At 44.2% G+C, this 144,179-nt stretch overlaps 1 long non-coding RNA gene across 1 annotated transcript; it reads left to right on the forward strand.

Moving 5' to 3' along the window:
- Nucleotides 1-37,652: 37,652 nt before the first annotated feature.
- Nucleotides 37,653-119,500, forward strand: LOC142748088 (uncharacterized). Its single transcript, XR_012882132.1, has 3 exons — nucleotides 37,653-37,929; nucleotides 46,032-46,114; nucleotides 119,425-119,500. It is a non-coding gene; the product is annotated as an uncharacterized LOC142748088 (long non-coding RNA).
- Nucleotides 119,501-144,179: the final 24,679 nt, after the last annotated feature.

Raw genomic sequence — 144,179 nt, forward strand, 5'->3', positions numbered from 1 at the left:
AAGTTTCAGCAGATTCGTTGCGTAATTGCCACGAATCTGCACCAACATTATCAGCGTAAAAATTCTGCCACGACTGAACGTCCCCTAAAAATTGTGGTTTCTCCCCCACACTCTTACACATGTCTTACTATTTGTTAGTTGCCCATAATCAAGACGGCTAGTGTAACCTGTTTATGGTTTAGGCCTACATATAGCCAATCCTTAAATAAGCCTTTTCTAAATCAAGGCTCAGCTCTGGGTACTCATAATCCCTTCATCAGGTGAGGTTAAAATACCAAATCCAACAACTTTATGTTTCATATTTTAGTTTTTTTTTTCCTTTTTACTGAAAACCATCATAAGACTGGAGAGATAAAAAACTATCCCTTTTATTCTGACTAAGGTTCCTCATAATATGGACAGCTATATGGCCACGACTATAAGCTTCATTTCTTCTTCTCTATAAGGGAATACAATGTTGTTCTCCCTTAATTAAACCTGTAAAACTACACAGTAAATATTATAACCCAGACATAGTAAGGGCACGCACGTCTAAACTAAAGGCCCACTTACACGGGCTAATAATCGAGTGAACGAGCTTTCATAAGAACGCTTATTCCTGTCATTGGCCTGTGTGGACTGATTTAATCTTTTGAGCCGCCCCAAAAACAATTAGTGTCGTATAAACAGGGGATGTGCTGCCGACAGTGATGAAAACTGATAGGGACTAAACGATCGTATGAACAATTGTTTGTTCTTATACAGTAAAGCATCGGCCCGTGTAAAAGGACCTGTTAACGTTTATCGATCGACTTGTTATATCATCGATCGCCGCTCGTTATGGGCAGAAATCTGTCTGTGTAAACGTATTTTCAGTGTGTTTTTGAGGAAACAAATGATTATGGAGGATCCTATTCATTTCTATAGCACAAACTGCTGCAAAAGTGCATCACTTTGCAGTAATCAAAAGTCATACTTTAAAAGAAACACTAGTGTGGATGTGCTCTGAAAATGACAAGTAATAATTGCTGTCAAAAACATACATCCTTTCCTTTCCGTAGCTGAAGGGAATGACTACGGATTCTGTTTCTGTTTCCATTGAATACATGGCTATTTGCTCATCATGATGTCACTTAATCCAATGTTTATCATTGTATTTCTAATGATAGTAGCTAAAAGCAAAACTAACACCCCTCAGCTATAATGATACACTATTTACTTAGTAGATATTCTAATGAAATAGCAAAATTTACCTAGAAAAACAGGGAAATCAAGTGGCAAACGGTGAATTCCAAATCTAGTCATTTTTTTTAACACATATTTGCTAGTTTTTTTTCTATTATTTCCTATATTTTCTGTTTCTAGGCAAGGTTTAAATAATGTAGGTATATGTTTCTGGAGTGATTCATTATTATTCCTTGGTATTTTCCCAGAATCGACTTTCAGATAAATAGGCAACAAACTCCACACCTGTCATCCAGTTGGGTTTGCTTTCCAACAAAGTTTCCTAACATTTGCTCCTGATAGGTTAACATGGTTCAGGACTGCAGGTGACATGTGTCACGTTCACAGGGTATGTGGACCCACTAGGCCACTCCGCCGTAGCGGAGAGGCAGCTGACCAGGTCACAGTCTATATGAAAGTCAATAGTAGATAGTAACGCTTGGGTACCTGAACTAGTCCAGACGGTGGCTGTGGCTTCAGTACGGATGGAGGCCGATGCAGCAGATAGCGCCAGACGTGGCGGCCAGTATCCGATGTGGCAGAGGACACTGGACGTGGCAGAAGACACTGGACGTGGCAAACGACAGCAGGTGCAGTAGACACGACTCCAACACTGGTAGGCACAGGAACAAGAACAGTACGGGATACAGGAACAGCTAACAGGGCACGTGTAACAACTGGAACGGGAAACACTAAGGGACCATTTGCAAGACAGACTGGGATAAACTAACAACGCTCAGGCAAGGATCAGAAGGGCTGGGGCCTTCTTATAGGCCAGGAAATCATGGGCCGTTGATGATTTCCTGATGTGCGCATGCTGGCCCTTTAAGGACGGGCACGAGCGTGCGCGCGCACCCTACAGGACACAGCACAACGGAGCGGAAGTGAGCGCTGGCGTCTCCTAGGAAGGAGATGGGGACCAGTGCTCACGGATCCATGGCTGCGGGCGTCGGGAGGTGAGTAAACCCGACGGCCCGTGGCCATGGACGCTACAACATGGAAGGTGATTGTGTCATTCTGAAGCCTGTCCATGTTGTCTATTACACCATACCTTAATGTGAATTTTCTAGGAAACACATTTTTTTTTGTTAATCCGGCCTTCTCCCTTGGGAAATCTTATGTTGGGTGGTGTCTGATTATATACTCTTCCACCATGCTTTAAGGGGTTCTCCCATTCACTCCTTTTTCTTCTTGAAGAAAAGTTGCCAAGGCGCTACCTTATCTTGGTTAGCCTTGAATCTATTTTTCTCGTTTTTATGAGTTAGGGCCTGTTCACATCAGCGTTTGCTTTCCGTTCGGGGTTCCGTCGGAGGTTTCCGTCGGGTGAACCCCGCAACGGAAAGTTAAAGAGGCTCTGTCACCACATTATAAGTGCCCTATCTCCTACATAAGGAGATCGGCGCTATAATGTTCGTGACAGTAATGCCTTTTATTTAAAAAAACGATCTATTTTTACCACTTTATTAGCGATTTTAGATTTATGCTAATGACTTGCTTAATGCCCTAGTGGGCGTATTTTTACTTTAGACCAAGTGGGCGTTGTACAGGGGAGTGTATGACGCTGACCAATCAGCGTCATGCACTCCTCTCCATTCATTTACTCAGCGCATAGGGATCCTGCTAGATCCTTATGTGCTGTCTTATACTAACACATTAACAATACTGAAGTGTTTTAACAGTGAATAGACATTCCACGGGATGTCTATTCACAATCTCTACACTTCGTTACTGTTTCTATGGTAGTTACAGCAGAGGAAGCGTGATCTCGTTGTAACCTGTCATTTTCAGCGAGATCTCGGGAGATCACGCTTCCTTTGCTGTAACTACCACAGACAGAGTAACGAAGTGCAGAGATTGTGAATAGACATCCCGTGGAATGTCTATTTACTGTCTAAACACTTCAGTATTGTTTTTTTTTGTTGTAAACTAGGTCTTTATTGAAGACTTTTAACAGATACACAAGAAAACAAGCAAAAGAAACAGCTCTGAAAACATACACATCATTACTAACAGCGTTACTCCTAGGAAAGACATTAGTATACTTACTCATACTTCCACATACAGTATCGGATAAATACACATAACATATGATGTAAGTACTAGACCCAGGATCGTCACATCTTAAAGTTAGACCCAGAAACACTGGGAGGAAAAGAAAAGAGAAAAAAGAAGAAAGAAAACAAAAAGAGAAGGAAGGAAGGACAGAAGACAAGAGGAAGAAGCCAAGAATTAATGAGTATGAACCGCAGGAGAACTCCCTGTGTCATACCCCAAGGGGGGGGGGGGGGACAGAAGAAGGGGTTGGACCTAGGAGGAAGAATAGGCTTCTCCCTCCCCAGACGGAAGCCACTATAGTACCAGGCCTTGTATGACAGACCCCAACTATGTGAGGGTTCAGCTCAGCCAATCAGCAAAATGAGGACCAGATTTGAAGGACGACCATGCACTCCACAGAGAAAGAACTTTACCAAAGTGATCACTATCTTCTGCTGCAAGAGATTCCATTCGAAACAAAAAATCCATCTCCACAACCCATTCACCAATGGTGGGCGGCACAGTAGATTTCCAATGTCTAGGAATAACTGTTCGGGCCGCAGTCAAGAAGTGTCTTAGTAGGCCCTTCTTTATGCTCGGCAAAGGGCCAGGAATCAGAGATAGCAAAGGCACCTGAGGAGTGGGCACCTGCGGAGCACCCTCCACTATTGCATATATGTCAAAAATCGCTTTCCAGAAAGTCTGTAATGCTGGACACGACCACCAAATGTGCAACATCGTGCGTTCCGGCAATGCCAACACAAATCCGACACCTCAGGGTACATCCTATGTAGAATCTGTGGGCAACGGTACCATCTAGTCAGTATCTTAAAGGCATGGTGTTGCCCGAAAAACATGTTTTTTTTTTTAAATTTAAACATTTAGTGTGTGGGTGATTAAACATTGTTCAAATTTTTTTTATTTTTTTCGCGAGTCAGGAAATATTATAAATTTTTTCTAATTTATAATACTACCCATTTTTGGTCACTAGATGGAGCTAGTTCCCAAAATTGCAGCATTGCAACATTGGGTTAAAAGCTCTCGCTCTAGTGAGCTCTCAGCATCCCCCCCTCCTTTATCCTGGCTAGTGCCGGGATAAACGAGGGGTTTGAAAGGTTTAACCTCCTACACTGTGTGTCGCCATTTTTTGAGGTAACCCACAGTGTAGTAGGTTTACATACAGTAGTAAACACACACAAACACTAACATACATTGAAATCTCTTACCTGCTCCTGCCGCCGCGGCTCCCTCCGGCCCGTCCGCTCCCTTTGCTGCCGCTGTTCCATGTGCACAAGTCCGTAAGCCGCGACCGGAAGTAGTAATATTACTGTCCGGCCGCGACTTCCGGTCCACAGGAAAATGGCGCCAGACGGCGCCAATTTCGAATAGGACTGTGTGGGAGCGGCGCATGCGCAGTTCCCACACAGACGCCGTACACGGACGTGAATGGGACGGGAGCCGTTCACAGTCCCTATGGGACTGTGGCTGCCGTACTCCATGTCTGTGTGTGTCGTTAATCGACACACACAGAAATGGAACAAAAAATGGCAGCCCCCATAGGGAAGAAAAAGTGTAAAAATAAGAAACAGTAAAACACAAACACACAAATGAATATAAACGTTTTTATTAAAGCACTAACATCTTTAACATATAAAAAATTTATTTGTGATGACACTGTTCCTTTAAAATTATTTTCCTGTGCATGGCAAGCTACAGGCATTTTGTGAGACAGAAAGAAAACTCGATCCCAATCTGCTAGAGACATGTTTACTCCAAGTTCTCGCTCCCAGGCGCTAACGTATGCAGGAGGTTGGACCCCACCTGCCTCCAAAAGTAAGGTATATAGAGTAGATATCACCCTCAACGCAGGAAGGTAGACAATTGGGCATGCTCCATCCAAGAAAGCGTCCTCCCCGGGCAAGTCCCTCGCAAGTCCGACAAGGAAGGAAGCCGTCCCCCATCTGACATTACCTGACATAGTCTCGTGCCATCAGAAGAAGACCAACTCAAAAATGAGTGGTATTGACAGCCGGTGGAAATTCTGGGTTATCAAACAGCGGACTAAGAAGCCCCGGTCTATGAGAAAGGCCCTTTCTAACCAACAGTCTGTCCCACAAAGTGAGATAATGCTGGGTAAGTATCGGAAAGGTCAAGAGAGCCGGTCGATAATCTGGAAGAATCCACGGCAACGATCTAAGGGAGAGAACGACTATGGACTGCTCAATCCCCACCCACTGTTTATTGGAGCCATTATGAAACCAGTCTACTACCCTTGCGATAATTGCGGCCTGATATATTGACAAATCCGGGAGTCCAGCTCCCCCTTCAGCTTTGGACGGGACAATGACCTCAGGTTGAGGCGCGGCCTCAGGGTGCCCCACACAAAATTTCGAAAGGCCTTTTCCAGAGTCCTAAAAAACGCTCCAGGAATCAGTACCGTAATGGCCTGAAACATATACAAAAACCGAGGGAGGATGTCCATTTTGATAGCGTTTATGCGGCCAAACCATGAGAGTTGTGCTCGATCGTATTAACAACTGCCATTTAAAGGAAAAGGATGACTTTAAAAGATCCAGCACCTCAAAAGATAGAGAAATATTGAGTACGTCCGTTTTCGTATAGTTTACCTTGAAGTTGCTGACCTGGCCAAATGTCTCGAATTCCAGAATGAGCACCGGTAAGGAAATCACGGGGTTCGTCACAAAGAGCAAAAGGTCATCTGCATATAGAGCCAGTTTATGACAGTGCACGCCTATTCCTATCCCAGAGATATCAGGGGAGTTGCGGATAGCCACCGCTAAATGTTCCATCGTGATGACATAAAGTAAGGGGGACAGGGGACATCCCTGTCTAGTTCCGTTGGCAATCGGGCAGGGTGTTTAAAGTACCCCATTGGCTCCAACTCGTGCAGTACGTGGCTGGTATAGAAACAGGATACTGTCTATCATAATGGGCCCAAGCCCTATCTGGGTTTCAGGAACCCCCAATACACCCGATAGAAAGCTTTTTCCACATCAACTGAAACTAAACAAGTGGGTAATGACTTTTTCAGTGCATAGAATATTAAGAGAATCGTTTTGTTGGTATTGTCCCTCAATTCTCTATGACGGACAAATCCTGTCTGATCCCCGTGGATACTGCGCGGTAGGAGCGGGGCTAGCCTATTTGCGATGGCCTTAGAATAATGTTTAACATGCACGTTGATCAGGGAAATCGGACGGTAATTAGAGCATAGAGGGATCTTTCCCCGGTTTGGGAATCACAGTAACGGTGGCCGCTAACGTTTGCGGAGTGAATGGCATTGAGGTTGTGACAGAGTTATAAACCTTGGTCATAAAGGGAAGAAGCTTATTTAGAAAGGTCTTGTAAAAGGACGCCGGGAAACTATCCGGACCCGGACTTTTACCCGACGGTGCGGACTTTATGACCTCAAGTATTTCCGATTCCAAGAAGACCGCCCCCATCGAGGAAGTCTCAGTCTCATCTAGAGTCGGCAAAGCCGTGTGTGCAACATATGAATCAATCTTCCGTTGGAGGTCACTCGGAGACATGTTTGTTAAAGGCCCCTTGAGATTGTACAGGGACTGATAGTAATCCCGAAATGTATTTACAATGTCCTCTGGAGTATGTTTGTGTTTACCCTGTCGCGTCTTGATCACTGGGATAAAGGAGTGAGGAGTCCGCGGATGTAGTGACCTAGCTAACGCCGTACCGCATTTATTGGAGTGTTCCTAAGCGAAACGCCGCGCCCGATCTCGGAAAGACGCATGTGCCTAATCTATTAAGTTTCTCAAAGAGTTCCTAGCTTCCAACAGCTCTGCCAAAGTCTGAGGACGTTGGGACTGTTTATGGGTGGTCTCTAGAGCCTGTATTTGAGAAAAATAGATTTTTGATCTTAAAAGCCCGTTCCCATTTCAGTCTCGAAATTTGCTGTAGGAATATACCCCGTAGTACACTTTTCAACGCCTCCCACTGAACAGGTAGAGGGGTGGTGTCTAATGAATGATGATCTAGAAACTCCGAAATGGAGCTATTAATGGCCGTTTGGCAAACCGAATCCCTCAAAAGATGAGGGTTTAACCTTCAATGCCATTCCCGCCGCCTTCTAGTGTCTGGGAGGGTAAGAGACAGGAAGACAGGCGCATGATCAGCCCATATCATAGCTCCGATCTGAGACTCCGGAGACCAGGAAAGTAAGTGATGGCTAATAAGAAACAAATCTATCCTGCTATACATGTCATGAACCGGAGAGTAGAAGGTGTAGTCCCGTGTTTGGGGGTTAAGAATCTGCCAAACATCCACCATTTGCATGGCAAACAGATTAGACTTGAGGGCAGACAATTGAGAAGCGGAAACGGAGGATCTGCCCGAGGAGGAGTCCATAACCCGATCCATGGTGAAGTTAAAATCTCCTACAGTTACCAGGAGACCCTCAGCAAAATTAGAGAGTTCCGTAAAATAACTCCTGCATACACGCACCTGGTCGTGATTAGGCAGATATACATTAGCCACAGTGAACAGTCGCTCAGAAATTCGCAGTTTCAGGAACACAAAGCGCCCCTGGGTGTCATATTGAGTCACAACAACAGAGACCGGAAGAGATTTATGTATAGCAATACTCACTCCTCTGAATTTCGCATCAGGGTTGGTACTATGGAACCACTGCGTATAGTATTGATGTTTCAGAGTAGGCACATGGTCAGTCCTAAAATGAGTCTCCTGTAAAAATAAAATCTGAACACGTTGTTTATGCATATGATATAGGATCTGAGCACATTTTTGCGGGGTATTAAATCCCCGTACATTCGAAGAGCAACATTTTAAGGGCTCCATCTGGGAAAGAGAAGGGAGAGGGGAAGAGAGAACAGAATAAAGAAAGAATCAGTGAACTAATAGATTCACCATAGACGGTGTTCCAGCCTCAAAACTACTATGTTTAGGGGAAAGAAATTAATGCAAAGTGTTCAACAGAACACGCCCATGTGTGGGTTTGACTGGACTATGGAAGAAGGATGCTCCCAACCAACCCCCACATGCCCGATACATTTATAAACACACACTTAAACTATCCCATCTTAAGAACAGAGATGTTCAGAATTAACACGTAACCAAGCTATTGTGGGCATAGCGCCAACTACCTCCCCGGAAAAGGACTGCCCCCTAGAGAAGATACCATGCAAAGTATCTGAAGGAACCCATAACCAAACAAGAATATCTCATCAGAGAGTCCGACGGAACTGCTTGTTAAGACAGACTAGGGTCACACCCATGGGGGGGGGGCAGGTGAACACCTAAACCAGTGTGGCATATATAGACATAGGGACTACTGTTATACTATGACCCCCTTCTTCCTCCTCTCACCATGTCAAAACAAATCACAGAAATGGTGTAAGGCAGTCTACATAAGCCCATGGAGCTAAATAAATAGGAGGAGGTTTGTAACTGTGAACCCTACAGAGGAGCGCACCCCAATCGGTCAATATTTTCTCTAATTTCGTCTAGGCTAGAAATATCTAACCGACCCCTAGCTTGAGACTCTCCCCGACTTTACTGTCTCTTCCCCACCAAAGGACAGTCTAACTAAAAGGGCAAGCCTCCAGCCCCGTGCTAGAATTGGCTAATGGGAATAACATAAATCCCCAGAATATACCCCCTCCCCCATACCAGGACCCCCTCCCCCTATCCACAGAGGAGAAGCATTGACAGTCAGAGGACAACAGGGAACGTCTGGACGATCCTGGATTAAAGGCAAAAGACCCTGGCTGAAAACATCAACAACCATTCAGCATACAATGAATGAAATGAATAACCCACAAACAACCCAGTATTGGAGAATCAGAATGTCCCAGCATCTCAATCCAGAAATCTTGACATGGTTGCATCAGAGATCAGGGTCGCAGACATCTATGAATCAGCGTAGGCAGTCATGTGAGGCAGGTAGGCCCGGCAATAACTGACAGGGAGGCAAAATCCAGGTGCCATGGAAACAGAGTCCGACACAAGCGACATCACATGTCATGTCCGCTGCAGACATTGGGGCCTCAGACATCCACAAATCAGTAAGGCACTATGAAGGCAGGTAAACAACGAGAGGGCTAATACAAGAGCAAAATCAAGGTTCCTGAGAAGCATGGTCGGAAGCCACCGGGCCCTGCAATCTTCTGCGTCTACATGGGGTCGAGAAATGATCCATCCTGGAATTACGTCGTGGCAGACGCTGCGGCATCGGAGGGAAAAACGGCCAATCAGAGATGGGGATCTGTGGTAGATCCAGAGCAGCGAGAAATTCAGGAATGTCCTCTGGGGAATAGATAGGAATATGTGGAGGATCCACGGCGAACTTGCAGTTGAAAGGGGTACCCCCAGGAATACGGGATATTTTTTTCCCGGAGTGCAATAAGTAGGGGTCGCAAGGCTTTCCTTTTAGCCAGAGTGGAACGAGAAAGATCAGCCAATAATTGCACCGGAGCCCCATCAAAGTCCAGTGTACCCCTGTTACGAGCTTGCCTCATTATAGATTCCTTAAGTTGAAAAAAGTGGATTCTACATACCACGTCTCGCGGTCTAGCCAAATCCGTGCTTTTTGGACCCAGGGTGCGGTGAGCTCTATCAATCTCCACTGGGGAGTCTGCAGGTCTATCCAGCAACATGTTGAATATACCCTGTAACGTGTGGGAGAGGTCTTGGGGTCCCGTAGCTTCTGGGATACCCCTGACCCTAATGTTATTCCTCCTGTTTCTATTCTCTGCATCGTCAGTCATATCAAACAACATTTGTATATGTGCAGAATGTTGATCTAATAAAATTTGCTGGGAGGCCTGTTGCTGCTGGAGCGCCTGTGTTTTAACTTCAATGGCTTCCACAGATTCAGTAATATGAGTAATGTCCTCCTTCAAGGAGCGGATCTCAGATTTGCAAACTGCTTCAAGGCGGGAGATATAGCCTTCCATGTCCTTTTTAGTGGGTATGGCCGCCATTTGCGCCGTAAGTGCCCATAGTAAGTGCTGGTGAAGGGGCAGATGATGACTCACCCCTCAGAGGCTCCGACAAGCTATCCTGCGTCTGGGCTGGAGAAGTTCTCTTCCCATGAGGCAGTGTCTCCGAGGAGCCGGTACAGTCCGCCATATTGGATAGACGGGCCTGAGATGCTGGCAGCCCTGGCTCCGAAAAATAGTGAGGTATGCCGCTTCTCGTCCTTGTCTGGTCGCTTCTCGCAGGTGTCGGGGGTTTGGTGCGTGATCCCCTTCGCATTAGTGCGATGTGTGTCGCAAATAGACGCTATTAATCAGGCTCGGGAGCGGTCGGGGAACAGGAGCTCTCACACCACGCGTCTCACCAGCGCCATGTCCAGGCCACGCCCTCCCACTTCAGTATTGTTAATGTGTTAGTATAAGACAGCACATAAGGATCTAGCAGGATCCCTATGCGCTGAGTAAATGAATGGAGAGGAGTGCATGACGCTGATTAGTACTCTGGGTACTCATAATCCCTTCATCAGGTGAGGTTAAAATACCAAATCCGACACCTTTATGTTTCATATTTTTATTTTTTTTTATTTTTTACTGAAAACCATCATAAGACTGGAGAGATAAAAAACTGTCCCTTTTATTCTGACTAAGGTTCTTCATAATATGGACAGCTATATGGCTAAGACTATAAGATTCATTTCGTCTTCTCTATAAGGGAATACAATGTTGTTCTCCCTTAATTGAACCTGTAAAAGTACACAGTAAATATTATAACCCAGACATATTAAGGGCGCGCACGTCTAAACTAAAGGCCCACTTACACGGGCTAATAATCGAGTGAACAAGCTTTCATAAGAACGCTTATTCCGGTTATTGGCCTGTGTGGACTGATTTAATCTTTTGAGCGGCCCTAAAAAGAATTATTGTCGTATAAACAGGAGATGTGCTGCCAACAGTGATGAAAACTGATTGGGACTAAACGATTATATTAACGATTGTTTTTCCTTATACAGTAAAGCATCGGCCCGTGTAAAAGGACCTGTTAACGTGTATCGATCGACTTGTTAGATCATCGATTGCCGCTCGTTATGGGCAGAAATCTGTCTGTGTAAACTCAGCTTAAGGCCTGATTCACACAAGCACAGTGCATCTCGGACATGAAAAACTGCAGTTTTTCACGTCCGAGGTGCATTCGTGCTCAGTGCTGCGGAACGCGATGTCACGCATCCATCATAGTTGAGAGTCTATGGAGGGATGCGTGATGCACGAAAAAAACGGACATGTCCTATTTTCGCACGGACCCTTCACACGGTCCGTTGAAACAACGACTGTGTGAACGGCCACATTGAATTACATAGGTCCGTGGGACGGCCGCTGTTTCAACGGCCGTCCCAGGGACGTTTAACACGCTCGTTTAAATAAGCCCTAACACGTGTTTTCAGTGTGTTTTTGAGGAAACAAATGATTATGGAGAATCCTATTCATTTCTATAGCACAAACTGCTGCAAAAGTGCATCACTTTTCAGTAATCAAAAGTCATACTTCAAAAGAAACACTAGTGTGGATGTGCTCTGAAAATGACAAGTAATAATTGCTGTTGAAAACATACATCCTTTCGTTTCCGTAGCTGAAGGGAACGACTACGGATTCTGTTTCTGTTTCCATTGAATACATGGCTATTTGCTCATCATGATGTCACTTAATCCAATGTTTCACTAAAAGCAAAACTAACACCCCCCAGCTATAATGATACACTATTTACTTAGTAGATATTCTAATGAAATAGCAAAATTTACCTAGAAAAACAGGGAAACCAAGTGGCAAACGGTGAATTCCAAATCTAGTCATTTTTTTAGCACATATTTGCTAGTTTTTTTTTTCTATAATTTCCTATATTTTCTGTTTCTAGGCAAGGTTTAAATAATGTAAGTATATGTTTCTGGGGTGATTCATCATTATTCCTTGGTATTTTCCCAGAATCGACTTTCAGATAAATAGGCAACAATCTCCACACCTGTCAGCCAGTTGTGTTTTCTTTCCAACAAAGTTTGCTAACATTTGCTCCTGATAGGTCAACATGGTTCAGGACTGCAGGTGACGTGGAAGGTGACAGTGCCATTCTGAAGCCTGTCCATGTTGTCTATTACACCATACCTTAATGTGAACTATTTTCTAGGAAACACATTTTTTTGTTTATCCTGACTTCTCCCTTGTGAAATCTTATTTTGGGTGGTGTCTGATTATATACTCTTCCACCATACTTTAAGGGGTTTTCCCATTCACTCCTTTTTCTTCTTGAAGGAAAGTTGCCAAGACGCTACCTTATCTTGGTTAGCCTTGAATCAATTTTTCTTGTTTTTCTGAGTAAATCATATAAACTCCAAATACACATGCTCCCGCATACCCTTTGAAAATCAAATCCCTCTGGAGTTGACACACGGCTAATGCCTTTTTGCTGGTCTATAGCTGGTTACGTCTGGTGATTCTGAATTTGGGTGATATTGTGTAAGGACGCTAAAAAAAGGATTCCCACAAAATGTTTGGCAGAAGGTCTTCATCTTGTCACACAAGATGCCAATCGCATTTGCCGCTTTGGTAGAACAACTATGTAATGGCAGGGGGTAGGGAGACGGACAAGTGAGCTCTAATCTACCCGCCACTCTGTCCCTGCCTACTTGCAACGACCCGCCCTAGGCGACGGGGTACAACTGGGCGGCGGTCCCTGCGCTCAGTAAGTGCACGACAAACACGACAAACATACAAAGGAACACAAGCAAGGAAAAGGGGCCGTTGCCCACGGCAACACCGTGAGCAACCAGAGTGGTGAACGAGCTGAGTCAAGCCAGGAGTGTGCGAGGTACAAAACGAAAAGCAGAAGAGTAGTCGGTAAGCCAGGGTCTGTATGGAGCAGGATCAAAAATAGCAGGAGCTGTAGCTGGGCCAGGAAACCACAAGGAAAGAATCACAAGCACCGAGGGACAGGAAGTGCAGGCTTAAATAGACCGAGGGCGGGAGCTAGCTGAGTCTGGCCAGGTTACGATAGGCTCTCCCACTCCTAAGCCTGCCAGCCTGAATGGTGGAAGCAGCAGTCAGTCTCAGGGATGTATTCTCAGGTGCTGACTGATTAGTTCTGGGAGATAACCCCGAAGCTGTGCCTGGCAGATCCTTTACAGTACCCCCCCCCCTTTTATGAGGGGCCACCGGACCGTTTCTAAGTGGACCTGGCTTACTGGGGAAACGCAGGTGGAACCTCCTGACCAATACCCCAGCGTGAACATCCCGGGCGGGTACCCAAGTCCTCTCCTCGGGCCCGTATCCTCTCCAATGGACCAGGTACTGGAGGGAGCCTTGGACCATCTTGCTGTCCACAATCCTGGCCACCTCGAATTCCACCCCCTCCGGGGTGAGGATGGGAACAGGAGGTCTCCTCGAGGGAGCCAAGGATGGGGAGCAGCGTTTGAGGAGGGAGGCATGAAACACGTCGTGTATCCGAAAAGACGGGGGTAACTCCAGCCGGAAGGAGACAGGATTGAGGACCTCAATGACCTTATACGGCCCAATAAACCGGGGAGCAAACTTCTTGGACGGAACCTTGAGACGCAAGTTCCTAGACGACAACCACACCAGATCCCCGACCATAAACAGGGGGTTAGCAGAACGTTTTTTATCAGCCTGAGTTTTTTGTACGCTCTGGGACACCTCTAGGTTTTTCTGAACCTAGGCCCAGACTGTGCACAGTTCCCGATGAACGACCTCTACCTCGGGATTGTTGGAACTACCAGGTGAAAAGGAGGAGAACCGTGGATTAAACCCAAAATTAAAAAAAAAAATGAGAGACCCCTGACGAGTTACTGACCCGGTTATTAAAGGGAATGTGTTGCCAGAAAAACATGTTTTTTTTTTAAAAATTAAACATTTAGTGTGTGGGTGGTTAAACATTGTTCAAATTTTTTTTATTTTTTTGCACGAGTCCAGGAAATATTATAAATTATTTCTAATTTATAATACTACCCATTTTTGGTCACTAGATGGAGCTGTTCCCAAAATTGCAGCATTGCAACATTGGGTTAACAGCCCTCGCTCTAGTGAGCTCTCAGCATCCCCCCCTCCTTTATCCTGGCTAGTGCCGGGATAAACGAGGGGTTTGAACGGTGTAACCTCCTACACTGTGTGTCGCCATTTTTTGAGCTAACCCACAGTGTAGTAGGTTTACATACAGTAGTAAACACACACAAACACGAACATACATTGAAATCTCTTACCTGATCCTGCCGCCGCGGCTCCCTCCGGCCCGTCCGCTCCGTTTGCTGCCGCTGGTGCAAGTGCAGAAATCCGGAAGCCGCGACCGGAAGTAGTAATATTACTGTCCGGCCGCGACTTCCGGTCCACAGGAAAATGGCGCCGGACGGCGCCAATTTCAAATAGGACTGTGTGGGAGCGGCGCATGCGCAGTTCCCACACAGACGCCGTACACTGCAGTCAATGGGACTGTGGCTGCCGTATTCCATGTCTGTATGTGTCGTTAATCGACACACACAGAAATGGAACAAAAAATGGCAGCCCCCATAGGGAAGAAAAAGTGTAATAATAAGAAAAAGTAAAACACAAACACACAAATAAATATAAAAGTTTTTAATAAAGCACTAACATCTTTAACATATAAAAAAATAATTTCTGATGACTCTGTTCCTTTAAGGGAAAATTCGGCGAGGGGAATGAAAGAGACCCAATCAAATTGACAGTCAGAGACAAAACACCTTAAGTATTGTTCTAGAGATTGATTAGTCCTCTCCGTTTGGCCATTGGTTTCAGGATGGAAGGCAGAGGAGAAGGACAGATCAATCCCCAACTTCATACAGAAGGCTCTCCAAAACAATGAAACAAATTGTACCCCTCTGTCCGAAACAATATTGACAGGGACCCCATGGAGACGCAGGATGTGTTTGACAAACAAGGTAGCCAACGTTTTGGCGTTGGGTAGTTTCTTGAGGGGCACAAAGTGGCACATCTTACTGAAGCGGTCCACCACCACCCACACCACCGACTTGCCTTGGGATGGAGGCAAATCGGTGATAAAATCCATGGACATATGTGTCCAAGGTCTCTGGGGAATGGGCAACGAACGCAGTAAGCCCGCTGGTCGGGACCTGGGAGTCTTGGACCTAGCACAAACCTCACAAGCGGCGACGTAGGCCTTAACGTCTTTAGGCAACCCAGGCCACCAATAATTTCTGGTAATGAGGTGTTTGGTACCCAGGATGCCTGGATGGCCAGATAGTGCGGAGTCATGATTTTCCCTAAGTACCCTTAGCCGGAATTGCAGGGGAACAAACAGCTTGTTCTCAGGAAGGTTCCCGGGAGCTGCACCTTGATCAGCAGCAATATCAGAGACTAAATCAGAATCGATCGAGGAAATGATTATACCTGGAGGCAAAATACAAGCAGGATCGTCCTCCGAAGGAGGGCTGGCCATGAAGCTACGCGACAGTGCATCAGCCTTAATATTTTTAGACCCAGCCCTATAGGTAACCAAAAAATTGAATCTGGTAAAAAATAACGCCCATCGAGCTTGTCTCGTGTTTAGCCTCCGGGCAGATTCTAGGAAAACCAGATTCTTGTGGTCGGTAAGGACCGTTACCTGGTGCCTAGCCCCCTCCAGGAAGTGGCGCCACTCTTCAAATGCCCATTTAATGGCTAAGAGTTCGCGGTTGCCAATATCATAGTTACTTTCAGTTGGCGAAAACTTCCTGGAGAAGTAGGCACAGGGGCGGAGATGGGTGAGGGACCTGGTACCCTGGGACAAGACAGCCCCCACTCCCACCTCAGATGCGTCAACTTCCACGATAAATGGCTCCATTTGGTTGGGCTGAACCAGCACCGGGGCCGAGACAAAGCACTTCTTAAGGACCTCAAAAGCCTGGACAGCCTCAGGAGGCCAGTGGAGGAGATCAGCACCTTTGGGAGTGAGGTCCGTAAGGGGCTTAGCGATGACCGAGAAGTTAGCAATAAATCTCCTGTAATAATTAGCGAACCCCAAAAAACACTGTAACGCCTTCAGGGAGGCAGGTTGGACCCATTCCGCCACAGCCTGAACCTTGGCGGGGTCCATGCGGAATTCATGAGGAGTGAGGATTTGACACAAAAATGGAATCTCCTGTACCCCAAACACACATTTTTCGGTTTTGGCAAACAGTTTGTTTTCCCGAAGGACCTGGAGCACCTTCCTGACATGCTCAATGTGGGAGGACCAGTCCTTGGAAAACACCAGTATGTCATCAAGGTACACTACCAGAAAAATCCCCAGGTAATTTCTCAAAATCTCATTTATGAAATTCTGGAAGACCGCAGGGGCATTACACAACCCAAAGGGCATGACGAGGTATTCGAAATGGCCTTCGGGCGTGTTAAACGCAGTCTTCCACTCATCCCCCTCTTTGATGCGAATAAGGTTATACGCCCCCCGTAGATCCAATTTAGAAAACCATTGGGCCCCCTGAACCTGATTAAAGAGATCAGGAATCAAAGGAAGGGGATACTGGTTCCTTACCGTGACCTTATTCAGGCTACGGTAGTCAATGCATGGCCTAAGACCACCATCCTTCTTCCCCACAAAGAAGAAGCCAGCACCTACCGGAGAAGAAGAGGGACGAATGTAACCCTTGGCCAGGGATTCCTGGATATACACTCTCATAGCTTCACGTTCGGGACAACAAAGATTAAATATCCTACCCTTAGGAAGCTTAGCTCCTGGTACCAATTCGATAGCGCAATCGTATTCTCTATGAGGAGGTAACACTTCGGAGGCCTCCCTAGAGAAAACATCAGCGAAGTCCTGAACAAACTCAGGTAGCGTATTCGCCTCCTTAGGGGGAGAAATAGAATTAACAGAAAAACATGACGTACAACATTCATTACCCCATTTGGTTAGCTCCCCAGTATTCCAGTCAAACGTAGGATTATGCAACTGCAACCAGGGAAGACCTAGAACCAAATCGTACGATAATCCCTGCATCAACAGTACAGAGCATTGCTCCAAATGCATGGAGCCAACAAGGAGTTCAAAAACAGGGGTATGCTGTGTAAAATAACCCTTAGCAAGAGGAGTGGAGTCGATACCCACTACCGGGACAGGTTTAGGCAAATCAATCAGAGGCATAGCAAGGGACATAGCAAATTCCACAGACATGATATTAGTAGAGGACCCTGAATCCACGAAGGCACTGCCGGTAGCAGACCTACCACCAAAAGAGACCTGAAAGGGAAGCAAGATCTTAGTACGTTTCATATTTACGGGAAATACCTGTGCGCCCAAGTGACCTCCCCGATGATCACTTAGACGCGGAAGTTCTCTGGCTGCAATCTTACGCTTAGGACAGTTGTTCACTTGATGCTTGTCGTCCCCACAGTAGAAGCAGAGACCATTCTTCCTGCAGAATTCTCTACGTTGTTGGGGGGACACGGAGGCCCCGAGTTGCATAGGTATCTCTGAATCTTTCGGGGAGGAACGAAGCAACGGAGCTTCGGGAGGCATCATGGGGGAGTCGGAGGAGAAAACACATAAATGTTCACGTTGTCGTTCCCTGAGACGTCGGTCAAGTCGTACCGCTAAAGCCATAACCTGGTCTAGGGAGTCAGAAGAGGGATAGCTAACTAGCAGGTCTTTCAGGGCATTCGACAGACCCAACCTAAACTGGCACCTTAAGGCAGGGTCATTCCACCGAGAAGCTACGCACCACTTCCGAAAGTCAGAGTAATACTCCTCAACAGGTCTCTTACCCTGACTTAAGGTCACCAGCTGACTCTCGGCAAAGGCAGTCCTGTCAGTCATAAATAAGTCCGAGAGCAGAAAAGAAACAATCAACGGAGGAAAGTTCAGGGGCCAAGGAGAAGGCCCACTCTTGGGGCCCTTCCTGGAGCCGGGACATAATTATACCCACCCGCTGGCTCTCAGAACCTGAGGAATGAGGCTTTAAACGAAAGTAAAGCCTACAACTCTCCCGAAAGGAGAGAAAAGCCATCCGGTCCCCTGAGAACCGGTCGGGCAACTTGAGGTGGGGTTCAAGAGGTGCGGTGAGGGGAACTACCAGGGTAGCATCAGGCTGGTTGACCCTCTGAGCCAGGGCCTGGACCTGTAGGGAGAGACCCTGCATTTGCTGAGCCAGGGTCTCACGGGGATCCATAGTGGTGTCAGGGACCAGGGGTAGAGTAGGTATGGGCTTGTGATTATGTAATGGCAGGGGGTAGGGAGACGGACAAGTGAGCCCTAATCTACCCGCCACTCTGTCCCTGCCTACTTGCAATGACCCGCCCTAGGCGACGGGGTACAACTGGGCGGCGGTCCCTGCGCTCAGTAAGTGCACGACAAACACGACAAACATACAAAGGAACACAAGCAAGGAAAAGGGGCTGTTGCCCACGGCAACACCGTGAGCAACCAGAGTGGTGAACGAGCCGAGTCAAGCCAGGAGTGTACGAGGTACAAAACGAAAAGCAGAAGAGTAGTCGGTAAGCCAGGGTCTGTATGGAGCAGGATCAAAAATAGCAGGAGCTGTAGCTGGGCCAGGAAACCACAAGGAAAGAATCACAAGCACCGAGGGACAGGAAGTGCAGGCTTAAATCGACCGAGGGCGGGAGCTAGCTGAGTCTGGCCAGGTTACGATAGGCTCTCCCACTCCTAAGCCTGCCAGCCTGAATGGTGGAAGCAGGAGTCAGTCTCAGGGATGTATTCTCAGGTGCTGACTGATTAGTTCTGGGAGTTAACCCCGAAGCTGTGCCTGGCAGATCCTTTACAAACTATAAATAACTCACCCGTTATTCACCCTGACATTCCATTTATCCATTGCTTTCTAGTATTTGTTGGAGGTGCGGTACAGAAAAAGGAACGATGCTCTACAGTTTGTATGGTGGGTCTGTCCCAAACTTGAAATCTTTTGGACTGATATCCCGGCTACTTATGAAACCAGAAGGGGCTAGAAGATTGCTAACACTCCTGAATAGTTTTATTGTTCATGTTATCAGGTTTCCCTTTCTTTGTTAAGAATGGCTTGAGACATCTTCTTAAAGTGGCTCAGTCTGTAAAACAGCGCTAGCGAAGGGACACCTATGTCCCCTAAGCAGGGCCGCCATCAGGAATTTCAGGGCCCCCTACAGCTAAATTTTCTGGGCCCCCCTACCGTGGCACCGCCTGTTAACGGTACTCCGTCCAGCACTATATCATGGTACCCAGGGCCGCCATCAGGGGGGTATTATGGGTACTGATGTGAGAGGCCCGGCCAAACCTAATTGAAAGGGGGGCCCGGCAACTGCCGCGACTTGCCTTTGGTAGAAAAAAAACAGGCCCCTGCAATGGGGCCCGTTTTTTTCACCAAAAGAATGTCGTGAGCTGCGGGCCCCCCCCCTTTCAATTAGGTTTGGCCGGGCCTCTCACATCAGTACCCATAATACCCCCCCTGATGGCGGCCCTGGGTAGCATGGGGGTCGTCATGGGGGCCGTCAAACACTGCTGCCCGTGCGACCGATCGCGCGCACCCGCAAACTCCCGCGCATGCGCACCCGCGACCGCCTGGAACCGCGCACCGAATTTTGAGGCAGATTTTGACCTGCACACACTATCTTGCCGCGTTTTTTGCCCACGGCGATTGAGGACAGCAGACAAAAAACGCAGCGAAAAATGCATTTTCTGCCTCCCATTGATTTCGATGGCAGGTCAGAGGCAGAACCGCAGCAAGAAAGGACGTGCTGCTTTTTCTTTTTTCCGCGACTGGCTCCCGTTGATTTCAGATTAAATCAATGGGAGGCGGTTTTGGAAGTTGTTTGGTGCTGATTCTGACGCAGTGTCCGAGTCAATATCAAGGCCCAAAAACTCTGTGAACTGGGCCTTATTGTTAGGGCTTATTCAGACGAACGTGTAATACATCCGTGCAACACGCGTGATTTTCACGCGCCTCGCACGGACCTATGTTACTCTATGGGGCCGTTCAGACTGTCAGTGATTTTCATGCAGCGTGTGTCCGCTGCGTAAAACTCACGACATGTCCGATATTTGTGCATTGTTCGCGCATCACGCACCCATTGAAGTCAATGGGTGCGTGAAAATCACGCCCAGCACTTCCGCAGCAGTATAAACTATGAATGAAAACAGAAAAGCACCACGTGCTACAAACATACAAACAGAGTGTCATAATGATGGCGGCTGCGCGAAAATCACGCAGCCGCGCATCATACGCTGCTGACACACGGAGCGGATATGGACCTTTTGCATGCGCAAAATGCCACGTTTTTGCGCACACAAAAAGCACACGCTTGTATGAATCCGGCCTTAGGGTAGGAACACACTAGGCATGAACACTGCGGATTTTATGCAACACATTTTATTGTGGATAATCCGCAGCGTATTACAGTCGCAGCAGAGAGGATGAGATTTGAACAAATCTCATCCACACGCTGCAAAAATAATGGACCTGCCGTGTGGCTTTTGGCTTTTTAAGCCGCAGCATGTCAATTTATTCTGTGGAATCGCTGCTCCTCTGTTGCGGAAATGCTGCGGTTCTGCCGCAAAAAGCACACATGAGAAAAAAAAAAAAAGGCACTTTTTTAAATTTATAAAAAAGTTTAGACTTGCCCCGGCCGTAGTCCTAGTGACGCGATCCTCTATTCTTAGTGCAGCCCGGCCTCCTGTCATGACGTTTCATCCCATGTGACTGCTGCAGGTCACATGGTCTACAGCGTCATCCCAGGAGGCGGGGCTACGTTCAGAAGAGAGAGATGCGTCATCTAAACTACGGCCGGGGCAAGTCGAAACTTTTTTTTCCCTGCAGGATTCCCGCAGCGGACACGCCTCACGAAACCTGCGCCACTATTTGGTGCGGTTTTGCTGGCGGAATTCCCTGCGGCTACCGGGGGCGGATAAGCTGTGTAGTTTTACTCAGCATATCCGCCTAGTGTGTTCCTTATGATGTCGCTCCTGGAGCTGCTGCCGGTCTCTAAATAGGCAGTTGGTCCAGTAGAATTTTGAATTATTTTTTTTTGTGAACCAGCTTAAAAAAATACAAAACTTTTGTGTTAGGGCTGTTCACATCACCGTTCGCTTCCGTTCCGTCTGAGGTTTCCGTCGGGTGAACCCCGCAACGGAAAGTGAAAGCTTCCGTTTACGTCACCATTAGCGCAGTCGACTACGCTATTGATTCCGTCCGAAAACCTGCCGGAATGGTGACGAACGGAAACCATTAGCGATGTTTCCGTCACCATTGAGATCAATGGTGACTGAAACGGAAGCTGTGCTGTCACTTTCACTTTCCGTTGCGGGGTTCACCCGACAGAAACCTCAGACGGAACCCCGGAGCGGAAGCTCATGTGTGATTTTTGCGGCAGAACCGCAGCATTTCCGCAACAGAGGAGCAGCGATTCTGCAGCATAAATTGACATGCTGCGGCTTAAAAAGCCACACTGCAGGTCCATTTTTTTTGCAGCGTGTGGATGAGATTTGTTCAAATCTCATCCACTCTGCTGCGACTGTAATACGCTGCGGATTTTCCACAATAAAATGTGTTGCATAAAATCCGCAGTGTTCATGCCTAGTGTGTTCCTACCCTAAGGCCGGATTCACACAAGTGTGTGCTTTTTGTGTGCGCAAAAACGTGGCGTTTAGCGCATGCAAAAGGTCATAACCGCTCCGTGTGTCAGCAGCGTATGATGCGCGGCTGCGTGATTTTCGCGCAGCCGCCATCATTATGACACTCTGTTTGTATGTTTGTAGCACGTGGTGCTTTTCTGTTTTCATTCATAGTTTATACTGCTGCGGAAGTGCTGGGCGTGATTTTCACGCACCCATTGACTTCAATGGGTGCGTGATGCGCGAACAATGCACAAATATCGGACATGTCGTGAGTTTTATGCAGCGGACACACGGACACACGCTGCGTGAAAATCACTGACAGTCTGCACGACCCCATAGAGTAACATAGGTCCGTGCGAGGCGCGTGAAAATCACGCGCGTTGCACGGATGTATTACACATTCGTCTGAATAAGCCCTAACAATAAGGCCCAGTTCACAGAGTTTTTGGGCCTTGATATTGACTCGGACACTGCGTCAGAATCAGCACCAAACAACTTCCAAAACCGCCTCCCATTGATTTAATCTGAAATCAATGGGAGCCAGTCGTGGAAAAAAGAAAAAGCAGCACGTCCTTTCTTGCCGCAGTTCCGCCTCTGACCTGCCATCTAAATCAATGGGAGGCAGAAAATGCATTTTTCGCTGCGTTTTTTGTCTGCTGTCCTCAATCGCAGCGGGCAAAAAACGCAGCAAAAAACGTGGCAAGATAGTATGGGCAGGTCAAAATCTGCCTCAAAATTCTTTAAGGAATTTTGAGGCAGATTTTTTCGGCCTGCAATATACTCTGTGTGAACAGGGCCATACATAAACAGCACTTTGAGACACTTTACTCACCGTGTCAGAAGAGCTGCTCCCACTCCAGTCCTCTTCAGGCGATGTCTTCGGTCCAGATGTCGTCCTTCACCTCCAGGCTCCAGAAAATGGCGGGGATCGTAGAACTGCCGCCGCGCAACAACTAGACTCCTCCCCCTCTCCTGCAGCCACGCTCTGGAGAAGAAGGAGGAGGAGGCGGAGTCGGACGAGGAGGCGGAGTCGGACGAGGACGAGGAGGCGGAGTCGGAGGTGGACGAGGAGGACGAGTCGGAGGCGGGCCAGCAGGTAAGTAGACTGCGCCACTGTCCAGTGTGGCTGTCCTTCCCCCTAGATCTTGTGTTGCGGGCGCACCGCCTCCCTCTCGGCGGCGCGCCTGGTCGTTCGCGCGCGGGCGCGCGCGCTTGCGGTCGTTCACACGCTCGCTCGTACGCGCGCAAGCGGGCGGTGTTTCGCGGCGGTGATAAGAGGGGGGCCCGCAGCTCACGGCGGTGTTTCACGAGAGGGGGGCCCGCAGCTCACGACATTGTTTTGGTGAAAACATTGCAGGGGCCTGTTTTTTTCTACCAAAGGCAAGTCGCGGCAGTTGCCGGGCCCCCCTTTCAATTAAGTTTGGCCGGGCCCCCTACACTACTACCCCTAATACCCCCCTGATGGCGGCCCTGCCCCTAAGTGATGGAATGGGTTCAGGAATTGAACTCTCTTATCCTTCCGCTAATCAGTTTGGGAAGATGATCCACAAGATGATCGCTTGATCTTCTTTTGATAAGCATTCTTAATATTCTTTATACAGGTGGATGGTGACTTCTGGGACATCAGCTGGGAGAGTGTCTTTCTCACTCCGTTTTCTTTCCTCGCTATACTTAGTTTCCCTTATCCACATTTTTGTATTCCCTCTGTCCTCCTCTCCTTTTTCTTTCCCCCTCTTATTCTTAGATATTTATCTAATGATCTGCGGCACTGAAGACAGAACATGGCGGGCGCGCTACAAAACACCCCCATGTTCTGTCCTCCGTGCCTGCGCTCATTAGTGCAGCACTGGCCGCATCATCTCATGCTTACCGCGCGCGCACTAACTGTCAGGAGCGGGGCAATGGCTGTATTACACAGCCTCAGCCCCGCTCTATAACAGCGGAGATCAGAGAGACCTCTCATCTCCGCCGCTATTCCACTGAATGCTGCGATCAAAGCTGACTGCAGCATTCAGGGGAAAATGAGAAGGGGGGATGCCGCTGGATCGCATCACAGGGAATTCCTGTGACGCGATTAAGGGACATACCATATATGGGCAGACAGCCCAGGGTCTATTGAAGGACCCCATGGCTGTCTTACCATATTTCCTGTTGTTAGGGCATACTGAGGTATGTCCTAACAACTGCCTGTGTACTATACATACACAGGCTAATGTACTGGCATATAGATATAGGCCAGTACATTGAAGTTTAAAAATAAAGTAAAAACAAAGTAATGTTAAATAAAAAAAATACACACACCTTTTTTATAATAAACATTAAAATAAGTCTCAATACATAAAACATACACATATTCGGTATTGGCGCGGCCGTAATAACCTGCAGAACTATTTTTTTGCATCATTTATGATGTGTACTCTGTAAAAAAATTAAATAAAAATTGCTTTCTATCACTTAGGCCCCATTCACATGACTGTGCCCGCAACCACGGCCCGCGATTGCGGGCATGGCCGGCCGCCGATTGCCACCCGCATTTTCGGGCCGTGCTCCCATACAACCCCATCATGTACCTTACATATTAACCCATTATGACTGAGAAACATGATGGGGTTAATTACTATTAATGTGGGGCACATTCAAAATTCATCATCACACCTCGCGCCTCACATTAGAAAACGAAAGAACTTTTTTTTTTTTTATTACTGTTGGCAAAGTAAACGAAGTATCGGTATCGAAGTCCAAATTTTGGTATCGTGACATCCCTACACTGTGGGTCGCGTCCCCCTGGGGGTTCGTGAGTCACTCACCAAGGTCCCGGTTCCAATCAATGCTGGAGCAAGGAGCTGACATCTCCTTGATCCAGCATTCACTGTGCTCTGAGCGGCTCGACGCAGGCTGGCGAGATGTAGCGACATCATCACGCCTGCCTGCGCTGAGTCACTCATAGCACAGACCGGAGGAGGCGAAGGACCCTCCACTCGACGTGGGAACGGGGATAGGTAATTATGCTATTTTTCTATTATGCACATATGGGGGCATTATACTGTATGGGGGGGCTGATATTGTGGGGGGGGGGGGAATTATACTGTATGGGGGGCTGATATGGGGAGCATTATACGGTATGGGGCTGTTATGGTGGGCAGTATACGTTATGGCACATTATACTGTGTGGGGGCAGCTATGGGAGCATTAACTGTGTGGGGGCATTATACTATGGGGGCTGTTGGGCAAGGCGTCTGGGCATAGGCGCGCGCAGGGGTCTGATGATGATGGTGGTGTTGGGGAGGGGTAGGGGGGCCCAAGCTGAATTCTTGCACCCGGGCCCATGAGCCTTTAGCTACGCCCCTGGACACACCCTTGGGCATACTGTACATATGTATACAGTACAAGGTTAAAGGGGAGGTGAAAGTTGGTACACTAACACTATACATATAGTCAGGGTGACTAGACATTTACAGCATATACTTGTGATATGAAAAGCAGTATATTCAGGGTATCAGATGTAGAGCTCTCTGTATGATAGAGATAAAGAGCTGCCGGATCTTTCTATGAACTTACATCTATATTCTAAGAAATCAGCAGCGGTCTTGGGTTACAGCTACCACAGAGCTTTTAACTCCTTCCAGTAACAGTTTTCAAGATCCTGTAGCATACATATTATGTTATAGACCCGCTAAGTTACTGGCCCATACTCCGTTTAATAAAAAGTTATTCATTTAATAAACGAGAAGATGTAATAGTCAACTTATATTTTCATATTCTCTCTAGCCCTCGAAGAACCAGGAAATGTACAGGGCTGCATTAGTAATTCAATATCATTGCAAGTATTGTTTGCTGAACATATTGATGTTACGTATGTAATTTGGCTTTTATTCAGTTGTTTTTGTGGTCGGACAACATTTATTTGACATTTAAAAACCTAGAAAACTTGTATATTTCATTGAAACCAAAAGTGCATTGTCTTGTCTATCTCAGCGTACCTTCCTTTTAGAGCAGCTTTGCTATTATTAAAACACTGTGCTATGGAAGTAGGTTGGAGGTATCTTAAAACGGAAAAAGAACACAAAAAAATCTAGGATTACGAGTACATAAATATTATTTGAGCCATTAACACAAAGCTTATAAGAAAACAGGCTGCTAATTCATTCACACCTATGTACGTAAAAAAGATTCTCAGAACTGGAGATATGAGATATACGGTAGTGGTCATGGAAGCAGTGCTTTTTTTGGATTTTCTGTCTGTAGTGCAATTGAAGAACACTAGTCAGCCCCTCCCCAGCCTGACATGTATTTACCGTCACATAAAATGTGGATAAGCTATATGTTGGTGCCATTTAAGGCTAAAAACATTGTCTTACTGCCTTTCATACACAAGCTGGAGACAGGACCGCCAACAGAAAAAAATAACGGCCCATTCAATGAAACAGTTAGGGCTCTATGCCTTTGACTCGTTCTGTTTTAGTCCGTTTTCAGATTCTGAAACTTTCCCATTAAAACAATAAAATGCTTTGAATGCTTTGAATATAAAAGTCTGACATGTCTCTATAACACCACATTGAAACACCATAGAGAAAACAGTGGGTACCGCAAATATGGCAGGGGTGCAAAAACCAGCGTCAATAGAGACTATTAAACAAAAGAACAGCGACTAACTTAAAAAGGTATGCACACCCATAAGGATAAATATTATGAAAAAATATTACTTTATTAACATATAGTACACAAAAAAGAAAGAAATCAATTAATTTATATACATAAATATATCTATAACATCATAGAGCATAACTTTGCTGAGTTAGGGTATGTGCACACGACCTCTTTTCAGACGTAATGGAGGCGTTTTACGCCTCGAATTACGCCTGAAAAGACGGCTCCAATACATCGGAAAACATCTTCCCATTTCTTGCAATGGGTCTTACGATGTTCTGTGCAAACGAGCTGTAATTTTACGCGTCGCTGTCAAAAGACAGCACGTAAAATTACGGCCGCGTCAAAGAAGTGCAGGACACTTCTTGGGACATAATTGGAGCCGATTTTCATTGATTCCAATGAAAACCAGCTCCAATTCCGTCTGTAAAAGACGCCGCGAAAAACGCGAGTACATGCAAAAACATCTGAAATTCTGGAGCTGTTTTCTCCTGAAAACAGTTTCGTAATTTCAGATGTATTTGGTGTTGTCGTGTGCACATACCCTAACAGTCATATACTTCCTAATATTTTGTTACTCTGGCTGAGTGGCTACTTAGCTGGCAGGTATGTCTTAGGGCATGACCACACATGGCGGAATTCCTCCGCAACTGTCCGCATCAATGCCGCACCTAATCCGGGTTGCGGATTACGGCTGCGGATCTGCACAAAATGTGCAGAAAATTGATGCGGACTAGCTGCTGCGGACTGCGGGAAAAGTGCTTCCCTTCTCCCTATCAGTGCAGGATAGAGAGAAGGGACAGCACTTTCCCTAGTGAAAGTAAAAGAAATTCATACTTACCGCCCGTTGTCTTTATGACGCGTCCCTCCTTCGGCATCCAGCCCGACCTCCCTGGATGACGCGGCAGTCCATGTGACCGCTGCAGCCTGTGCTTGGCCTGTGATTGGCTGCAGCCGTCACTTACACTGAAACGTCATCCTGGGAGGCCGGACTGGAGACAGAAACAGGGAGTTCTCGGTAAGTACGAACTTCATTTTTTTTTACAGATACATGTATATTGGGATCGGTAGTCACTGTCCCGGGTGCAGAAACAGTTACTGCCGATCGCTTAACTCTTTCAGCACCCTGGACAGTGACTATTTACAGACGTCTCCTAGCAACGCTCCCGTCATTACGGGAGCCCCATTGACTTCCTCAGTCTGGCTGTAGACCTAGAAATACATAGGTCCAGCCAGAATGAAGAAATGTCAAGTAAAAAAAGCAAGACGCATCCGCAGCACACATGACATGTGCATGACAGCTGCGGACTTCATTGCGGAACTTTGAATCTCCATTGAAGTCAATGGAGAAATTCCGCCATGAGTCCGCCACTGCTCCGCAACAGACAGAGCATGCTGCGGACACCAAATTCCGCTCCGCAGCCTATGCTCCGCAGCGGAATTGTACGCATCGTGTAAACGAACACTGCTAAATTAAAGTGAAAGTCAATGTAGAAACGGCTCCGCTGCGGATTAACGCTGCGGAGTGTCCGCAGCGGAATTTAAGTGCAATTCCGCCATGTGTGAACCCGCCCTAACACTACCCTGATGGCAGCCCTGTCTAGGGATATTAGTTTTGGAACAGAAGTCATCATGAAGGGACACTCATCATTACTTGCAAATAGTAAACCTGAAATTTAGGTAAAACCTGAAATTTAGGTAAACCTCTCTGGATTACGTCAAAAAGTGGATTTTCCTGTAACACGATGGAAAACTTCCATGCCACAAAAACGGTCCCTGACTTTTCGAACACATACAAGGTCTGAAGACAGGCAGATGTTTTACTGACTGTTAGTGCTGGAGAGACATTTACCCATTTATGGTTGGCATAAAACAAAGGAATTAGAAATGAAATTGATTCCTGAATGGCTAATTTATTAGCAGGCTTCCACCTCCACTATATGTAATAGGCAGATCAGGGGTCCACGTATTATATATGAGAATAATTAAATGGCTGTCTCCACTATGCACTTGTTTTTGTTCTTTGATTACATACTGTATAACATAATGTGTATCATTGTGGAAACTATGGAACATGCTATTACAGGACTGGTTAGCCACTTCAGAGGACAGCACATTTACATATGGTAAATATGATACAAAATTTCACTTGGGTTATATACATATTCCAGATGTGGCTTCTGCCGGCACATGATTGTCTTCTGGTTTCATTGTGAAATGGCTCATGAATCAGCTGCACACTAGTCTAACCTTCCAATGAGTTAGCACAAAATAGCAGCTGCTAGTCACAGGCTGTTTACAGAAAATGTTTCAGAATCGTGTTTTCATTTGTTATTGTGAATGGTTATTTCTTAGTTGTGCTGAGAAATTGCAAAAAATCAAATGTATATTATAAAATGAGCAAAATTTTATTTTTAATTGTAGTAGCCATCATTACATAGCTAGGCTACAATCAGTGGCGTAACTATAAGGGTCACATAACTAAAACTATAGGGGTTGTATAACTATAGGGGTTGCATAACTATAACTATAGGGTTCACATAACTATAGGGGTTGCATGACTATCAGGGTCGGATAACAATATCGATAGGGGTTGCATAACTATAAGGGTATGTTCACACGGCGGGGGTCTGTAACGGCTGAAATTACGGGGATGTTTCAGCCTGAAAACATCCCCGTAATTTCAGCCGTACCGGCATGTGCAGGCGCTTGAACGCCGCGTCAATTACGGACGTAATTAGCGCTGCTATTCATTGGAGTCAATGAATAGCGGCTCCAATTACGGCCAAAGAAGTGACAGGTCACTTCTTCTACGCGGGCGTCTATTTACGCGCCGTCATTTGACAGCGGCGCGTAAATATACGCCTCGTGTGAACAGACAAACGTCTGCCCATTGCTTTCAATGGGCAGATGTTTGTCAGCGCTATTGAGGCGCTATTTTCAGACGTAATTCGGGGCAAAAACGCCCGAATTACGTCCGTAAATAGGCCGTGTGAACATACCCTAAGGGTCACATAACTATAGGGGTCGCATAACTATAATTATAGGAGTCACATAACTATAACATAGGGTTTGCATATATATAACTATAGGGGTCGCTGTGGTTGCATTGTATTACAGTTATTGACCCGATGCTGCTGATTTTTGCAGATGCAATTGGGCCCCCGCATCAGGTGTGCATGAGGTGACTCACGTGAGGATGCTGAATGCGCTGCATGAAAGCAGACGCTCAGTGCAGGAGAGAAAGCCCACCACTCAGGGTCTTTTAAAGAGCTTGCTGGAACCTACAGGCTAGTGAATGCCCCCACTTACACCTCAGTCCTCCTTCCCAGGCGATAGTCAATCCATCTTGACCTCGACCCCACCTGCAGTGTTTATTAAATGGCGAAGGTTTTGCAGCAATAATGAAAGTCACTGCAAAACTGCAACATTTTTACCACAATTTACGAAAATCGCAGCAAGATTTGCAGCAAAAAGGTGAAAAAACTGTTCATGTTAACATACCTCACAAAATTGTAACAGAAACCACAATAGACCATAAGGCTATGTTCAGACCAGCAGCATACCTTCCATAGATGCAGACCACGTGACTGCTATGGGGCCCATGGTGTAAGAGGGCCCGGGACTGCACTGCATAGAGGTTTTTACAGCTCTTAGTAGTGCCTGTATAATTTCATATGCACTGAGCTCCCCCTAGTGGTGGCTGCATGCAGCCACAGTTTTATAATTTTCAATGTAAAGGGAAGCAGGGAATTTGAAATTCACTGGGGAGATTTATCAATGTATTCATGCTACTTTTCTTGCATAAATACATTGAAAAATATAGCGTTTGGGTTGAACACCATATTCATGAAGCCCCTGTGCCACTTTTTCTAACATGGGCAACTGTATCAGAAAAAGCAGGCCGGGTTTCAGAGAGTTGTTTTTTTTTTTGCTATTTATTTATTTTGCTATGGGGCTCTATGAATTCTTTGTATGCTCCTAAATCAGACGTGTTGAATTTTTCCCTGAAAATACAATACATGAGAATGGGGTTTTGAAAACCTCATGCACATGTAGTAGAAAAAACCCACAAGCAATACAGGTCATGCTAAGGCTTTTCAAATCTGCACCATGCTTATTATGATGCAGAATTGCCACGTATTTGAACCAGTGCAATACACTGCAAATCCCCAACAAAGTGGAAAAGTTATGTGAGTGTGTATAATATGTCAGCATTATTTATATATAATGGATATGATGGCATTATCTGGGTGTACAGTACGTGGTGGCAGTGCATTGTGACATTATTTATGGGTATGGTATGTAGCTACATTATCTGTGTGTACAGTATATAGTGCCATTATTTGTTTGTGCATTATATGGTAACATTATTTATGTGTACAGTATGTGGCGACATTCTCTACATGTATAGTAAATTTCAGACATTTTTATGTGTACATTATTTGGTGCCATTATATATACATACATATATATATATAGAAAGTCCACCATCTAGCAGCACCAGTATAACTTATGAGTGGGTGCATGCCTCAGGAACCCGATCACTGTTCCCAAATCTTCGAATATATGTCCAAGAATAGGCAGCACTCCAATTCAAAGTGAAAAAAATGGGTTTTTATTTGCCCTCTTGCAACGTTTTGGCTCTATTGCAGGAGCCTTTTTCAAGCATGCATTTTTTCCACTTTGAATTGGAGTGCTGCCTATTCTTGTACATATAAAACAAAACCAATATATATATATATATATATATATATATATATATATATATATATATATAGAGCACACAAGAAAAAAAAAGAAAAAAAAATATATATATATAGTGTATAGCAGTATTATTTATATATAAATAGTTTATTGATGTATTTGTGCGTATAGTATATTTTGAGATTATTTGTGTACATTATGTATATGTATAGTATATGGCTGCATTATTTAATCTAATCTATCTAATACTCCCATGTGCATGAGCCCTCATGTGATATATACGCAATTTTATACAGGGAGAGATTTTGGTTTTGTCAAAGATAGTGGGGGCAAGAGTTGAACTTTTGAACCAGTGCCCATGAGACTTTAGCTATGCCTCTGGGTGCAATTTCATGTCACTGGTTTCAAATCCGACCATGGGCAACATCTGCATGACAGTGAATTAAGATTGTGAGTCCCACTGTGGATAGACAGTGATGACAACTTCTGTACAGAGCTGAGAAATATATTGGTGCTATAAAAGCAACAGAAATAAATTAATAAACATAAATACAAACAATATAAAAATAAAACAAACAAAATAATATTCTGCGCAAATCTTGATATTTCATTACAGTATGTATTATTCATTGCAGCTAAGCCTGGGTATGTGGAATGCCCACTAGACTCAACCTAAGTAATCTATATGTAGAAAGATGACAATTTGCATTATTTCATTTTTTTTATTGATCTAATACTAGTAACTTTTCATGATCTATTTTACATAAATGGGCACAAGTAAGGTAAACACAGGGCCGGCCTTAGGGGTGTGCGACCTGTGCCATTGCACAGGGCGCATCACTGCAGCAAGTGGAAGGGGGCGCTTCGCAGGCTCCCTTCCCTTGCTTGTTCTCTCAGTGTCGTCGCTACCGCTGTAGCAGCCATAGAGGCTGCTAGCGGCGACACCGGGCATGAGGGCGCCCGTGCCGTTCCCTGGGACGGGCCCCACCCCCCCCATGGCCAGCGGCGCTGCTAGCCACATTCAATAGTATTTAACATTATAGCAGAGCAGGGAGGTACCTCCCTGCTCTGCTATCTGCTAGCACCACTGTAGCTCCCTGAAGGTGCGGAATCACCATGTGGCCGAGGATTCCGCTCCTGGACCGAGTGCTTGATGTCTCTGTCCATATACGGACAGTAACATCAGAGGCAACTCCTGAAGCAGAATTCCCATCCACAGCGTTGCCGATGATGTGATCAGGGATTCCACTGCAGGAGAAGCCCCTGACGTCACTGTCCATAAATGGACAGAGACGTCAGGGGATTCTCCTGGGCTGTGGATGAGGATTCCGCTTTAGGAGTTGCCCCCGATGTCACTGTCCATATATGGACAGAGACATCAAACGCTCCATCGAGGAGCAGAATCCCCGGCCACAGGGGGATTTGGCTCCTTCAGTGAGCTACAGTGGCGCTATCTACAGGAAGGGGGTGCTATCTACAAGGGGGCTGTGTGGCACTACCTACATGGGGGAGTCTGGCACTACCTACAAGGGGGCTTTGTGGCACTACCCACAAGTGGGCTGTGTGGCACTACCTACAGGGGGGTGTGGCACTGCCTACAAGGGGGGTGTGTGGCACTACCTACAAGGGGATGTGTGGCACTACCTACAAGGGGCTGTGTGGCACTATCTACAGGGGGAATCTGTAAGTGGCGGGCTGATGGTCATTTTACTGTGAGTGGTGAGCTGGTCTCCACCTCTGACCTCCAATTGAAATTAATAGGAGGCAGAAAATACCTGCGGCGCTCGTTTGGTGCTTTTTTGCCTGCCTCTTTTGCATTAGCTTCAACGGCTTAAAAAAACAAAACGCAAAAAAACCGTCAAATAACGCTGTCAATTCAAAATCTGGCTCAAAATTCCTGAAGGAACTTTGAGGCAGATTTTTTCTGCCTTACAGAAAATGCTGTGAGAACATACTCTAAGAGTGTAGTGCTTGTTTTTAGCCGTTTTCTTCCTCTAAACTATTTTTGGTAGGGGTGCCCTGAGGCCTTTTTTTTTTCCAGAGGTGCCTCGAGTCCAAAAAGGTTGGGAAACTCTGTACTAGGCTACAGGATCACTCCGGCCTACGAAAGGATCCCATTGTGCAGCAGCTCAGTTCATCATGGGAACAGGGCCTAGGTGGGTACAATTTTTTCCCGTTTGGGGGCACTGTCTACACGGGGGATTTGGGGGGCTGTATGGCACGATCTACATAGTGGAGGTGAGGGGATTTATGGCACAGTCTACAAGGAGGAGGTGCGGGAGTATAGCACTGTCTACAAGGAGGAGGTGGGGGATAATGGCACTGTCTACAAGGAGGAGGTGGGGGATTGTGGCACAGTCTACAGGGAGGCTGTATGGCACAATCTACAAGGGGGCACTATCTACAAGGGGGTGGGGGCTGTGTGTGGCAGCCAGGGGAGGGGGGCATTATACTGTGTGGAGGCCACTAAGCAGAGATTATACTGTGTATGGGCACTACAGGGGGCAATATACTTTGTGTGGCACTTAGGGGGCATAATACTGTGTTGTGTCGGCACAATTAGAGGACAAAATACTGTGTCCTTGAAGGGGTTGTACTATATTATATTATCAAATATTATTATTATACTCTATGGGGGCACTAAAGGGGCATTATACTGTGTGGGGGCACCATATAGGGCATTGTACTATGTGGGCATTATACTTTTTTATGGGGCATTTTTTTTATGATGAGGGTGGGATGCCGAAACATAATTTCACACGGGGTGCCATCTATCCTAAGGCCGGCCCTAGATAAACATGTGTTGGTTTGCCAGATTATAAATGCCCTATCTCCTACATAATGTGATCGGCGCTGTAATGTAGATAACAACAGTGGTTTTTATTTTGAAAAACTATAATTTTTGAGCAAGTTAAGAGAAATTTTAGCTTTATGCTAATGACTTTCTTAATAGACAACTGAGCGATTTTTACCTTTTTACCAACTGGGCATTGTACAGAGGAGTGTATGAGGCTGACCAATCAGCGTAATACACTTCTCATTGTTCCAGCGCATTGTTACAGTGTAATTGTGCAGTGAAAGAAGATGGACTGGAACAATTAGAAGTGTATGACACTGATTGGTCACTGATTGGTCAGCATCATGCACTTCTCTTCACAACGCCCAGTTGGTAAAAAGTAAAAACACGCCCAGTTGGTCATTAAGAAAGTCATTAGCCTAAATCTAAAATGTCTCATAACTTGCTCAAAAATGATCGTTTTTCAAAATAAAAACCACTGTTGTTACCTACATTACAGTGCCGATCGAATTATGTAGGAGATAGGGAACTTATACTCTGGTGACAGAGCCTCTTTAAGGCCCGGTTGACATTGAGCTGAAGGTACTGATAGCCTATTGTACAACTCCAAACATCTATGTGGGTGAAAAACAAAGTCCTTGCATCTGTCATCAGTTTTTTGACTTGAAGAATAAAAGTAACAGGTAGAGGAAATGCAAAAGAACAGGAGAGTAAAGATAGTTTCTCTCTATTTACATTTGATAGTCTTCCAACACAAAGTACAGTTGGCACTAATATCAATGTTAGAACCACATCCTATGAGTAGATTATAGAGTAGATTAGATTGTTTATGATAAAGCTCAGTTTGTATAACATTTCAACTATATCTTCTTGGAACACAACATACATTAGTCCCAGAGTATACAATCTTGACTGTGGCAGTATCTAGCCTTACATTGCCTATGATAGCATGAACAGAAAATAAATACATAATTTTAGAATAGTATATATTTTCATGGAATAAAAAGACCACATTATACTTTTCCTTGTTTGAGCATTTGGGTAAGTAAAGCATATATTGTCTACCCCATCCAGTCTAAATAAATAATAATACTTTATTGCTGTGTATCATCAAGTCACCCAGGTCCTCTCCAAGTTTTACAAACAATTTTATCCTTAGAATGTAGCAAATAGATGACAATTTAGTATGAAAGTTCACTCAGTCATTATGTTTCCTACTGTGCGTATCACCCTCCTGCTACTACGTATGTGTTTACCTCCTCGCTGTTAAAGATGTCCAATCATTTTTATTTTTTTTGGGCTACACATTTACATGTAAACTGGCAGGTAAATACCAAAAACTATATGTAATATAGGAAAAGACAAAGTAAAATAGTGAAGTCATTTTGGATCTTTTAAGTATAAGCTTTGTATAAGAACTTTCCTCAAGTTTATAGATATATGTAAATACATTTTGTATAATGTCCTTTTCATGTGTTGGGCTGTATATCCTCCATGAGGCATGGGGTCTATATGCAATCTAATGGTATACTTTTGCAGATGGAGGGTTCTCTGTGAGGATTACTTTTAGTATATGTGTGCATATATATATATATATATATATATATATATATATATATACACACTTTAATAATTCATGGCGCTTTTAAAAGTAAAAGAATCTAACCATATTGTTTAACCATTGGCCAGTTAAATTATCACAACTTAATACAGAAAATAGCTAATATATTTTTTCTTTTAGTATGGAATGTAGCTATTTTGAAACGTTGTGAAGAATATAAAATATTTCACATGACCGACATGACTTTAGATGTCTCTCCCTCATCAGTAATAGTCTGGCAGACTAACAGTAACTTTAGCCTCATTTATTTGGACTTGGGAGTAGGGGAGATTAGAGGGTGAAAATCATGTTTTATGGGAACACATCACTGTTTTTCTCTTGTTGCAGTCTGCAGCTTTATTTGAATAGAGTTGGCAATATAAAACTGTGTGTAACCCTAAGGTCTCATGCACACGACTGTAGCCATGTGCACAGCTGTGATTCTCGGGTCGGCCGTCCGCGGAGTGTCACCCGCAAGCCGCCCGCAAATCGCCATATTTTCTATGAGCCCGGACCGCAGAACACTGCCGTAATAAGACATGTCCGTTCTTTCTGCGGTCCAGGCTCCTGGGCTATGCACGGACCATGGAAACCACGGTCGTGTGCATGGGCCCATTGAAATGAATGGGGCCGCAATTCTCCTATGGATTTTCAGGGGAATTGCGGCCGCAAAATCACGTTGTACTTAAAGAACATGTCCTATTTCAGGCTGTAATAACGGCACAGGCAGGCCCATAGAAGTCTATGGGGCTCCCGTAATTATGGGTGGCTACGTGTGCGCACCCGTAATTACGGGAGGGTTCTGCGGTCCAGGCTCCTGGGCTATGCACGGACCGTGGAAACCACGGTCGTGTGCATGGACCCATTGAAATGAATGGGGCCGCAATTCTCCTGTGGATTTTCGGGGGAATTGCAGCCGCAAAATCACGTTGTATTTAAAGTGTAACTCCAGACAAAATAGACCATAGACTTCTATTGGCCACGGGTACCTTCCCGTATGCTTACGGGAAGGTGTCCGTGCCGTTGAAAAATATGGAACATGTCCTATTTCAGGCAGTAATAACGGCACGGGCAGGCCCATAGAAGTCTATGGGGCTCCCGTAATTACGGGTGGCTACGTGTGTGCACCAGTAATTACGGGAGGGTTGCTAGGCGACGTCAGAGGATAGTCACTGTCCAGGGTGCTGAAAGAGTTAACCGATCGGCAGTAACTCTTTCAGCACCTGGGACAGTGACTACCGCTGGAGTTAATAGTATTAAAAGTTAACTTACCCGGAACTCTTCTTTTTCTTCTTCTACCTCCAGTCCAGCCTCCCGGGATGACGTTTCATCCCATGTGACCGCTGCAGCCAATCACAGGCCAATCACAGGCTGCAGCGGTCACATGGACTGCCGCGTCATCCAGGGAGGTCGAACTGGTTGTCAGAAGAGGGACGCATCACCAAGACAACGGCCGGGGTACGTATGAACTTTTTTTTACTTTCAAACGCTGCGGAAACTCTGCCCGAAAGGGCTGCCCCTTCTCTCTATCATGATAGAGAGAAGGGGCTGCCGATTAGTGCAGAGAAAACGGGTCCGTATATACAGGTGGAATACTGGTGACACCGGACCCATATTTACGGGCACGGGTCCGTAAATACTGGTGGAATACGGGTAGAATACGTGTGACCAAGGACACGTATTAACGGCAGTATTTACGGACAGGAAAAAATACGTTCTTTTGCATGGGGCCTTAGATTACAGAAAAATAGTTTTGGAAATGGACTTTTCAAATTCAGCATACATTTTTAACGTATTTACCTGGAAGAAGCAGTTTCTATGTCAGAATGACCTGGCTTATGTTGCATAGTTCAAACTCATGGGCATAGATCCGTATCACTTGAACCACATGATTGAAAAAGAACAAACTGTTCTGAAATAATTATAAATGATATCAAGTATAAACAGTGCATTATTGCAAAATTCTCAAGATAACATTGAAACAATGCAAACTGTTCATCACAGCTAAAGGGCATACAAAAGTTGTTGTTTTTTCCTTCAGAGCTGCAACAGGGTGCCCATAGATTTTCATGGTTAGCATGGATGTGTACGACTGACCACAGAAGTTATGGCAAAAAGTTTTATGCCAATTAGGAAATTGTTACATTTATATTATTTCTACTTACTATACCAAAACTCAAGGTAGAAAAAAAAGGTACAAAATACATTACACATGCTATGGATCCTTCACAAAAGTATGATATGGGGACAGCTAGTTTTATAATACAGTCTTTTTTGGGAACCCTCTTATTCATGAAGCTCTTAAAAGCGTGGTGAAGATATACAGCTTTTGTATGGACACAAAATCATACATTTTCTGGTAAGTTGATCAAGACGAAGTCTGCTGAGGAGACGGTGTATTTATGTTAGAGATAAAGTATGGTTACTGCTTGGATTTTTCATAATTTCTTTTCTTCTTTTCAGTTTATTTTGGAGTGGCAATATTTTGTTGTCTTTCTGAGAGAAGGAAAGGAAAATAAATGATGTTTCACTGCTTGCTTTTCTTTACATGCACTAGGCAGCAACACAATGGAAGTAGTCACAAAGGATATACAAATAGAGTCCTGCCCATTAGTATGTGTATTTTCCCTGAAATGTTTGACTTTTTGTCTCTCTGCAACTTCCATAGAAGGGATTTTTAATAACCAATAAACTTTTATTAGGATATAAAACAAAATATATACTAATAAAGTCTTCATTCACATACAGAACAATCGAACAATACAATATGAATGAATACACTATGTAATAAAAACAGTGCGACGGAAAAGAACATTAGACACAATATCAGTTCCACAGAATTTTAAGACAATACAAATATTTTCCAAGTAACAGACAAGATATGAAAATAGGCAAAAGAGATCCGCATTGAGAATTGCATACAGGTGTGACAGTGGCATAACAGGGGCGAGAGAAAAATAGAGAGACGAGGCTGGACGCAGCCTGCAGGGCTTAGGGGGAAGCCTCCATGATCTCCCTGGTAGGGAAAGGGTTAATAGGTGAGGGAGAGTTGGAGGGGAGGGACAAGGAGGAGTCAGGGGGCCGTTGCGGAGCTTCCCGCTGTTATCGGCATTGAGCCGGAAGCAGCGGGAGGAGTGACATAGGGAGAGACAAGCTCCCCGTTGCCCGCGCTCGTTAAATCATGTCGGAGGCAGTTTTGTTAGAGCAGCTGCGAGCAGCTGCTGTGCACCACGGTCCCGGATGGCTGGAGGAGACCGTGGCTGCATTAGCGAGGATCCCGGATGCCGTGTTGCCACGTCAGGCCCGGCGTTCGGGGGTCTGTTGCAGGAGACAGGCTCCCCTCCCCCGGCCCCCTTCCTAGCATGGCGGCGGGGGGGGAGTCGGCAACAACTGCTCCTGTTCGGAGCAGGCAGAGAGCGTTGCCGGGGGTGACGGCGACGCAGGCCGGGTCGACCCGTCCCTCCCGGCGGTCTCGACCGCCAGAGCGCCTCAGTCCTGAGGCAGTCCCGCGGACACGGCGTCGCAGAGGGAGCCCGATCTCGGACGCTGCGGGCCAGGCAGCTGGGAGGACCGCCCCTTCCCAGGCCCTGCGTCCTGGCAGGAATCCCAAGCCGCGACGGGGTCCGGTGGTAAGCAGGGAGTCGCAGGCCGGGCTCCCTGCCACCCCTCCCCCATCGGATGAAAGATTTGGAAGACAAGGTACGGCCGCCCCACCTGGTGATGTTCCGGCCAGGGGGCAGGCTTCTTCAGGATCATCGAGACGGACGCCTAGATCTGCAGCGACGTTGAGACAACAGGTCCGGTCGGAAGTCCGGGTTCCATCGGTCGGGCGGCAGGTTGCCGGCCCATCGGTCAGCGCTTCCTCATCTCCGATCCGAAGATGTCGGTGGGATGGCCAGTCGTCTGCGAGAGAAGAGCTGGAGGAAGGTGAACTGGACGAGTATAGTCGAGGTCAGGATGGTCCGGCTGACGGGAACACAGCGCCTGTGCGGCCCGGTGAGTGTATAACTCCATCATTGTCATATCCAGCGATTTTTATGTCGGGTGTCGGCGGAGGGGCTGCTAGCGTCGCATCGGTGGCCGGTAGTGGCGCGGGCGGGCGCGATGGCGCGGGTCTGGCAGATTTAGTGGGTTGCTTGAGGGAGCTGGTCGGGCGCCTAGATAGGGCGGCGGCGCCGGTAGTCACGGAAGTGTCCCCGGCGGTAGTGTGGGAGGGCCCCAGGGACGTGGGATTGTTACAGGCGCGGCCCGTGCTGGCGGTTAGGGAGGCGGTCGCGGTGTCGGTACAGACCGAGGCACAAAAGGATGGCGATCGGGTGCGTATTGATGACCGTGCTCGTGGGGAGGTGTACGTTTGTTTCGAAGGTCCGTTGGGGGCGCATTTAAAGCAGGAGGTGCGCGAGCGGATCTGGAAGGACGAATATGTTGAGATTTTTTCTCTCTTGCCGCTCGCTAAATTTAATTTGGATAAGAGCAAGCGGGACGAGAGTAAAAAGGACGAGGAGGAACGGCGGCGGTAAGGGCTTATCTCGCAGACGTTCGTTAATTGGTCGCAGGCGTTCGCTATATTGGCTAGTGTGATAGGGGAAAAGGCGCCGGAAAATTGTTCGGCGTTGTTTTGTTATTTTGATGCCATTGGGGAGGCTCATAGGGCGTATAGGGGTCAGGCGTGGCTGCGATACGATGAGCAATTCCGTCAGCGGAAAGCGGTTCGGCCGGCGATTCGGTGGGACCAGAAGGATATTGCTCTCTGGTTACGGGTTACGGCTCCGGTTAGGCAGTCCTTTCCCGGGAGCGCCGGCCAAGGAGGCCAGTCTAGTCAGGTTGGACAAGGCGGCGGGGGAAAGGCGGGTTTTTGCTGGCAATTTAATGAAGGCCAGTGTAAGTTCGGGGCCACGTGCAAGTTCAAGCACGTGTGTTCCGAGTGTAATGGTGCATCACACGGGGCGGCAAAATGTCTGCGAAAAAAGAGGTCAGGGAACCAGTCCTCCGCGGCTGGTCAAGGGGGTGTCACCGGTGAGGGTGGAAAAGATGGCCCCTTATCTAAATGAGTATCCGGATAGGGCGGCGGCTAAGTTGCTTTACGAAGGGTTTCGGGTTGGTTTTGTTATTCCTCCGCCTCCTTATGAGGTTCCGGTTACGCGGAGGAATTTAAAATCGGCTTACTTGCATGCCAAAGTCGTGTCGGAAAAATTGTTAAAAGAAGTTTCGTTGGGTCGGATGTCGGGGCATTTTGTTGAGTCGCCTGTGAAAGATTTAGTGGTGTCCCCGTTGGGTATTGTTCCTAAGCGCGAGCCCGGGAAATTTCGTTTGATTCAACACTTATCGTATCCCAAGGGTTCGTCGGTAAATGACGGGATTGATCACGAGTTGTGCTCCGTAGTCTATACCTCATTCGACAAGGCGGTGGGTTTAGTGCGGGCTGCGGGTCCAGGCGCGCTGCTAGCAAAAACCGACATCGAGGCGGCGTTCAGGTTGTTGCCAGTTCATCCAGAAAGCCAACGGTTGTTGGGTTGTTTTTGGAATGGGGCTTTTTACGTGGATCGGTGCCTTCCGATGGGGTGTTCCCTTTCTTGTGCATACTTCGAGGCGTTTAGTAGCTTCGTGGAGTGGGTAACGAGGGGAGTATCCGGGGTCGACTCGTTGATCCATTACTTGGATGATTTTTTGTGCGTTGGCCCGGGGGGTTCGCCGGTTTGCGGTAATTTGCTTTATGCTCTACAGAAGGTGGCGAGGGATTTTGGGATCCCTTTGGCGCCAGAAAAAAACGGAGGGCCCGGTGGCGACGATTTGTTTTTTGGGAATTGAAATAGACTCGGTGGCAATGGAGTGTCGTCTCCCTGCGGATAAGTTGGGTGCTTTGAGGCTGGAGGTACGGCGGGCTTGTAGACTGAAGAAAATGACGCTGCGGGAGCTTCAGTCGCTGCTGGGGAAGTTGAATTTCGCCTGCCAGATTATGCCAATGGGGAGGGTGTTTGGTAGAAGGTTGGCGGCGGCAACGGCGGGAGTGCGTGCGCCGCATCATTTTGTGCGGCTCAAGGAGGAGCACCGAGCTGATCTTCAGGTTTGGGATGACTTCTTGGGCCAGTACAATGGTCGCTCGCTATGGATGGCCCCAGCGCAGGATACGAGTGATTTGAATATTTTTACGGATGCGGCTGGGGCGGGCGGTTTTGGAGCGTACGGGGGAGGTCCGTGGTGTGCAGGTCAATGGCCGGCTAGTTGGGTGTCCAGTGGACTCACGCGGAATCTGGCCCTGCTCGAGCTGTTTCCCATCGTGGTGGCGGCTACCATTTGGGGGGACAGGCTCAGGGATAAGAAGGTTCGGTTTTACTGCGACAACATGGGGGTGGTGCTGGCCATTAATAACATCACGGCGTCCTCTCCTCCGGTAGTTCAGTTGTTGCGACATTTAGTGTTGGTGTGTTTGTCGTTGAACGCGTGGGTGGTGGCGGTGCATGTGCCGGGAGTACGGAATTGTATCGCTGATGCTCTTTCTCGCTCGCAGTGGGACCGGTTTCGGCAATTGGCACCGGGAGCGGAACGTCTCGGTTTGGCTTGTCCGGAACATCTTTGGGATCTGGTCTCGGTCCCGTAGAACAACTGTTACAAAGGTCTTTGGCGCGCACGTCGTGGAGTGCTTATGCTGCTTGTTGGAGGCAGTGGGAGGAGTGGGTAAGAGAGTTGGGTGGCGTCAATACGGATAGAGACAGGTTGGTGGCACTTTTGTACTGGTTAGGGGACGCCTGGGAGGCGGGGTTTTCAGTGGCAAAGGTGAACCGGTTCATATCTGCGGTGGCGTTTGGTTTTAAGTTGCGAGGCTGTCAGGATGTATCAAAGGAATTTCTGGTGTTGCAGGCTTTGAAGGGGTTGCGCCGAGGTAGGGTGGAGGCGGACAGTAGAAGGCCTGTGTCGTTTGCTTTGCTTAGCGCGTTAGGCGGTTCATTAGCATCGGTCTGTCGTTCTTCATACGAAATGGATTTGTTTCGGTTAGCTTTTTCGTTAGCGTTCTTTGGGGCATTTAGGATAGGTGAGTTGGTGTCGCCGAGTACCAAGCAGGCAGGGGGGCTGAGATCTGGGGAGTTGAGCTTATTCGCAGATCGCCTGGAGGTATGGTTGCGTCGGTCGAAAACTGACCAATTGGGGAAGGGTAAGCTGATAGTTTTGTTCGCCCTCCCGGGGTCGGTTATGTGCCCAGTAGAGTGCATGCAGCGTTTTAAGCCAAAAGGGGGGTCTCCAGATTTGCCTTTGTTACGTCATATGGACGGGTCGTTTTTGTCCAGGTTTCAGTTTGGAGCTGTATTTAAAAAATGTTTGACGGCGTTTGGTGTCGCGGTAGGCTCATATTCATCTCATTCCTTCAGGATTGGCGCAGCAACACAAGCGGGGCGCTGGGGGTTGGATGATGAAGGGGTGCGGCGTATTGGTCGTTGGGAGTCCAACAGATTTAAGTCCTATGTCCGCCCCCATATGTTATGAGGTTTGTTGTTATCGCTTAAGAAATGTTATATGGTGGTGCCTAATTGTTTTTTCCGTTTCAGATTCGCCTCCGTGTTTGGTGTGGTTGCTGGGTCATTCTTACGTGCACTGGGGGGCTTTGAGGGCAGACGTCCGCCCGGACAGTCGCCAGTTGCGCATTCCGCGACAGGATGCGGTTGTGCATTGGCTGGGATTTAGAGGTATGTCTTGGAGCAGGGTGTTGGCGGAATTAGAGACATATGCCCGGCTTGATAGGGTTCCGGAGGTCTTAGTGTTGCACGTGGGTGGGAATGACTTAGGAGTCCGCCCCTTTCGTGAGTTGGTGCGGGATATCAAACACGATATGTTGTGTTTGTGGGTTTCTTATCCCAAGTTGGTAATAGTGTGGTCGGACATAGTCCCAAGGAAACATTGGCGGTTGGCTAGATCTGTGGAGAGAGTCAATAAGGCTCGCATTAAAGTTAATCGGGCGGTGTCCCGTTTTGTGGCAAAAAACGGGGGCATTTGCATGAGGCACAGGGATTTGGAGTCAGGAGTGGGGAATTTCTGGAGGAGTGACGGGGTTCATCTGACCGAGGTTGGCATTGATCTTTGGAGCTTGGCGATAGCAGAAGGCATAGAAAGGGCGGTGGTGGTGTGGAGGAACTCACAAGCTTAAGGTGGTCAAGGCCTGTTTCGCTGTGGCGGGGGGAGTCCTTGAGGCCAGTCAGTACAAAATGGTGGGGGGGTCGCATCGGGGGTATGCGTCCCCCAAAAAAGGTACATGGTTGAAGACTTCATCGGGTGTTATCCCTTTGAAGTGGTCTTCTGGTGGAAGGTATATCACTTGAAGGCTTCATCGGGTGTTATCCCTTTGAAGTGGACTTCTAGTGGTCGGTATATCACTTGAGGGCTTCATCGGGTGTTATCCCTTTGAAGTGGACTTCTAGTGGTTGGAGCCATCTGCAGAGGTGAACGGTGCTTCCGAGCTGGTTTACGGCTGGAGGTAATTGGTGGTTTGCAGATGGCTAACTCGGTGTGTTCTTAAAAAAGGAATATCTGAAAGGGCTTCAAGGACTTCCTCTGCTCGGGTTAATGTTAACGTTAAAATTGTTATTTACGATTCTGACCCATGTTGGGTCATGTGAATTATGAGGAGGAATTCTCTGGTGGATTCCTAACTAGTTATCCGAATGTTTCGGATTTAAATTGTTTTTATAAAACTGTGAAATTAATAAACGGCTGCTGTGGCCATTTCACATCCAACCTCGGTGTCATGTGTCTTTTCTAAAGGTGGGGGTGGAGGGATAGGATGGGTAAGGGAAGGTTCATTAACACACGACTCTACTTAGGCAGGTCATGAGGTAGAGACTATCTTTCAAAATGCAGCATGCTGACAGATATCCAGAGGTCACACCCCAAATTTTAATACAGACCCCAGACCAAACCCCGGACTAAATACAGATCACGGGCCCAAAAACTAGTACAGACCCCAAAATAAATACAAACTAAGTGAGCCCAAAAAAATACAGAACACAAAATAATACAGATCCCAGACCAGACCAAAATAAATGCAGACCCCCAAATCCCTTAAATAAACAAATACAGATCCAGACCCTGAGAAATACACCTCAGACCAGACCCCAGAATAAATACAGACCTCACACCATACTTCAGAATAAAAACAGACCAGAGACCATACCCCAGCATAAATACAACATACCCCAAAACAAACACAATAGACCCCAGAATACAGACCTCAGACCCAAAAATAAAAACAGACCTCAAATCAGACCCCAGTATACAGACCCCAGACCTGATCCTAAAGTAATATGGAACCCAAAATAAATTCAGACCCCAGACCAGACCTCTAAATAAATACAGACTCCAAAACCAGACTTCCTAAATAAATACAGACCCCAGACTTCCTAAATACATACAGAGCCCAGATCAGACCTCATACACTTACACACAGCAGCTTACATTTTCTTCTCCTCTGTGGAAACTTGCTCAACTGCCCTCTGGCTTAAGAACCTGCACACATATGGTCATGTGAGGATAAACACTGCTTAAGGTCATATATGACCTGTGATAACACCCCACCGGCATAGTTTTTGTATGCATCACAACTATATAGTAAGGGGACATTGCGGCCCTTATTCTGGGAATGTTGGCGATTCCCAGTACGAACAAATAAGGAATGAAGAGGAAGCAGTGCTCGTAAGAGTGCTGCGTACCCTTCAAAACAGCTGATTGGCGGGGGTCGCGGGAGTCAGACCCCTACCTATCAGATATTCATGGACTATTCTGAGGATAGGCCATCAATGTTTAGGGACCGGACAACCTCTTTAACCAATATTACTCTTGTATGTACTAAACTCTGCATACGTTTGACCACAGCTGATCTCTCTCTTCCGTGTACCGAACTCTGTGTACCACTGATCATAGCCGATCCCTCTCCCCATTGTACTTATTCACCTGCGGCCCTGCAATCATTTGAGGACTATCCTGTCGACCCTGAAATTCCCTAGTAGCTAAGTCCCTACCCCCCTTTGGGGGGGTTCAGTTCAAGGTGTAGCTAGGGTCTCCCCACATGCCACACCCCAGGTAAGACTGGGCCCACCCGATTGTAGATACTTCTCATTACAGCTTGCTTCAGTAAAACTCCTTGAAGTGCAACTCCTAACATACTACAAAGTCTGCATTACCACTGACTATTACTGTGAACTGTGTCGGTGCCTCACCGAGTGTATTACAGACCTGAGAACCAACGCTGTTACAGGGATTTATAGGCTGACTCAAATCAAAACATCTCATTACTCGCTTTTCATGGTGTGTGCAGTAAGGAGAACTGCGAGTAATACAATTTCATGATATTTTCATTATTATACTTAACTAACTTTTTTGTTTTTTTTATTAACAGTGTATCCAGTTTATAATAATAATATCACCAAAATTCACAAAATTATTTCACAGCCTGGAAAATTCTTTATGTTATCATAGGTTAAAGTGCTGCTGCCTGGAGTGATCCGGAAATAGCGGCCAGGTGAATCACTGTGTAGGGCCTAGCAGCATGTGGCCCACGTGTAAGTAATATTCCAGCTTTTCTATTACCTGGAGTTATTATTATGTATGTCTCTGGGACCTGTCCAGACCATTCTACTGATTATGACTTTTATATACTATATCGTCTATCAATGAATAGAAATACGTTGACATACATTATCTCCTTGCGCTTTACCTTACAGTAACATTGTTTAGGAGACCCGGTGATGTAAACAAGTTGTGTCTCAAGATAGTATGGTTGTTTTCTTCATAATAAGAACACCCTCTGGCTTATTTTACCTTGTGACTATGACATATAAAAAGTTACATCCAACTTTAAGGCTTGAACTTGTATTGACTTCCAGCCATCATATTTGCAGATACAGTGCTTTTATAGTAAAAATGAACTGCGTGGCAGGAAAGAAGGGAATAAAAATGCATGTATTTGCTTATTTTCCAGCTTCACTATGTGCTGACTTCTCTGTATGTTTAAAAGAAAAATACTAAGTGCATTTTTTAATTTGTCTGATTAAAAATGCAAAGGAAACTAAACAGATAGAATGAATTAGATTGTAAAAAGAGAGAAAAGCCTAGCTTGGTAATTTTCAAAGGGTAACTAACGTTTGACAAACTTCTGACATGTCATAGTGACATGTCAGAAGTTTGGATTGGTGGGGGTCCAAGCACTGAGACCCCCACCAATCGCTAAAACAAAGCAGAAGAAGCGCTCAGCCGCTTCGTTTCTGTTCGACTTTTTCCGGAAAGCCGATGTATCGGAGTACGGGCTCATAGACTTTTTATTGAGCCCGTACTCCGATGCATTGATTTCCGTAAAAAGCCGAACAGACACGAAGGGGCTGAGCGCTCACACGAGCGCTTCTGCTGCTTCATTTTAGCGATTTGTGGGGATCTCAGTGCTCGGACCCCCACATATCAAAACTTCTGACATGTCATTATGTTTGTCAAACGTTTAGTTACCCTTTAAGATACTGGAATAGATTGGTCTAATACACCTTCATTGAAACTAGGCTAAGTTCTACGATACGGATGCTTTAGATTTAAGGGAATCACCATGACAGACCTCTAAAAGATGATGTATAGGAAATACAGCTATTGTATATATAGGAGGGGGGCATCCTGTTAAAATGTGCGTGACATGTAAGTGAACGTACTTCTCAGCCTGATTTGTCGGAGGCATGGTGGCTAAATGAGTCATGGCTGCAACCAAATGGTAGCTCTCAGTCACTTAGGTCAAGAGGCACATTAATTCACATATTGTGTGGGTTTTAAATAAGTGTCCCAAATCTGTGTTTGGGGAATTTATCAGCTAATGCAATATGCTAAATATTTTTTTTAAAGAAGCGGTTCTAAGAAGCATGCCTAGAAGTATTTCTAGGGAAAACTGCATAACAATACTGCATGTAAAAAACTAAATTTCACAATTTTCAGGCAAGAAATGTGTCAAATGCTCAGTTTCCTATAAACCGCACAGTTTTTAAAAGCATAGTGTCAATTTACAAGTATTTGATACCTCCGATTTTTTTCCCTATTACAGTTATTTCTACAATATCGAATACTAGATATTACTACTCTGTTGCTCATTGGATAACAGCTGGCTGGGTCTTATAATGTATAATATAGAAGTAGATTTTTAATAGCGTAGTGCACCATAGAAAAGTGAGAACTGAGATGATGTAATAGTAATAAAATGCATCAGCTGACATTTATGAAGAGGAAGCAGTTTTATTAACTCTCAAAGCTCCGCTCCCAGTTTAAGAAGTGAAGTTGTGACAAGTCACATGATTTTAGCTTGACAGTCATGTGGCCCTTTTCATGGCATAATTTAGGAAAATTTTTACTGTCCAAAAAATAATTGTGAAGAGTTGACAACCTAAGTTTCAGCTTATGTGGGAAACTAAAGCAAAAGTCACCAACAACCCAAATGTTTATAAACAGGCAAAATGCAGATATCATGAGATCATGTGATGACCTCATTTTTCTGGTTGGTTGGCAAACTTGCAGGTGTATATATTAACGCTTGACATGTGAGATTATTGCAGAATACATATTTTATCATATAAAATCATGATATATATTGTTTGTTGTGTTGATACTTGAATCTTTCTTACAATGAAACAATTAATCAATCAATGTATTCGCTGAAAATGGAAAAAAGCTCAGGGGCATAATTTTAATGTGTGCAGTAGCATAAGAGGTAATTTAACTCATGAGAACAAAATCAGAAGTTTCCTCTAATATCACAATTATAATCAGTTATTATTATTACTAATGGTGTTATTATTATACTACTCAACTGTTGTAGCTTAAAATTCAGTTGTTGAAACGTGAATATCCATCTCCCTCCCTATAATCTCAGATGTGACTGCAGTAAGCCGCAGCATCCAAATTCCCTCCCCCAATAGGGTATTGAATGGCAAGGTCTTCACTCTGGAGATATGGTGTTCACCGAGGTCTTTCCATTGTAAAATAGCAAATAGGGAAGACAAGGGAGCAAATCATAGTCAAAATAATGAGGGAACGCAAATCACTGGTGACCACTGGCTCATTGCCAAACAAAACCTGATCTTTTAGCTTCCTGGACCCCTGTGACTGTGATACTAGAGTGGATGGGAAGTGGTATATTGGGAATAACTGTACATATATTTTCAGGTTTTCAATAGTAAGGTTTTAAAGATTAAATTTCATTGAATTCTGCATCAAGATATTTATAAGCACACAACTGGTTTTAAAAATCGGAATAGTGAAATAAGTGATAATGTCCCCTTCCTGACACGGACTACCTTGGATTCCCTTTCCATTCTATTCCGTTTTTCAGCACAAGACTTGAGACTACATATATAGACTATAGTGTCTTGATGAGATAACTCATAGAAGAATTTACAAAGTAATTTATGTATCACAAAATTTAGTGTTAGACGTCTGCATATTTGTGTTAGAATTATTACAAAACTGTGATGCTATAGCATTTTATTCAGTGTCTGAAAGAGACGAACTAAAGTTGTTAACGGAGATGCTCAAATGAGCAGTGGGAGCCTTCCAGTTCATTGATGCCGTTCATGTAAAAAAACAGAAGCATCTATAGTCAGAGATCTGCTCTTGGGGGTCAAATTGCTGCATCATGTAAAAGTGTGACCACAGTATTGGGTGTGCTCAAGACAATAATCTTTATGTGCCAAAGAAAACCTCTTTAATTGCAATTATGAAAATATAATAAATTTGTTCAACTGTATGTAGGCTCAAGCTTCACTGTATTGACATTTGATATTTTTACATTGTAGATAAGTCACCCCTATGTAAAATTTTCTCCAAACTAAATAGACTTAAGGCGCCCATACACATTAGATAGCTGTCAGGCGAACAGCTATTCCTCCCGACTGCACCATTAACATGCATACTCGGCTGAGTACGCATGCTTATTTCAATGAGCAGAGGGCAATAAGCTGCTGACAGAACTCTCTGGCTGCAACTTATCAGACGTTGGAACAAAGGATTTGGGATGTTGAAATCCAACATGCCCGATCCTTCTTTCCTTCGACATCTCCTGTCGAGTGAAAGTTGGAAGACTCCCATACACACTAGATTTGGCTGACTTTCATCTAATGTGTATTGGCACCTTTAGACTATGCACATTTTTAAGGATTCCACTCTGTCTCCTTACACCTGCTTCTGAATCCTCTCCAATTCTGCTATGTCTTTCTTATACGCAATCGCCCAAAGTTGTACTCTGTATCCCATGTGTGGTCTACTAGTGATTTATATAAGGGTAAAAGTATCTCATCATGGACCCTTTTGATGCATCCCCCTTGATTTTAATTGCTTTGGCAGCTGCTGCTTGGCACTGGCTGCTTAAGTTCATTCACTTATATACCCAAGTCCATTTCAATTTATTTTGCCTAGTGTTTTACAATTTAGTGTGTAGAGGTGAGATTTGTACCCTGGTCCTAAGTGCTTGACTTTTTTTTTATTTCCTGTTGCTTGTATAGCACCAACATATTCCTCAGATCTGTACAGAGAGTGTCATCACTCACATCAGTCACAATCTAAATTCCCTATCCCAAATATACACTAGAGAATACTATGAAAACACGATTACAGTACGGGACAGTATTCCCGCGGAGAGGCAGGGACTACTAGCATCATAGATAACTATGATACTAGAAGGCCGGCTCCCTGAACTGTGGTCGGTCTGGAAAATACTGCCAACACACGGTCCGTATATCATAGACTGAACACGGCCATCTGAATAAGGCCTTTTAATTATAATTTAATGGTAATCTTTAACTTTATAAATATAAGGCGAAATAAACTTAAACAAACTGGGAAAACAATTCTAAGATAGAAATAAAGAGCCCACATCACTTGATTATGATATAATAGTCACATGAACTGTTGGAAAGAAATAGAATTCCTATAGACTCTAAGATTAAAAAAAAAAAGTCACATCTGTTCAAGCAAATAACAAAGCGAGGAATCAAAAGCGCAGTTAGAATTTTCCAAGTTCACTAAGCATAGAGACAAAATCATTTTGTATTTCTGTTTCTTCCGCTTCTTTACAAAGGAGAGTTTTAATCTTATGCTTTGATCTTGTAAACCTGGATGGATCAGATGATGTCACGTTAGTAGGAGGATTGTTTGGATGCGCACGTAAACAGCATTTGTAAAACGCTGCAGAGACAAAGTCCCAGCTGTTGTTAGGATAAATGGTTGTTTTCTTTGTAAATTGGTTCAGATTAGATTTCATTCTGACAATGTTTTTCTCATTTTACAAGGTGTAAGGAGATCTTCTCAGCTTTGTAGTTTTTAAAGGGATTAAAAAAATTATTGTAATTTTTCCTTAAAGAGAACCTTTCACCAGCCCATACATGTGCAGCTGAGTGCATCATGTAAAAGGGAGGGCTTCACAAACCCTGTGTCACTTTAAACTATGTTTCTAGCCTCCTCATTATTTAGTATTTATTTCCTTATTTAGATTTCAGTGCCGTTATATTTGGCGCCCAATATGTAAATAATCCCCTGATCTGTCAATGGGGCGTTTCTATTATTGTAAATGGCAGTGGGCACTATACTTAGCGCTCTGACACTGTCCAATCAGCTACGGACAGTAACAGAGCGGCTTGTGCTTTGTGATCTCCCGCGCGAGATCAAACAGTCTTGTCATCCTTGTTTGCATGCGTGCGGGAGCGTGCTCTCATTCTCTCTTCAACTCTCGGTGCTCTTGGGTGGTTATGGGTAAATACATATTTTCCTGGTGGTCTAGAGTCTCTTAGAGGTTAATACCTAATAATCCTGGTGGTTTAGGATGCTAAAGGAGTTAATAGTATTAGCTGTAGTGGTACAGGACAATGAAAGGGTTAAAGTGTGCCTATAATTTCATTTTATTTAATCTAAATAGGTTCAAAAGTCTGTGCAGATTAACCTCATACTGTAGCTTTACTCTATATATACTTTTTCTTAGCTTTACTTTATATATATACTTTTTCTTTAACACAGTTAGTGTTCGAGATAACATTTTGTCTGCTTGCAGCCACCACTAAGGGGGCTGGTAGAAAATATACAAGAAATATTGGTCCGCTCACCACTCATTTGAAGTAAGGTTGCCACATTCCATGATTGATCGGTGCACGGGCAAGAGAGCTACATCGGGAGTAGGTAGAAATCAAAGGAACAAAGTTAGAGGTCCAGCACACGATCGGATATGAAAAAAATACAAAACTGTTTATTTGATTCAAAATTAAAACAAGAAATTAAAAAATCCCGGGGAGAGCACGCCTACGCGTTTCAAACTTTTTAGTTCTTACTCAGAAGAAGAAAAGTTCGAAACGCATTTCATTTAGCTGAATGTGGTTGTTTCTGCAGCAGGTGCATGGATTTCTGCAAGTTTGATTCGGTTACACAGAACTAAGTGTCTTTGTGCCAACAGTTTTACCAGACACGAATTTCACTGAATTGTCACAGATTGTATATAAAACAGAAATGTCTAAAAATGTCACAAAATGCAACTTTTCGCTTGTGTTCTCCTGGTCTGATATGGTGTACACCACGCATGATTTGTGAATGTCAGTCATTTGGGAAACTGGAGATCAGACACTTTATAAATATAGCGCAAGTGTGTGCGTCACTTTCAGCACCAGATCGACTCCAAGCTGTTCAGGTCAAAGCGGATTAACCCTGTGTGATAGTAGAGAAGGAGAAAAATAGCTTGGTAAAAGTCACATCAGCCTATTCCTCATTGCAGAAAATCTTTAATAATTACATATGCCATTTAGAATTATGACATGTGTTGCTCCTCAAGGCACATTTATGATTTATATAAGATTGCTGTTTTTCTGCTTATGTTTTGTATTACTCATAATAAGAAATAAACTATATTATATATGACACTTTTGTATTTGTAAATGTTAGTCTTTTCACACAAGGAGAATTTCCCAATGTATACCTCTGACGAATGCCGTTGTATAGGCATACAGTGGTATTCGTCGTCATAAGGCTTCCATTGTAATAAAATACCTATTCCTCTCAATATAAGTTTTTTTACTGGATGCCTCTGTATAGAATACGCAATTTTAAAAAAGGTTTAACGATGGATGCCATAAGGACACTCTTTTGTCATCGGACGGGTGAATGGGCCCATATGGATACTTCAGCCAATGTGCCGGGAAATATCCTGCCGAACGTACACTACAGAGGCAGTGTGAGTAGACCCTTAATAAAATTACTCAATTTATGAGGCATACAGTGAAAACAAAAATTCCCTATATGTGGGGTGAAAATCTCACTCATTTTTGGTTGTATGTGTGGATTGACTTCTATAGCAGCATTACCCCATGGATAATTAGGGTTTTGCCCACAAAGGCCATAAGCCTGAATCTAAATGAACCACAGGAGTAGGAATCAGGACAGACTTGTTTAAATTTACATCCATCCACTTCATGAAATGGTAACAGAAATGGTAAATTAAATAATAGAGGGAACTTCTAGTATTATTTTACTACAAGAATACTGTCATTTTTCAATAATAGATCCTATTACTGTTTCTGCATGTAAAAACACATACACTGTTAAATGCCTGCCATAAGCCTTTGAGGGACAGGTAGTAAATTTGTAATATGAAGCTTAAATCTCTTACTGTAAATAGGAACTGAAAAAATAACATCCCGTTCTCGAACGCATTCCACTGGCTTTAAAATAAAAACAGATTTTTCAGTTCCGTTGGTTTTATTACAAGATCCTTGAGACAATAAATCCACATTCCTTGAGCTGTTCTTCCATACAAGGCAATGTTTTAGAAATAAAGAAATAGAAACCTGGTTTATAAAAAACATACGTGTATCTTGTGTATAATAAATACATTATCAATGGACAATGATTTACAAGTTTTGTTCCTAAAGGGAACCTGTCACCAGAACTTTTATTTCAGGGAACAACTGCACCCACCCTATGCCCTGCCAACGTGCTGATAGGAGGACTAAAAACCGCTCTGCCACATGGATTCCTCCTCTCCATGAGCCCATTCATCCATCAGCAAGTTTGAGAAAAGTTAAAGGGGTTATCCGGGGACCAAAAATTGCTTTGCATTCATATTTTTATGTAAATACTTACTAATATATTTGAATTCAAATTTAATTAAATGGTGCCGTTCAATCCTGGTGAACTGTTCCCCGTAGTCCTGGAGCTTTTCTAATATTGGAGACGCGCGGACACGGCCCCACGTGACTGAGGGCTTGCTTCCTGTGCTGTTCGTGTCGGCGTGTTATCAATGGCATGATCGCAAGAGGCTGTCACACTGCCTATTGCTGGAGTCCCCGAGCAGAGCATCAGCTGGCGCTTTGCTCGGGACTCCAGCACTGCTCCTGACATTTGGTCAGTGACTTCAGGGGCTTCCTATAGCTGGAGTTCCGGAGCAGACCATCAGCTTATGATCTGCCCGGGGACTCCAGCACTGCTGCCAACGTCACTGTCCATATATGGGCAGTGCCGTCGGCAGCAGTACTGGAGTCTCCGAGCAGAGTATCAGCTGATGCTCTGCCTGCGGACTCCCGTACTGCTGCCGACATCACTGTCCGTATATGGACAGTGACGTTAGCAGCAGTGCTGGAGTCCCCAGGCAGAGAATCAGCTGATGCTCTGCTCAGGGAATCCAGCAATAGGAAACCCCTGAAGTCACTGTCTATATATGGACAGTGACATTGGCAGGAGTAGTGGAGTCTCCGAGCAGAGCATCAGCTGATGATCTCCCCGGGAACTCCAGTACTGCTGCCAACATCACTGTCCATATATGGACAGTGATGTCGGCAGCAGTATGGGAGTCCCCAGGCAGAGCATCAGCTGATGCTCTGCTCGGGGACTCCCATACTGCTGCCGCCATCACTGCCCATATATGGACAGTGACATTGGCAGCAGTGCTGGCGTCTACGGGAACTCCGGAACTCCAGCTATAGGAAACCCCTGAAGTCACTGCCCATATATGGACAGTGACGTCGGCAGCAGTACTGGAGTCCCTGAGCAGAGAATCGGCTGATGCTCTGCCTGGGGGCTCCCATAATGCTGCCGATGTCACTGTCCATATATGGACAGTGACAGTGACGTTGGCAGCAATGCTGGATCCCCGGGCAGAGCATCAGCTGATGCTCTGCTCGGGGACTTCAGCGATAGGAAACCCCTGAAGTCACTGTCCATATATGAACAGTACGGGAGTCCCCAGGCAGAGCATTAGCTGATGGTCCCCCGATAACCCCTTTAAAGAACTTAGGGATGCGGAAACTAAATGCAGAGCTTTAAAGAATATATTGCAAGAATCGTGTAGTAAGTTTACACCCTCTGGTAACAAAATGTCTAGAAATAACTAAAGACCAATATGGCTGAATAGGGAAGTTCTGGATATAATAGGACAAAAACGTAGGGCATTTAACCCCTTCCAGTCACATCCATTTTTGTTTTTTAATTTTCCTAGCTGTATGAGAACTTGTTTTTTTGTGGAACGAGTTTCAGTTTCTAATTTACCCCATTTATTGTACCATATAGTGTACTGAAAATCTGAAAAAAAATTATTTGTGGTGTGGTTGGAATAAAAACACAGCGACACCCCATTGTATTTTGGGCTTTGCTTTTACGGCGTTAACTGTGGTAAAAATTACATTTTAAATTTGTTCTGTGGGTCGATACAATTACAGCGATACCAAATGTATATAGTTTTTTTAATGTTTTATCACAAGTAGAAAATAAAAACTATTTGTTAAAAAAATTGTTTTGTTTTGTCATTTTCTGAGACCCATAACTTTTTTTTTTTGTCAATGGAACTGTTTTTTTGCAGGGTGAGCTGTAGTATTTAAAAGTCCCATTTTAGGGTGCATACAACTTTTTGATTGCTTTATAGAAAAAAAAATTTGGGCAGGTGAAGTGATCTAAAACCAGCAATTCTGGCGTTTTTTCATTTTTCTTTTTTACGGCGCCCAATGTGCAAAATAAATAATGTTATATTGTGATAGTTCAAACTTTTACGGACTCGCCGATACCAATTTTATTTTTTACATTACTTTAGTGGGAATTGGTAAAAGTTATTTTTTTTAACTTTGATGTTTTTTTCCTATATCAGTAAAAAATGTTTGTTTGACCCAATGGTGTGGCATTCAAACACTGAATGGATCTTGAGATTACATTGCTGTTATTTGTTTTGAAGAGCTTTTGTTTGTACATGGTTCCCACTGTATTCCTCAATATATACTTGTCTCTATATTGATTATTAATAGACTGTTTGAAATGCTGGAACATGCACCTTACATTGTCCGTCTATGTTTTTAGTAGGTGTTTTTTAAAGTGTCTTTTTCAGCTGTAAAGTGTTATATGTAATATAGGGGGCGGATCCATCTTTATTTATAGGAAAATGAGAGTAGGTGGTAACCTTATACTTGCAAACATAAACATTCTATATATGGTAATATCCCAAAACTCCACATATGGTATAATGACAGGAAAGGTGTAGGCTTTGGTTTCAGCCAATCATCTACAATATGATAATGACTCTGATTCAGCCAATAAGAATTATATCAATGCATTATAATAATTCTTCACCCTCCAAGCCCCAGGTGGCCTGAACCTTGTCCCATGGGAAGACACACATTTCAATGCACAAGTTAATTTGTCTCTACTTCTTATCTCACTAGAGAATGGAGACTGCAGATAAGTTTAAATTAATTAAAAAGAGGCCTGAATCCAAGGCTGACTTATGGTAAACAGTCATTGTCCATTCCACCAAGGCTATTTGATCTGCTCCTTAAAAGAGTAATAAAACATTCAATTCAAGAACACATAACATAGAATTGCTTCTAGACATCTGCTGATATTTACTTTTTACTTATTAACCTCAAGATAGCTCCTTCAGGCCAAAAGATAGATTCCAATGATCCAAAATGGATGCCTACCATACAAGATGGAGTCCATGCAAAATGTTATCTTTGAAACCTATTCTAATCACTTTCACAAAAGCAATATATGTTCACACATATTAAGATAATTAAAAATATTTTTGACACTTCTCAAACCAAAAGAGATCAGAGTGACAGTCTGTGAGGGAACAGATCCTGTACAAGCTATAATATAAACTCTTCAGGTGTGCCATGGAAGCAGAAGTGTAGTGGTAGCAGTCGCACATGGTCCCTGGTACCTAAGGGGTCCCACAGGCTTCTTTGCCACATAAGAAAAAAAACGTATTATAAATGGCACATAGAAGGTGGGGGCCCTGTTAAAGATTTTGCATTGGGGCCTAGGAGTTTTAAGTTACGCCTCTGCATAGAAGGGTCAAACTATCTTACTAGTCCATGCAGTGTCGACCTGTAATTGAATAAGGCCTACTCACCCAGTTTATCAAGGAGTTTCCCAAAATTAGGGAGATTACTTGGACTCTTGGTAGAGCTGCCAAGCTGGTAAAACAAGTCCGATCCATGGAGGCCTTATCTCGCACCTTACAGGATTTAAAGGTAACGTCTTGGTGGCAGATACCACAGGAAACCTTCAGAGGTCTTGTGGAGTCCATGCCTCAAAGGGTCAGAGCTGTTTTGGTGGCACGAGGGGATCTACACAGTATTAGGCAGGTAGTTTTAATGTTATGGCGGATCGTTGCATGTAGACAAAACATTTTCCTATACCTTATTAGCGTTGATGAATATAGATGTTTCCTTGTCCAACAAGATGGACGCTCATATACTTTTTCACTGCAGCTATACACTGCATTATAAAACATTGGAAAGCTCAAATTCCTCCTAGAATCATAGAAGCTGTTTGACAGATGAACCAATATATGCAATATGAATCTGTAATGATCAGGGCAAAACACATTTGGCTTGGAGATGAGATATCTAACTCAAACAGTGGTGTCATAATGCCAGGGGGCACTTTTTTTTAGCTGCCAGGGCACTATTAAAAGAGATCCCCTGCACACAATGTCCTGTTGCTGGAAGACATTAGAACACAGAGCAGCAGAGCCAGGACAGATCTCAGATCAGATCATTAAGTAAATGATCTAATCTGAGGTCTGACTAATTTAGGGGTCTGGTCTGGGGCTTTATTAATTTGGGGATCTGGATTCTCCTTAATTTAGGGGTCTGATGTAGGGGTCTCATTAATTTAAATGTCTGGTCTGGTATCAATTAATGGGTCTGGTCAGGCATCTGAATTAATTTTGGGGTCTGGTCTGGTTTTCGGGTCTCAATTTATGGTAGTGTCTGACTATTTATGTGTACAGTATAGTGTCTATTTTGTTAAAATCCATCCAAATTTTAACTGCAGTGCTTCCCCTGCAAATGGGAAGCCATTTTAACATAGTAACTTTGCATTACTTAAAGAGGCTCTGTCACCAGATTTTGCAGCCCCTATCTGCTATTGCAGCAGATAGGCGCTGCAATGTAGATTACAGTAACGTTTTTATTTTTAAAAAACGAGCATTTTTGGCCAAGTTATGACCATTTTTGTAGTTATGCAAATGAGGCTTGCAAAAGTCCAAGTGGGTGTGTTTAAAAGTAAAAGTCCAAGTGGGCGTGTATTAGGTGCGTACATCGGGGCGTTTTTAATACTTTTACTAGCTGGGCGCTCTGATGAGAAGTATCATCCACTTCTCTTCAGAACGCCCATCTTCTGGCAGTGCAGACACAGCCGTGTTCTCGAGAGATCACGCTGTGACGTCACTCACAGGTCCTGCATCGTGTCAGACGAGCGAGGACACCGGCACCAGAGGCTTCAGTTGATTCTGCAGCAGCATCGGCGTTAGCAGGTAAACAATCTCTCCTAAATGCATTTTTCACGTCCAAAATTACAGAATGTGTCACATTCAAACTTCACATAGTCTGGATATGTTTTCAATCACAACTCATGATCTAGACCAGGGGTCTCAAACTCGACCGGGTAAGTGGGCCACATATAGAAAAAATGGGAAGTTGACGGGCCGGATTACTTTCAAATTTGATACAATACAAAATTATTGTTAATCAATTAGTTATTTGATCTACTATAACACTACATTACGATAATACTAATACTACATTACTATAATAATACTGCTAGATTTAAAATTTGAGATATTTCTCCACTTGCTTATTTCAACAATCCAGTTTTCCAGTTTAAGTGTCGCTAAATGCAGTCCGGCGGCTCAGTTAGCAGCGTTTGGCAGACACACGTCAAGATTATTTTTAGATAGTGCCACAGTGCCCTCGGTGGATGCTGCCGCAGTGCCCTCTGTGGATGCTGCCACAGTGCCCTCTGTGGATGCTGCCGCTGTGCCCTCTGTGGATGCTGCCGCTGTGGCCTCTGTGGATGCTGCCGCTGTGCACTCTGTGGATGCTGCCGCAGTGCCCTCTGTAGAAGCTGCTGCAGTGCCCTCTGTAGATGCTGCCACAGAGAGCTTTGTAGATAATGCCACAGTGCCCTCTGTAGATAATGCCACAGTGCCCTCTGTAGATAATTCAACACACCCCTAGATAATGCCACAGTGCCCTCTGTAGATAATGCCACAGTCCCTCTGTAGATAATGCAACACACCCCTAGATAATGCCACAGTGTCCTCTGTACATACTGTCACAGTGCCCTCTGTAGATGCTGCCACAGTGCCCTCTGTAGATGCTGCCACAGTATTCTCTGTAGATGCTGCCAGTGTCCTCTGTAGATGCTGCCACAGTGCCCTCTGTAGATGCTGCCACAGTGCACTCCGTAGATGCTGCCACAGTGTCCTCCGTAGATGCTGTCACAGTACCCTCCGCAGCTGCTGCCACAGTGCCCTCCACAGATGCTGCCACAGTGCCCTTCGCAGATACTGCCACAGTGCCCTCCGCAGATGCTGCTACAGTGATGTCAGGGGCTTGCCCAGAGCTGGAGTCCCGGAGCAGAGCCGCTTCTAGCACTCTGCCTGGGATTGCAGGTCTGCGCCTGACATCACTGTCCATATATGGACAGATGTCAGGGGCAACCCCAGAGCTGGAGTCCTGGGCAGAGCGCTAGTAGACTCTTCCTGGGACTCCAGCTGTGCTCCTGACATCACTGGGACTCCTGCTCTGGGGAAGCCCCTGACATCATTGTCGATGTATGGACAGCGATGTCAGAGGCTTCCCCAGAGTCCCGGAGCAGAGCCTATACTACCGCTCTGCCCGGGACTCCGGCTCTGGGGAAGCCCCAGGCATCGTGTGTCCAAACATGGACACCGATTTCAGGGAATTCCACAGAGTCACGGAGCAGAGCCGATACTAGCACTCTGCCTGTGTCTCCGCTTTTGGGAAGACACTGACAACACTGTCCAAACATGGACACCGATGTCAGGGAATTCCACAGAGTCCCGCAGCAGAGCCGATACTAGCGCTCTGCCCGGGACTCCGCTCTGGGGAAGACTCTGACAATACTGTGCATATATGGACAGCGATGTCAGGGAATTCCACAGAGTCCCGGAGCAGAGCCTGTACTAGCGCTCTGCTCGGGACTCCGGCTCTGGGGAAGCCCCAGACATCGCTGTTCATATGTGGACTGCGATGTCAGGGAATTCCAGAGTCTCGGAGCAGAGTCTGTACTAGTTGCTCTGTGTCCCGCGGGCTGCAGATGACAGCCCCAGGGGCGGCATGCGGCCCGCGGGCCGCGTGCTTGAGACCCCAGATCTAGACCATCTTGTTCTTGAAATCAAATATTGATGAATCTGCATCATGAATCTCATTGTATAGTGAAGGACATTTAAAAGTTAATAAAAATAGTATATAAATCAGCCAGAATTGAAAAAATTATTAACAAAACTAAGAAAGTAGACACTTTAAGATCTTCCTTTATATATTTATTCACTTTAGGTTCCATTCCTGGTTTTGACTTAAAAATACATGCAAAGTCTGCTTCAAATCTGCACTGTATGAACAAGGCCTAAGGCTCGGTAGCGTAAATTCTGTGCGGAAATTCTGCTGCATTTACAGTAGCAGCAAAGTGAATGAGATTTGAACTTATGGATATGCTGCAGAAAAAATCTTCAGCGAAAACGTCCATAGATTGACCTGCAGTGCAGAATTTCAATCCGCAGCATGTCAATTTATGCTGCAGATTTGTTGCTCTTCTGTTGCGGCTTTTCCCCATTGTGTGAATCCAGCCTAAGGCCCCATGCACACGACCGCGCTAGCAATCACGGTCCGCAATTACGGGCACGGGCCGGCCGTGGACAGTCGTCCACATTTGCGGACTGTGCTCATATTATAAAGCATGGGAGGACGGTCCGTAAAAAGCGAAAGATAGGACGTATCCTATCTTTTGTGGATGCTTTCTACGGCCCGGACACCTTCCCACAAATATATGGATAAAAATAGAAATGAATGGGTCCCTCATTTCGGACCATAATCTACAGTCGTGTGCATGGGACCTTACAGGAAAAGGGTGCATTTGAGTGAAATGTGATTAAATTTCAGTAAGAAAAAAACAGACATTTTGTCAATGGGAAGTGGTTGAGGCTGAAGCTGTACTATCCAACAAAGTCAGCAACATTAACCTCCACAATATTATGTGATGCTGATTCCGCTGACACATTTAGCTTCCTGTTTAAGATAAAGTCTTAATGTATTTTGTCATTTTAGTCATGGTTATTGCAACAACATTTCATGAGCAGAAGCAAAAAGCATGGGAAGTGCAATGAAAATGTATCTTTGTAATGTGTTGTGTATAAGATTGTCCATATAGAGAGTTGCGACTTACTGTTTTTATGTGTTGACGGATAGATTGGTATAGCAATACCTAATTGTAATGCTATATGTCCCCCAACTCGATAATGAAATGTGTGCCATACCCTGTGACACTAACATCGGATTGTAGTTTGGATAAGGTGACATTGGGTCGTATTGAGTCCCATAAATGAATCTCTTAGGCTATGTTCAAACAGGGCGGTTACACTGCGTAAAAGCAAACAGCGTATCCGCACTGTGCGCTGTAGTTAATGCCGGCCGAAAAACTCTACAAAATTGTACCAGCCTGTGATTGGCCGCAGTGGTCACATGGGATGAAACGTCATCCCAGGAGGCCGGCCTGGATGAAGAAACACAGAATTCTGGATTTTGTTTTTATATTGAGTTGCGTTTTTGCAGCGGAATTGCTGCTTTTCCACCTGAAAAAAATGCAACATCTGCTATTTGTTGCGGGTTTTATCTCCCCATTGAATTCATGGGAAAAAACCCGCAACAAATAAGCAATATAATAATACAATTGACAACAAACGCATCGCAGGTCAATTTCTGAGCTATTTTTCCGCCCTGTATTTACGCAGCATGTGGATGACATTTGTTCAAATCTCATCCACTCTGCTGCTACCATATATTGCTGCGGATTTTCCGCAACTAAATCAGCTGTAGAAAATCTGCAGTATTTAGGCTATGTGTGAACTTACCCTTAAAGAGGCTCTGTCACCAGATTTTGCAGCCCCTATCTGCTATTGCAGCAGATCGGCGCTGCAATGGAGATAAGAGTAACGTTTTTGTTTTTTTTAAAACGAGCATTTTTGGCCAAGTTATGACCATTTTTATATTTATGTAAATGAGGCTTTCTAAAGTACAACTGGGCGTGTTTAAAGTTAAAGTACAAGTGGGCGTGTATTGTGTGTGTTACATCTGGGCGTGTTTACTTCTTTTACTAGCTGGGCGTTCTGACGAGAAGTATCATCCACTTCTCTTCACAACGCCAAGCTTCTGGCAGTGCAGACACACAGCGTGTTCTCGAGAGATCACGCTGTGACGTCACTCACTTCCTGCCCCAGGTCCTGCATCGTGTCGGACCAGCGAGGACACATTGGCACCAGAGGCTACAGTTGATTCTGCAGCAGCATCGGCGTTTGCAGGTAAGTAGCTACATCGACTTACCTGCAAATGCCGATGCTGCTGCAGAATCAACTGTAGCCTCTGGTGCCGATGTGTCCTCGCTCGTCCGACACGATGCAGGACCTGGGGCAGGAAGTGAGTGACGTCACAGCGTGATCTCTCGAGAACACGCTGTGTGTCTGCACTGCCAGAAGCTGGGCGTTGTGAAGACAAGTGGATGATACTTCTATTCACAACGCCCAGCTAGTAAAAGAAGTAAAAACACCCCGATGTACATACACAATACACGCCCAGTTGTACTTTAACTTTAAACACACCCAGTTGTACTTTAGAAAGCCTCATTTACATAAATATAAAAATGGTCATAACTTGGCCAAAAATGCTCGTTTTAAAAAAACCAAAAAACTTTACTCTTATCTCCATTGCAGCGCCGATCTGCTGCAATAGGAGATAGGGGTTGCAAAATCTGGTGACAGAGCCTCTTTAAAGGGATATTCTGGTTTCAGCCAATGAAACTTATTCATTGTGTAATACAATTTCTGTTTTCATTTTTCATGACACATTATATGGCCAAAAGTATGTAGACACTCATACTAATGATTGAGTTCAAGTGTTTTTGCAACACCCATTGCAAACAAGTGCATAACATCAAGTACTTAGCCATGCAATCTCCATAGACAAACATTGGTTGTAGTAGGAGTCCTACTGAAGAGATCAGTGACTTTAAAGGGAAGGTGTCACGAAAAAAAAAAATGTTTATGTGTTTTTGCATTTAGTATGTTATTAAAATACATTTTATTTATTTGTGTTTTTGTGTTGTACTTTTTTATTTTTTCTAACTTTTACTTCTCTATGGGGCTGCCATTTTTTTTTAAATCTCTGTATGTGTTGATTAACGACACATACAGAGATGGAATACGGCACATACATCTCCATAGTGAATGCGAACGGGAGCCGTTCCATTCACTATAGCGTACGCCGTCTGTGTGGGAATGGCGTATGCTGTGCTCCCACACAGTCCAAAAGGAAGGTCTTCGGCCAAGCGACATCCAGCGCCATTTTCATGTGGACCGGAAGCCGCGGCCGGACAGATGACTACTTCCGGTCGCGGCTTCCATCCATATGTTGAGAAGCAAGGACTAGGAGCGGAGGGGGCAGAGGCAGCGGCGGCGGCAGGAGCAGGTAATTATGTCTGTGTATGTTCGTGTATACTGTATCTAATCCTCCTACACTTTGCATTTGCTCAAAAAATGGCGGCACACAGTGTAGGAGGTTTGAACATTTAACCCCCTCCTTTCTCCTGGCACTAGCCAGAATAAAGGAGGGGGGATTCTTTGAGCACACTAGAGCAGTGTATTCTCCAAATTTGCAGCATAAAGCAATAAGGTTGCTTTACCACATGCCAATGCTGCAATTTTGGGAATTGCACCCTCTAGTGACCAGCACATGGAAATGTTATAAATTAGAATCTAATTTATACTATTTCCTGACTTGTGAAAAAAATAAAAAAAATTAGAACAATGTGTAATTATTTATGTGCTAACAGTTTAACTAAAAAAAAAAAAAAATTCTAGCGACACATTCCCTTTAAATGTAGCACTGTCATAGGATGTCACCTTTGTCACTAGTCAGTTTGTGAAATTTCTGATCTGCTAGATCTGCCCTGCTCATCTGTAAGGGGTATTATTGTGAAGCAAAAGCATCTAGGAATAACAGCAGCTCAGCCACGAAGCGGTAGACCACATAAACTCACAGAGTGGGGCCTCTACTTGCTAAAGCACATAGCGAGTACAAATTTTGTTTACTCTGTTACATAACTCGAAGCGGCGTTCCAAACTGCCTCTGAAGGTGACATCAGCACAAGAATTGTGTGTCAGGAACTTCATAAAATGAGTTTTCATGGTTGATCAGCTGCACATAAGACTAAGATAACCATGTACAATGCGAAACATCGACTATTGTAGAGTGGTGTAAAGGACCCCGCCACTGGACTCTGGAGCAGTGGAAATATTTTCTTTGGAGTGATGAATTACCCTTCTCTATCTGGCAGTCTGATGAAGAAATCTGATTTTGGAAGATGCATACCAACCGGAATGCATAGTGACTAATATAACATTTAGTAGAGAAGGGATAATGGTCTGGGGTTATTTTACAGGGTTTGGCCTAGGACCCTTATTTCCTGTGAAGGATAATGTTAATGCTAGAGAATAGAAACATATTTAGTCAACTGTCTGCTTTAACTTTGTGACAACAGTTTGGGGAAGGCCCTTTTATATTCCAGCATGACTGTGCCCCAGTGCACAAAGCAATGTCCATAATGTCATGGTTGGGTGATTTTGGTGTGGAAGATCTAGAGCCCTGACCTCAACCCCATCAAACACCTTTGGAATGAACCAGAACGGAGATTGTGAGCCAGGCCCTCTGTCCAACATCAGTGTCTGACCTCACAAATGCTCTACTGGATGAATGGCCAAAAATTCCCACAGAGCCACTCCAAAATCTTGTGGAAAGTCTTCCCAGATGAGTGGTGGCTGTTATAACCACAAAAGGAGGCCCAACTCCATATTAATATCAATACATTTAGGGAAAGGGGAAAAGGAGGAGAGAAGATGCGTGGCTCTATAGTGAGTATCGTATAAAATAAAATAAACTTTATTCGGTAATAAATAGTAAAAAATACAATGTCAGTAAATGGCATTAGGTGCAGATGTCCCCCCGACATCTTTTAATCAATTCAATGTTCAGTTCCACTACCCTCTGCAATAAGCTCAGCAGCAGACTTCTTAAATAATTCAGCACTACGTCTACACATAGACACAGTCAGCGAGGCTCTGCACCGGAGATTACAATCACAGAGTGCTTCTCCGGTGCATGCGCTCACTGTTATCCACATGCACCCCGAGCGGGACTAGTGGAGTGACAGTTGATCTTAGACGGCCGCTCTCATAACCATCAAAAGCGACCCCCTCTGACACTCAGTCTCTTATCCGCTGTCCACTGCTGTCATTGCCATAGCACCGGCACTGCTGCTGATCATACGTTCTATTGCTTCCATAGTGGGGCCTCTCCACTGCTGGGCCTAAATTCTACAGCCCGGTGGAGAGACTCTATTTCACTGCAAGCAGTAGTCAGACTACTATATTACCCCCATAATGTCAGTGTATATACTGATGACTTTCTGCTGTGTTTGACACATGAATATACAAAGTGTCAACTTCTTATATGTTGCAATATAGGGGGCTCTTGCTCCAAACACAGCAAATACTCAGCTTATTGTACAGAGGGATCATGCTGCATGAAGATTTCAACAATTCCATCTAACAGCATTGCACATATGGTACACAGTGGATAACCATTATAATTCATTATGCACACGCCACAATTTTGAATTTGCATACGTTTTGGTTAATACCATTCATACTATTACTAACTGAGGGTACCCACATGGGGTTAAGGGGATTTATATAATCATCAGTATTACATAACCCTTATGTTTGTCTTACTCATACTATTGCAGAGCATCTTTCCATCATATGGACCTATTTGTCCCAAGTGCAGAGTTGGGGGACATCTGCACCTAATACCATTTTCTGACATGGTATTTTTACTATTTATTTCCTAATAAAGTTTTTTTATTTTATACGATACTCACTATAGAGCCACACATCTTCTCTCCTCCTTTTTCCCTTTCCCTGAATTTATTGATACAATTATAAGGGTGGTGTACACCACGTGTGGCTCTACTCAACTCATCAATTTTGAGTGCAGTTGCCCACTTTATCCTTCAACTCCATATTAACGCTCATGGTTTTGGAATGGGATGTCCGACAAGCTCATATAGGTGTGATGGTCAGGTGTCCATTCATACTTTTGGTCAGTTGTGGAACTGTCTATAGGGCACCTGTTTATAGTCATTGCATGGGAACATTCATTGTTTACATCCAGAAAATGAAAATCTGTCCTGGTCATGTGACGATCAAAAAAGTGCACAGCTCATTGCAGTTACAGCAAATAAAGCTTATTTATTATGTAATAAAAATAAAACTTTGTGAATCAATTCCTCACAGTTACCAGCACCTGCGTAATCACCACATGTCCAGGAAAGATTTTCATTCTCTGGTAGTAAACAATAACGTTTCAGATTCATTGACAGCAAGAAGAGATCTTGAAAACTGCCAGGAATTGTTTCATGAAGTATAATATGTAGTATACAACAAATAAGCTTTCTTTGTGGAAACCTGAAAACGCCTTTAATAACCAATGAAACACCTTTAAAAGGCTTTCAACAGACAGCTAGATAACCATGAGAGAAGTCAGAAACGTAGCATTTGTGCCTTCTCGATTGTTGAATATGATCCCGAGAGTCTTTCTAGATCTAGCACAGCCCTGAGTGTGACAATTGTAAGCACAGTTTTCCCCTGTTACTGTTGTGGCAGCACCTATTACAGGGGAAAAATGTAGCATAAAAAAAAAAGTCATCTAAATAAGAAAGTTTCCCAAAGGTCCATTGACTTGACCTTTTAAGGGGACACACACATCATAAAAATATAGTAAAATAAAAAAAAATTCCTAATCTAATAATAAAATAAATAAATAAATAATAATAATAAATAAACTTCCCCAGCAACCATATCCAAATCCCTAGTCATGACATGGTGACCCTAACTTGGGCGTGTTATATTGTATGTCAAAAACATAGATTTTATTGTAGAATTGTTATTTTTTAAGTAATATAAAATAGTTTGTGAAAACTTGAAAATGGAAATGTTTCGCACAATAAAATGGCAATATTTAAAAAAAAAACAACAATTACTATGCGTATAAAGATATCATAAAAACATAAAGACCTAAATGTCATAAAAACAGACTCAAAAATCACTGTAATAGCGTAAAAAAACAACAACATGATGGCCGTTTCAGAGTTAAAATGATATGGAGAACTATACTGGAACATTGTTTATGTGCAAAAATACTAAAGAATTTAGGTCATGTGACTCCACATTATCCAACAATCTGGCTGTCTCCCTGTGCTCCAGATGTATGCACATGTCTCGGGAATTATTGAGCTCTCTGTATCTAGGCTGAGATCCATTAAGTGTCCCTGCCCCAAAATCCCAGACAACACACTGGAGTCACCATGGAAAGTATATGTACTAAATACAGTTTCCTCTGTACCGTACATCATCCTTGATTTCTGTTGCTAAGGTAACAGTTCCAGATTGCAGTTTTATACCTCGATATGCGACATCCTTTAATGTAACATGTAAGCTCCTTATCAGATTGTCGCATCTGGGTATCTGGATATGTCTGAGTCTGAGTTAGAATAATTACTCCGGGGGATATACGCAAAGCATTTTGAAACTGAAATTTTATGGAACTGTATTCACATTGACCTTTACCAAGCAAAAGGGCATTCTGCTACTCAACATTATGGAGAAGGTGAACTCCCTGTTATAAAGGTTACAACCACACATCAAAACCTTGACTTCCTGCTCATATACACAGCCTTTTTAAGGGGAAATTCCATTGTACTTTTCTAAGATTCAACTAATAGACTAGGAGTTTTTTGGTGCACCAAAGTGGTACTGAGTAGTGGTAGTGCACCACGGTCTAAGGCAATTTAAGTGGGTGGTGGCAGGAAATAAATGAGTATTCAGGGGAAGGTGGGCTTAGATTATTATATTATGTATATGTACACACTTGAGGTTAATGCCTAACTGTTGTTTGTTTTCAGTGTTGGCTTCTTGGCTTCTTTTTAAATTTGCTCCAGTCGGATATAGCTGTGTTCTGTGAGTGGATATCCTGTGGATATGTCCTAAATGATTCTGATGGGAAAACCTCTTTAACCTTATTACCATAATATCTAACGCCGGCAACGCTGTGGATGGGGATTCCGCTTAAGGAGTTGCCCCTGATGTCACTGTCCATATATGGACAGACACATCAAGCGCTATGACCAGGAGCGGATTCCCCGGGCCACAGGGGGATTTCACTCCTTCAGGGCGCTACAGTGGCGCTATGTACAGGAATGGGGGGGGGGGAGCGCTATGTATAGGAAAAAGAGTGCTATTTACAAGGGGGTTGCAAAAAAATCTCCTCCTCACATTCACTTCGCGCTGTGAGGAGGAGGAGAGAAACCACGACCATTGCAGAGGTTCAGAGGAGTGTCGCGGTACCCCTGGAGTGTTCTCACGAGACCCCAGGGTGCCGTGGCACCCCGGTTGGGAACCACTGAATTAGACAATAAATGCTTTATAGATACCTGCCCTGGACCCAGTGCGGCACCTTCCTGCTCTGCCATCCGTTCCCCACAGTGCTTCTTAGACTATGAGCCTAAGACATGCTCACTGTTCTCGGATTGGTCACAGCTGCACTGGCCAGTCCAACTCGTGTCTTACAGTCTGAGGAGCGCTGGTGAAGCGCACCCCCTCACCCTGCCCTGTGAGTGACCTGACCGCTGGTCGGTCAGGTCACAAGTTCAATTCATGAAAAAAACAAAAACACGATTCTGCAGACCCCCCCCTTGCTGGACACCCTAGGCACTGCCCCCCCCCCAGTGCCTAGTGGCAAATACGGCCCTGCGTACAGCCTGCTGTCAACTGCTGCAAAATACTCAAATTCAATTAAATCAAGCAGTGATTTTGTCATATATTAACTTCTTTCCGCTGAAGCCACTTTTGACTTTCCTGACAGAGACTTATTTTTCAAATCTTACATGTGTCACTTTATGTCAGGGGTCTCAAACTCGGCCAGTTAAATGGAAAAAATTTGAAGTTGACAGGCCGCATTTTTTTCAAATTTGATACAATACAGCAAATAACTAATTGATTAACAATAATTTTTTTAACTACTATAATAATACTACATTACTATAACAATACTACATTACTATAATAATACTATATTACTATAACAATATTATATTGCTACAACAATACTACATTACTATAATAATACAATTCGGTTTAAACTTACTGGAAATTTGCGACTTTACTCCCTGTGTATTTGAACAATCCAGTTTTCCAGTTTAAGTGTCGCTAAATGCAGTTCGGTGGCTCAGTTGGCAGCAATTGGCAGACACAAGAATGTCAAGATTGGGCAGCCCCTTCTTAGATAGTGCCACAGTGCCCTCTGTAGATAGCGCCACAGTGCCCTCTGTAGATAGTGCCACACCCCCCTAGATAATGCCACAGTGCCCTCTGAAGATAGTGCCACAGTGCCCTCTATAGATCGTGCCACATTACCCTCTGTAGATAATGCCACAGTGCCCTCTATAGATTATGCCACACCCCCCTAGATAGTGCCACAGTGCCCTCATTTGATAGTGCCACAGTGCCCTCTGTAGATAATGCACACACACACACACACACACACACACACACACACACCCTATATATAGTGCCACATACACACACCCTATAAATAGTCCCACACACCACACACACCCCTGTAGATAGCTCCATTGGGGCTCCCTCTAGGAGTGGAATCCCAAGCCAGAGTGTTGCCGGCACTTTGGCTGTGGATGACTCCTCTGGAGGAGCCCCTGACGTCACTATCCATAGACAGTGACATCAGGGGATCCTCCTGGACCGGAATGTGATGTCAGGGGCAACCCCAGAGCAGGAGTCCCAGGCAGAGTGGTACTAGCCCTCTTCCTGGGACTCCGGCTCTGCTCCTGACATCACTGTCCATATATGTACAGTGATGTCAGGGGAAACCCCAGAGCCGGAGTCCCAGAGCAGAGTACTAGTATAGACTCTGCTTCGGAACTCTGGGGAAGCCCCTGACATCACTGTCCATATATGAGACTGAGTCCCGGGCAGAGCGCTAGTAGCAGCAGCCCCAGAGCCAAAGTCACAAAGCAGAGCGCTACTAGCACTCTGCCTGGGACTCCAGCTCTGCTCCTGACATCACTGTCCATATATGGACAGTGATGTCAGGAGCTTGCACATAGCCGGAGTCCCAGAGCAGAGTCGCTTCTAGCGCTTTGCATGGGAATCCTGCTTTGCTCCTGACATCACTGTCCATATACGGCCGGTGATGTCAGGGGCCTCCCCAGAGCAGAAGTCTCGGAGCAGAGTGCTAGTATAGTCTCTGCTCTGGGACTCCTTGACATCACTGTGCATATATAGACAGTGACTTCAGGGGCTCCTCCAGCAGTGGAATCCTCGGCCAAAGCATCGGCAGTGCTCTGGCTGGGGATTTCACTCCTAGACCGAGCCCCAATAGAGCTATATGCTACAGGGGGCTGTGTTCCTCCTCCAGACTGCTCCCTCCTCTCCCGGGTCTCAGATTACAGACTCAGGGGCCGCATTCGGCCCGCGGGCCGTGTGTTTGAGACCCCTGATTTATGTGGTAATAACTTTGGAATGGTTTTACCTATCCAAGTGTTTCTAAGACTGTTTTCTCATGGCACATTGGGCTTTGTTACTGGTAAAATTTGGTCGATACATTTAGTATTTAATTGTGAAAAACACCAAAATTGCAAAGATTAGCATTTTTATCAATTTAAATGTATCTGCTGTAAGACCGGCGGTTATACACAAAATAGTTGCTAATTAACATTTCCCATATGTCTACTTTAGATTGGCACCGTGTTTTGAACATGCTTTTATTTTTCTAGGACGTTACAAGTCTTAGAACTTTAGCAGAAATTTCTCAAATTTTCAAGAAAATTTCAAAAGGCTATTTTTACAGGGACCAGTTCAGTTCTGAAGTGGCTTTGAGGGGCACATACAATACAAACCCCCATAAATAACCCCATTTTAAAACCGGTACCCCTCAAAGTATTCAAAACCGCATTTAGAAAGTTTCTTACCCTTTAGGCATTTCATAGGAATAAAAGCAAATTAGAGGTGAAATTTACAAATTTCATTTTTTGCAGAAATTCATTTTTAATCCATTTCTGTAAAACAGGAGGTTTTACTAGAGAAACGCAGCTTTTAGAAATATCCCACTTGTGGCCCTAATATGCTAATAGACTGAAGCACAGGCCTCAGAAGCAAAGGAGTGCCTAATGGATTTTGGGGCCTTCTTTTTATTAGATTATATTTTAGGCACCATGTGAGGTTTGAAGAGGTCTTGTGGTACCAAAACAAAGGAAACACCCCCCAAAATACCCCAATTTGGAAACTACACCCTTCAAGAAATTAATCTAGGTGTTTAAAAAACATTTTTACCCCACGGGTGTTTCATAGATTTTATTAGAATTGGGTCATGAATATTAAAAAATCTTTTTTTTTCCAATAAAACGCTTAATTTTTTTAATTTCCACAATCACTAAAGGAGACAAAACACCCCAAGATATGTAAAGCAATTTCTTCAGAGTACAACAATGCCCCATATGTGGTCATAAACGGCTGTTTGGACATACAGCAGGGCTCAGAACGGAAGGAGAGCCGTTTGACTTTTGGAGCTCAAATTTAGCTGGAATAGTTTGCGGAGGCCATGACGCTTTTGCAAAGCCCCTAAAGGGGCCAAACAGTGGAAACCCCCCACAAGTGACCCCATTTGGGAAACTACACACCTCAAGGAAATTATCCAGAGGTATTGTAAGCATTTTGATCCCACAGTTTTTTGGGAGAAATTATAGGAAGTAGGCCGTGAAAATGAAAATCTAAAATTTTTCCAATAAAATGTAGGTTTAGCTAATTTGTTTTCATTTCCACAAGGACTAAAGAAGAAAATGCACCCCAACATTTGTAAAGCAAATTCTCCTGAGTAAAACAATACCCCATATGTGGTCGAAAACGACTGTTTGGACACCCGGCAGGGCTTAGAAGGGAAAGAGCACCATTTGGAGTTCAAATTTAACTGGAATGGTTTGCAAAGGCCATGTCGCATTTGCAAAGCCCCTCAGTGGCCCAGGGCCTTGATAACTACCTCTTGAAAATTAAGGAATGTCCCTGTCTGGCCTGCACATTGGGATAGCACGTAAGCGTTATACAATGCCATCTGTACCACACCTTTGTTTTCTACATGGCACTGTACAGCTTTAGTGCTTGATCAGAGAGATCAACTCCGCCCATCTACTTATTGTAGCCCAGGATGCAATCAGGCTTGGGGGTCATTGTAGTGCTACCACGGACAGGGATAGGGGTGCTTCCGGTACCGTGTATTGTGGTCAACATAAAGACGTCCCTCTTGTCCCTATACCTGACCAGCAACATGTTCTCGCTGTGTAGTGCCCTACTTTCTCCCATTCTTAGTGGTTGCGCAATCAGAATTTTCGAGAGGCCTCTCTGGTTTTTGTGCACAGTGCCACATGCTGCAGTACTTCTGGTGGAGAGGCATTTAAATAGTGGGATGCTGGTGTAGAAGTTCTCCATGTAAAGATGATAACCCTGGTCCACCAAATCGCACACTATTTTCCCACTAACTCCCAGGACAGAGGGCATTCTGGAGGTTCTATCCTGGAGTGCTTCCCTTCATAAACCCTAAACCTGTCGGTGTACCCTGAGCTGCTTTCGCACAGATTGTACATTTTAATTCTATACCTTGCCCTCTTGAACTTTAGTCTCCACTTAAAATGTACAACGGTCTCGTCTATTGCAATGTACTTTTCGGGGGTGAATTATTGTGCAAATGTGGTGCAAAAATGATGGTGCCTGACTATGAATAGGTGCTCATTTGTGGGGTCATCACGGGGTGGGCACTGTGCATTATCATTATAATGCAAAAATGTCAGAATTATTTCAAAACGTGTCTTGGACATTGCCATGCGGTAAAATTGGGTGCTTTACAAAATGTCCGTACTCCAGTATTGCCTAATCTCTGGCTTTTTTATTAGGCCCATATGTAGCAAAAGCCCACAAAATTTCATCATCTCCGCAGTTTCTATCGGGGTCCATCTTGCGAATGATGACATGGGGTTTTGGGCTAAAAATTGCTGGGTGTATAAATTTGTCTACGCCACCATTAACCCCTTAACGACATCCAACGTGCTATTATGTTGCTGTCGTTAAGGACTTAACGCAACACAAAGTACTGATACGCTGTGTAACTGATGCATGGCTGATTCTGTTGCTCAGAGGCTGAGCCCACACCATCGCCAGCGGGTGTCTGGTGTATATTACAGCTAACACCCTGCTGCATGGCCAGAACCGGAGTTAGCCTCCGATCCGTCCGATTAACCCCTTAGATGCAGCGCTCAAAGGCGAGCGCTGCATCTATGGTGTTTTCTAGCAGAGCGGATGGCTGCTCTGGCAGACAGGAGGCCTAACAATGGCCTCCTGTCTGCCAAGTACGAAAGCCTGCTAGGTCCCGCCTGGAAGCGGGACCTAAATCCTTCCGGCCGCAAAACAAAGATGGCACAGGGTTAGAAGCTGAGCATGCGACATCTGCCACCGGTGTCGGCTGTATGTTAAAGCTGACACCGTGCTGTAACAGCAGGGAATGGAGCTAGCTCCAATCCCTGCCATTAACCCCTTAGATTCTGCAATCAAAAGCGCAGTGGTTTGTAAGTGATCGGCATCGGCACGATGTGATCGTGAGGATGCCGATCATTACTATGGCAACCAGAGGGGACCTAATAGGCTTGCTGTCAGTGAATGACTGACAGCTCTAATGCATTGCACTACATGGGTAGTGCAAGGTATTCAAGTAAATATCAGAGGTGCAGGCCCTCAAGTCCCCTAGTAGGACAAAAAAAAAAGTTTCATAAAAGTGTAAAAATAAAAGTTTCAATTTAATAAAAATAAACACTAAGTTTTTTCCTATAAGTCTTATATTACAGGAAAAATATGAAACCGTTAAAAAAGTACACATATATAGTTTCGCCGCGTCCGTAATGACCCAAACTATAAAACTATATATGTTATTTTTCCCGCACAGTGAACACCACAAAAAAAAAAAGTGATTCTGGCATTGATTTTTATTTATTACCACTCCCTAACGAAACATGGAATAAAAAGAGATAAAAAAGTCACAGGTGCCCCAAAACAGTACAAATAAAACTACAACCGGTCCCGCAAAAAACAAGCCCTTACACAACTTTCTTGATTGAAAAATAAAAAAGTTCTGGCTTTCAGAATATGGTGACACAAAAAAAAAAAAAAAAAGTTATTTCATTGTGCAAACGCTGCAATTTGAGGGTATTCAGATCCCAATTTGAGGAAGGGTTTAGAATATGTAGCTGCCTCGTTTTCAAGGAACCAAAGGTTTTCGGACAATTATCTCAAAAGCTATTTAATTAGCTGCATGGGCTATTCAATCGTTAATACATCATCAATTAAGCAGGTAAAAGATCTGGAGTTGATTCCAGGTGTGGCATTTGTAAGCTGTTGCTGTGAACCCACAACATGAGGTCAAAGGAGCTTTCAATGCAACCGAAACAGACCATCGTTAGGCTGAAAAAAATTAAGAAATCCTTCAGAGATAGCACAAATGTTAGGAGTAGCCAAATCAACAGTTTGGTACGTTCTTGAAAAAAAAAAATAGCGCACTGGTGATCTCGTGACCTTCAAAACGCCTGGAACAGTGGTGGATGATTGCAGAATCCTTTCCATGGTGAAGAAAAACCCCTTCACAACATCCACCCAAGTGAAGAACACTCTCATGGAAGTAGGTGTATCAGTATCTAAGTCTACCATAAAGATAGACTTCATGAGAGCAAATACAGAGGGTTCACCACAAGGTGCAAACCATTAATCAGCCTCACAAATAGAAAGACCAGATTAGACTTTGCCAAACAACATGTTAAGAAGCCAGCCCAGTTCTGGAACAGCATTCTTTGGACAGATGAAACTAAGATCAATCTGTACCAGAATGATGGGAGGAAGAAAGTATGGAGAAGGCTTGGAACGGCTCATGATCCAAAGCACACCACATCCTCTGTAAACATGGTGGAGGCAGTGTGATGGCATGGGCATGCATGGCTGCCAAAGCTACTGGGTCACTAATGTTTATTGGTGATGTGACTGAAGACAGAAGCAGCTGGATGAATTCTGAAGTGTTCAGGGATATACTTTCTGCTCAGATCCAACCAAATGCAGGAAGGTTGATTGGACGTCGCTTCACAGTACAGATGGACAATGACCCAAAACATAATGTGAAAGCAACCCAAGAGTTTTTTTTAAGGCAAAGAAATGGAATATTCTGCAATGGCCAAGTCAATCACCAGATATCAACCCGATCGAGCTGCATCTCACTTGCTTAAGACAAAACTTAAGGCAGAAAGACCCACAAACAAGCAACAACTGAGGACAGCTGCAGTAAAGGCCTGGCAAAGCATCACAAAGGAGGAAACCCAGCGTTTGGTGATGTCCATGGGTTCCAGACTTCAGGCAGTCATTGACTGCAAAGGATTCTCTACAATATTAAAGAAATCATTGTATTTATGGTAATGTTAATTTGTCCAATTACTTTTGAGCCCCTGAAAAATTAGGCTGTGTAGAAAAATGGTTGCAATTCCTAAACGTTTCACAGGATATTTTTGTTCAACCCCTTGAATTAATTCCTGAAAGTCTACACCTCAATTGCATCTCAGTTGTTTCATTTCAAATCCAATGTGGTGGCATGCAGAGCCCAAATCATGAAGATCGTGTCACTGTCCAAATAATTCTGGACCTAACTGCTCTCTCTGCATATGTTGCATATATATTCATCCCATCATTCTGAGCTATATGCTATTTATTTTTTATCATTGTTCTTTTAATAAAAAATCAATTACATGTGTGTAGCTTCTGATGGATCCTAAAAATTACGTCATAGATGAATGTGCCCTCTGACCTACAGTGTACATTAGCTGTCAGGGTGTGTGTGAGTCACACAATCTGATAGCGTGGATCAAATCTCGCATTCACTATATGATTCACCAATAAGCCTTTCACTAAAAAAGTGTGTCAGAGATCACAACCTGGGAGAGCCCTTCACAGGGTGATACTATAACCGAAGAAGCTGTAAAAATGGGAGTGGTCTTTTTGAGGCGTGTGGCTTATATAAAAAGATGTGCCTAAATATATTTTGTCTCCGTATATTAATATCAGACCACAAACCAGACCACTACATAAGTATCAGATCACAGATCAGACAAAAAATATTATAATTCAGACTCCGGACTGGACTATATAAACTTCTTGCTCCCGGCTCTTGTTCAGTTCCAGGCATCATGACAAGGGCCGGCCTTAGGTTGGATGGCACCCTGTCCGGGATTCTCTATTGCTGCCCTCCACCAATAAAATATTAACCACATATATAGACAGGCACATACCGGAACATACACACATACACATAGGTAAATATATAGAAATACAGACACATACACACACAGGAGGCATGTATACACACACACACAAGCACATATTTTATATATATATATATATATATATATATATATATATATATACATACATACATACATACATATACATATATATATATATATATAAACACAAAAAGAATGGCAGCACTCCAGCAGGTTTCAGTGACAGAGGTGGACTTTATTCACCTTGCAACGTTTCATCTCACTCAATGGAGCCTTTTTCAAGCAATTGAATTGAAAAGGGCTAAAACATACACACACACACACACACACACACACACACACACGCACACACGCACGCACGCACGCACGCACGCACACACACACACACACACACACATATATACACACACACACACACACACGAGGCACTTTTATATATACACACACAAACACGCACATATATACACACATACTGGAACACATAGAAATACATAAAGACACACACACACATATGCCAGACCAATATTTACCCACACAAGGCACACATATACACAGTACAGATAATGTAGTAGATGTTACGTGCAGTCCTATATAACACCACAAATAACACACAGTGATAACTGATAATGTAGTAGATGTTACTTGCAGTCCTATGTAACACCACAGAAAATACACGTGATAACTCTCTGAGTAAAGATAATGTAATATATGTTACCTGTAGTCCTATGTAACACCGCAGATAACACAGAGATAACTATCTGATTACAGATAATGTAGTCGATGTTACCTGCAGTCCTATGTAACAGCCCAGATAACACAATGATAACTCTCTAATTACAGATAATGTAGTAGATGTTACGTGAAGTCCTATGTAACACCACAGATAACACACAGTGATAACTCTCTGATTGCAGATAATGTAGTAGACGTTACGTGCAGTCCTATGTAAAACCTAAGATAACACACAGTGAAAACTCTCTAATTACAGATAATGTAGTAGATGTTACGTGAAGTCCTATGTAACACCACAGATAACACGCAGTGATAACTCTCTGATTGCAGATAATGTAGTAGATGTTACGTGCAGTCCTATATAACACCACAAATAACACACAGTGATAACTGATAATGTAGTAGATGTTACTTGCAGTCCTATGTAACACCACAGATAATACACCGTGATAACTCTCTGAGTAAAGATAATGTAATATATGTTACCTGTAGTCCTATGTAACACCCCAGATAGCACAGAGATAACTATCTGATTATAGATAATGTAGTAGATGTCACTTGCAGTCCTATGTAACACCACAGATAATACACAGTGATAACTCTCTGAGAACAGATTATGTAGTAGATGTTACCTGCAGTCCTATGTAACACCACAGATAACACACAGTGATAACTCTCTGATTGCAGATAATGTAGATGTTACGTGCAGACCTATGTAACACCACAAATAATACAGAGTGATAACTCTCTGCGTACAGATAATGTAGTAGATGTTACCTGCAGTCCTATGTAACACCACAGATAACACACAGTGATAACTCTCTGATTACAGATAATGTAGTAGATGTTAACTGCAGTCCTATGTACACCACAGATATCACACTCTGATAACTATACCCATGGACGGCCTTAGCTACGTGCGACCGGTGCGGTCGCACAGGGCGCAATGCTGTTAGAGGCGCGCCAGTGGATGAATGTGTCCCGCGCTGCGGCTACTGCTCGGGGTGCCAGCGGGTCAGGTGTCACTCACTGACCTCAATACTGGCTGCCCCGCGCCGCGACTACCGCTCCCCCGCCTCGTCTTACATCCTGAGTGATGATCATGCGTGATGACATCACTCAGGACGCAAGACAGGGAGGAGAATATCTTACCATGCGTTCCTATTCTGGCATGAACCGCTATTTCCCAGGGCTCAGCTCCAGCGGTATCAGTGGGCACAGTGCACTGTAAGAAGCCCATCAGGTCACTCAGACTGTGGGCTTTGGTTGTATGGGGGCACTGATGGGGGTCTAAAAATGGCAAATGGGCAGAGGATTCATTGTCACATTGGTGCCCATTTGCCACTTATTGCCCCTTTAATGTCCTGTTCAGTGCCCCTTTGATGGCCATTTGCCATTTATTGCACATTTATTGTTCTGTGACCCTGTACACATTACATTAAAGTGGTTAAAAAGAAAATAATGTTGAAGCAGTAGAGGAGAAGTTAAAATAAAAAATAACTTATACTAACCTCTCTCTTCCCAGACGTTCCTGAGTTGGGGGCTCCCGTCACCTCTGTTCACTGTTTGTATACAGAGCAGCTGCAGCGATGATGTACTGTCGACGTGATGTCACCACTGCAGCCGCTCTATATACAAACCGAGAACAGAGGGGACGGGAGACACCAACGCAGGAACGTCTGGAAAGAGAGAGGTAAGTATGGGCTGCTTTCTTATTTGAAACCTTTCAGGACTGAGACATTTTTTGCTTTTTAATTTTCGTTTTTCACTCCCCGCATTCCTAGAGCCATAACTTTTTTTTATTTTTCCATCAATAGGGTGGTGTGAGGGCTTATTTTTTGCGGCATGACTTGTAGTTTCTATTGGCACCATTTGAAGTACCATATAATGTACTGGGAAACTGAAAAAAATTATTTGTGGGCTGAAATTGGAAAACTCTGTGATTCCTCCATAGTTTTTTGGGTTTAGATTTTAAAGCTTTCATCGTGCGGTAAAAACCACAACTTAACTTTATTCTGCAGCTCAAAACGATTACATTGATACCAAATTGATATAGGTTTTTTTAAAATTTTACTACTTTTACAAAGAAAACTATTTGTTAAAAAAAATTAAATGTTTTGTTTCACCGCATTCGGAGAGACATTACTTTTTTATATATTCGTCTAAGAGGTGTGAGGGCTTATTTTTTTGTGGGACGAGCTGTAGCTTTTATTGGTACAATATTTTGGTACATGCAACTTTTTGATAATTTTTTATTACATTTTTTTAGGAGCTAATGTGAACAAAAAACAGCGATTTTGGGTATTTACTTTTTTTTTTTACGGCCTTCACAGTGTGAGTTAAATAAAAAAGGAATAAAAAGTACCAATTTTGCCCACGTGGACAGCAGTTTTAATATTTTGTTCTGTTATACAAAAGATAGCCCTTGAGAAAACGAAGTAAGGGCCAGTTCACACGTTGCGTAAATACTGCAGATTTTCCGCAACGGAATTCGTTTCAGAAACTCTGCAGCAAATACAGTAGCAGCAAAGTGGATGATATAAAACAAATTTTCAAGTTTTCAGCTTTTTTTGGCGCGTTTTTCGACGCGGTTTCCGTGTCAAAAAAACTCTGTGTGAACAGGGCCTAATATATTCTGTAAGTCAGGATCAGTACAAGATGTGTAAAACAATGTATTTACAAAGTTTTTAAAATGTTTATACAGATTACATCCATCTATCTATCCATCCATCCATATTTATATTTTCAATGCAAGATATAATAAATAATAATCTTTATTTATATACTGTAAATATAACACCACAATTCTGCAGCACTATACAATTCAGAGAGAACATGTACAGACAATATCAGACATTACATAGTGACAAAACGAATTAACAATTCAATCATAAGTGAGGATCCTGTTCACAAGAGCTTACAATCTATGAGGAAATAGGCGTGACACAAAATGTTCCAGCCATTTTTTTATACACATGGGGTAGTAGTACACATAAATCAGCACAAGCCAGTCGCCTAGGCAGTATCTGTGTGCGACAGATTTGTAGTGTATTAGGGTGCAAGAAGTGTGTGTGTGGGGGGGACGACGACGACTGCTGAATGAAAGGGTCACGTTTTGAGGTATAATAGGGAGAAGAGGACAAGAGTTAAATTACGAAAAGTTGTAGGCTTGCCTAAAAATATATGGTTTTAATTTCTGGGAATAAATCTGATTGTTCTGGGTAGCGCATTCAAGGTGATGTAGCACGAGAAACAATAACCAGATATAGGCAATTTACAGAGTTACATAACTTTTTATGTAGATTATAACCATATCAAAACTGTACACTATTGTTTAACAGCAAACATACTCTCAAAGTCTTATATCTACACTACAGATGTGTCCTTCCTTACCATTCCTCTTATCACCACATATCCTAAAATGTGTGGCGTTAAATGACCAGCTTTGAAAAAAACACATGATTTTGCTATACTCTATGAGAGATATTTATGTTAGACGGGTTTGTGTGTGGCCACCCAGTGGTTGTGATGTGAATTTCAGCCTTTCAAGGGTTTGGCTAGCATGTTGCGATATTGTATGCATTTGATTTCATGAGAAATTGGAGTCTTTAACCTAATTTAAACAAAGGTAAGCATGAACACATCTGTATCTGGCCAAAAGTATGTGGATACCTGACCATCAAACCTATATGAACTTCATTCCAAAACTATGTGTGTCAATATGACGTTGGGCACCCTTTTTCTGCTATGACAGCATCCATTCTTTTGGGAAGACTTTAATACAAGGTTTTGAAGTTTGTCTGTGGGAATTTGTTCCCATTCAGCCAAAAAAAGTATTTGTAAGGTCAAGCACTGATGTTGGAGACTGCAAGGACATTCACCACCTTAAAACCAACTTGCCATGTGCCTATTACCCTTTTATCTTGTCTGTAAATAAAACTAAAGACACCTTGTGTGGTAAAGTGGAAGCGGCCACAGCTTTATTATTTAACAACAACATTTTAAACTTGCTTGAAGGCTTATCCGTTTTCCCCCTTCTCCAGACCTGATATGCAAAGAGCCGCTGTTACCACGGGCATGTAGGTTGCTGCTTTGCCATCAAAGTTATAAACCCCGCCACGGAGGGTGACCGATATACCTAATCGGTCCCCCGACCCCCCCCCCCTAAAAAGTGAGAAACCACGCTCAGCCCCGCCGAGCAAATTCAATAAAAAAATGTCGATCCCTATGTCGTTGAGATGAACACTGTCAGGAGCCAATAGATTCGCCGTGTCCCTTTCTAAGAAATGAAAGGCGCAGCCCGATTCCACCCATCGCTCGCACGAAACGCGATATCCTTATATTGAACAATTTTCGCACCCGTTCCAGGGCTGCATGTCCCCGGCCCCATTGCAAACTGTCTTGGCATATGATTTCCGACCACACTAGCACGCAGCCTGGAAGTAACTGCCGGATCAGTGACAGCAGGTCAGCCAATTTTACCTGGCCAATATCATTACCCCCTACGTGAATGATAAGCACCATAGGGGCCGTAGTATTCCTACTAAGTGACACAATTTTAGGCAGCAATTGTACCCACCATAGGCCCCTGAACCCATGCCATCGCACAACCGCTTGCGCCAGCCCCAAGTCACTGCCCAAAGGCCGATGCGCCACACGAATAGCTGCCCAGTGCATGTACGAGTGACCCACTATCCACACTTGAGGCCTGCATGCACCTGCTGAAAAAGGACAACAATACCCATAAGTAATGCTCCACGAAAACAACGGAACACATGAATGTAACTACTCATAAATCCAACTAAACAGATATTAACAGGTATTAACGACCAAATCAGGACGAACATATGACTTATAACTAACCCAACTCCATCTACCCAAACGCATAATGGCATTATCGTCTAGGCCTAGCACGTTAGGCTCCGTAGCTGCTCCAATCCTAAAAGAATGTGTCCCAAACTCTCGCGGCGGCAAAACTAAATGCTGCAAACAGGACTTAAAGACAGCAGTAAACTGAAAATGTGTTAGATGTGCAGTATTCGCATGCAACAAGAATTGCAGACCAGTGGCCCTCAACTCAAGGAATTCAGCTACTAAAGACACCGGGCAACGTTGGCCCCCGATCTCACCAATATACAACCAAGAACCCCTCCCTAACTGGTCCGTCTTTGATTTACGCACACACACTCTCAAGCAATCCATACTTACAACCACATCCGAAAATAACAGGCCACCCGGTCTGTTGGCACTAGGCGCCACAAGCTCACCAATTCGTAGTGCTGCAAAAAACGCTAAGGAAAAAGCCGCGCGGAACAGAGCAACTTCATACACATTGTGGCAAACACTCCCCACTACCGATAAAATCTTACCCAACAACACGAACGAAACCGGCCGTCACAGGTCCCTCGTGGCCTTCTCTTTTTTCCAGCCCTTGAGTGCCTGCCTAACCACAAAACTCTTAGTCACATCCGCAACCCCCCATAACTTCAACATGAACGAAACACCTGCCAAATACTTACAAACCGTTGCCGAAATACTACCGATTTTTCGCAAATGCACCATGAAATCCAACGTGACATCCAAATGCCAGTTGTCATCCACAGGGAATCTATTATTACTAATTTGTAACCATAAACGCCATGCCTTGCAGTGGTTCTTCCACATAGCAGAGACAACCGAACACATCAAAAGACTTACAGGTTGGCTTCTACTACCTCCCATAAGTGATGGGGGGGGGGGGTAGACCCCCACTCCAAATGCCTGCGGATGCAAGTCCCCAAACACCGTCATCTGCGAACGAGACAAAGCATCAGCCATTTTATTGCATACCACTGGAACATGTTTAGCACGAAACCAGACATTAAAATGGAGACATTTTGAAAACCAAATAACGCAACAATTCCAACACCGGCAACGAACTGGACGACAAGCCATTCACGGTGTGCACCACAGACATATTATCTGTCCAAAAACAAATTCTCCTATTGACCATCTCTTGACCCCACAGGTCAACCGCCACAACTATAGGAAACAGTTCCAACAAAGTCAAATTTTTTGTCAATCCCAGAGCAAACCAATGAGCTGGCCAGAGAGACCTGCACCAGCTGCAACCCAAGATTGCACCAAAACCATCACTACCAGCCGCATCTATAAACAACTGCAGCTCCCCATTGAGGACTTCCATCTCTTGACAAACCGCCCGGCCATTAAAGGAAGCTAAAAACGATTGCCACACAAACAAGTCCTTCCGCACGCATGCTGGCAGGATCTCGAATAAAATGATCAGGATGCTGAACTCCCCTGGTCGCCTGCGACAACCGCCTAGAAAAAAACCCACCCCATGGGCATAAGGCAACAGGCAAATACCAACAAACGAAGTAAAGATTGCAGCTGATGCAATGTCACCTTCTTGGACCCGATCTCTTGGTCAATCTGCGACACTAAACATGCCGATTTGTCATCAGGCAAACGAAAAACCATGAGAGTCGTATCAATTTTAATACCCAGGAATGACGAAATTGTGGCCGGACCCGCCATTCGTCCCAAATCAAGTTCTTTTTGTATCTTTCGTCGCGCCACATCCACATTCTCCCTGACCGACTTTGCGGAAGAATAACCTGACTCAAAACGCACTACCCACTCTGAACATCTCAAAATAACTACCCAATTGAACTGCCACGTCAAAAGAAGTGTAGGAAACCATCGTATCCTCCCTGGGAATCTTATCGTTGACTAATGCCCCCTGCGGAAAAGATAAATGATGAATGAGACGAAAACTGCCTCGTTCCTTTTTAGGCACCAAGCCAAGGGGAGAGACCCTCAGGTTACTTACTATACGGGGGCTCCTCAAATGGCCACAAAATTGTTCTTCCATATTTTCTCCTTGGTATCCGACGACAAGTGAGTACCGAGAGGAGCCACGGCACAAAACAGAGAGTCCCTAAATTTTTAATTAGACAACTCTGCTTCCTTCACAGACGGGGGCTTATCCCCCCCTGGCGGAACAAAGGCAGCAGCCGCTCCCTCATTCGCATTCAAACCAGCCACCATGGCTTTCAATACAGAAATTAAATTATTACTGGATAAAACATTTTTGTTGAGCCATGCGGTACCGCATGTCGACTCACCCGGACGAGAGGTCGTCGCGTCCACAGGGGCCATCCCCTCAGCTGACATCGGTGCTGGAACCGGAGCTTGGCTTGAACTTGGAATACAGTCCGTGGAAACCGTCCGGAACAGCTCAACCTGATCACCGGATGGAGGTTCTGTCACTGGCCACCGACTGTGTCTCCGCCTCCTATCAACATTCCTGGAGGACTCCCGCGGGGATCGTGAAGAAGACGACGACGATGAAGAAGAGGAGGGTACATCACTGGATAATGAGGATGAGGGCGCCTGATGTCTGCGTCTGCCATGGCGGCGACATTTCTTACCACAACGTTTCCTCCCTCTCTTCGCCGGCGCCTGCGCTGGACCTGTGGAAGAAAAAAGGGACAGAGCAGAGGACAAGCAACCATCACCAGCATCCTCCCTGGAGCCAACATTCCGCAACAGATCTCCACACAGACCGACACCCTGGGGAAGGGAGCAGGGGGATAGCAGGTGACCGCTCAGCTCCGCGGGACCATGGGTGAGCACCTCTATACATATCTCCTTGCTCCTAGCCTACAATCGGCCTCCGTGCCTGCTCACCTCTCAACTTAGGACCCAGCGGTGTGGTGCGGGCCTACCACGTCTATTTTTCTGCTCCCCAGCCACTCCGGAGCTGGGCCTTGAAGAGGAAGGAGCTGCTTCCCACGTCCCTACCAGCTCCAAACTACCTGACTCAGGTATAGAAGGAGGACAGACAGGGCGGGTGGGATCACATCCCCTGCCAAAACATCGGAAGAAGGACGCATCCAGCCTGGCTGAGAAGAAGCCCAGGCCGGGAGAGCGTCCCCCGCGGCGGTGTTAGGACAAGGAGCAGGAGGAAGGGCATTGCGATGGGCAAGGGGACTGGGGCTGGGAGGGGAGACGTGAAACACGCTGCGGCCTACCTTGTGTAACTGGCTGCAGCTGCTCCGGGGCCGGATCTCTCACACACATCTCTTGTCCTGCCAGCAGTGTCTCCAGCCAGGCCGTCCCTTGGGAAGCTACCCGCTGAGCTACGAGCCGCAGAAGTTCGTTAGCCATTACAGGTGAAGAATATGAAGAAAAAATGGAGTCTCAAGAACTATCTCACTGCACAGAAGGATGTTCCTCTCGCTGCAGCAGAAGGTAAGAGGGCGACCTACCCATGAACCCTTCTTTTCATTAACCAAACCAATCCCCTCTTAACTCCCTGTAACCAATCAGGGCACATGGCATTTTACAATATTATTTTTTAACCCTTTCTCCTCCATACCCTTGCAGTCCCTGCCACTTTCCTTATTCAGTTTAGTGCCTACAATAAGAGGGTCTGGCTTGCAATCTACGTTCCAATTCATCCCAAAGTCGTTCAATGAGGTTAAGGTCCCAAAGTCGTTGAATCAGGTTAAGGTCATGCCTTATTTAAAGACAATTGTAGGAGAAAAGACAATTCATCATGGCCTGATGAAGACGACTGTCCGTCGTTGAAACGCGTAGCCACTCATGCAATTAAATTGAACTTATCAATACCTCTGGATTTCGCTCCCAATTATTATCACCACACAGCAGCGCCCCTGGAATGATCCGCATTTTTCTCCTACAATTGTCTCTACTCCAACGGTTCCCTTCTGGTTACCGACTCGGATCTGGCAGCAGCACTGTGGCCTATTTATTTACACGCTTTAAAAACTTCGGTTCCAGGTGAGCATATTTCTTGGAGTATTGTCTCACCTTTGCCCATTGATCTGCACAAGGTGGCGCCGTGTCTTTTTTCTTTTTCTTCCTTATGCCTTATTTAAAGGCCACTTGTGTTCCTTTACACCAAACTAATCAGACCATGTCTTTATGAACCTTGATTTGTGCACTGGGGCACAGTCATCTAAAACAGGAAAGGACATTACCCAAACTGTGTCCACAAAGTTGGAAGCATACAATTGTCTAAAATGTCTTTGTATACTGTAGCGTTAACAGTACTCTTTACTGTAAATAAAGGGTACATTTTGCAGTATGCTTTCCGGTAGGCAATGTTCTCCTGCCATCCGCCAAACTGAGAATCCTACATCAGACTGCCAGATAGAAAAGCAGGATGCATCACTCCTCAGAACACGTTTCCACTGCTCCAGAGTCCCGTGGTGGCGCGCTTTACACCACTCCATCCGACGCTTTGCATTGTGCATGGTGATTTTAGCTTTGTGTGCAGCTTCTCGACTATGGAAACCCATCCCAATAAAGCTCTGGATAAGCAGTTCTTGTGCTGTTGTCGCTTCCAGAGGCAGCTTTGAACTCTTTAGCGAGTGATGCAACCGAGTATAGGTTATTTTTGCACACCATGCACTTCAGCACTTTTTAGTAATTGTCCCCCAGATGCTAATTTTATAGGGGTGTTAGGGCAGTGTTTCTCCTGTGAACTCCTTTAGGCAACCATTGCCACATGATTCAAGGGGAGCTGCAGTGAAAACGTTGAACGCCTTTGTAAGTCTCAAGCATCTATTGTATAGCATTCAAGAACTTTATAATCTCATATAACTTATTCCTCCTGCATTCAAGTGGATTCAAATGCAGGAGGAATCAGTTTGCTCTTCAAGGGAATACAAAACAGGCGATCGTGGGAGAGAGCGTGCAATGGTAATGTGCTACTGGGGATGCATTTGGTAATGTTACTTTTATTGCAAAGTTATCACATGCTTAGTAAACTGTATTGCTAACTTCGTGAAGTGAAGTATCAGAAGCCACATGTAAAGTGATTCTCTCAATATCTGTAAATTCTGTGTATGTCACTCACATAGTCATGCTGCTGTGCCTACCTGGATTAGCATTAAAAAAAGAAGGTATTCCTGCACTGATGTAAGTATATCCACATAACAACCCACGTACACTATGACTGCTAGCAAAGCAAACCTTTCTGCTTAGGGTATGTTCACACGTACACATCCGATACGCCTGAAATTACGGAGCTGTTTTCAGGAGAAAACAGCTCCGGAATTTCAGACGTAAAGGCAAGTGCAGGCGCTTTTCGCTGCGTCCATTACGGACGTAATTGGAGCAGTTTTTCTATGGAGTCAATGGAAAACGGCTCCAATTACATCCCAAGAAGTGACAGGCACTTCTTTGACGCGGGCATCTTTTTTACGCACCGTCTTTTGACAGCGGCGCGTAAAAAAAATTACCGTCGGCACAGAACATCGTAAAGCCCATTCAAATGAATGGGCAGATGTTTGCCGGCGCATTGGAGCCGTATTTTCTGACATAATTCGAGGTTAAAACGCCCGAATTACGTCCGTAAATAGGGTGTGTGAACCCAGCCTTAGGGTTTTCATTAATTTCGATTGAGCTCACTGCCTGGATGAGAAATAAGATATGGTAAAACATATTTTCTAAAAGAAATCTTGGTGCATGAAAAAATCATCTGAGCAATTTGTTAGTGTTGCTAGATAACAGGGTTTTAGAATTGTCTATTACAAATGTATAAGTCTGTGTGCTATGCGAATTGGTCGTTAGTGACCGCCCATAGGTGTTTTTACGCCGGCCACTAACGGGCTTTATTCTGATGCAGTAGCATTTTTACAGCACTGCATCAGGATAAAGTAAACAGAGCAGGGAGACTTTGAATCTTCCAGCTCTTGCTTAGGCACTGTCTACAAGGGGGAGATAGAGGGATTATGGCACTTTCTACAGGGAGGCCATATGGCACAATCTACAAGGGGGCACTATCTACAAGGGGTGGGCTGTGTATGGCAGCCAGGGGAGGGGGCATTATACTGTGTGGGGGGCACTACAGGGGGCAAGATACTGTGTGGGCACAATTAGAGGACAAAATACTGTGTCCTTGAAGGTGTTATAGTATATTATTACATTTTCTTATTATACTGTATGGGGCAGCTATGGGGGCATTATACTGTATGGGGGCACTAAAGAGGCATTATAGTGTGTGGGGGCACTATAAAGGGCATTATACTGTGAGGGGGATTATACTTTTTTATGGGGCCCTGGGGGGGCCCGGTAAGGGGGGGGCCGTCGGGGGGAGGCTGTCGGGGGTCACGAGAGTGGCGGTCTGTGAGAGAAGAGGGACAGACAGAGACACACACCTTACCTGCAGTGCAGCTGGTCTTCATGATGGCGCCTGCTATCTCCCTGCAAACAGCTGCTCTGCTGTGTGACTCTGACCTGCGTCTGCGCAGTACAGAGCCAGAGAGCAGAAGCAATGGACGGGAGCCGTTCATTGACTCCTATGCACTGTAGCTGCCGTATTCCATCTCTGTATGTGTCGTTAATCGACACATACAGAGATGAAAAAAAAATGGCAGCCCCCATAGAGAAGTAAAAGAAATAAAAAAATAAAAAGTACAACACAAAAACACAAATAAATAAAATTTATTTTAATGACATACTAAAAGCAATATTATATAAAAAAAAATAATTTCACGACACCTTGCCTTTAAGTCCCACAGTTCTATATAAATAGTATTTAAATGGGGTTTTCTCAATACAGAAATTATAGTGCTAAGATCAGGGCTGGCCTGTGCGGGGCTCTCTACTGTTGCCCTCCACAAACCAGAACTTAACTACATATATAATCATTGTGAGAAAAAATATATATAAATATATGTGAAAATATATATATATACTGTTTGTGGTTCTTTATGTATTAGGTGTCTGATGAAGGCGCCAGTCCGGAGCTGAAATGCGTTACCTTAATAAATACTTTATTAATACCTAACCAATTTCTTTTCTACCGTCTGGATGAAGTAGCGCTTTTTGACTTCTGTTTTATATATATATATATATATAGATTTATATTTTCACATATATTTATATAGATTTTTTCTCACACTGATTCAATATTACATGGTGGAGCCCTGTGGTCCCATTGGCCAGGAAGCAGCAGCAACTTCATCAATTGCATGCCTTCAGTGTTGGGCCAGGATACTGCACAACTTTCCCAGGTGAGGATATTTCCTACACCTGGTCTACCCAGTCACCTTTGTTTTGGGATTCTGCACCGTGAGGCGCTTCTCTTTTTGATTTATTTCAGATATCAAGTTAACCACATATATAGACACACACACATAATGGAACGTATATACTGCACATACATAAAAGGCACATATTTAGACATACATGCAAATATATATATACACACACATTCTGGAATATATACATACATAACGTTAAATATATAAACATATAGACACATTTATACAGAGACACACACACAGGCACATAAATACACAGACAGGAACATATACAAATACATAAAGGCACATATATAGACATATAGGTACATATATACACAAAGGCATATATATATATATATATATATATATATATATATATATATATATATATATATATAAAAGCACAGAGACACATTCACATACAGGCCCATATATACCCACACAGACACATGCATATATACACAGTACAGATAATGTAGTAGTTTTACCTGCAGTCCTATGTAACACCACAAATAACACACAGTGATAACTCTGAGTACAATTAATGTAGTAGATGTTATCTGAGTCCAATGTAATATCAAAGATAACACAGTAATAACTCTGAGTAAACATAATGTAGTAGGTGTTACCTGCAGTCCTATGTAATACCACAGATAACACACAGTGATAACTCTCTGGGAACAGATAATGTAGTAGATGTTACCAGCAGTCCTATATAACACCAGAGATAACAGTGATAACTCACTTAGTAAACATAATGTAGTAGGTGTTACCTGCAGTACTATGTAACACAACACATAGCATACAGTGCTAACTCCCTGAGTACAGATAATGTAGTAGGGTTACCTGCAGTCCTATGTAACACTACAGATAACACACAATGATAACTATCTGAGTACAGATAATGTAGTGGATGTTACCTGCAGTCATATGTAACACCAGAGATAACACACAGTGATAACTCTCTGAGTACAGATAATGTAGTGGATGTTATCTGCAGTCCTATGTAACACCACAGATTTCAGACTCTGATAACTATACCCACACAGGCACATATAAACACAAACACACAGAGGCATATATATATATATATATACACACACACACAAACGCACACAGAAACATACACACTTACAAAAAGACACATGTACACAAGCAGACACATATATAGACACACGGGCACACATATATACACGCACACATACTGGAACATATACACATGCAAACACAGAGACTTATATACACGGACACATATACACACAGAGACATATCTACAAACACATAGACACACATAGGTACTTACCTCTGACCTTTTCTGGCAGGCTTCTTGCAGGGGCAGGCTGTAGGGGGAGCTTCCTCCTCTTTTCTTGCTGCCTCTGCACTTGTTTCCTCCATGTGTGTGTGTGTAACCAAGAGCAAAAGACATAGAGCTCAAGTGGCCTGCCCAGTGGTGCCCCCTACATGCTGGGAGGATACAGCCCTGTGCACTCGCACAGGTCGCACACCCCTAAGGCCGGCCCTGGCTAAGATATGCCACCAATGTCTGATTGGTGAGGGTTGCGCCACTGTTACCACCACTGATTGTTAGAACGAAGTAACAGCAGTGCTATAAAAATACTGTTCCACTTCATCTCCTGCGAGCTCTTCTTTTTCCAGACTTTTCCCATTGACTATAATAAGCCAACCATGCAAACTGCGAAGAAAGCCAAGCGGAGCCATATTTCACCCAACTCATTGGAATTTGTCTATGGTGAGAGAACCCCTTTAATGAGAGAACATGTCGATCACATAGTTGTTATTAACAAACTTGTATAATGTTGTCACAATACAACAAGTATTCAGCCATTATTTACATCTAGATCAATGTAAAATGTTGTTTGACTTGTATTATATAGTTAGAAAAACAAAAGTAAGAAATAAAAATGGACAAAAAAAGTATGAATAAAATAAACATGTAATTGAATACTTTAAATCGCTTCATGCTTCATCGGGGGACCCCAGATCTTAAGATAGGTACAGGTCCCAGAGCTGGGACCCGCATCTATCAGACATTTTATGCCATAAATGTCTGAGATGGGACTACCCCTTTAAGAACTTATGAACTTTTAGGTATTCTTTCATTATAAAATTGCCAAATAATTATGAATAGGTTCAATAAAATAATATAAATGCAGAATGGTGTTACACAGAGGAAAATAGAGATGCCCTTGCTGCAGTCCGGCACTGTGAACATGATGTCATTTGTTTTGATGATGGGGTTATTCCATCAGATATTCTTTTACTCATGTACAAACAAATAAATAAAACCATAAATTTCCATTTCTTTATATGGTAATTCCCTATATATATATATGATGTTAATACTTGACAAAGTTTCTGATAATAAATGTGGAAAGTCCCAGAGTAAGAATGGCATGTTATTTGCATGTGAGTAGAAGAAGTGGGATACCTGAGAGTCACTGGGTTTTTTTTTTTCTCACAGAAAACCACGTAATTACAACCCACACAAGAGCAGAGGAGTAATGAACATGATAAAAAACAATACAGTGGTTTATGAAATAATAAGAATATGTAGTCAATTACTCAGCAGCACTTTGCAGGGATAAATCTTTGCAGAAAGCCGCACCAAAAAGTAATATATATATATATACATGTGGAGTACGGCTCTCTAAAACCATGATCACAATAGAGATAAAACCATTGCAAAAACCACATATATATTCACATACGCACTATTCCTGCCCTTGGCAATATACCTTAAGGGGACTGGATATTAAACAAATCCCTATTATAAGTAGCCCCAAACTAATACTTCCCTTTAAAGCAGATCGATCATATAATTATGCTGTCCTGTCGTAGGACAGCATAAAGAAGTGACAGACATGCTGATTTTTGCCTGCTGTCACTATAGTTAATATTATAGGCTCTATTGTCTTCTGATCCTGTGTTGCCTGCCTCAACATAGAATAAAAAGAAACCTTTTTGCAAGTGGTGAGTGCCGTGCTGTCTATTTTTCTACATGTTGACAATAGTTAAAGGGGTTGTCCGAGATTTATTTTTTCAGTAAATTTAAACACACATTGCACATATTTACAGTTGAATAATATACTTACCCGTGCAATCTTTCTTCTGTTCTCCGCTCTGGCTGTTCTTTTCTTCGGATCACATGACTTCTGACGTCACTTTTTCAGTCTCCTCCACTGTCGTGTCATATCCCGATCACATGGTCTCGCCCCAGAGGGACCCCGGATGGGATACGTCACGTCACTGGTGACGTGTCGTTTCAGCGTGTGCTGGTTAATTACTGCCCACCCAGCCTATGTAGCTTTTCACTGTGAGCGCGCCTATGCGTGTTCACAGTGAAAAAGGACGGCACCTGCGTAGGACTAGCCCAGTCTACGAGGTACAGTGGCAGCTTCGGCACTTTTAGATTATACGCTGCCAAAGCCTAGGTGGTAGGGAAGGGGGGGGTGCCAAAGAGCAGCTGATCGCTGCTGACAGTCGCCCCGTATGTCGGACACCTGCAGCAGCTTTAGGAAGAGCCAGGAAATTACGGCATTCTGACTGGGGTCTGTGACGGCCAGGGAGTGGACCAGTCCGGTCACCTTACCTGTCACCTGACCTCACGTCAATGACATGAGGTCAGATGACTCAGGTCAGGGGACAGGTCCACTCCCGTGCTGCGCCCTCCCAGCATGTGGGGGGCGCCACTGGGCTCTGCCTCTACTCTGTGTTCTGCTGAGAAGCAGAGAGGAAGCTCTGCCCACAGCCCGTCCTGACCTGTCAGCAAGGAGACATGGTGAGTGTATGTGTGTTTGTGTGTGTAGTGTGTATACAGTGTGTGTCTCTGTTTTTGTATGTGTATATGTTACAGTGTGTGTGTGTGTGTGTGTGTGTGTGTGTGTCTGTCTGTCTGTGTCTCTGCATGTGTTTGTCTTTTACATCTACTACATTATCTGTTCTCAGAGAGTTATCACTGTGTTATCTGTGATCATACATAGGACTGCAGGCAACATCTACCACATTATCTGTAATCAGAGAGTTATCACTGTGTTATCTGTGGTGTTACATAGGACTGCAGGTAACATCTACATTACAGGGGATCATGGGTATGGTGGGTTACAAGACAGGAAACAAACAGCAAGGGATGTAAACAAACAGAAAGAGCAGCAGTGATGATGGAAATCAAACAGAAACTGGTTAGAAGTTTAATAGGGGGGGTATTAGGGAAGGCAAACCAAGGCTGGGGGACACTTTTTAGAATTAATTTTTTTCCTGGACAACCCCTTTAATGTTAAGTAGTTATTAAGTATTTAGAATGTATACTAGTAGGTCGCAGCAAGGATGAGTCCAAGTATATTCACGCTATCTGTGGCCCTCCAGACACTTATTGGCACTTATCTCCCTCTGCACAGTAAGGGTATGTTCACACGCTGAGCCAAAAACGTCTGAAAATACGGAGCTGTTTTCAAGGGAAAACAGCACCTGGTTTTCAGAAGTTTTTTGAGCAACTCACGTAATTCGCTGCGTTTTTCGCGCCGTTTTTTCTGCCGTTTTTGGAGCTGTTTTCAATAGAGTCTATAAAACGGCTCTAAAAACGTCCCAAGAAGTGTCCTGCACTTCTTTTGACGAGGCTGTAATTTTACGTGTCATCTTTTGACAGCTGTCAGACGACGACGCGTAAATTATAGGTCGTCGGCACAGTACGTCGGCAAACCCATTCAAATGAATGGGCAGATGTTTGCCGACGTATTGGAGCCGTATTTTCAGGCGTAAATCAAGGCATAATACGGCTCGTTTACGCCTGAAAATAGGTCGTGTGAACCCAGCCTAAGGGGTCATTCAGACGAGCGTTTAAAACAACGGCCGTCACATGGACACATGTATTTCAATGGGGCCATTCACACGACCGTTGTTTCAACGGAGCATGTGAAGGGTCCGTGAAAAAATAGGACGTACCCTATTTTCTAGCGTTTTCACGCATCCCTCTATAGACTCTAGTGCACCTTGGACGTGAAAACGTTTTTCACGTCCGAGGTTGGCCATGTTCATATGAATATAGCCTCTGGTGTGGATTCAGAATTCTACTGGGCTCCTGTCACCAGAGAGCAATGTATTGTGAGAGCACAGATGACTGTTAAACAAGGTAAGTTCACACTGAGGTTTTTGTCAGGCAAAAAAAAATTGCCTCAGGAGTTTTGAGGCAGATTTTGAATTGCCAGTATTTTTTTATGCTTTTTTTGGGCTATTTTTTCAATGAAGTGAATGCAAAAACGTTGGGGTTTTTGTTAAAAAAAAAACGCAGCAAAAAATGCTTCAGACGAGTGACACGTTTTCTTTTGCCTCCCATTGATTTTATTGGAGGTTCAGAGGTTCAGAGGCGGAAACCACTCAAAGAAAGCACATGCCGCTTTTTCTTCCCGCAAGCGGTAAAAAGCCACCTGGGGAAAAACGCCACTGCCTACCACTAAAATCAATGGGGGGTGATTTGGGGCGTTTTTTTGGCACTGATTCCGATGTGGTTTCCACTTCAAAATCAGCGCTAAGACCTATGCCGTTAGGTCCAGCAGAATTTTGAACAACTATTGAAAGCAGTTATGTACAGTATATGAATGGAGAAGGGGAAATGAATCAAGGGCTACCAGGGTAGCAGGCACAGCAGCTGTGGGGCCCAACAATTAAGGAGGTTCATCTCAAATTAGAGTTAAGAAACAGTTAGTGATCGGGGATGGAAAAGGGAAGTTAAAAAAGTCTTGCTATGGAGTCCCGTGGTTACTTGTCATGCTCTTGCTGTGTTTTCGCTCTACTTGTTCCATTGTTTCTTTTTTGTCAATACAGGTCACTCCTTATGATATAACAGTAATAATATCACAAACAAAATTGGAAGTATAATCAGTACAAGAGGATGGAAGGAAGAAAAGGAGGGGAGACTAGAGAAAGGAAATTAGGAGATGTACATTTTTGGTGACTAAAGGCATACATGACTTGTCGTCATATTGTCAATACATCATCACATATGATGGGTACAGAGATGCACAATAAAAGAGTATATATCAACAATGAAAATAGCGAGTCCAAGGTTTTCAGTGTAGATTTAAGTATTGTAAGTTTTTTTGTCTGTAAGTGAACTATCTTTCAGAAATGCAATGGTTTAAGATCATCTCTATTAGGGATTGTAAACAAGGCGCTGTAGGAGATTTCCAACTTTTAGCTATTAACCCCTTCCCCCTGCTGGCATTCTGGGCCCTAATGTCCAAGCCATTTTTTAGATTTTTCCATTGTCACATTCGAAGAGCTGTAACTTTTTTATTTTTGCGTCGGTATAGCTGTATAAGGTCGTGTTTTTTGCGGGACGACTTGCAGTTTTTATTGGTACCATTTGAGAGTAGATGCGACTTTTTGATCACTTTCTATCACATTTTTTTTTAAGTCAGGATTAACAGAAAACAGCAATTTTTCCATTGTTTTTTATTCTATTTTTTACGGCGTTCACAGTGCGGGTTAAATAATGTTATAGATTTATAGTCGGGGTCGTTACGGACGCGGCGATACCAAATATGTGTAACTTTTTTGCTTTATTGTAGTTTTTTTTAATAGTAAAGCAGTTTGTAAGGGGAAAAGCTGGGTTTTTCATTTTTTTTTTTTTCACTTTTTTTTTTAATTAACTTTATTAAACTTTTTTTACTTTTTTACTAGTCCCACTAGGGGACTTCACTATCCTCCGATCGCTATTATAATACACTGCAATACTTTGGTATTGCAGTGTATTACTGCCTGTCCGTTTAAAACGGACAGGCATCTGCTAGGTCATGCCTGCGGCATGATCTAGCAGGCATTCGCTGCAGGCAGACCTGGGGGTCTTTATTAGACCCCCGGCTGCCATAGAAGACACAGACACTCGGCAATTTTATCGCCGGGTGTCAGTGAGATGAGAGGGAGCTCCCTCCCTCTCTCCAAAACCATTCAGATGCGGTGCACGCTATTGTGCACCGCATCTGAAGGGTTAAACAGGTGAGATCGATACTAATATCGATCTCACCCGGCAGAGCAGGGACGCCCCCAGCCCTCAGCTGCTTCTGGCAGCTGAGAGCAGGGAGATTTGACAGCTCCCTGCTCTGTTTACTTTATTCTACAGCAGCGACGTAGTTTGTCGGCGCTCTAGAATAAAGCCCACTAATGACCGCCGTAAAAAGACGTATCGGCGGTCATTAAGGGGTTAAAGGGATGCTGTCATCAACATCTTACCTGTTAAACTCGCCTGACCCCTCAATGGCCGCAGCTGTCCAAAGTTCGTTCCTGTTCTCTTCTTTCCTGAAGTCCTCCTCTGTTGGTAAATGTAGTAGTTTAAACTTTTCCCGCCTTTTATGGTAATTATTTTTCCCTCTGGGACGCAGCTTCTTAACCCCGCCCACCGCCACCACCTGTCCGGCCCTGACTGGCTAAGTAGCTGTCAATCAAAAAGAAGGAGGTGGAGTCCACTCTGAGACGCTGGAGGAATGAAAATTTGACTCTTTTCAGTTGAAGATTTGACTCTTTTCTGCTCATTTGCATACGGGTGGGACCACTGAAAAACAGAATACTAAAGGTACAGAGCTTACTTAGAACATATTTATAGCTTAGATGACAATGATTTTTCACCCACTTTCACCAGGTATTGCTGGCTTTATAGCTAAAATTCTGGTGACAGGTTCCCTTTAAGTGTTTGACTGAGAGTAAGATACTGTATGAATAACTAATCTTCTAGAATAAATGGGAACATTTTCTCTGCCTAACCACAAAAGTGTCAAGGTCAGATCAGGTTGTACATGAAAGGCTAAAATTCTTGAGATGTTTGAAAACTGCCTTCTATAATAATGGGGCACTCCCATAAAATATGGCAGAGATAGACCACGTGTCCACATAACCTCCAGCAAAGGTTAGAAGTGCCTGGAAATACCTTGGCAAGCCTGAAAGGGGTGTTGTACCATCTCGTTATAAGTTTTTGGAAAACGTCCAATCAATTAGCGAATACTATCACCATAAGGGTCCACTTCAGGAGAAAACAGCTGCCTCGTTTCAGCCGTAAAAGCTCCTCCTCGTATTATACGAGGCGTCTGAGACGCTCGTAAATCTTGAGCTGCTCTTCATTGAGTTCAATGAAGAACGGCTCAAATTACGTTGCAAAGAAGTGCCCTGCACTTCTTTGCCGAGGCAGTCAATTTACGCGTCGTCGTTTGACAGCTGTCAAACGCGACGCGTAAATTACAGGTCGTCTGCACAGTACGTCGGCAAAACCCATTCAAATGAATGGGCAGATGTTTGCCGACGTATTGTAGCCCTATTTTCAGGCGTAAAACGAGGCATAATACGCCTCGTTTACGGCTGAAAATAGGTTGTGTGAACCCAGCCTGAGAGTTTTGGCGGTAAGAAAAAGGATGGATTCTGGAAAAAGGTTCAGATGACATAGGCTTGTAAGTGATTAAATATAAGAAGTAAGAATAGAGCTACATCCAATATAACCCCAAGACAGCGGACATGTATTACACACTGAGGTGGAGACATCCGCTTTAGGTAGGTTAGTAGATGTTGGAAACACAAGGAGCTCAGTTTTTGAAAGATTAATTTTTAGATAAAGATAGGACATGATGGTAGAAACAATGGACAGATAATCACTGGTATTTTGTATAATTGGGAGTCATCAGCGTAAAGATGGTACTAAAAGCCAAATCTGCAGATAGTTTGTCCAATAGAGGCTGTGTAGAGAGAAAAGAGGAGATGACCTAGGATTGAATTCTGAGGGACGCCGACAGCAAGGAATTATCAATGCATAGGTAGGGCTGTAATGGACAGCATTCCCACTGTCTTGGGGTTATGTTGGACTATTTAATTGGCAGTTTAAACAGCATATGTGTTTAGTATTGGGACAATGGTACATGTATGCTGATTTTGTCCCTGCATGATCAATCAGTATGTACTGTAGATAAGTGAGGTACAACAGTCAGGTCCCACTATGTGTGTACTACTGCTGCTACTATTGCTATGGCTGCTGGTAATGTTGCTGCATCTTTTTAGTACTATTGGTAACTTACGAGATTCCTTCCAACAAAATGGCCAAACTGTGTAGACAAAAAAGTATGCAGCCTAAACCCCGCCTGCTCACCTAAACTTCCTGTCTAATGTGAAGTAGCATGAAAGGGGGACAGGGGCGAGAAAAAATGTCTGCCTTCTCAGAGAAGTATATACTGTTTTTCTTTTTTTACTTTTTTAAGTTTAAAGAGGCTCTGTCACCAAATTATAAGTGCCTTATCTCCTACATAAGGAGATGGGCGCTATAATGTAGGTGACAGCAGTGCTTTTTATTTAGAAAAACAATCTATTTTCACCACATTAGGAGCGATTTTAGACTTATGCTAATTACTTTCTTAAGGGGGCGCGTGGTTTTACTTTAGACCAAGTGGGCGTTGTACAGAGGAGTGTATGACGCAGACCAATCAGTGTCATGCACTTCTCCCCATTCATTTAGTCAGCGCATAGTGACACTGCGTTGTTCACTATGTGCTGTCTTATACTGACACATTAACGTTACTGAAGTGTTTAGACAGTGAATACAGAATAAATATTGGGATGCACGCCTCAATTTGTTGGTGTGGTGCTAGTAGGGTAGGGATGAAGATCCCACAATATAAAGAAATATAACCCCAGCACACACAAAGTACAAAAGAGATCAAGATGCACCTTCATCTCTTTTGTACTTTGCGTGTGCTGGGGTTATATTTCTTTAGACAGTGAATAGATATTCCTTCCAGCCAGGACGGGATGTCTATTCACAATCCCGATACTTCGCTAACTTTTGTTTGGTACTTACAGCAACCCCTTCAGCAACCCCTTCAGTGGCGTCGCGCTGTAGAAGCCATAGCGGCTGCTAGAGGAGCCTCCGGCCATGGGGGGGGCCGTGCTAGTGGGTGGGACAGGCCCTCTCATGCTGCTACAGCGGTAGTTACACCAGTGTTTATTACTACCACCTTTGTAATGGCTGCTGGCTGATTGACAACGCCCATTACTAAGGCGAGGCTTAATGTTAGACATGAAGAGGTTAACACTAACCCCCATTATTACCCCGGTACCGAGAAGAGCCGGGTACGATCCAGTACCCGACCATCTGTAGTGATGGTCGGGCACTGGCGCGGCCGCAGGCTGGTATTATCAGGCTGGGAAAGCCCAAAAACAGTGGCCCTTCCCACCCTGGTAATGCTAGGCTTCTGCTATGTTGTATCTGGCTGGTCATAAGAATGGGGGAACCCCTCATCGTTTTTTCCAATTCTATAATTTTTTTATTTTTTTTAAATGACGTGGGGTCCCCCCCCCCATTTGTCATAACCAGCCAGATGCAACACAGCAACAGCAGCCTAGCATTACCAAGGTGGGAAGGGCTACTGTGTTTGGCCTTTTCCAGCCTAATAATACCAGCCTGCGGCCACTCCAGTGCCCGGTCATCACTACAGATGGTCGAGTACTGGATTGTACCCGGCTCTTCCCACCATCCCTGGTGGAGGTGGGTACCGGGGTAATAATGGGCGGTTAGTAGGGTCGGGATGTTGTGCGCAGCACATAGCTTTGTGACGTCATGCACTGCGCACAGCGCTGTGACATCAGGATCTCTGCTGCACTCCGGAAATGGGGTGGGGGTAAGTACTGCCAGTTATTATAGTAACGGGGGCCAGTTTAGTTTATTACAAAGGCCACAGTTACTATAGTAACTTTTCATTGATGTGGTGCGGGGGGCCGCGCGCCCTCCTGGCTTCAGGTCCTGGTCGCAATTGCGACCCCTATAGTTACGCCACTGGGTCTGACACCTGGACCCCGCACCGATCAGCTGCTACGGCTGCTTCCGGGCACCGGATGCCAATGCCAGAAGCAGATGGCTCCGGTCACAGATTAGTGGCCGAGCTGCAGTACTGCTCTTATTCAAGTGAATAGGAGCAGAGTTGCTGTTCTGCAGCACGGCCACAATGCAGTATACGGAGACATCTGCTTCCGGCCCCGAATACTGCATACATCCGATGTCTGATGCCGATGTCCGACCGCTTTAACTTTCTTAGTCAGTGCCAGGCAGCTGCTGCCAAGTCAAATAATTTTATTTAATGTACCGAAAAATGCTTAGATACACATGACAAGAATATAGTTTTGCCTCTATACAATTAACTAGTCAAACCATGCATGGAATATTGTGTACAATTGCGGGGACCTTTTGATAAGAAGTACAAAGCTTTAAAGAGGCTCTGTCACCAGATTTTGCAACCCCTATCTGCTATTGCAGCAGATAGGCGCTGCAATGTAGATTACAGTAACGTTTTTATTTTTTAAAAACGAGCATTTTTGGCCAAGTTATGACCATTTTTGTAATTATGCAAATGAGGCTTGCAAAAGTCCAAGTGGGTGTGTTTAAAAGTAAAAGTCCAAGTGGGCGTGTATTATGTGCGTACATCGGGGCGTTTTTAATACTTTTACTAGCTGGGCGTTCTGATGAGAAGTATCATCCACTTCTCTTCAGAACGCCCAGCTTCTGCCTGATCACGCTGTGACGTCACTCACAGGTCCTGCATCGTGTCAGACGAGCGGGGACACATCGGCACCAGAGGCTACAGTTGATTCTGCAGTAGCATCGGCGTTTGCAGGTAAGTAGCTACATCGACTTACCTGCTAACGCTGATGCTGCTGCAGAATCAACTGTAGCCTCTGGTGCCGATGTGGCCGTCACGATGCAGGACCTGTGAGTGACGTCACAGATCTGCACTGTCAGAAGCTGGGCGTTCTGAAGAGAAGAGGATGTTACTTCTCTTCAGAGCGCCCAGCTAGTGAAAGTATTAAAAACGCCCCGATGTACGCACATAATACACGCCCACTTGGACTTTTACTTTTAAACACACCCACTTGGACTTTTGCAAGACTCATTTGCATAATTACAAAAATGGTCATAACTTGGCCAAAAATGCTCGTTTTTTAAAAATAAAAACGTTACTGTAATCTACATTGCAGCGCCTATCTGCTGCAATAGCAGATAGGGGTTGCAAAATCTGGTGACAGAGCCTCTTTAACTGAAATGGGTGTAAAGGAGGGCAACCAAAGTAATTAAGTGAAATGATTGTGGAAATAGTAAATTCAAAAGGAGTTCAACGGGTTTGGATCTATCTTTTTTTTTTTTTTTAAAGATATCATATCTTATATGTAGCAGATTACTGGAGATGCGTTGTCGATCCAGGTATTTATTTGTAGTTGGGGGGAATTTTTCTCTCTAATATGAGGCAATTAACGACTGGATCATTGGGCTTTTTGCCTTACTCTAGATCCACACGGTAGGATTACATGTTAAACTGTGTCTTTTGTCAACCTTACTATGTTAATATTTATGTCATACCTACCAAGTGTCCTGTTTTCCAAGCGATTGTCCTGCAAAATGGACCTCAAAGAGGAATGGCAAAAAATAACCCCAAAAAGGTGTTTCTGGAAAGATTTGTGGGTGTTCCTGGGTGGATCAGGGCAAGGGCTTAAAATGTCCTACAAATGAAAATTCAAATCTTGAAAGGTATTCTACGTTACTGTATACAATATCCATGTACTGTGAGAACACTTTTTGCATTTACCCTGTGCCTTTGGGAAATGCTTAGGGTGGACACCAAAATAATCATAAGCTTTTCATGTTCTGAACTCCATGGTGGAGTGTGAGACAATTCCAAGTTTTGCTATGTGGCCCCATGAATACTTCTTACGCCCATTTTAATAGATGCAAGAAAAGTAAAGCAAAGTATTAGTTAACTTTTAAATAACATTTCAACTGTGAAAAAACTAAATTCTCCCTTAAAAATCTAGATACGTTACAATATGCGGTTCATATCAATAGAAGACAATAGCATGGAAATAAAGTCATAAGAATTTTCTTTAAATAATCCTATTGTCTTAGGCCTTAGGGTATGTTTACATGCAGAGTTTTCAGGCATATTTCGGGGAGTAAACACCTCGAAATACATCTGAAAAAATGGTAGCTGAATGCCTACAAACAACGTTTACATATGGCCAAGGCCAGTCAGCTAATAAGTAATAAAAGCGTCATAAATTTTTATAAAGATATACTGTAAACCTTTTTAGATTTCTAATAAAATGGCTACTAATGGCCAAAGGAAAGAAAAAAAAATGAATGCCTCATGCACACGCCCGTTGTGCCACTCGGGCCGTTTTTGACGGCATCCGATAGTCTTCACCAGGGCCGGCGTCAGCACCCGGCAAACCCGGGCAAGTGCCGCGGCCCACTCCACTTGGGGGGGGGGCCCACTCGGCCACCGGGTGCTGACGCTGCCGTCGTTAAGGCATCACTGTCCATATATGGACAGTGATGTAAGAAGGAGAGGATTCCCAGGCAGAGCGCTAGAAATGACGGACATCGCTGTCCATATATGGACAGTGAATATGGACAGCGATGCCAGGACCAGAGCAGTGTCCCAGCCTGGCCACGCTGGTCCCGCCTCGATTGAGTTGGGTTGAATGCTGGAGCCTCGCTCCAGCATTCACTGTGCCGTGAGCAGATCGGCACAGGCAGGCGCGAAGTAGTGACGTCACTACCTATCGCCTGTCTGCGACGAGTCACTGACAGGACAGTGCACAGGAGGAGAAGGATCCTCCACACGTCTGTAGGTAAGTAATTATGTTTTTGTTTTTTTCTATTAGATACATATGGGGGCATTATACTGGGTTTGGGAGGCTGCTGAGGGGGCATTATACTGTATGGGACAGCCAGTGGCGGATTATCATATGGGCGTTTCGGGCGGCCGCCCGGGGCCCGAGGCTCCCAGGGGGCCCATGGCAGCCCGAACCGCACATCATCTGCTAAATCTATTCAGCGCGCTAGCGCTGCTAAGTGCCGAAGATGAGGAGGAGCAGGGAATTGGCCGGGAAAGGGGTAGGACACGCCTCCCTGACAAGTGCGGGCCGCCGCCATTGAGTAACAGAACAGCGACGGACGGCTGTTCTGTTACTCCAAAGCAGCAGGAGGGAGAAGAGCCGGGCGGGCGGTCACCGGCGCTGAGGTCAGTATAGGCTTATCCTCCTGCCCAACTGGTTCCTGACCGCTGGCTGTATTTTTACGGCCAGCGGTCAGGGACGGGTCCTTAAAACCCGAGCCATAGACTTTCTACGGCTCGGGTTTTAACTTGCTGCCCGCGCGATCGGGCAGCTGAATGTCGGGTCTCCGGCTGTCAGTGACTGCCGGGGACCCTGAGGAGAAGATAGGAGCAGCTTTCGCTGCTTCTGTCTTCTCTGATCTCTTTTACACAGCGCTCAATGAACGCTGTGTAAAGGAATAGAGACAGCAGCAGCGGCGCTGTCTCTATTCCTCCCGGTGATCATGTGACTGGTCACATGATCGCCGGGTGCCGTTAGTGGCAGACTGTTGCTGGGTCTTACTAGACCCAGCACAGCCCTATTAGTGACAATCGTCACTATGAGAGGGCTGATTTCCCCTGTAACTGGGGCTGCTGTGCAGCTCCAGTTACAGTGGAAAAGATGGTGTAAAACAAAGAAAAAAAATATATAAAGTTCCCCAAAGGTCTTTTTTGACCTTTGGGAGACAGACCATAGTAATAAAAAATAATAAAGTAAAGTGCAAAAAAAAATGTAATAATAAATACACATAAAATACCCACCCCAATAAAAACGTCGCCCTCCCCCCCCCGCCAATCATTGTTGTAACGCTAGCGCTGACCCAATTACCCTAATATAGACATGTAATATATTAAAATTTACGGTAGACAATGACGATTACAAATAAAAGGTCTATTTTAGGGTAAAACTATGTTATTACCAAAAAAAAAAATAGCTGAAACGTAAAAAAGCTTATTTTTTTACTATTATTTTCAAACTTTATGAATAAAAATTCTAAAATAGCAAAAAAGTTGTGTATAAAAACGCTAAAAAAACGAAACCTGCATTATCTACGGAAAAAACGTCGCAAAAATCACGTCGGTTTTATTTTTTTTTAATAAAAATGTGTGTTTGGGGCAACTTTGTAATTAAGTTTTATTAAAAAATATTTTAACTTTTTGAGATACAGCTGCTTTGTATCCTGTATCCGTCAGGTCAGCAGGACTGACGGGATCAGTGAAACGGGCCCTGCGCTAAATTATAATCTTAAATGTGATAGATTTGAGGTGGATCCTGCGTGTCACTGATCCTGTCAGTCCTGCTGACCTGACGGATACAGGATACAAAGCAGCTGTATCTCAAAAAGTAAAAATATTTTTTCATAAATCACACTGATACACACACATACACTATATATATATATATATATATATATATATATATATATATATATATATATATATATATATATATATATAATTATAATATAAAGTTTTTAAATGTGTACATAACCTTGTGGCACTATATACAAGGGGGAGCGCTGTGAGGCACTATATACAAGGGGGAGCGCTGTGAGGCACTATATACAAGAGTGAGCGCTGTGAGGTACTATATACAAGGAGGAGCGCTGTGAGGCACTATATACAAGTGGGAGCGCTGGGAGGCACTATATACAAGGGGGAGCTCTGTGAGGCACTATATACAAGGGGGAGCGCTGTGTGGCACTATATACAAGGGGGAGAGCTGTGTGGCACTATATACAAGGGGGGCTGTGTAGTGCTATCCACAGTGGTATGTGTGTGGCGCTCTTTATAGGGGGGGCTTTTTGGTGCTATTTACAAGAGGGGGAGGGCTGTGTGGCGCTCTCTACAGGGGGGCTGTACGGCACTATCTATAGGGGGCTGTGTGTAACGCTCTCTACGAGGGGGATGTGTGATATATAGAGGGGGCTGTGTATGGCGATATCTATGGGGGTGTGTAATATCTACAGGGGCTGTGTGTGGCACTATGTACAGGGGGCTGTGTGTATGTGGTGTTTTACAGTGTGTGGTATTATTATATTCAGGCACGCAGTGTTTGGTGCTATTATATTTAGGGGCACAGTATGTGGCACCATGATAACTTTATTTTCGTTTATAGGTGTGGAAATGTTGGAAAAGTGAGGAGACGTCTGAGTGGCAAATTCTGCAGAAATGAGTCATGGCCGGGAGAAGTCGTCATGAGCGCTGGACCGGATGGAGAAGAAAAGAGGAAAAAAACTACTAGAATCTGAGACGTCGTCACCTGTGAGTCACTAGATTTATAGAGAATCTGTCACCTCTCCTGACATGTTTATTATAGGAATCCTTGTATTTCACAAAAAGTCTTTCTGCAGTCCAGGACTGATAGACAATTCCCCTTGTCAGGAGGTTGTGTCCCTGCACAGTGTGATACTCTCAGTATGTAGGGACACCGCGCTGTGACAAGGGAAATCGTAACACTGTTAATGCTTGCCCAAAAAGGTAGTGTTAAAAATAGTTACGGCGCGGCAGGGCGGCGGTGAGGAAGGGGGGCCCAAGTTTGGGTAACAGCCCAGGGCCCATGGTCTACTTAATCCGCCACTGGGGACAGCTGTGGGGGCATTATACTGCATGTGGCAGCTATGGAGGGCATTATACTGTATGAGGGCATTATGCTGTATGGGACAGCTATGGGGGGCATTATACTGCATGGTGCAGCTATGAGGGGCATTATACTGTATGGGGCAGCTATGGGGGGCATTATACTGTATGGTGCAGCTATGGGGGTATTATACTGTATGGTGCAGCTATGGGGGGCATTATACTGTATGGTGCAGCTATGGGGGGCATTATACTGTATGGGGCAGCTATGGGGGGCATTATAGTGTATGGTGCAGCTATGGAGGGCATTATACTGTATGGGGTAGCTATGGGGGGCATTATACGGTATAGGGCAGCTATGGGGGGCACTATACTGTATGGTGTAGCTATCGCGGGCATTATACTGTGGTGGTCAGCTACGGGGAGCATTATACTGTGGTGGTCAGCTATGGGGGGCATTATACTGCGTGGGGCAGCTACGGGGAGCATTATACTGTGGTGGTCAGCTATGGGGGGCATTATACTGTGTAGGGGGGCAGCTATGGGGGAATTATACTGTGGTGGTCAGCTATGGGGGGCATTATACTGTGTGGGGGCAGCTATGGGGGACATTACACTGTGTGGTGGATTTATACTGTGGGAGCAGCTATGGGGGGCATTATACTGTGGTGGTCAGCTACTGGGGCATTATACTGTGTGGGGGCAGCTATGGGGAGAATTATACTTTATGGGGGGCAGCTATGGGAAGCGTTATACTGTGGTGGTCAGCTATGGGGGTTTTATACTGTGTGGGGGGCAGCAATGGGGGGGGGTCATTATACTGTGTGGCATTCATGGGGTCTGTCGGGCGAGGCAGCTGGGCATAAGCATGCGCAGGGGTCTGGTGGTGTTGGGTAGGGGGGCCTAAGCTGAATTATTGCACCAGGGCCCACGAGCCTTTAGCTACGCCACTCCCAGGCAGAGTGCTAATAGTGCTCTGTCCGGGACTATGGATCTGTGGTTGCCCCTGACAATACTGTGCATATATAGACAGTGACGTCAGGAGCTGTGTGCCACTACCTGGGAGGAGGGTGCTGTGTGGCACTATCTACAGAGGGTACTAAATTTATTGGGGTACAAACTGGGGGCCTAACTTTTAAATTGGGGCATAAACAGGGCCTAAAATCTATATGGGGGCACAAAGTGACGATTTTTGGCATTTTATTGCCGCCGTAAGTTTCCCCCGCAAAGGGGCCCACTAAGTCTGCGTCGCCCAAGTGCCCACATAAACCTGGAGCTGGCCCTGGTCTTCACGGACCCATTCACTTTAGCGTGTGAATCGGGTCCGTGAAAAATGGTCCGAGTCTCCGATCCGAGGAAACATAGAACATATCCTATCTTTCCTCGGATCACTGACGGGACTCGGACAGCACACACAGTCGTGTGCATGAGGCGTAATACCAGAAAACCCCCTTTAGCAATATTTTCCAGGTAGTAAGGAAGAAAAGCCATTCAGTACTTACTTCTGATTTCACTGTTCATTATTAGAAACAAAGAATCAGAAACGTGAACATAATTTAGCTAAAATGTCATATTTATGTGGAAAAGCATTTTGAGTCATTCATTTGTAAGCAAAAACCATCTAACTATGGTACACAGGTTCTTCCTGTGACTCTAAAGAACTGACAGCAGGTGGCACTATTTAACCATTCAAACCACATATAACTTCATTACACATACATACAGACTAAAGGCACACAAAATAACCACTAAGGCCTCATGCACATGGCCGTAGCTGGGTCGTCCGATATCACGGACCGTGCACACATCGATTTCAATAAGCTTGGACCACAAATGCAAACCGTATAATTACATTTCCTATTTTTTTTTTTGCGGTCCGAGCTCCGGACAATGCACGGACAGTGGAAACCACGGTCGTGTGCATTTGCCCATAGGTTAACACTGCAATTTTCACAAAAACGTGGCAAAACTGCTTCATTTGGCTAAAAAAAAACGACAAAAAACACAAGTTGACTGCGACGTGCGTACTCAGCCTTAATGGTGTGTTTTCCAGTAATTACGAAAACATTTTTCTTCTCAGCGCAAAGATCTATCTATCTATCTATCTATCTATCTATCTATCTATCTATCTATCTATCTATCTATCTATCTATCTATCTATCTTACTACTAATTCAGTATTATATACTTTTCTATGACCGTTCGATATTCTGTAATATGTGATAATTGCAACATATCAGGTCTCATTAATGATGTATTAAAGAACTTTTACTGTATTTTCTTTTTATTGGTGGATGTTTGGATAGGGCCAAAGCAGGTATCAGAATTGGATATTATTTTAAAGGGTAACTAAACTTTTAACAAACTTCTGACTTGTCATAGTCAATAGACTTTCTATTGAATCCGTACACCGCTATATTGGCTTTCTGGGAAAAGCTGATCAGAATCCAAGCTGCTCAGAACTCACCCGAGTGCTTCTGAAGCTTTGCTTTGGCAATCGGTGGGGATCTCAGTGCTCAGACCCCCACCGATCAAAACTTCTGACATGTCACTATGACATGTCAGAAGTTAGTCGGAAAGTTTAGCTACCATTTAAGCATTTGTTGCTTCTCTTACTTTAATTACATCAGAAGACCAATTGGCCTATCATTAATGTTTTCAAAGGAGAACCATGTAGTTCAGCTATATACTGTAAATATCTTATACTTACCAAATAATATCATGCTTTTCAAAACCTAGTAACTAGAGATAAACAAATTTCCCGAAATCCGTTTCAGGGGCAATTCTATAGAATCAGCTGTCCAATTTGATTCGGTCCTAATAAATTTGCAGTGAATCACAAGTTCCCCCGATTGCCATGTCTCACTCTCTGATGTCTTCTAAGACTTTATCTAAGTTGAATACAGTCCTAGTGGACATCAGAGAGTCAAACAGGGCAATCGGGCACTTGCGATTCCACCCCTAAAATTAAAAATATACCATACCCACCTCCCCTGTGGCGAAGCGTCCATTCCAGCCTCCTGAAATGATGTTGTTTTATCCCATGTGACCGCTGCAGCATTCTATTGGGACATGGGACAAAACAACGTCATCTCAGGACGCTGGCAGGGACGCGTCGCTACGGGAGACCATGTGAATGTTTGTTTGTTTTTTATCTGCTTTCCCCCCTTCTTCCTTTTTTCAATCTTCAAAAATGGTTGCCAGCAGTCAGCCATTTTGCTGATAATTTTCCCTTTAAATTGAAGATCCCTTCATGATCTTGAGTGATCTAAATTATAGTAACAGAACAGGGAATGATCAGTAAAAAAGAACATCCTGCCTTTGCCCTGTGAGACTGTCAGCAGATTACCGTTTACTGTATTCTGCCTATGTCATAGAAGACGTAAACTGTCATAAAACATTCTGTGTCTGCTGATTGGCTGACAAGGCAGCTGCAGGGAATTTGAAGACACCAGCGTGCCCTTTTCACATGTCAGACTGTTTCTGCTGTTTTAAATGTTTTTGAAGACTCTGAAATGGCAGAAAAGTAAAAACATCCAGGGTTGTAGCACAGCCAAAAATGCCCCCCGGGGTGGAGCAGAATTTAAACTTCCACTTGATTGGCAGTGGCGGATCCGTATATGGGCGGTTTGGGTGGTCGCCCAGGGCCCAAGACTCCCAGGGGCACCATGGCCACCTGAACTGCACATAACCTCAATAAACTATGCCCCATTTGAACTCCTGAGGACGCTACGTTCGTAGCGAAACATGTCGGGGGGGCTTCCTTCTATGTTTTAATTCAATGTCTCACCGGCAGTTAGTTACATTCTCTATATAACTATATCAATACAGCGTTCTGCAGGCGCTGTCTTCACTTTGTCACTTTGACACTTAGTGCCGCACTGAGTGAGTGCTTCATAGCAACGTGTCAAGCAAATCTCTCACTGTCAGTGAACATTGGCTAACTTTTAAAGTGTGTGTTTTCTTTTGCATTTCCCTTTTAGTAATTGATTAATAAAAGTTATATTTTAGCCTACACTATTGCAGCCAGCCGTAAATCAGGGCTTTTGTTTGCTCTAATAGCAAATGTGTTTAAAATTTTGTGGTATTATAATGCCCGTCGGCTAGCAGGGTCTCCCATTGCTTTAGTAAAGCCCCAGTAAGTACTCTTCTTTTCTTTTACTTTGACAATTGTTCACTGTTTTGTTGTAACTGGGATAATGGACAGCAAGATTGGAAGTTTTCTTCAGTGCACGGTTTGCCATATGTATGCACGACTGGAGCCGGAGTTCCAGGGTGAATACCTCTGTGGCCAATGTGAGTATGTTGGTCACCTGGAAGCTCGCATAAGAGATCTGGAGGAGCAGAATGCAACACTAGATAGACAATCTTGAGCTAAGCTTGCTGCTCACGGAGCATGCAGTTAGTGGGTTAGAACTGGAGGGTGAAGACATGGGTGAGCAGGATTAGGCAAGTTGCTGGGTTAATGTAGTTAGGGACAGTAGAAAGGGGTCCAAGAAAAGGAAGGCCAATCCTTTTTCTGAAATTCCAAGCAAAATTGCCAAGTTGGGTGATGATGCAAGGGCGTCAGTCTCAGAAATGGCAGCCCTAGTGGATATTGATCTCCCTAACAGCCGGGAGAACAGCCCAGCTAGTAGTCGGCGGGATGGTAATGCAGGTAAGGCAAGACAATTGATAGTTGTAGGGGATTCTATAATCAGGAAGACGGATAGAATAATTTGTCGCCAAGACCGCCCCAACCGAATGGTTTGCTGTCTCCCTGGTGCCAGGGTTTGGCATGTGGTGGAACGGGTGGATAAATTACTGGGAGGGGCTGTCGTGGTCCATGTGGGTACCAACGACAGAATAAATGGTAGGTGGAGGAGCCTTAAGAATAATTTTAAAGAACTAGGCTACAAGCTGAAGGGAAGGACCTCCAAAGTATTATTCTCAGGAATACTGCCTGTGCCATGCGCATCACAGGAAAGACAGCGGGAGCTCAGGGAGTTAAATGCATGGCTTGAGTCTTGGTGTAGAGGAGAAGGCTTTGGGTTCCTAGAGCACTGGGCAGAGCACTGGGCTGACTTTTCATTGGGGTACAAACTGTATTCTGCAGATAATTTGCACCTAAATGGAAGGGGGTCCGCTGTGCTGGGGGAGAGAATTTTAGCTGGGGTGGCGGAGTATTTAAACTAGGGCTGAGGAGGGAGGTCAATGTAGAAAATAAAGGGGTAGTTAGGTTAGAGAGGGGTCAAACTATATTGGTGGGGGGGATAGACTGTGGGGAGAGGACTAGACAACAGGATAAGGATATCCTTTTGTTACAAAATAGCTGTGAAAATAAAAATGCCCAAATAATGTCAAATAATCACATTTCTTATAGTGAAAGTGAAACATTTAAAGGCAAGTTAAAGTGTATGTTCACAAATGCCAGAAGTCTAGCAAGCAAAATGGGGGAGCTGGAGGCCTTGGTACTGGAATAAAATATAGATATAGATGGTGTTGCTGAAACATGGCTGGACTCTTCACATGACTGGGCTGTAAATCAACAGGCTTTTACACTGTTTCGGAAAGACAGGGCAAATAGGAAAGGCGGTGGTGTATGTCTGTATGTGAGAAGCGATATGAAGGTGAGTGTGAATGAGACATTAGAGGGTGAAGACTTTTGGTGTAATCTATAGACCCCCCATATAACTGAGGAGATGGAATGTCAGCTATATAAACAGATGGAGCGGGCTGCACAGGCGGGTACTGTAGTGATAATGGGAGATTTTAATTACCGGGATATTAATTTGTGTCATGGTTCGGCTTCAACTGCAAAGGGGAGACATTTCCTTAACCTGTTGCAGGAAAATTTTATGGGCTAGTTTATGGAAGACCCGACTAGAGGTGAAGCTCTGTTGGATCTGGTCATTTCTAATAATGCAGAGCTTGTTGGGAATGCCAATGTTCGTGAAAACCTCGGTAACAGTGATCATAATATAGTTATATTTTACATATACTGTAAAAAACAAACACAGGCTGGGAGGGCAAAAACACTTAATTTTAAGAAGGCCAATTTCCCCAGGATGAAGGCTGCAATTCAGGATATAGACTGGGAAGAACTAATGTCAAATAATGGTACAAATGATAAATGGGAGATTTTCAAATCTACTTTAGGTAAATATAGTGCAAAATTTATTCCTATTGGTAAAAAGTATAAACGACTAAAATTAAACCCCACATGGCTTACACCTTCTGTAAAAAGGGCAATACATGACAAAAAAAGGGCATTTGAAAAATACAAATCTGAGGGTACAGCTGTAGCCTTTGTAAAATATAAAGAGCTTAATAAAATCTGTAAAAAAGGTAATAAAATCAGCAAAAATACAAAATGAAAGGGAGGTGGCCAAGGATAGTAAAACAAATCCCCAAAAATTCATCAAGTATATAAATGTAAAAAAGCCAAGGTCTGAGCATGTGGGACCCCTAGATAGTGGTAATGGGGAGTTGGTCACAGAGGATCAAGAGAAGGCAGAGTTACTAAATGGGTTCTTCAGCTCTGTATATACAACAGAAGAAAGAGCAGCTGATGTAGCTGGTGCCAGTGCTGTTAATATATCAGTTGATATACTGAATTGGATGAATGTAGATAGGGTGCAAGATAAATAAAATAAAATAAATGTACATAAGGCCCCAGGACCAGATGGGTTACACCCTAGAGTTCTTAAGGAGCTTAGTTCAGTTATTTCTGTCCCCCTCTTCATAATATTTAGAGATTCTAAATGTCAAGGGACTGGCGCAGGGCAAATGTGGTGCCTATTTTCAAAAAGGGCTCTAGGTCTTCCCCGGGTAATTATAGACCAGTAAGCTTAACATCCATTGTGGGAAAAATGTTTGAGGGGCTATTGAGGGACTATATACAGGTGTATGTGACAAAAAATAGTATTATAAGTGACAGCCAGCACGGTTTTACTAAGGACAGAAGCTGTCAAACCAACCTGATTTGTTTTTATGAAGAGGTGAGCAGAAGCCTAGACAGAGGGGCCACTGTGGATGTAGTGTTTTTGGACTTTGCAAAGGCATTTGACACTGTCCCTCATAGACATCTAATGGGTAAATTAAGGACTATAGGTTTAGAAAGTATAGTTTGTAATTGGATTGAGAATTGGCTCAAGGACCATATCCAGAGAGTTGTGGTCAATGATTCCTACTCTGGATGGTCCCTGGTTATAAGTGGTGTACCCCAGGGTTCAGTGCTGAGACCACTGTTATTCAACTTATTTATTAATGATATAGAGGATGGGATTAATAGCACTATTTCTATTTTTGCAGATGACACCAAGCTATGTAATATAGTTCAGACTATGGAAGATGCTCGTGAATTTCAAGCTGATTTGAACACACTAAGTGTTTGGGCGTCCACTTGGCAAATTAAGTTTAATGTAGATAAATGTAAAGTTATGCACCTGGGTACGAACAACCTGAATGCATCATATGTCCTAGGGGAGCTACACTGGGGGAGTCACTTGTTGAGAAGAATCTGGGTGTACTTGTAAATCAGAAACTAAATAACAGCATGCAATGTCAATCAGCTGCTTCAAGGGCCAGAAAGATATTGTCGTGTATTAAAAGAGGCATGGACTCGCGGGACAGGGATGTAATATTACCACTTTACAAAGCATTAGTGAGGCCTCATCTAGAATATGCAGTTCAGTTCTGGGCTCCATTTCATAGAAAGGATGCCCTGGAGTTGGAAAATATACAAAGAAGAGCAACGAAACTAATAAGGGGAATGGAGAATCTAAGTTATGAGGAAAGATTAAAAAAATTAAACCTATTTACCCTTGAAAAAAGACGACTAAGGGGGGACATGATTAACTTATATAAATATATGAACTGCACATACAAAAAATATGGTGAAATCCTGTTCCATGTAAAACCCCCTCAAAAAACAAGGGGGCCCTCCCTCCGTTTGGAGAAAAAAAGGTTCAACCTGCAGAGGCGACAAGCCTTCTTTACTGTGAGCACTGTAAATCTATGGAATAATCTACCGCAGGAGCTGGTCACAGCAGGGACAGTAGATGGCTTTAAAAAAGGCTTAGATAATTTCCTAGAACAAAAAAAATCTTAGCTCCTATTTGTAGAAATTTGTTACTTCCCCTTTCCCATCCCTTGGTTGAACTTGATGGACATGTGTCTTTTTTCAACCGTACAAACTATGTAACTATGAGTCACTGGATCTATAGAGGATCTGTCCCCTTTCCTGACATGTCTTTTATAGGAAACCCTTTGTATTCCACATAAAGTCTTTGTGTTTCCAGGACTAATAGACAAATGTGTGTTACATTCCCATAGTCAGGAGGATGTGTCCCTACACAGTGTGATGCTGTCAGCGATGGTTGGAGACTGTCAGTATGTAGGGACAAAGCCCTTTGACAAGGGGAATCGTAACACTCATTTGTCAATGCTCACACAGAAAGGTGGTGTTTAATATAGACACAGTGTGGCAGAGCGGTGGTGGAGAGTGGAGGCCCAAGCTTGTGTGTGTATAGTGCATATAGTCTGTGTATAGTGTATATAGTGTGTGTGTATATAGTGTATATAATGTGTGTGTGCATAGTGCATATAGTGTGCTTATAGTGTGTGTGCATAGTGCATATAGTGTGTGTATATAGTGTGTGTTTGTGTGTGTGCGCGCATAGTGCATATAGCGTGTATATAGTGTGTGTGTATAGTGTATATAGTGTGTGTATAGTGCATATATTATGTGTAGTATATATAGTGTGTGTGTATATATATATATAGTGTGTATAGTGCATATAGTATGTGTGTGTGTGTGTGTGTATATATATATATAGTGTGTGTGTAGTGTATATAGTGTGTGTGTGTGTGTGTGTGTGTGTATATAGTGCATATAGTGTGTGTATAGTGTGTCTGTGTGCATAGTGCATATAGTGTGTGTATATAGTGTGTATATATATATTTGTAAGTCTATATAGTATGTGTATAGCGTATATATGGTGTAAGTTTATATAGTTTGTGGTATGTGTATAGTCTATATAGTGTGTATATAGTGTGTCTATATAGTGTGTGATATGTGTATAGTGTGTGTCTACATAGTGTGTGGTGTGTGTATAGTGTATATAGTGTAAGTCTATATAGCATTTGTATAGTGTATATAGGGTAAGTCTATATAGTGTGTGGTGTGTGTATAGTGTATAGTGTATACGGTGTAAGTCTATATAGTGTGTGGTGTGTATAGTGTATATCTGACATATCACTATGACACGACAATAGTTTTTTAAAAGTTTAGTTACCCCTTGGGGACTGAATTTATTGGTCTGAGCTAATCTATGGGCCTGGGGTCTTAATTTGCTTCGGGGTTTCGTCTAAGGTATAAAACAATTTAGGGTGTTTAGTTTCTGAATTTCTGTGTTGCAATAGATGCTGAAAATGGCTGCAGAATCGAGGGGCAAAGATTTCTCATCAGGAAACTCTGTGTCACGTAGGGTTCGTGGACCCATTGGGCCGTACCGCCTTGGGGGTATGGCAGCTGGCCAACAGGGCACAGGTCAAAGTCTATAGTTTGTATAGGGTACCAGTGGCAGCTCGGAAAGTAGCAAGGCAGGCTCGGCTGGGACTAGGCAGCGGGTAGACGTCAGGCGTGGAGTAGCAGGACAGGCGTGGAATACAGCACAGCACGGCACTTGACCAGGATAGCATGGGATACAGGATACAGGAAACACTGGGAACTGGAAAACACTGGGAGACCATTTGCTTAGATAAACTAGGATACGACAAACAATGCTCAGGCACTGCAGGAAGGGGCTGGGCCCTTCTTATAGTCCAAGGGGCTCATGGGCTAATTTGGCATTAAAGTCCGGTGCGCGTGCTGCCCCTTTAAGAGTGGGCACGAGCATGCGCGCGCACCCTACGGGACCCGGCCGAGGTGAGTGGAAGTGAGCACTGGCATCTCCTGAGGAGGAGACTGGGGCCAGCGCTCGCCGGCCCATGGCTGTTCAATGATGTATCGCCCTCCAATTGATCCCAATGTTAACACCTCGCCACACCTCCTGATCGAAAATACAGGCGTGCGTTGTCATTAAGCAGAGCTATGTCAATCTGACATGATTATGCATCCCCTGTGTCAGGATATCATGTGACTGGTCAGCTGCTCTTATTGCCGGACATGTGACAGATGAATCTAGCCCTAATCCTGCCGTTATGTATTATGATATTTGTGGGCTACTATGCTCTATGCATTTAACAGACCAATATGAGACTTGTTGTTTAACAAATAAAACAGCTTACAAATTTAAGACATTTACAAAATTACTGTAAAGCCAAGTACTCAAACACTAAAAAACTCCAAATGGACTTCTCAGTGCATAAATCGTCCGCGTGACGGCCGTTAAAGAATGCATGTATCTCTAAGGGACTGTTCACACGGCTGTTTTCACGGACCCTGTGGTGGGCCCGTGAAAAAATAGGACACGGCCCATTTTTGTCCGTTTTCACGGATCCCTCAATAGACTCAAGTCCATAAGGGATCAGTGAAAACGGGTCCAGCTCGGGTGCGAATCGGGCGTAAAAAATGGCAGTTTCCCCAAGGCCGATTTGACACACGCTCGTCCGAATAAGGCCCATTTAGGAAACTATATCCCTAAAGGTATTCATCTAGGTGTATAATTAAAAGATATAAGAAGTCAAGTTCTCTGAGCCCCACCATCTCAAACTAGATTCTGGAGTTTATAATTCTCGGCAGTTGGGGTCCATATGGGGTCACTAGTCTCGGGGATTGCCTCTACTGTTATCCTGGGGTGCTTTCTTCCATCTGGATGAGTAAGATGAGAGGAGCAATAGGATATCTCTCTCGCTGGCCGACTGTGTCGGAGGCAATGAAGTCTGTACAGACTGACCAATTACGGCAATCACCATTGGTCCTCTTGGCAGTTGGTATTGATTGCTGCTGTCCTAAACAACACCAATCACTACCCTGTTACGGTAGCTATGATCTAATCGCAGCGATCGACTTTGAAGGAATGCCATCATTGGCCCTTTGAGGACAGCAGCCATCACTACTGTTTCAATGTGTCACTAGACATGGTGACCCCTTAACACTCTGCTATACATGTACAGTGGCTGGCGCCACTGGGCTCAGGGCGGCCCGTCAGGCAATGTCACTGACATTTCCCTTTATGGCATCATCATCCCTGACAGAGCTATTAGCTGTGACGCTACCAACACAGTACCGCCATGCCCATGGTGTCATGACCTGCTATGGAATCCTAAGGGGATTAACTGGGTGGAGCCAGGGCAGCTGCGAGTCCACTTAAATTAATAATTGTAATGTCACCTGCACGGCCTCCACCTGTAACATCAGCATCACTTTGTGGGCACGTCAGGTAAAGGCACTGACATTATTTATTATGACATCATCACCCATGTGACATCAACACCCATATGACAATCATTAACTTTGTGACATCAGCACATGCAATGTTACATTACATGGAGATCAACAAACCCATGTCCCTGACAAACCCTAATGATGTCATAAGCAGTGACGTCACCAAGTATGTGACATTATTATCCCCTGTAAGGTCAACCGATTTGCTGTTGCCCTAAAGGGGATCCACCAGCCCATGTTCCTGACAACCCCCCTGTTAGCAGTAACATCACCAAGCCAGTGATGGCATTGAGAAATACCCCTGGAGGATCAAAACATTGAAAGTAATGATGCTGGGTATTCATGCGGTGCCCTCACCAAGTCAGTTACCTAATTAGCCCTGGCATTCCTGTGACTTCACCATCCTCATGAGCAGGGCCGGATTAAAACTGTCCATGGTATGAAGCAGTTCCATATGGGGCTCCCTACATAGGACTAGGTATGAATGTTGGTTTCCAATAAAGGGCTTGACATGCCGCAGCAAATTTTTCACATTCTTCAGAATCGACTAGCTGGTTTAAACATACAACACCCACATTGCATTGACAGGCATTACTTGTATAATAAAGCTATACAGTACTAACATAAAAGGTGGGTATAGACTGTGCCTTTATAATAGTAATTTTATACACTCCAACCAAAGGTACACCCCCTTCTGAAGCCCAGTATCTATGCTATATTTTGAGCGTATTAAAAAGAAAATAATTCTGACAATAATGTACAATAAAAAATTAAATAAAAACACTCATGCTATACTTACATATACTTATGTTTTTATTAACCCCACAAAAGGTGACCATACGAAGGTTACATAGACATGTCTGGTAAACTTACTAATGTCAAGAACTGACAAAAAAATTACGTTTTTGAAAAGAAAAAAACAACAACATATTATTATGTGATCAGTGCATTCCGTAAAAAAGTTCTATATGTACCACTAAGGCCTATCTGTCAAACATTGTATAATGATGATTATACATGATTGACAATTAAATCAAGGGAGCGCTGAACAGTAAAATTTAGCTTAAGCAGTGAAGGGTTAACTTAAATATGGAAAATACAACGTTAAAGAGGGTGAAAATTGAAATAACGATAAAAGAATAGTCATAAACGAATTACTATTGTATTTAGCCAGATGACCACTAGGCTGCGCACAACATTCAGGTAAATGGATTTTGCGCTGAAGAAATTGTCAGGAAGAATAGCTGATTTAAAGAGGTCTTTGGTTATTTATTAACATACGCTATCATAAATATACCAAGAAAATTTTTGGGTGTTTTAGATAATGACTAGTTGTGTTTCATCATTTATTGCTTCTATTTTTAATCATAATTCATTTTCCAGTAGATTCATCAGGAATGCCTGCTGTAGTACATTCAAATTAAATCTATTAAAATAATAAAGGCTTCATGCAAGCAGCAGTGCTGTGAGCCTAGATCCTGTATGGTGGCACACGGAATACCTTAATTTCCCTACAATGGAGCAAAAGGCACTTAGTGTGCCGTCATATGGTATCTCCGTACAGTACCGAGTTACAGAGGAGAATACCTCCGCAAAATATGGCATTTGATGGAACCTCCATATGTCTCTGTATGAAATCGGAGATTTACAGGGGTACTGTATGGGTCTATAGACCGCTATGGGTGCCATATTACACTTCTGTACAGCTCGGACCTTGTACGGAGCAGATATTCGGCCATGTATATGAGGAATAAGGATAACGTTTTTTACAATATTTTACACATGGTGGAGAATTAAAACCGAAGACATTTTGAAATGCCCTTTTTCTTGTTGTTAGACACTTTTGGTCTTCAATTAGTAGGAAAAAAATCTAGATATGCCACTCAGGGGTCTCAGAGAGCGACCATATTGATTGTCACTTCACTTTCCAAGAAATTGACATCACTTAGGCCAGGGGTCTCAAACTCGGCCGGGTAAGTGGGCCGCATATAGAAAAAATGGGAAGTTGACGCATTACTTTCAAATTTGATACAATACAAAATTATTATTAATCAGTTATTTGAACTACAATAACACTATATTACTATAATAATAATACTACATTACTATAATAATACCGCTAGGTTTAAAATTTGAGCTCTTTCTCCATGTGCTCTTTCTCCGCAGTGCCCTCGGTGGATGCTGCCGCAGTGCCCTTGGTGGATGCTGCCGCTGTGCCCTCGGTGGATGCTGCCGCTGTGCCCTCTGTGGATGGTGCCCCTGTGCCCTCTGTGGATGCTGCCGCTGTGCCCTCTGTGGATGCTGCCGCAGTGCCCTCTGTGGATGCTGCCGCTGTGCCCTATGTGGATGCTGCCGCTGTTCCCTCTGTGGATGCTGCCGCTGTTCCCTCTGTGGATGCTGCCACAGTGCCCTCTGTAGATGCTGCCACAGTGCCCTCTGTAGATAATGCCACAGTGCCCTCTGTAGATAATGCCACAGTGCCCTCTGTAGGTAATTCAACACACCCCTAGATAAGGCCACAGTGCCCTCCGCAGATGCTACCACAGTGATGTCAGGGTCTTGCCCAGAGCTGGAGTCCCAGAGCAGAGTCGCTTCTAGCACTCGAACTACAGTAGATTTGTGACTGCAGCTCTGGATTTGTTTGGAGTATGGGACCTGATGTTACAGTACAGTTGTGACTGCAGCTCTGGATGTGACTGGAGTATAGCACATTATATAATAGTAGAGTTGTGACTGGAGCTCTGGATTTGTTTGGAGTATAAGACAAGATGTTTGCATCTGCATCTACTGATCTTGCAGTAGAGTTGTGAGTGTAGCTGTGGATATGACTAGAGTATAACATGTTACAGTAGAGTGGTGACTGCAGCTCTTGATGTGACTGGAGTAAAGTACATGATATAATAGTAGAGTTGTGAGTTTAGCTGTGGATGTCTCTGGAGTATAGTACATGATGTTACAGTAGAGTTGTGAGTTCAGCTCTGGATGTGACTGGAGTATAACATGTTACAGTAGAGTGGTGACTGCAGCTCTGGATGTGACTGGAGTAAAGTACATGATATAATAGTAGAGTTGTGAGTGTAGCTGTGGATATCTCTGGAGTATAGTACATGATGTTACAGTAGAGTTGTGAGTGCAGCTCTGGATGTGACTGGAGTATAACATGTTACAGTAGAGTGGTGACTGCAGCTCTGGATGTGACTAGAGTAAAGTACATGATATAATAGTAGAGTTGTGAGTGCAGCCTGGTATTCCAGCTCTGCTCCTGACATCACTGTCCATATATGGACAGAGATGTCAGGGGCAACCCCAGAGCTGGAGTCCCGGGCAGAGCGCTAGTAGGCTCTTCCTGGGACTCCAGCTGTGCTCCTGACATCACTGGGACTCCTGCTCTGGGGAAGCCCCTGACATCATTGTCGATGTATGGACAGCGATGTCAGAGGCTTCCCCAGAGCAGAGCCTATACTAGCGCTCTGCCCAGGACTCCGCTCTGGGGAAGACCCTGACACACTGTCCATATATGGGCAGTGATGTCAGGGAATTCCACAGAGTCCCGGAGCAGAGCCGATACTAGCGCTCTGCCCGGGACTCCTCTCTGGGGAAGACCCTGACACACTGTCCATATATAGGCAGCGATGTCAGGGAATTCCACAGAGTCCCGGAGCAGAGCCTGTACTAGCGCTCTGCCCGGGACTCCGGCTCTGGGGAAGCCCCAGACATCGCTGTTCATATGTGGACAGTGATGTCAGGGAATTCCAGAGTCTCGGAGCAGAGCCGATACTAGCGGCTCTGTGTCCCGCGGGCCGCAGATGACAGCCCCAGGGGCCGCATGTGGCCCGCGGGCCGCGTGCTTGAGACCCCTGAATTAGGCTGTAAAACTCTTGGAAGTTTGAGGCAGATTTTCCTCTCCCTGCACGCCGATTTTTTTCGCCTGCGGCCAGTGAGCGCCGCGGGCATAAAACTCCCGAAATACGCTTTCTCTGCCTCCCATTGATGTTAATGTGAGGTCAGAGGCGTAAACGCCCGAAGATAGGGCATGAAATCAATGGGAGGCATTTTCGGGCCCTTTTTACCCGAGTTTTGCGGCCTGGTTTCCGCGTCAAAAAACTCGTAAAAAAACTCAGTGTGAACCCAGCCTAATAATGGTAATTTGACATCACTGATGATATTTTTTTTTTATTGCTCCATTGCATCTAAAATAAATAAATAAATAAACCAAATTGTATAATTTTCTTTCCTATACAGCTGTGTTACCTACTACAGAACTCTAAATGTAAATAAGTGTTTCTTTGAAAGATTATATACTGACGTTAAAGCGTAACTTTTCAGGTGACTTTTCAGAATAGGTTGTCATATGTGTGTACATTACGAATAACAACATATTCTTACCATTATATGACTTGTATTCTGCATTTTTAAGCAGTTTTCCCCTTTGCATGCTCTCTCTCTAATTCTCAGTTATCTCTAAGGCTCTGTTCACATCTGCATTGGGGACCCGTTCTGACGTTCCGTCGGAGCTTTCCATCAGAACGGGACCCTGAACAGACACAGACTAACACGAACAGAAACCAGAGGTTTCCGTTTCCATCACCATTGATTTCAATGAAACCCATGGTTTCCGTTTGTCTCTGTTGTGCATCGGATCCATAGTTTTGCCGGAAGCAATAGTGTAGTCGACTACACCATTGCTTCCAGCAAAATGACGGGTCCGGTGCACAACAGAGACAAACGGAAACCATAGGCATTGAAATCAATGATGATGGAAATGGAAAACTCCGGTTTCCGTTCTTGTCAGTGTGTGTCTGTTCAGGGTCCCGTTCTGACGGAAAGCTCTGATGGAACATCAGAACGGGACCCCAACGCAGATGTGAACAGAGCCTAAGCTAGTGAGCTGCAGAATCTGTGTCTCTGCTCCGGCTCCCCACTCCCTCCTCCTGCTTCCCGCTCCCTTCTTCATGACTTCAATGGGCAGCGTTTGTGTCTTCTCTTTGTGCTCCTCCTCCCTCTCCAAAGATTTCTATGTGCAGCCCCATTTCCTGCACTCCATCTCCAATGCTCTGTAACTAGAGATGGACATTGCTTGACAACAGGGGGGTAGACCGCAGATTAGAGGAAAGGAGACATCTAGAAGCAGTAACTTTACACAGAATTTGGATGGATAAAACAACTAAATTTAACAGTAAGTAAATTACACAGTTGACATATATCAGGTATACAATTGGATAAGCAAAAGTTATTTAAAAGTTAATGTCCATTTAAGGCCTCATGTCCACAAGAAAGCTGTGTGAATGGATCCTGCACGGCAGCACATGAAGCTGGGTACTATGGAGCCATAGGCACTACAAGTGCCACCTTATGGTGTCTCTATATGGCACAGTATTCATGGAGATATTCTGCCCTAGAAGCAAATCTTTATAATATAGCATCCGATGGAGCATGTTATGCTTCTATATGAAATCAGAGGTATCTGGATGCACAGTAGGGCCCCAAAGACTTTTATGGGTGCTGGATTATGGCTCTGTACCACTCGGAGTTTAAATGCAGCTGTAATATGAATGTGTGTGAGAGGCCTTAACATAATATTAATCACTTATTTGTGTTTTATTAACTTTTTACTCTTTTTACTCTTGTTTATTTTATCAAACTTTTTTTTAATTATATGTCTGCTAACAGACATTTGTGCATTGTATTACTATTAATGGTTCATATTATTGGCTACATAAAATGTTGTGCTTAGCAGGTGTTGTTATGCTTGAACAGCTGAAACCTAAAAACATGTTACTCATTTGGAAACAATCGTAGTCTTCCATTACCACATGTCAAAAGACACATACACTTGGTTAGATTTCTCCTGGGATGACTTTTTATAACTTGTGATACTCAACTGACAACTTGACTACACATATCGCTTTGTCTTAAGGGATGATTTCATGAAATAGTTTAAAGACAATCACAAAGAGCTTTATTTATTCAAAGTCTCCTGCGGCCATTTTTTCTACCCCAATAGAAATTTAAAAAAAAACAACCAAAGTGACCACCAATAGTGTAATCACTTTGTATTCTTGACTTCACAAGCATTGAAGTTAAATGTTTTTGATGAGCGATATTACGTCTTACTGCCTCACTGCCTTTTTTTTGTAATATTGCATTTTTCTTATTTATTTTTTATACAACATGGAAATGGAACATATTAGTCCCTATTTCCAATTTAATTTCCTTATTTCAGACATTATCCCATATGTACTAGGACCAATTTCATAGGAAGTCAAGTGAGAGGAATCTTGAGTACCCAGAGGAAACACAGAGATAACACATAAACCCCATGCTAATGTTGCTGCAAGGAAATAGTGCTATGCGCTATCCTAATAAAATTTGATGCTAGCGAAATTGACATAAACTACTTAAAGGGGTATTCCGGTTAGAAAAAGTTACCCCCTATCCGTAGGATAGGGGATAACTTGCTGATCAGTTGGTGTCCGACAGCTGTGACCCCCACCAAGCACGAGCTTGAAAACCCACCGAGTCTCTATGGGAGCGAGACGGAAATAGCCGAACGCCGTACTCGGCTATCTACGGCGCTTCCATTGAGAATTAATTGAGTTTCAGTATGTCTGAGTGACCTGCCGCTCCGTTCAAACGCGGGGAACGGGACCCTCGTGATCTGTGGGGGTTCCAGCTGTCAGAAAACCCACCGATGAGCATGTTACCCCCTATCCTATGGGTAGCGGGAAACTTGTTTTACATTTTTTTTAAGTGGAATACCCTTTTAAGAGAGGTCGTTTACTTTAAGATAGTCAATCATAATATTAGAATGCTCATGGATGTAAAATGTGACAGCATGACAGTCTTGTAGGACAAAATGCCCTCTCCAGTTTAGTTATTATGTAGAGGACTGTTTACACAAGCCGATCGTCAATAAGTGATCAAACGCTAGCAATATTGTTACAATCGTTAAGACTTATTTTCTTATTTATGTTAATTCATCATCTTCCTCTTCCTTGGTTACATGTTATATTAAATAACAATGTGATGTATAGGTAGAGCACAATTTTATTGTGCCAAAACTCTACTCTTGAATACCATTTTCTTTTCTTTCATCTTATTTCTCAATATATCTTTATAGTGGGTGGAACTATATTTTTCTGATACAAAGTCCCAAATAGATATAAAAGATAAAATGCTGTAATCGTGCAGCTGCGAATAGAGATGCTTATGAGCATACTGCATACTATTTTCATATTTTGGAGCTTTGTATCAGAAAAGCAACGTTCCGCCTTCTACAGTGAAGGAAATAAGTATTTGATCGCTTGCTGATTTTGTAAGTTTGCCCACTGTCAAAGTCATGAACAGTCTAGAATTTTTAGGCTAGGTTAATTTTACCAGTGAGAGATAGATTATATAAAATAAAAAAAATAAAATCACATAGTCAAAATTATATATATTTATTTGCATTGTGCACAGAGAAATAAGTATTTGATCCCCTACCAACCATTAAGAGTTCAGCCTCCTCCAGACCAGTTACACGCTCCAGATCAACTTGGTGCCTGCATTAAAGACAGCTGTCTTAAATGGTCACCTGTATAAAAGACTCCTGTCCACAGACTCAATTAATCAGTCTGACTCTAACCTCTACAACATGGGCAAGACCAAAGAGCTTTCTAAGGATGTCAGGGACAAGATCATAGACCTGCACAAGGCTGGAATGGGCTACAAAACCATAAGTAAGACGCTGGGTGAGAAGGAGACAACTGTTGGTGCAATAGTAAGAAAATGGAAGACATACAAAATGACTGTCAATCGACATCGATCTGGGGCTCCATGCAAAATCTCACCTCGTGGGGTATCCTTGATCCTGAGGAAGGTGAGAGCTCAGCCAAAAACTACACGGGGGGAACTTGTTAATGATCTCAAGGCAGCTGGGACCACAGTCACCAAGAAAACCATTGGTAACACATTACGCCGTAATGGATTAAAATCCTGCAGTGCCCGCAAGGTCCCCCTGCTCAAGAAGGCACATGTACAGGCCCGTCTGAAGTTTGCAAATGAACATCTGGATGATTCTGAGAGTGATTGAGAGAAGGTGCTGTGGTCAGATGAGACTAAAATTGAGCTCTTTGGCATTAACTCAACTCGCCGTGTTTGGAGGAAGAGAAATTCTGCCTATGACCCAAAGAACACCGTCCCCACTGTCAAGCATAGAGGTGGAAACATTATGTTTTGGGGGTGTTTCTCTGCTAAGGGCACAGGACTACTTCACCGCATCAATGAGAGAATGGATGGAGCCATGTACCGTCAAATCCTGAGTGACAACCTCCTTCCCTCCACCAGGACATTAAAAATGGCTCGTGGCTGGGTCTTCCAGCACGACAATGACCCGAAACATACAGCCAAGGCAACAAAGGAGTGGCTCAAAAAGAAGCACATTAAGGTCATGGAGTGGCCTAGCCAGTCTCCAGACCTTAATTCCATCGAAAACTTATGGAGGTAGCTGAAGATCCGAGTTGCCAAGCGACAGCCTCGAAATCTTAATGATTTACAGGTGATCTGCAAAGAGGAGTGGGCCAAAATTCCATCTAACATGTGTGCAAACCTCATCATCAACTACAAAAAACGTCTGACTGCTGTGCTTGCCAACAAGGGTTTTGCCATCAAGTATTAAGTCTTGTTTGCCAAAGGGATCAAATACTTATTTCTCTGTGCACAATGCAAATACATATATATAATTTTGACAATGTGATTTTCTTTTTTTTTTTTTATATAATCTATCTCTCACTGGTAAAATTAACCTAGCCTAAAAATTCTAGACTGTTCATGTCTTTGACAGTGGGCAAACTTACAAAATCAGCAAGGGATCAAATACTTATTTCCTTCACTGTATAAAGGTATATCAGAACAGAATTTTAGACCTAAAAAGAACATAATGATAAAAGCCAGACATGCACTTTAAAAACTTTGTACATACCACAAATCTTCAAATCACAGATGAACAATGTGTTTTTTGAAAAATCATGTCCATAGGTTTAATGGATATCTCCATCAGAATGATCCTCGCAGCCAGGTGTGAACCTATCTCCTCTGCTGCCTGAGGCGAACTATAAAAAGACGCCCCCCCCCAAATCTATTCGTGTTTTCTCATTACTAGCTTTACACAATAAACAAGCAATATATAATTTTTTTAAATAGGAAAACATTTGTTGTTTATTTGTAAAGTGCTGTTTAATGTATAGAAAAGATATAAAGAATTCTACTTACTGTATTACTTTAGTATCATAGGTCAACAACGCAGCATCATCACTGAAAATGGTTTAACACATCTTCTATGCCCCCTTTTTATTACCTAATTGACTTATGATTTTTAACTGAGTTCAGTGGCCCAGTGTGGGCGGCATGATGCAGTGACGTCATCGTGCCGGGTAGTTGACGTCATCAGCGTGCTCCCGATCTCTTGTAGGCCTCAGGCCTAAACCAGGCTGTGGCTTACAAGAGCAAATGGCAGAGCAGGGAGCCAATGGCCAGGGGTTGGCTGGCAAATTTTAGTCTGGGGGGCAAGGACACAGCACTGGCCCAAGAGTAGTGGCCCATTCTGGGGGCACTGGGCAATTGGTGAGTTTACCTCCCTAACACCGCTGCGGAAGAACTCTGCTACCTGTCGACGGAAAAATCATCCGCCAGGAGGAAAAACGTTTTTTGATGGCGGAGTACAAGAAAGCCTGACCTGGGAATTAGACTTTCTTGTACTCCGACATGGGGAAACATTTTTCCCTCTGGCAGATGACTTTTCAGTTGATAGGTAGCAGAGTTACATGAAGGGAAATTATTTTTCCTTGACCTCTAGTTTCTATTGTGGCAAATTTAATTTTTTACAATTTTTATACTGCTAACTTTTTTTTGGTAGGTTCCGCTGGACCGTTTGGACTACGTCATAGATTCATTGGACTACTTTGATCTACTTTTTAAAAAAAAAATAAAAATGGTGAAAGAGGGTTGCATGGGGGAGTTTTGATCTCAATAATTTTTTTTTCTTATGTGTTTTTTGTAATACTTTTTTATGGCCTTAGTATTGGATGCTGTCTGATTGACAGCATTCAATTACTAAGGCTGAGGCTTAGCATTAGCCAGTAACAAGGCTATCACTAACCCCTATTATTGCCCCAGTTCCCACTGCCGCCAGTGATACCGGGAAGTGTCGAGTACGATCCAGTACCTGACCATCTGAAACGACGGTTAGGCAGCGGGGCGACCGCAGGCTGGTATTATCAGGCTGGGAAGGGCCAAAAACCATGGCCCTTTCCAACCTGGTAATGCTAGGCTGCTGCTGCTTTATTGTATCTGGCTAGTTATGAAAAATAGGGGGAACCCCACGTCATTTTTTAAAAATAATTGAAAAAAAATTACGTGAGATCCCCTCGATTTTTCATAACCAGCCAGATGCAATAAAGCAGCAGTAGCCTAGCATTACCAGGGTGGGAAGGGCAATGGTTTTTGGCCCTTCCTAGCCTGGTAGTACCAGCCTGCAGCCACCCCAGTACCTTTCACTTCAGATGGTTGGGTACTGGATCGTACCCGGCTCTTCCTGGTACTCCTGGTGGCGGTGGGTACCGGGGTAATAATGGGGGGTTAGTTGCAGCATTACAGGCTAACATTAAGCCCCTTTTAGTAATGGACGCTCTCAATCAGACAACTGCCATTACTAAGGCGGTAATGAAGTATTAAAAAACATAAAACATTTATTTTATTGAAATAACTCTTCCACACAATCCACTTTAACCATTTTATTAAAAAAAAAGAAAAAAAACTTAAATCAGCGAAGTAGTCCAACGAATCTACGACATAGTCCAAATGGTCCAGCGGAACCTGCAAAACAAAAATTAGTAGTATGAAAAATAAAAATAAAGATGGCTACCCCCAAAAAAGTATAAACATATGAATAAATAGTTACTTTAGGGAACATATTAAAATAATTAGAAAAATAGGCCAATAAAGTAAAAATGATAACACCTTTCCTTTAGGCCCCATGCACACGACAGTAAAAACGGCCGTAATTACGGGCCCATAGACTTCTATTGGCCATAGGTACCTTCCAGTTTACTTACGGGAAGGTGTCCGGGCCGTTGAAAAATTTAGATCATGTCCTATTTCAGGCCGTAATTACGGCACGGGCAGGCCCATAGAAGGCTATGGGGCTCCCATAATTATGGGTGGCTACGTGTGTGTACCCGTAATTATGGGAGCATTGCTAGGTGACGTCAGGGGATAGTCACTATCCAGGGTGCTGAAACAATGAAACGATCAGTGCAGGATGGAGAGGGGGGGCTGCACTGATCGTCAGTAACTCTTTTAGCAGCCTGGACAGTGACTGCCGCTGGACAGTGAGTAAAAATCTGCAACAAAAAAAAGTTCATACTTGCCCAGAACTCCCTGCTTCTTCCTCCAGTCCAGCCTCCTGGGATAACGTTTCATCCCATGTGACAGCTGCAGCCAATCACAGGCTGCAGCGGTCACATGGACTGGTGCGTCATCCAGGGAGGTCGGACTGGATGTCAAAAGAGGGACGCGTCACCAAGACAATGGCCAGGGTATGTATGAACTTCTTTTTCTTTCTATCGCTGCGTTCCGCTGTGGAAACTCTGCCCAAAAGGGTTGCCCCTTCTCTCTATCCAGCACTGATAGAGAGAAGAGGCTGTGGATCAGAGCTGGATAAAGAGAAGAGGCTGGCGATCCGTGCTGGATAGAGAGAAGGTGCTGCCGATTAGTGCAGTGCAATATAGCAGAGAAAACTGGTCCGTAAATACAGGTGGAATAAGGGTGACAATGCACCAGTAATTACGGGCACGGGTCCGTAAATACGGGTGGATTACGGGTGACAAAGGACCCGTATTTACGCCAGTATTGACGGGAGGGAAAAAATACGGTCGTGTGCATGGGGTCTTAAAGAGAACCTTTCACCTGCCCATACGTGTGCAGAATGTAATGGGCAGGGCTGCACAAACTCTGGGGCACTTTAAAAAAATTTCCTATCCTCCTATCGGTGCCGTAATATAATATTTGGCGCCCAGTATTTAAATAACCACCTGAACTGTTAATGGGATAGTAATTGGCAAGGGGGCGTGTAACATCGCTTTGGCACTGTCCAATAAGCTACGGACAGTGTCACAGCAAGAGCTGGAGAGAGGAGAGCATGTGTGCGCGCATCTCTGCCACCACTACGGAACAGAAGAGGAGAAAAAGTGTGTGAATTCTTCTTCTTCTGTTCCATGGCAATGGAGCTGTGCGCGCACGCACGCTCTCACTCTTTAGCTCTCGACAGACAAGGACGACAAGCCTGATCTCTCGCAAGACATTACACAGTCTTGTACTTGCCTGCCGAGAGCTGAAGAGTGAGAGCATGAGCGTCCACATGCTCTCCTCTCTCCAGCTCTTGCTGTGACATTGTCCGTAGCTGATTGGACAGTGCCAAAGCGATGTTACATGCCCCCTTGCCAATTACCATTCCATTAACAGTTCATGGGGTTATTTAAATATCGGGCGCCGAATATTACGGCACCGATATCTAAATAAGGGAAGAGGGTAGGGAAAACAAAGTAAAGTGCCCCAGAGTTTGTTCAGACCTGACCATTACATGCTGCACTCAAATGCACATCTATGGGCAGGTGAAAGGTTCTCTTTAAAGTGTAACAACTTTTTAAAAAAATGTTGACATGTCAGAAGTTTTGATCAGTTTGGTCCGAACACTGAGACCCCCCACTAGTCGCTAAAACGAAGCAGCAGAAGTGCTCGGGTGAGTGGTGTGCCGCTTCAATTTTGTTTGGCTTCTCTTGGAGCAGTGTACAGGCTCAATAGAAAGTCTATGACTCCGTACACCGCTCACACGGCTGAAAGTCGTTCATAAATAAAGCGGCACAGCGCTCACCCGAGCACTTCTACTGCTTCGTTTTAGCAGTGCTCGATCCCCCACCGATGAAAACTTCTGATATGTCACTATGAATTGATAAAAGTTTAGTTACAGTTTACAGGCTATGTACACCTTTAAAAACGTATATTATATTATATATATATATATATATATATATATATATATATATATATATATATATATATATATATATATATAAAGATATCTATCAATGCGATTGGTGCAAATTTAGTTACTTTTTATAAAAAATTATTGTTACTTTTTGAGATACAGCTGCTTTGTATTCTGTATACAGAGCAGCTGTATATAGCGCTAAGACCAGAATCCATTAGGTCGCCTATTATCGATCACATCTAAGTTATGATCTTAGATGTGATCGGTAACAGCTCGATCCTGCAGGACCCGCTAACACTGAATCAGTCAGTCCCGCTGACCTGGGGGATAGAGGATTCAGCGCTATATACATTATATCTATATATATATATATATATATATGTATATATGTGAATTAGTGGGGGCAGGTTTATGGGGAAGGATTATACTGCGCTCAGCTTCCTGCCCCTACTAATTTAAAAGGGGTCGGAATAATCTCCCCCCTCTATAGAGCCCTCTGCAGTAAGTCAGACGCTCAGACCCCCCCCCCCCATTCTACCATTACAGTGATGTGAGGGCTCTATGGGGTGGATTATTCCAGCCCCATGGAACCCTTGGCTGTCAGTAAAATGCCCAGACCCCCCTTGCAGTATACTCCCGGGTCCTGGTCCCAACAGCTTCAGCCGACCAAGTTAAGGCAGGAACGTACCTCGTGCATCTCGTCACTTCTCCTCTTCGCTCGACCGCTCCTCCTGCAGACCTGCTCCTCTCTGGCAGCGTATGCTGCGTACAGCGTCAGAGAGGAGGAGGAGTGTTACAGACGTGCCCATCATGCGGCACGTCTGCTAAGTCTGCATGCTCCCTCCCCCCGGTCCAGTCCGTCCCTGGCTGAAAATGCCGCCCCCCCATTTTCGGGTAGGTGGCGTCGCCTGAGGCTGTCGGCTGACCTTGCCTCATGGCAGATGCGGCACTGTTCGCAGCTGGCAGGGAGGAATCTCACAAGAGCCATGTGCAAGGCAGCAATGCCTACAAACTGCAATTACATTTCCTGAGTGTGGCCATACATGTGGGAAGAATTACTGAAAAATATTATTCGTTATTTATATAGCTCCATCAACTTCTGTAGCACTTTATATCGCACAATATTGTGGTAATACATTGTAACATTTGCAAAAGTGTGGTACATTAGTAGGTGGACATTGATGTGGTTGGTGCTTTTGAACAAAGGAGCTTCAGATTGCAGGTTTGTCATTTTAATAAATAGGTTAATGATAGGTTAAAGGGAATGTGTCATTAGAAAATGGCCTATTATTTACATCAAGTTTTTATATTAGACATATTTTTAAGAAGTTTTGTTGATTTTCTTTTTTTTTTAATTTTCTATGTTATTATCTATATTTGAAAATAATCCTAAAATCTTGCAGTTTTCACTTTGGCCACTGAGCTGTACAGTAGAATAAAACTTCCTGTTCTGTAGAGATCACTTCTCAGCATTTATTACATTGTAATTGGCAAAAGAAATCTGATAATTTTTTTGGGTAATATTTGCCATTTTTAAAAGACCATGCTCACATGTGGTGAATACATTGATGATTACAGTAACACCATCGTGAATTACGTTTTAATACGTCATTCATATGCTGATGAAAAATTGTGTGATTTTCTTCTATATTTCGTTGCAGATTTGGCCCATTGTATTATGAGGGGTGAACTCTGCAATATTGGCTATATTTTCCAAACAATTATTTGCAATTCTCTTCATAATATAAATAGTATGGAAATTTACAGACACAGATCCAATACAGCAGGAGTGGTAAACAGCACAAGTAAGGCTTCGTTCACATATGCATTGGGACGTTCATGAGTTCAGACGGAGCTTTGAACCCATAAATGGAATCCATACTGAAACAACCGGATCCGTCACCATTGAAAACTTTGACGGAGCCCATCAATGGAGTCCCAACGCAGATGTGAACGAAGCCTTAGTAAGTGTAGTGTTAATCACAATGTGCCACAGACTTCAAACATGTTGACCAACGACAACTTTGCATAAACAAAAATTGTATATGTTCTTCAAATTAGACATTTTTTTTAGGTCATGCTGAGAAATAGATAAAAAGAATTTCAGATTCCAGCTAACTATCGCCTATCGGTACAGAGAATGAGTACCTGGTGAATGGTTCTGGATCTGCATCTGTGGCAGAGATTGCAAAACAGTGAGATAACGCTGCAGATCTCACACCATCCACTGAAAAGTTTCCTTCCTACCTTATAAATGTCATCTCAGGAGAAATGATTAGGAATGGAAAAAGCAGATACAGACTGCCTACAGTCAAAAGTATTTTCCATTGCTGCTTTGCTCTGGAAAGAATGATTGCTCTTTTTCCTAGCTGGACTGTAGAAGCTAATTTTAAAACAATAAAACATGCTGCATAATAAAATTATAAAATATTTGTTTCAAAACCAGATCCATATCGTATCCACAAATCCTGATGGGTTCAACTAAAAATGCCATCTGCTGACACTATTGAGATGGGACAATTTGATTTCTCTAGGAAATTGTCTAAGGCTCCATGCAATGGGACTCCTAGCGTCGTACATAACTATGATGCTAGGAGCCCGGCTCCCTGCAGTGTGTTCGGTCCGGGACTTGCAGCCGAAATACGTTCCGTACATTACGGACTGAATACGCTTGTGTGAATCCAGCCTAAGGCCTCATTTACACGAACGTGATATACGTCCGTGCGACTCGCGTGCTTTTCACGCGGGTTGCACGGACCTATACAAGTCTATGGGGGCATGCAGACAGTCCGTGAGTTTTGCTCAGCGTGAGTGCGCTGAAAAAAACTCACGACATGTTCTAAATTTCTGCGTTTTTTGCACATCACGCACCCATTGAAGTCAATGGGTGCGTGAAAACCACGAAGGTCGCACGGAAGCACTTCCGTGCGAACTGCGTGATTCGCGCAAGAGCTGTCAATCTCTGAATGTAAACAGAAAAGCACCACGTGCTTTTCTGTTTACAAACATCCAAACGGAGTGTCTTAGAGATGAGCGAACCGAACCGAACTTCACCGGGTTCGGCCGAACTCGTTTTGACCGAACCCGGCAAAAAATTTTGCGGTACGCAACGTCAGGAGACAGTCACTGTCCAGGGTGCTGAAAGAGTTAAACTGGTTCAGCACCCTGGACAGTGACTTCCGATCACAATATACATGAACGTGTAAAAAAAAAAAAGAAGTTCTGACTTACCGATAACTCCCGGCTTCTTCCTCCAGTCTGACCTCCCGGGATGACAATTCAGTCCAAGTGACAGCTGCAGCCAATCACAGGCCAAGCACAGGCTGCAGCCAATCACAGGCTGCAGCGGTCACATGGACTGCCGCGTCATCCAGGGAGGTGGGGCCGGATGTCAAGAGAGGGACGCGTCACCAAGGCAACGGCCGGGAGACCGGACTGGAGGAAGCAGGAAGTTCTTGGTAAGTATGAACGTCTTTTTTTTATTCACAGGTTGCTGTATATTGTGATCGGAACTCACTGTCGAGGGTGCTGAAAGAGTTACTGCCGATCAGTTAACTCTTTCAGCACCCTGGACAGTGACTGACGTCGACTAGCCTCATCTCTATGATGGCGGCTGCGCGAAAATCACGCAGCCGCGCATCATACACTGATGATACACGGAGCTGTCAAGTGCCTTTTGCGCACGCAAAACGCTGCGTTTTTTTGCGTGCGCAAAACGCACACGCTCGTGTAAATGAGGCCTAAGAGTTTATCAATGACAGTCCGTGAGTTTTGCTCAGCGTGAGTGCGCTGAAAAAAACTCACGACATGTTCTAAATTTCTGCGTTTTTCGCGCATCACGCACCCATTGAAGTCAATGGGTGCGTGAAAACCACGAAGGTCGCACGGAAGCACTTCCGTGCGAACTGCGTGATTCGCGCAAGAGCTGTCAATCTCTGAATGTAAACAGAAAAGCACCACGTGCTTTTCTGTTTACAAACATCCAAACGGAGTGTCTTAGAGATGAGCGAACCGAACCGAACTTCACCGGGTTCGGCCGAACTCGTTTTGACCGAACCCGGCAAAACATTTTGCGGTACGCAACGTCAGGAGACAGTCACTGTCCAGGGTGCTGAAAGAGTTAAACTGGTTCAGCACCCTGGACAGTGACTTCCGATCACAATATACATGAACGTGTAAAAAAAAAAAGAAGTTCTGACTTACCGATAACTCCCGGCTTCTTCCTCCAGTCTGACCTCCCGGGATGACAATTCAGTCCAAGTGACAGCTGCAGCCAATCACAGGCCAAGCACAGGCTGCAGCCAATCACAGGCTGCAGCGGTCACATGGACTGCCGCGTCATCCAGGGAGGTGGGGCCGGATGTCAAGAGAGGGACGCGTCACCAAGGCAACGGCCGGGAGACCGGACTGGAGGAAGCAGGAAGTTCTTGGTAAGTATGAACGTCTTTTTTTTATTCACAGGTTGCTGTATATTGTGATCGGAACTCACTGTCGAGGGTGCTGAAAGAGTTACTGCCGATCAGTTAACTCTTTCAGCACCCTGGACAGTGACTGACGTCGACTAGCCTCATCTCTATGATGGCGGCTGCGCGAAAATCACGCAGCCGCGCATCATACACTGATGATACACGGAGCTGTCAAGTGCCTTTTGCGCACGCAAAACGCTGCGTTTTTTTGCGTGCGCAAAACGCACACGCTCGTGTAAATGAGGCCTAAGAGTTTATCAATGGCAGCTTGTAAATGATGTGGAGCACTTCAGCACAGTGGAAAGAACTTGGCTTCAATTACTCTAAAGCGCTGTTCACACAGCATTCTACTTTACTAGTATTTCTGGACAATTTACGTGCCAAAATATGCACTAAAAAACTCCTGTCTAAAACGTCTCATTAACTTCAATGGGAAGATGTGCCATTTGCGTCTGCACATTTTTTTTTACACGTGTGTGACTAAATTAAAGTGCCTTATTACAGCTCCTTGCGACTTGGAGGTTGTACGGAGCACTAATAAGGTCGTGCACTTCATTGTGTCTTAACATTGTAACCTAGTGTATTTAAAGAGATCCTGTCGCCTTTCCTGTCATATCTAATTTAGTAAATAATTACATTCCTCATGAAATAACAAATTTGGAGCATCTTTTCCTAGAACTTTATGTTTTACAATTGCTCTGTTATTCCTCCTAGAAAGTTATGAATGAATTGATCACTTGTTGTTACCAGTTGGTGTGTGTCCATACACAGGTTGATACTGTCCAATCAGTGCTGACAGAGAAAGACTTTATAGAGACACACCCCTATAACAAGAGGAATGGTAACACCCAGTGTTCAGTTTATTCATACATTTCTAGGAGGAATAACAGAGGAATTGCACAATTCAGAGTTCTAAGAAAATATATTCCAGAATTTTTATTTCATGGGCAATACAAATATTTACTAAATAGACTGGTCTGGAGAGGTGACAGGTCCTCTTTATGTAATCCTTTGAAATAGACATTTTTATAAAAAAAAATAAAACTATCAGTGTTTGGTGCAGCTTTCAAAATACTTTTCATTAAAAATTATTATTGTTACTTTTTGGGATACAGCTGCTTTGTACTCTGTATACAGAGCAGCTGTATCTAGTGCTAAAACCTGTATCTGTCAGGGTATGTTCACACGCTGAGCCAAAAACGTCTGAAAATACGGAGCTGTTTTCAAGGGAAAACAGCACCTGATTTTCAGACGTTTTTTGAGCAACTTACGTTTTTCGCGGCATTTTCGCGCCGTTTTTTCGGCCGTTTTTGGAGCTGTTTTCAATAGAGTCTATGAGAAAACGGCTCCAAAAACGTCCCAAGAAGTGTCCTGCACTTCTTTTGACGAGGCTGTAAGTTTACGCGTCGTCTTTTGACAGCTGTCAAATTACAGATCGTCGGCACAGTACGTCGGCAAACCCATTCAAATGAATGGGCAGGTGTTTGCCGACGTATTGGAGCCGTATTTTCAGGCGTAAATCGAGGCATAATACGCCTCGTTTACGCCTGAAAATAGGTCGTGTGAACCCAGCCTCAGGTCTGCAGAACTGACGGGTTCAGTTTCAGCAGGTCCTGAATGTCTCTGACATGCAGAATCCACCTGTAATCGATCACATCTAAGGGTATGTTCACACGAGGGCGTCCGTAACGGCTGAAATTACGGGGATGTTTCAGCCTGAAAACATCCCCGTAATTTCAGCCGTAACGGCATGTGCAGGCGCTTGAACGCCGCGTCCATTACGGACGTAATTGTCCCTGCTATTCATTGGAGTCAATGAATAACGGCTTCAATTACGGCCAAAGAAGTGACAGGTCACTTCTTTGATGCGGGCGTCTATTTACGCGCCGTCATTTGACAGCGGCGCGTAAATTACGCCTCGTGTGTACAGACAAACGTCTGCCCTTTGCTTTCAATGGGCAGATGTTTGTCAGCGCTATTTTCGGCGCTATTTTCGGACGTAATTTGTGCGTGTGAACATACCCTAAGTTATGAAACCATTTCAAAGCTTTACATAGCCTTTAATGTTAGGGATGTTCACACGCACTATTTACGGACGTAATTCAGGCGTTTTAATGAGGCCATAGTGACAGCATGTAGTCTTGGGGCTACTTGATTTAGGAACATTGAGAAACACTGTAGGGCAACATAAAAGAATGTCATAGTTTCAGAAGGTGTTCATTCACAATGGATGATTTACCAACCAGGTGATTTCAGGTGACCTGTGACCAGGAAGACAAATATTACTAACTTTTTCAGTAAACTTGATAGGAATTACTAGTGGTTCGAGACATACAGATTAGATAACTAAGAGTTGTTAAAGTTCACTTTCCTGTAATTCTGTAAACTGAAACATAAAGCCACTAATTCTCATCTGGTGGATTAGGTAGTAAATGAGTATAGGTTGGAATTGCAGAGAAAACAAAAAGCTTTGTGTCAAAGAATTACAGAATGAATAGAAACTTTAGAACTAGAACAAAATTGCTGCCATCTGACTGGTAAACAAATTGCATGGGTCATACAGTTCTATTACTGTACATATTCTGTTAAACATTACTCATCTGTGTCTATATATCATGGAATTTAGCCTCGCTGGTAAATTGCAAAACCAACTTTCCGCAACAATCACCTGACAAGCACCAACTGAACTCATATAAATAGTACAATTAAATGAGATAATCTAAACTCTGTGTGCCTTGGGCTTTTGTGGATATTTCTTTAACCCCTTAAAGGGTAACTAAACTCTTAAAAAACTTTTGACATGTCATAGTGACGGTAGAAGTTTTGATCATTGGGGGGTCCGAGAACTGAGACACCCACTGATCGCTAAAACGAAGCTGCAGAAATGCTCGAATGAGAGCAGTGCCATCTCATTTCTGATTGGCTTTTCTCGGAAAGCCAAGCGCGCAGTGTATGGGCTCATAGACTTTCTATTAAGCCCATACACTGCTCACTCGCTCGGCTTTCCAACGAAAGCCGATCAGAAACGAAGCGGCACAGCCTTCTGCCACTTCATTTAAACAATCAGTGGGGGTCTCAGTGCTCGGACGCCCGATAATCAAAACTTATGACATGTCACTATGACATGTCAAAAGTTTTTTAAAAGTTTAGTTATCCTTTAATGCAAAATTATATACATAGGGGTGCACAGCCAGGTGCATCTACTGAGCCCTTGCATTCACCAGCAAGACGGCTTCTGTGATTGACAGCCACACTCTTACTCTTAGGCCAAAGGCCTTATTCACACGAGCAAGTCCATTTTGCGTGTGTAAAAAACGTACCATTTTGCACGCATCGCAGTTCTATGGGACATCCATGTACTGTGCGCGTCTGCGTTTTTACGCACGTATGTCTTTCCGTATGCCATGCATTTTTTACGTCGGCAAACAAACTGAAGGAGGTCTTTTTCTTTTTCTCATCATTTCTTTATCAATTGTTGCGTGAATCATGGACAGCATGCGGATGTGCGCCCGTGTGCTGTCCATGATTTTCACCCAACCATTGACTTCAATGAATGCGTGATGCGCAAGCAACGCACAAGTATAGGACATGCAGTGAGTTTCACGCAGCGGACACACGCTGCATGGAAAACCCAATTTATGAATGGCCCCATTGAATTGCATAGGTTCATGTGACGTCCGTTGTTTTAACACGCGTAACGCGGTCGTGAAATACACTCATGTGAATAAGGCCTAAGGGTGCCCCTACAGAATGTGGCTAAGCCGTGATAATTGCAACACAACAGAGAATGTCATGGCAGAAACTGCACGCGATTTACTGCGAATTAGCATGGTTTTGAGGCACGTACAAGAGAAGCACGTGGTTTCTGTCACGTTGGGTATGTGGATCCAGGCGCCAGGCATGGAAAACAGCACAGCACGACTTCAGCTCAACACGGCACTTGACCAGGATAGTGCGGGATACAGGTTAAAGGTAGAAGGAACGGGAAACACTGGGAACTGGAAAAAACTTAGGAGACCATTTGCATAGACAGACAGGCATTGCACAGCCCTTCTTAGGCTGGATTCACATGAGCACATTACGTCCGTAATGGACAGAACGTATTTCGGCCACTAATCCCGGACCGAACATACTGCAGGGAGCCGGGCTCTTAGCATCATAGTTATATACGATGCTAGGAGTCCCTGCCTCGCTGCAGGACAACTGTCCCATACTGTAATCATGTTTTCAGTACGGGACAGTAGTTCCACGGAGAGGCAGGGACTCCTAGCATCGTACATAACTATGATGCTAGGAGCCCGGCTCCCTGCAGTGTGTTCGGGCCGGGATTAGTGGCCGAAATACGTACCATCCTGTAAAGGATCTGCCAGGCACAGCTTCGGGGTTAACGCCCATAGATAATCAGTCTGCACCTGCTTCTATGTTTGTGAGACTGACTCCATCTTCCACCACTCAGGGTGGCAGGCTTAGGAGTAGGAGAACCTATCACAGCCTGGCCAGACGGAGCTAGCTCCCACCCTCTGTCTATTTATACCTGCCTTATATGTTCCTCCTTGCTTGTGATTTCTTCTCGTTTGGTTTCCTGGCCCTGCTGCAGCTTCTTGTACTATTGTTCTTGCTTCATATTGACCCCGGCTTGCTGACTACTCTCCTGCTCTGCGTTTGGCACCTCGTACACTCCTGGTTTGACTCGGCTTGTTCACTTCTCTTGTTGCTCACGGTGTTGCCAAGGGGCAACTGTCCCTTTCTCCCCCTAGCTCTGTGTACCCTTGTCTGTTTGTCTGTCGTGCACTTATTGACCGTAGGGACCGTCGCCCAGTTGTATCCCGTCGCCTAGGGCGGGTCGTTGCAAGTAGGCAGGGACTGAGTGGCGGGTAGATTAGGGCTCACTTGTCTGTCTCCCCACCCCCATCATTACATAATCACAAGCCCATACCTAGTCTACCCTGGTCCTTGACACCACTATGGACCCCCTTGAGACCCTGGCTCAGCAAATGCAGGGTCTCTCCCCACAGGTCCAGGCCCTGGCTCAGAGTGTCAACCAGCCTGATGCTACCATGGTAGTCCCCCTCACCTCACCTCTTGAACCCCACCTCAAGTTGCCCGACCGGTTCTCAGGGGATCGGAAGACTTTTCTCTCCTTTTGGGAGAGTTGTAGGCTCTATTTTCGTTTAAAGCCCCACTCCTCAGGTTCTGAGAGCCAGCGGGTGGGTATAATTATGTCCCGGCTCCAGGAAGGGCCCCAAGAATGGGCCTTCTCCTTGGCTCCTGACGCCCCTAAACTTTCCTCCGTTGATCTTTTCTTTTCTGCTCTCGGACTCATCTATGACGAGACTGACAAGACTGCTTTTGCCGAGAGTCAGCTGGTGACCTTACGTCAGGGTAAGAGACCTGTTGAGGAGTATTGCTCTAACTTTAGGAAGTGGTGCGTAGCTTCTCGGTTGAATGACCCTGCCTTAAGGTGCCAGTTTAGGTTGGGTCTGTCGAACGCCCTGAAAGACCTGCTAGTTAGTTATCCCTCTTCTGACTCCCTAGACCAGGTTATGGCTTTAGCGGTACGACTTGACCGACATCTCAGGGAACGACGACTTGAACGTCTTGATGTTTTCTCCTCTGACTCCCCCATGATGCCTCCCGAGGTTCCGTTGCTTCGTTCCTCCCCGGAAGACTCGGAGGTACCTATGCAACTCGGGGCCTCCGTGTCCCCCCAACAACGTAGAGATTTCCGCAGGAAGAATGGTCTCTGCTTCTACTGTGGGGATGACAAGCATCAAGCGAACAACTGTCCTAAGCGTAAGAATGCAGCCGGAGAACTTCCGCGCCTAAGTGATCATCGGGGAGGTCACTTGGGTGCACAGGTATTTCCCGTAAATATGAAACGTAATAAAATCTTGCTTCCCTTTCAGGTCTCTTTTGGTGCTAGGTCTGCTACCGGCAGTGCCTTCGTGGATTCAGGGTCTTCTGCTAATATCATGTCTGTGGAATTTGCTATGTCTCTAGCTATGCCTTTGATTGATTTGACTAAACCTGTCCCGGTAGTGGGTATCGACTCCACTCCTCTTGCTAATGGTTATTTTACACAGCATACCCCTGTTTTTGAACTCCTTGTTGGCTCCATGCATTTGGAGCAGTGCTCTGTACTGTTAATGCAGGGATTATCGACCGATTTTGTTTTAGGCCTTCCCTGGTTGCAGTTGCATAATCCCTCGTTTGACTGGAATTCTGGGGACCTTACCAAGTGGGGTAATGAATGCTTGACGTCATGTTTTTTTGTTAATTCTATTTCTCCCCCATTGTTCAGGACTTCGCAGATGGTTTCTCTAAGGCTGGGTTCACACGACCTATTTTCAGACGTAAACGAGGCGTATTATGCCTCGTTTTACGTCTGAAAATAGGGCTACAATACGTCGGAAAACATCTGCCCATTCATTTGAATGGGTTTGCCGACGTACTGTGCAGACGACCTGTCATTTACGCGTCGTCGTTTGACAGCTGTCAAACGACGTCGCGTAAAAATACAGCCTCGTCAAAAGAAGTGCAGGACACTTCTTTGGACGTTTTTGGAGCTGTTCTCTCATAGACTCCAATGAAAACAGCTCCAAAAACGGACGTAAAAAATGCTGCGAAAACGGCGCGAAAAACGCCGCAAAAAACGCGAGTTGCTCAAAAAACGTCTGAAAATCAGGGGCTGTTTTCCCTTGAAAACAGCTCTGTATTTTCAGAAGTTTTTGGTCACTACGTGTGCACATACCCTAAGGAGGCCTCCGAAGTGTTACCTCCTCATAGAGAATATGATTGCGCAATCAATTTGGTACCAGGAGCTAAGCTCCCTAAGGGTAGGATATTTAATCTCTCTTGTCCCGAACGTGAAGCCATGAGAGAGTATATCCAGGAATGCCTGGCCAAGGGTTACATTCACCCCTCTACTTCTCCGGTAGGTGCTGGCTTATTCTTCGTAGGGAAGAAGGATGGTGGTCTTAGGCCATGCATTGACTACCGAAGCTTGAATAAGGTCACTGTAAGGAACCAGTATCCCCTTCCTCTGATTCCTGATCTCTTTAATCAGGTTCAGGGGGCCCAATGGTTCTCTAAGTTTGATCTACGGGGGGCTTATAACCTTATCCGCATCAAAGAAGGGGATGAGTGGAAGACTGCGTTTAACACGCCCGAAGGTCATTTCGAATACCTCGTCATGCCCTTTGGGTTGTGTAATGCTCCCGCGGTCTTCCAGAATTTCATAAATTAGATTTTAAGAGACTTCCTGGGGGTATTTCTTGTAGTGTACCTTGATGACATACTTGTGTTTTCCAAGGACTGGTCCTCCCACATTGAGCATGTCAGGAAGGTGCTCCAGGTCCTTCGAGAAAACAAACTGTTTGCGAAGACCGAAAAATGTGTGTTTGGGGTGCAGGAGATACCATTTTTGGGCCAAATCCTCACTCCTCATGAATTCCGCATGGACCCTGCCAAGGTCCAGGCTGTGGCGGAATGGGTCCAACCTGCCTCCCTGAAGGCGTTACAGTGCTTCCTGGGGTTCGCTAATAATTACAGGAGGTTTATTGCTAACTTCTCGGTCATCGCTAAGCCTCTTATGGATCTCACTCGCAAAGGGGCTGATCTCCTCCACTGGCCTCCTGAGGCTGTCCAGGCTTTTGAGGTCCTTAAGACGTGCTTTATCTCGGCCCCGGTGCTGGTTCAGCCCAACCAAATGGAGCCATTTATCGTGGAGGTTGACGCGTCCGAGGTGGGAGTGGGGGCTGTCTTGTCCCAGGGTACCAGGTCCCTCACCCATCTCCGTCCCTGTGCCTACTTCTCCAGGAAGTTTTCACCCACTGAGAGTAACTATGATATTGGCAACCGCGAACTCTTAGCCATTAAATGGGCATTTGAAGAGTGGCGCCACTTCCTGGAGGGGGCTAGGCACCAGGTAACGGTCCTTACCGACCACAAGAATCTGGTTTTCCTAGAATCTGCCCGGAGGCTAAACCCGAGACAAGCTCGTTGGGCGTTATTTTTTACCAGATTCAACTTTGTGGTTACCTATAGGGCTGGGTCTAAAAATGTTAAGGCTGATGCACTGTCACGTAGCTTCATGTCCAGCCCTCCTTCGGAGGAAGATCCTGCTTGTATTTTGCCTCCAGGTATAATCATTTCCGCTATTGATTCTGATTTAGTCTCTGAAATTGCGGCTGATCAAGGTTCAGCTCCCAGGAGCCTTCCTGAGAACAAGCTGTTTGTTCCCCTGCAATTCCGGCTAAGGGTACTTAGGGAAAATCATGACTCCGCACTATCTGGCCATCCAGGCATTCTGGGTACCAAGCATCTCATTGCCAGAAACTATTGGTGGCCTGGGTTGCCTAAAGACGTTAAGGCCTACGTCGCCGCTTGTGAAGTTTGTGCTAGGTCCAAGACTCCCAGGTCCCGACCAGCGGGCTTGCTACGTTCTTTGCCCATTCCCCAGAGACCTTGGACCCATATCTCCATGGATTTTATCACCGATTTGCCTCCATCTCAAGGCAAGTCGGTGGTGTGGGTTGTAGTAGACTGCTTCAGTAAGATGTGCCATTTTGTGCCCCTCAAGAAACTACCCAATGTTAAGACGTTAGCTACCTTGTTTGTCAAACACATCCTGCGTCTCCATGGGGTCCCTTTCAATATTGTTTCTGATAGAGGGGAACAATTTGTTTCATTGTTTTGGAGAGCCTTCTGTAAAAAGTTGGAGATTGATTTGTCCTTCTCCTCTGCCTTCCATCCTGAAACTAATGGCCAAACTGAGAGGACTAATCAGTCTCTAGAACAATATTTAAGGTGTTTTATCTCTGACTGTCAATATGATTGGGTCTCATTCATTCCCCTCGCCGAATTTTCCCTTAATAACCGGGTCAGTAACTCGTCATTGGTCTCCCCCTTTTTCTGTAATTTTGGGTTTAATCCACGGTTCTCTTCCGTTTCACTTGGTAGTTCCAACAATCCCGAGGTAGAGGTCGTTCATCGGGAACGGTGCACAGTCTGGGCTCAGGTTCAGAAGAACCTAGAGGCGTCCCAGAGCATACAAAAAACTCAGGCAGATAGAAGACGTTCTGCTAACCCCTTGTTTATGGTCGGGGATCTGGTGTGGCTATCGTCTAAAAATTTGCGCCTTAAGGTCCCGTCCAAGAAGTTTGCTCCCCGGTTTATAGGGCCGTACAAGGTCATTGAAGTCCTCAATCCTGTCTCCTTCCGACTGGAGTTGCCCCCATCTTTTCGAGTACACGACGTGTTCCATGCCTCCCTCCTTAAACGCTACTCCCCGTCCTTGGCTCCCTCGAGGAAACCTCCGGTCCCTGTTCTCACCCCTGAGGGGGCAGAATTCGAGGTGGCCAAGATTGTGGACAGCAGGATGGTCCAAGGCTCCCTCCAGTACCTGGTCCATTGGAGAGGATGCGGGCCTG

Source organism: Rhinoderma darwinii, chromosome 3, assembly GCF_050947455.1.
Source record: "Rhinoderma darwinii isolate aRhiDar2 chromosome 3, aRhiDar2.hap1, whole genome shotgun sequence".
NCBI classification, from domain to species: domain Eukaryota; kingdom Metazoa; phylum Chordata; class Amphibia; order Anura; family Rhinodermatidae; genus Rhinoderma; species Rhinoderma darwinii.